Source organism: Delphinus delphis, chromosome 15, assembly GCF_949987515.2.
Source record: "Delphinus delphis chromosome 15, mDelDel1.2, whole genome shotgun sequence".
Taxonomy (NCBI): Eukaryota; Metazoa; Chordata; class Mammalia; order Artiodactyla; family Delphinidae; genus Delphinus; species Delphinus delphis.
Window position 1 is genome coordinate 67240914 of NC_082697.1, and position 124387 is coordinate 67365300.

General features: G+C 42.6%; 1 protein-coding gene, 1 non-coding gene and 1 pseudogene across 3 annotated transcripts; 2 read left to right on the forward strand and 1 right to left on the reverse strand.

The window, feature by feature from the left end:
- Positions 1–588: 588 nt before the first annotated feature.
- Positions 589–114626, reverse strand: USP31 (ubiquitin specific peptidase 31). 2 transcript variants are annotated; one of them, XM_060031892.1, is made up of 17 exons: positions 113904–114626; positions 80376–80513; positions 78364–78452; positions 78181–78273; positions 77431–77566; positions 74998–75142; positions 70522–70702; positions 67485–67596; positions 66790–66884; positions 65291–65368; positions 64566–64695; positions 58692–58811; positions 56201–56426; positions 50777–50935; positions 49060–49212; positions 45791–47145; positions 589–691 (listed from the first exon to the last, which is right to left on the reverse strand). In XM_060031892.1, exons 1-17 carry the CDS (start codon positions 114522–114524, stop codon positions 623–625), a joined length of 3900 nt encoding a protein of 1299 aa, XP_059887875.1. In that variant the 5' UTR covers positions 114525–114626; the 3' UTR covers positions 589–622. The 2 variants fall into 2 exon arrangements, with proteins under 2 accessions (XP_059887875.1, XP_059887874.1); XM_060031891.1 differs by lacking the exon at positions 589–691 and having other exon boundaries at positions 45425–47145.
- On the forward strand, positions 58827–63622 carry LOC132438552 (T-complex protein 1 subunit zeta-like; annotated as a pseudogene).
- On the forward strand, positions 62130–62258 carry LOC132439039 (small nucleolar RNA SNORA22). Its single transcript, XR_009522273.1, has one exon. It is a non-coding gene; the product is annotated as a small nucleolar RNA SNORA22 (small nucleolar RNA).
- Positions 114627–124387: the final 9761 nt, after the last annotated feature.

Sequence of the window (124387 nt, forward strand, 5' to 3'; positions counted from 1 at the left end):
TAGGGGTGTGTGGGTCTAATGTCATCAGTTCCAGCTTTGGGAATAAGCACCTCTGTGGTTGGGGCCTGGCTCCACCACTTAATAGCTGTAGGAGCTTAGCCAAAGCATGAGTGCCCCTACTTCCTCATCAGTAAAATGAAGATAACAGTGCCTACCCCTGCTGGTTATTTTAAATATTAAGATAAATAATGTACCCAAAGTGTCAAGCACATTGCCTGTCCAGGTGTTCAACGTTGTTTCCTTTCTCCTTGATCGGTGGACCTGAAGCCAAACCAGATGACCTCAGACAACAACAGTTTAACTAGATCTTAATTTAGTGGTATTCGCCTTCCTGATGGGGACCTAGGTTTCAGGGCAGTTTTCATTTCCTTCACGTGGGCTTCTTGAACCTGTTCCTGTCCCAGAGGCAAATGGTGGGAGGGGTTCAGCACCGTGGACAGCGGAGGTGCTGCTTGCTAGATTCCCACGGAGTTCGTTCACTGGTTGGCACTTTGGCTCAGGGTTCGAAGACTTGCTGTGAGCTGTACAGCTGCCTCGGTGTTAGGCTGAAGTCTTGTGGCTTTGGTTGTCATGAGTGGGGAACATTTGCTTCCAAGTTCGTATTTCTCTTCTCCGGTTCAGGTCAGGGATTCCTCCAGCAGGAATTCCCAGTCTTTTCTTTGGGGGCTGCTCTGTCTGCAGGCGTGGGTTGCTGGTAAGGGAAGGGTGAGACAAAGGTTACTAGGGAGGACTAGGAATAGGAACTACCCATGATAACCCGGGACAGTGTAGCTCGGGTGGAGAACTAAGAATTTTTTGAGAAGAGCCAAATTCATATGAATCTGAAGGATGAGGAAGAGAGACAAATGGGAGAATGCCTAGCAAATTCAATAGCCGGAAGAGTCAAGTCCACAATAAAGCAAGGAGCAATGCATGGATCAAAGTGGTTCAAGAATAAGACCATGAAGAGCTAGTGGGCGCCGGAATGCCCTTACGAAGTGATGCATAGGATATGTGGAGAAGGTATTCGTTTTCAAGGAGCTAGGTCAGCCTGTTGAAAACAAAAGATAGAGCACCCACCAGGGAAACAGAGACCAGAAATGGAGCCAAGTCCAGATTGGTGGATGAGGGGCAATGCAGTAGCAGTGATCTATTGTCTTTTTCCATCCCTCCATTGACCTTTCCCAGGACACGGAGAAAAATTCTAGCAAATGTGGTGGTGATGGGAATTGCGGGGCGTTTCCAAGTGGTAGGCAAGAAGCGTTTTTTTCCCCACTCCTTTCTCATATTCCTCATCAGGCCACAAACCATTGCCTTGGATGAAGAAGACAGAGCAAAATTGTGTACTTAGGGGAAAGTCCCAAATTAAGTCACAGTATGTACGTGGGGAGAGTTTAATAGCAGCTCTAGCTGAGGAGGATGAGGTCATGGTGTTAGCCTGAGACTGAAGGGAGAAGGTAGAAAACGATATCCACACATAACACACCTCTGCGTGGCAGCAATCAACACCTGTTAATTCATTTGCAAGGTCTGGTTCCTGAAAACACCTGCCCTTCTATTCCCCAAGCATCTGATGTTGTCCTTGAAACCAGAATGCCACGTTCCCAGGGAGGAGCAGAGACACCAACAAGCACAGCTGGCAGGAGTCACCCAGCTGACCCTCACTCCTCCTTTCAGCCCTTTTTTTTTTTTTTGCGGTACACGTGCCTCCCACTGTTGTGGCTTTTCCCATTGTGGAGCCCAGGCTCCGGATGCACAGCCTCAGTGGCCATGGCTCACGGGCCCAGCCGCTCCACGGCATGTGGGATCCTCCCACACCGGGGCACAAACCCGTATCCCCCGCATCGGCAGGCGGACTGTCAACCACAGCGCCACCAGGGAAGCCCTCAGCCCTGTACCTTTGCTGGTGAGGCCAACCCACAAGCTTCTCCCTCCCTCTGCCCACAGCTAAGACCCACTCTGCAGGAACCCCTGGCGTTCATGTTTGCCAAGGAACCAGCCACGATTTACCTGACCCATGCTCTGAGGGATCGGGTGAGGGCTCCAGGCCAACAGAAGGGAAATCAGAGGGGATCCCTCAACCCTCTCCTGGACCCCTGCCTCTCTGTCTTTGACAGTGCTGCTCCCAGATCCGGTTTAGGTCATACTTGAAGAAGGTTTTCTCATTTCTCTCCGTATCCGTGGTTCTCAATGTGTGACCACACTTTGGGACCTGCAAACATCACCTGGGAGCTTATATGAAATGCAAATTCTGCGGCTCCACCCCAGACCACAAAAACAAAAACTCTGGGAATGTGGTCCAGCAATCTGCTTGAGCAAGCCCTCCAGAGGATTCTGACGCACACTGACGTTTGAGAACCCTTGTCTACAGGAGTTACGAGAAGAAGATGCCTCAAATTCCATGATGGGCAATTGTTCCGCTGTTCACCCCAGTTGGTGAACTCCTGGATTAATTCCAACTTTTTCTTACAACAACAAAAAGTCTCTATCGGACATTCTCTCATGTACATCTTCATGGACCCATGCAAGTATTTCTGTAGGGCACATTCTTAAAATGGATTTACTAGGACAAAGGATGTACACACACTCAAACACTGATAGATATGCCATTTTAGCATAGTTCTTTTTTGGTTATCTCTATTTTCAGCAATCAACATGCATGACTTATATAATAAAAAAAAAGAAAGAAAGAAAGAAAAAAATGCTGGCCCCCTCTTTTCTGCAAAGTGCTTTACAGTCCATGAAGGAGCCAGAGGGAAGTTTTATGGCTGAGTGTAGGGTGACCAACTGTGCAACGGTTTGCAGGGGTGAGAATGGGGGGTTCCTGGGATACAGGACCCTTAGTGCTAAAACTGGGAAAGTCCCAAGCAAACCGGAGTGAGTTGGTCACCTAGTTGGGTGATTTGCTCAGGGCATCGCACAGCAAATCGGCAGCCAGCCTTAGGGGAGGCTCCCAGACCCCTGATCCCCAGTCTAGGGCTCCTCCTTCACCCCAGGCACCTCTCGTGGAGAAACAGAAATAGACATTGGTGTGCTGGGTGACAGGACTTGTCAATCTCACCCAACTAGACAGGAGACCCCTTTTGCTCATTTACTTCTTAAGCCCAGTGTGTATCACAGAGCCTGACAAAGAGTTGGTACCTAGAGTTAGACTAAAGTCATCATCACAGGGTTGAGGAGGGAGAGACCCGACATCGCAGGACAGTCCCACCCTAGAATTTCTATCGCAGTTGTTTTGGGGTTTGAAAGGCCTATTGTCTTCATTGCACTATACCGTTTTATATAAGGGACTTGAGTCTCTGCACATTTTGTTATCCGTGGGGGCCCCTGGAGCAAATCTCCCATGGATACCGAAGGGTGAATGTGTCCTGATCACAGAAAATTCAAATCTATCCAATGACTTTATAAGGAAATGAAGTTGAAAGACCATGGGTGTCAGACAGATCTGAGCTCTAATCAGCCAAGTCCAATCACTTACAAGCTACACAGCCTTGGAAAACTGCTCTGATCCTCAGTTTTCTCATCTCTAAAATGGAACACATAATACCTACATCACAGCAGAATGGTTAACACATGAAGAGGACATGAGGAAGAAAAGGCAAAGAGGGTAGATTATTCTTTCTCTCAAGGTGGGAAGAATCAGCACTGGGGGAGCCTGGCCCAGTTGCCACAAGAGAAGGAGTGGCATCTGCTTCAGGTCTAGGACTGAAATACAGTCCACACTCTCCTCACTACTACACACTCCCTGGCACAGAGCTAAGTGTGCCTGGAGAAAGTCACGTTTCTTCCTAGAAGGAGCCCTCCCCTTCTAACTGTGTGGCCATGGGGCTGTGTCTACCCAGAGGAGACATATTTTGCAATTGCACACAAAGGCACTCTATAGGCTGGCAGCAGCCCTGGTCTGCAGCACCCCTGCTCTTCGTGTCTCTCCATTTCTCCCACCCAGAACATGGAGAACAGCTTCCTCTCCTATGGACCCCAGTGCTGGGTCAGGCTAACCCTGACAGGTCATCTGAGGAGCAGTCTTTTGCTCATTATGAATCATAAATCATTTGCAAAAGAGGACGCTGCTTAAACACTGGCATGAGGTCTCTGTGAACTGCTATGTAGGCAGATGGCTGCAAATTAAGGAGGGACTGGCCATCGTAAATTAAGTAGGGCCTCAAATGGGGCTTTGTTCAGCGAGATTCCGGCTCTAAACCCTGACACACCTTTATCCCAGCCTGGCCTCATGTATTTACCGACCCAACAGGAACCCAGCTCTGGATGCGGGGGGATGTCTTTGGGCACAATACCAATCTTCCCGGCAGCCAGCCCCTGTTCAATTAAGAGAAGAAGAAAAGATGACTGCTAAGTGTTCAGTTTACTTCCATCCCTACAAAGCTCCAACCCAAGGCAGAGGGTAATCTAATATATTCTGAGTGATTTAAACTCATTTAAATAAAACAAAGAATTCTGCAGCAATGAGCTGCAGAGAAAACGGGTTTGATGACTCCACCGAACAAGCCAAAAATGTGGCTCAGAAAAGAGAGGAGACCCACAGAGGTGGTCCAAAGTGTGACTGCTCAACCAGCTAGCTAACCAGCTAAATGGACAGGCCAACCAGGACAGGAGACGAGCCTGCAACACTGTGAGAAACCAGGATGGACGGGCCTTAGTTCTGCTTTCAATGATAAACCCAAATGAATTATCCTGGAGGAGGGAGCGCCGCTATCAACTAAACTGAAATTATACGCTGATAAAAGAGCTGTGTGATAATAAAAATTAAGCACATTCATTCGGATGCGACACACACGTCTCACATCCTCCGTTCGAGGCACAGGCTCCGCATCCGTCACATCCGCGTAGACACGGCACCTGCACTCCCTCTGACGCCATCAGATGCAAAACCCCTCTCCCTCAGCCTGCAACACCACTCGCCCGGAGACCACCCAGAGACAGTGACTCCACACATAGATCCCCCCACCCCAATATTCATGCCCCACCCACCCCAGAGCCTCACACGTACCCGTGGCCCGCTACCCACGCCTAACAAGATGACGGGATTCTGCAGCTCTAGTGGTATCGCTCCTCTCCGCAGGAAGGTGCCACCCTGCTGTGGCCTTGTGCGGTCCCTAGCTCAGGTCATAGTGCTGCAAGCACAGCTCTGCCCTCCCGAAGGGGATAAGGACCCTGTCAACCAGGGGCTCCACGTAGGGAGTCGGGGAAATGTAGTCTCTGGCTGGGAGCCTTCAGACTCACTGCAGGGGGGTTTGAAATCTTGCGGTTGTCAGCCTCCCGTGTCACCCGCGTGGTATTACAGACATTTGTGAATGATGAGTCCTTCCACATCTTGCAAGTTTGGTGGTTGTCATCCACCCAAGCGACCTTCTCAAATATTTGCAATGTAGACAATCCAAAGAAGAGCTGGACGAGGCAGGGGAGTGTCTCGGGAGGGCAGCCTTCCTGAGTTCCAAAAAGCCTTACGGGGAGGCACTGGCTTTGGTGCATTTCAAAGGTTCACAGTCCAGTTCTCAGTTTCTTAGGCTGAATCCAGACTCTGACAGTGAACCCCTTTCTCTGAGGTTGACTCACCTGAAACTGAGGCTGGAACATGAGCTATAATTCCGAAGTATTCACTTACAATGAGAGATACAATCGTTCACTCAAGCCTAGTGCCCTGTGCATTCTTTGCTATAGAGAAGGCTGCATGGGAAGCCAAATTATACTCAAAAGTTTGCCAATTAAAAATAAAGCTGAACAAGGACTTTTCTGGTGGCGCAGTGGTTAAGAATACGCCTTCCAGGGCTTCCCTGGTCGCGCAGTGGTTGAGAGTCTGCCTGCCGATGCAGGGGACACAGGTTTGTGACCCAGTCCAGGAAGATCCCACATGCCGTGGAGCAGCTGGGCCCGTGAGCCATGGCCGCTGAGGCTGCGCGTCCGGAGCCTGTGCTCCGCAACGGGAGAGGCCACAACAGTGAGAGGCCCGCATACCACAAAAAAAAAAAAAAAAAAAAAAAAAAAGAATACACCTTCCAACTCAGGGGATGCGGGTTCGATCCCTAGTCGGGGAACTAAGATTCCCACATGTCGCAGGGGTAACTAAGCCCACACACTCTGGAGCCCACGCGCTGCAACTACTGAGCTCGCACGCTCTGGAGCCCGCAAGCTACCACTAGAGAAAAGCCTGCGCAAAGCAACTAGAGAGCCCCCGCGCTCTGGAGCCTGTGCACCACAACTAAAGAAGCCCACGCGCCACAACGAAAGACCCACATGCTGCAACTAAGACCCGACGCAGCCAAATAATACTAAAATTAAATTAAAAATAATTAAAGCGGAACAAAATCAGTTCGGTCACCTCGCACGTGATGGCCACGATGAGTTCGGCCAGGACCCGGGGCCTCTGACTTCTCATTCAGCTGCTGGACACCACCACAGGCTCTCAAGAGAAGGTATGCTCCAGGCGAAAGCACACTTTGCAGAAAGGGTTTTGTCCCAAATCTAAAACTTTTGGCCCATTCCAGAGGCAGGCCAAAGTCCTCCTCCAATGCAAGCCAGTCTTCCTCCCGGGCCGTCCCCCTGTGTTACTGCTTGATCTTGGGTCTTGCGGAAGATCCAGAGATGAGCCACTCAAGTCCCCCTTCAAGAGATGCACGCTGCCCGGCGGCCAGGAGCGTGACTGACTGACAGCCTCCATCAGGTGGCTCCTTCAGGGGCCTCAGGTCACGTTCCTCTTGGGCTGGCCCCTGGCCAGTGACTGAGTAAGGCAGTGGTACCATGGCCTGGCCATTTCTGTTCAATTCAGGGCCCCTCTAATGGGCAACCTGTGCCCCAGAGCACGCCCTGGGCTGGCAGAGACCTTTAAATGTCTGCAGGGTAGTCTCCCGGCTCCTCTGGCCCATCCTGCCTTCTCTCGTTTTCTTTACACACGTTACTCCTGACAAAAGGTTTTGCTTCTAAGTCCACTGCAGCGTCTTGAGGAGCCCAGCCTACAGCCATGCTCTAGATCAGAAGTCAGCAAATTGTGGCCCGGGGCCCCATCCTGGCCTGTGGCCCGTTTTGTAAATAAAGTTTCACTGGCACACAGCCACACTTGTTTGTTTACTTGTTGTCTGTGGCTGCTTTTGCGTGGCGACGGCCAGGTTGAGCAGTTGCAACAGAGACCCACAAAGCCTAAAATATTCCATATCTGGTCCAGAAAAATCTTTGCCAAACTCTGCTCTAGATATTAGAGTTCTGAGGGCAACCAAAGACTAATGCAATGAAAAGTTATGGTCTCTTCCCATGAGCCTGAGACACCCACTCTGTGCCTCATTTTATGTGTGGTTCTCCCTGACTCACAACTCGTCTCAACAAGACCCTAAAGTAGATAAGGAACTACAAGTCCAGAGTTCAGAGCCTGAAAGATATTGGAAGGTCAAGGGTAGGATCTGTGTCATCTCACCATGTTCAGACTGGCTTCTCCTACTGGCCACTACCTTCCTGACAAAGCTACAAAGCCATCCTGCCATGCCCCGTGTGTGTCTGGCCTTAAAGGGACCTACAAGCTTTGAACCATGACTATGAAAATCAGGAGGCGAGGATGCGGGGTAATCTGTTATTGTTACCCAGCAAACCTCCACCACTTTGGGGAACTGTACTCTGATTTTCCTGGGGGAAACCACCCCTCTCCCACTCATAATCATGTGCTTTCTGTAGAGGCTAATCTCACCTCTGAATCCAAGGATGAACATGTGACCTTAACCTGGCCAATCCGAATGTTCCACTCCTCTGGGCACTGTAACCGGATTAGGGATGGGCACATAGGCCAAGCTGGTCTTTGACTAGAGCTTAGGAGAAGCGGTTTCTCTATTACCATTGCTGAAAGGCTGATGCATAACCCTGGCACTTCCGGGAGTCATCCTGCCACCACTCAGGGAGAGCGTGTCTGAGAGTGATGCCAACACCTTAGGGGGGCAGAGTCAAGGGTGAGGGGGACGGATTCCTATGGGTGTCATTTTAGCACCTGGATTTAGCCATGCCTGAAGCTAGATCCAGCCTTGGAGTTCTCAGTTACATAAGCCAACAGGTTCTGCATTTTGCTTAAACCAATTTGAGTGGGATTTTCTGTCACTTGCAACCCCAAAGACCTAACTTGTACTAGGACTACCTCCAGATCGTATCCTCATGACACACTGGGTATTCCAGAAAGAAGACTGGAACTCCTAGAGAGAAGGAGGGAGATGTTGAAAGGATACAAGGAAGAGGTGACCTGGGCTTGCACCTCTACATCCCCAGAAGCCTGGGCAGGAGTCCTGGCTGCAGAGACTCAAATCTCAGCAATGGATGGTATCTTTATCTCAAAGCCCTCCGTGGTGATGGTGGTGCCCTTTGCAGGCATTTTTCCAGTTGCTGTGAAGAAATTCCTTCATGAAACACTCTGAAGTTATTTCCAAATCCTCAAAGCTGGGTAACCAGGGGGATTTTATTAGACGTATTTATTCTATGACCCAGCTTCTCACAAGACATCCAGGAGTTTATTTTTAAGCTGTCTCTCCTCCCTCCCAGACAGAATTCTCATGTTGCTTCTCAGACATTAAAAATAAGATGAAAAAGCCCCTGTCGCTCAGGTCCAAACCAGCTTAGCTGAAAGGCTCCTGCCCCCACCCAGCCAGCTGGTGGACATGCCCACCTTCCACATCCTTCCTGTCTGTGCTGAATCCCTTTGTGGCTGACAGCCTTCATCCGCCATGGTCAAACAGACTTTTAGATCCACCAGCCTGAGGAAACAGCTGAAATGAAACACAAAACTACGCTATTTATATTTTCATTTCTATTAGACCTTTATAATGATTTCTTATTGAACTGAAGCTTAAATGGCTCAAGACTGATCGTAATAGAACATTTAATTGTTTGCTTGTCTAACTCTCTCAGCCCTAATTAAATATTGTTTTTCATTGAGCAGCTTACACAGTGATTTTTTTTCCTGTCAATGAATAGAACACGGGGACCGAGGCAGAATTCAGATGAGCCCAGGCTCACTCCGTGCTCTCATCCTATTCAGTTTTCGTCCAACAATGGGGAGCAGAGCCCTCTGGAGGGAGAATCGCAGAGTTCTCAGGAATAGCTTTCGGAGATGATCTCATGCTGGTCCTCAGAAATGACCAGGGTGGTTAAAAGATGAGTTATAAGAACTCACGTGTTCCTTGTAGCGTTTCCTGTAGAAGATACGGGTTCTTGGCATTAAAATCTGGTGATGGAGCCATTGCTGTTACCTTTCTTTCTCTAAAACCCCCTTCTCAGCAGCACTACCTTTAGGGTCACCAAAATCCAGCCACGTCTCATCACCTCCATGCCATCATCCAGGTCCAAGCCACCTTCACCTCTCACCCAGATTATTGTAGAAGCCCCTTAACTGTCCTCCTACATTTATCTCAGCCTCGCTACCGTCTGTTCCCACCACAGCATCTGGAGGCCTTCCATGGCCCCCTCCCCACCTCAGGACCCTCCAAAGGCTCCCAGCTCACGCAGAAGAAAGCCCAGGTTCTGACAATGGCCTCCAACCTGCTGTTCCTGTTGACCTTCTCTCCTAATTCTCTCCCCTTTGTTCATTCAGCTCCAGCCCCCCTGACCTCCTTGCTATCTCCTTGAATGCTCTTCACGTGCTTCCTCCTTAGGGCTTTTCACTTGCCATTCCCTCTTCCTGGAATATGTCTCTCCCAGAAAGCTGCATGCTCACTCCCTCACTCCTTCATGTCTTCATCCAAATGTCACCTCTCATTTGGGCCGGGGGGTGGGGGGGCAGGGCGGGGCTCTAACCATCCCCTTTAAAATTCCAACTACCACATACTCCCTATCCTCCATCTTGGTTTTATTTTTCTCCATAGATTTTACTACTGACATACCTTTTTTTTTTTTTTCTGACATACCTTTTTAGTTCACCTATTTATTTTGTTTATTGTTTATCTGCCCTACTAGAATGTTAGCTCCAGGAGGACAAGGATTTTTCTCTGTTGGTTTCATTGCTGAATCCCCAGTGACTAGAAAAATGCCCAGCACTAAGTAGGTGTGCAAATATTTTTTGAGTGAATGGAGTAAATGAATAAATGTAAACATATATAAATGGATGAATAGTCTGTCACTTGTCTCTGGCCATGAATTCCAATGGCCAGAGTCTACTCTAGGCCAGGAGCCTGGATACATTTGCACTTTGCATCGTAGGATGCTGGGCATTAAAGAAATCTTCCCATGGGAGATGGAGATGCTAAGGGCATCATCCAGTGGGCATCTACAGAGCGAGGTCCAGAGCTCAGAATGAGCCTTAACATTCCAGCCATAAGTGTTTATTTAATCCTGAGGTAAAATGGTGAAAGAGGAGGGAGCTTGAACCTGAGTTCAAAAAGGGCCCTGGTTCATAGCATGAGAAGGGACAAGTTGACTCAATGAGCTTCCCTGGAGGCATCAGAGGTGAGGATAGCTCAGAGAATATGTAAGGCATTGCTGTGAATACCCACAGAGTTTGTGGGTGCTCTGGGAGCCTGGGGAATGATTTTGTCTGTTAGAGCACCAGGAGAATCCAGGAAAATTTTCTGAAAGGGGAAGAGGGAAGGGAGGCGATATAGCCAGGACCATTCCCTTTGTACAGGAGTCAGAGGATCATGGGGTCCTTCTCCAGGTGGCCCATCTCCAGGACCAAAATGATCGAGACACATCCTTCTCCAAAGGCTGATGTACAGGGCATTCCACTTTATCCCCTATTCACCAGGCCCAGGGTCACAAACTTCTTACAAAAGAGTATTTTTTCATGAGACTTCACATTTGAGAAGCTCATTCAGTTCAATCTAACATTTATTTATTCATCAAATGTTCAAGGTATGAACATTTTACATTTTGACAGTTGTGTCAAACCTCTCACCAGAAATGTTGTACCAATTTATACTGTCTTTTTCTCGTACCTCACATTGAGTATCTATCATGTTTTCACCTGCTTTGAGGGGAGTCAAACTTCCCACAGACTTGTCTATTTGATTTATCTTTTCAAAATTCTGGTTGTTGATTTGATTAATCAATTCCCTGACTTTTGCTTCGTGATTAATGTAGGCTCTTATCTTTATTAATTTCTTCCTCTCACTATTTTGCTATTTGTTTTCCAGCTTCTTATTTTGAATTCTTAATCCAATTATTCTCAATTTTTCAACACTTAAGCATATTTATTTTAGTAATAACAGGTTTAGATTATGGATTTTACTAAGAATAACTTTTGTCATATTCACATATGTACTTTTATACAGTGGTCTCATCATCTTAAATGTCTAAATAGTCTGTCTTTTCAGTATTGATTTCCACTTTGACAGAAAAGCTATTTTTTATTTTGCTTAATTTCCAAATGGCTATCATTTATCTTAATATAGGCATACTCTTGCTATTCATGTGACCAGGAAATATAGTTTGCAAAATTTTAATTTGGAGATTTGTTGTGGATTTCTTACCTGATACATACATCACATCAGCCAGGATAAATTAGGTTAAGCTGCAGTAACAAACAACTCCTGAGAAATATCAGTGGTTTAAATAATATGGGTAAGCTCAGAGTTCTCATCGCAGTCACTCAGGGACCCAAGCTCCATTTGGACACATGCTTCCATGATCACAGAGACAGAGAAAAGAGCCTGGCTCTTGAAGCCACTTCTGTGCCCATTTCATTGGCCAAAGAAAACTCAGATTCCTGAGTTCAACAGAGCATGGATGTCTTATCCTCTAAAGGGAGGAGCACTGAGTGTTCGTGAATAAACATTTTACCATATGCATTCAACAGATACTTATAAAGGACTATGGGCATACCTCCTACTATACACCAAAGATGGTTATAGACACTGAGATCCTGACAGGTAATTTTTAGTTGGTACCCTGCCTCCTTTCCTCATCCACTCTCCAGCCAGAGGTGACCATGTGACCCAGATATAAATGGAAGTTGGTGAGGTTCCTGGAAAAGATTTTGCTTTTCTGGTATTGGTGCTGCCCTGTCTTCTTCCTCTTTCTCTCTGTCTTGACTGCTAATGTGAGAAAGGCCAAGAGAATCCCAGAAATGTTTGCCTTGACATTGTTGAACATCTGAACCAATACCAGCAGCAGCAGCCTACCCTCAGATTTCTCATATGAAGAAAAAAATAGACTCATGTTTGTACAAGCCACTGTGGTTGCGTTTCTTGTTACCTGCATCTGAAAGAATTCAGCATATAAACAAGATAGACAATTTCCATCTTAAATGAATGATAATCCTTTGGAAGTATTCTGTTGTAAGATAATAGAGATATATATATATTTGTCTCTGACCCCTGGTTCCTGCACAGAGCTCCTAAAACCCCTGTAATTTTCTAAGTGATAAGAGCACTAGGAGCATCTTTTGTTCTAATATTTGGTATTTGACCACAGTTCCTGACACAGAGCTCCTAAATCCCTTGGAATTTCCTAGATGATAGCAGTGTCTTTTGTTCTAATGAGGGGACTCTTGGTGGACTCATGGATGGAGGCTGGTCACTAGAAAGACCAAGACATAATTAGAAGCTTGGAATTTTCAGCCCCACCCCACCCCCCATTCTCCAGAGGGGAGAGGGGCTGAAAATGAAATTAATAATTGATCATGCCTATGTGAGAAAACCTCCATTAAAAAAATCTAATAGTATAGGGTTTGGAGAACATCCAGGTTGGTGAACACATCCACGTACTAGGAGTGTGATGCACCCCAACTCCACAGGGACAGAAGCTTCTGTGTGGGAAGTGTTGCAAGTGTGGTAGTGGTAGTAGAGTGAAAGTTAAGGGCAAAAGACACAAGAGTGATGAGTTTTTCCAATTCATCTGTAGACATCTGAAAACAATGCTAAATACACTTTCTAAATGCAAAAAAGGGACTTCCATGGTGGTGCACTGGTTAAGAATCTGCCTGCCAATTCAGGAGACATGGGTTCGATCCCTGGTCCAGGAAGATCCCACATGCAGCAGAGCAACTAAGCCCATGCACCACAACTACTGAGCCCACACACCCTCAACTACTGAAGCCCACACACCTAGAGCTCTGCAACAAGAGAAGCCAGAAGCCACCACAATGAGAAGCCTGTGCACCACAACGAAGAGTAGCCTCCACTCGCCGCAACTAGAGAAAGCCCACGCACAGCAATGAAGACCAAATGTAGCCAAAAACATAAAAAAATAAATAATAAAAAAATTTTAATTAAAAAATAAAATAAATGCAAAAATGTTTATATGGTTCCAAATGTCACAAAATTTTTATCCTTAAAAATATGCTGTGATTTTACCATTTATCTTGGGGGTTTGTCTGTTTGTTTGTTGTTTTGGGGGGGTTGGGGGTTTTGTTTTACTTTTTTCTTCTTCCTTTTCTTCGGTTCTGTGTGGCTTGCAGGATATTGTTGCTCTGGCCCAGGCTTGGGCCTGAGCCTCTGAGGTGGGAGAGCCAAGTCCAGGACACTGCACCACCAGAGAACTCTCAGCCCCATGGAATATTAATCAGTGAGAGCTCTCCCAGAGGTCTCCATCTCAACACTAACACCCAGCTCCATCCAACGGCCAGCAAGTTCCAGTGCCGGATGCCTCACTCCAAACAACTAGCAAGATAGGAACACAATCCACCCACTAGCAGACAGGCTGCCTAAAGTCATACTAAGCTCACAGACGCCCCAAAACACACCACCATATGTGGCCTTGCCCATCAGAGGGACAAGATCCAGCTCCACCCTCCAGAACACAGGCACCAGTCCCCTCCACCAGGAAGCCTACACAAGCCACTGCACCAACCTCACTCACTGGGGACAGACAACAGAAGTAAGAGGAACTATGACCCTGCAGCCTGCAGAAAGGAGACCCCAAACACAGTAAGTTAAACAAAATGAGAAGATAGAGAAATATGCAGCAGATGAAGGAGCAAGGTAAAAACCAAAGACCAGACAAATGAAGAGGAGATGGGCAGTCTACCTGAAAAAGAATTCAGAGTAATGATAGTAAAGATGATCCAAAATCTCAGAAATAGAATGGAGAAAATACAAGAACCATTTAACAAGGACCTAGAAGAACTAAAGAACAAACAGTGATGAACAACATAATAACTGAAATGAAAAATACTCTAGAAGGAATCAATAGCAGAATAACTGAGGCAGAAGAACGGATAAGTGAGCTGGAAGACAGAATGGTGGAAATAACTGCCATGGAGCAGAATAAAGAAAAAAGAATGAAAAGAATTGAAGACAGTCTCAGAGACCTCGGGGACAACATTAAACACACCAACATTCAAATTACAGGGGTCCCAGAAAAAAAAGAGAAAAAGAAAGGGCCTGAGAAAATATTTGAAGAGATTATAGTTGAAAAATTCCCAAGCATGGGAAAGGAAACAGTCAATTAAGTTCAGGAAGCACAGAGTACAATACAGGATAAACCCAAGAAGAAACACAATGAGACACATAATAATCAAACTATCAAAAATTAAATACAAAGAAAAAATATTAAAAGCAGCAAGGGAAAACAACAAATAATATACAAGGGAATCCCCATAAGGTTATCAGCTGATTTTTCAGTAGAAACTCTGCAGGCCGGAAGGGAGTGGCACGATATATTTAAAGTGATGAAAGGGAAGAAAATAAAACCAAGATTACTCTACCCAGCAAGGATCTCATTCAGATTGGACAGAGAATTCAAAAGCTTTACAGACAAGCAAAACCTAAGAGAATTCAGCACCACAAAACCAGCTCTACAACAAATGCTAAAGGAGCTTCTCTAAGTGGGCAACACAAGAGAAGAAAATGGCCTACAAAAACAGACACAAAGGACTTTCCTGGTGGCATAGTGGTTAAGAATCCGTCTGCCAATGCAGGGGACAGGGGTTCGAGCCCTGGTCCGGGAAGATCCCACATGCCGCAGAGCAACTAAGCCCATGTGCCACAACCACTGAGCCTGCACTCTAGAGCCTGAAAGCCACAACTACTCAGCCCGCGCGCCACAACTGAAGCCTGCGTGCCTAGAGCTGGTGCTCCACAACAAGAGAAGCCACCACAATGAGAAGCCCACGCACCACAATGAAGAGTAGCCCCCGCTCATCACAACTAGAGAAAGCCCGTGAGCAGCAACGGGCCATACAGCCATAAATAAATAAATAAATTTATTTATTTATTAAAAAAACAAACTCAAAATAATTAAGAAAATGGTATTAGGAATATACATATCAATAATTACATTAAATGTGAATGGATTAAATGCTCCAACCAAAAGACACAGAATGGCTGAATGAATACAAAAACAAGACCCATATAAATACTGTCTCCAAGATACCCACTTCAGACCTAGGGACACATACAGACTGAAAGTAAGGGGATGTAAAAAGATATTCCATGCAAATGGAAATCAAAAGAAAGCTGGAGTAGCAATACTGATATCAGACAAAATAGACTTTAAAATAAAGACTATTACAAGAGACAAGGAAGGACACTACATAATGATCAAAGGATCAATCCTAGAAGGTATAACAATTGTAAATATTTATGCACCCAACATAGGAGCACCTCAATACATAAGGCAAATGCTAACAGCCATAAAAGAGGAAATCGACAGTAACACAATAATAGTAGGGGACTTTAACACCCCACTTTAACCAATGGGCAGATCATCCAAACAGAAAATAAATAAGAAACACAAGTTTTAAATGACATATTAGACCTGATGGACTTAATTGATACTTATAAGACATTCCATCCAAAAACAGCAGAATACACTTTCTTCTCAAGTGCACATGGAACATTCTCCATGATAGATCACATCTTGGGTCACAGATTAAGCCTAGGTAAATTTAAGAAAGCTGAAATCATATCAAGAATCTTTTCCAACCAAAACACTATGAGACTAGATATCAATTACAGGGGAAAAAAACTGTAAAAAATACAAACACATGGAGACTAAACAACACACTACTAAATAACTAAGAGATCACTGAAGAAATCAAAGAGGAAATCAAAAAATACCTAGAAACAAATGACAACGAAAACACGACAATCCAAAACCTATGGGATGCAGTAAAAGCAGTTCTAAGAGGGAAGTTTATAGCAATACAATCCTACCTCAAGAAACAAGAAACATCTCAAATAAACAACCTAAACTTACACCTAAAGCAATTAGAGAAAGAAGAACAAAACCCCACAAAGTTAGCAGCAGGAAATAAATCATAAAGATCAGATCAGAAATAAATGAAAAAGAAATGAAGGAAACAATAACAAAGATCAATAAAACTAAAATCTGGTTCTTCAAGAAGATAAACAAAATTGATAAGCCGTTAGCCAGACTCATCAGGAAAAAAAGGGAGAAGACTCAAATCAACAGAACTAGAAACAAAAAAGGAGAAGTAAAAACTGATACTGCAGAAATACAAAGGATCATGAGAGACTACTACAAACAACTATATGCCAAAAAAATGGACAACCTGGAAGAACGGGACAAATTCTTAGAAAAGTACAACCTTCCAAGACTGAACCAGGAAGAAATAGAAAATATGAACAGACAAATCACAAGAACTGCAACTGTGATTAAAAATCTTCCAGCAGGCGTGGGAAAGGGAGGGTGGGAGGGAGATGCAAGAGGGAGGAGATATGGGGATATGTGTATAGGTATAGCTGATTCACTTTGTTATAAAGCAGAAACTAACACACCATTGTAAAGCAATTATACTCCAATAAAGATGTTAAAAAAAAAATCTTCCAACAAACAAAAGCCCAAGGCCAGTTGGCTTCCCAGGTAAATTCTACCAAACATTTAGAGAAGAGCTAACACCTATCCTTCTCAAACTCTTTCAAAATATAGCAGAGGGAGGAACACTCCCAAACTCATTCTATGAGGCCACCATCACCCTGATACCAAAACCAGATAAAGATGTCACAAAGAAACAAAATTACAGGCCAATATCACTGATGAACATAGGTGCAAAAATCCTCGACAAAATACTAGCAAACAGAATCCAACAGCACATTAAAAGGATCATACACGATGATCAAGTCGGCTTTATCCCAGGAATGCAAGGATTCTTCAATATACGCTAATCAATCAATGTGACACACCATATTAACAAACTGAAGGATAAAAACCATATGGTAATCTCAATAGATACAACAAAAACTTTCAACAAAATTCAATGCCCATTTATGATAAAAGCTCTCCAGAAAGTGGGCATAGAGGGAACCTACCTCAACATAATTAAGGCCATATATGACACCCACAGCCAACATCATTCTCAATGGTGAAAAACTGAAAGCATTTTCTCTAAGATCAGGAACAAGACAAGGTTGCCCACTCTCACCACTATTATTCAACATAGTTTTGGAAGTTTTAGCCATGGCAATCAGAGAAGAAAAAGAAATAAAAGGAATGCAAATTGAAAAAGAAGAAGTAAAACTGTTGCTCTTTGCAAATGACATGATGCTATACATAGAGAATCCTAAAGATGCCACCAGAAAACTACTAGAACTAATCAATGAATTTGGTAAAGTAGCAGGATACAAAATTAATGCACAGATATCTCTTGCATTCCCATATACTAACAACAAAAAATCAGAATGAGAAATTAAGGAAACACTCCCATTTACCATTGCAACAAAAAGAATAAAATACCTAGGAATAAACCTACCTAAGGAGGCCAAAGACCTGTATGCAGAAAACTATAAGACACTGATGAAGGAAATCAAAGATGACACAAACAAATTAGAGATATACCATGTTCTAGGATTGGAAGAATGAACATTGTGAAAATGACTCTACTACCCAAAGCAAGCTACAGATTCAATGCAATCCCTATCAAATTACCAATGGCATTCTTCACAGAATTAGAACAAAAACATTTTATAATTTGTATGGAAACACAAAAGACCCTGAATAGCCAAAGCAATCTTGAGGAAGAAAAATGGAGTTGGGGGAACCAGGCTCCCTGACTTTAGACTATATTACAAAGCTACAGTAATCAAGGCCATATGGTACTGACACAGAAATATAGATTAATGCAACAGGATAGAAAGCCCAGAAATAAACCCATGCGCATATGGTCGCCTTATCTTTGACAAAGGAGGCAAGGATATACAATGGAGAAAAGACAGCCTCTTCAATAAGTGGTGCTGGGAAAACTGGACAGCTACTTGTAAAAGAATGAAATTAGAACGCTCCCTAACACCATACACAAAAATAAACTCAAAATGGATTAAAGACCTAAATATAAGGCCGGACACCATAAAACTCTTAGAGGAAAACAGAGGCAGAACACTCTATGACATAAATCACAGCAAGACCCTTTTTGACCCACCTCCTAGAGTAATGGAAATAAAATAAAAAATAAACAAATGGAACCTAATGAAACTTGAAAGCTTTTGCACAGCAAAGGAAACCATAAACAAGATGAAAAGACAACCCTCAGAATGGGAGAAAATATTTGCAAACAAAGCAACTGACAAAGGATTAATCTCCAAAATATACAAGCAGCTTATGCAGCTCAATCTCAAAAACACAAACAACCCAATACAAAAATGGGTGGAAGACCAAAACAGACATTTCTCCAAAGAAGACATACAGATGGCCAAGAGGCACATGAATAGATGCTCAAAGTCATTAATCATTAAAGAAATGCAAATCAAAACCACAATGAGGTATCACCTCACACCAGTGAGAATGGCCATCATCAAAAAATCTAAAAACAATAAATGCTGGAGAAGGTGTGGAGAAAAGGGAAGCCTCCTGCACTGTTGGTGGGAATGTAAATTGATACAGCTACTGTGGAGAACAGTATGGAGGTTCCTTAAAAAACTAAAAATAGAGGGCTTCCCTGATGGCGCAGTGGTTGAGAGTCCACCTGCCGATGCAGGGGACGCGGGTTCGTGCCCTGGTCCGGGAAGATCCCACATGCCGCGGAGCGGCTGGGCCCGTGAGCCATGGCCGCTGGGCCCGTGAGCCATGGCCGCTGGGCCTGCTGTGCTCTGCAACAGGAGAGGCCACAACAGTGAGAGGCCCGTGTACCGCAAAAAAAAAAAAAAAAAAAAAAAAAAACACTAAAAATAGAACTACCATACGACCCAGCAATCCCACTACTGGGCATATACTCTGAGAAAACCATAATTCAAAAAGATACATGTACCACAATGTTTGTTGCAGCACTATTTACAATAGCCAGGACATAGAAACAACCTAAATGTCCACTGACAGATGAATGGATAAAGAAAATGTGGCACATATACACAATGGAATAATACTCAGCCATAAAAAGGAATGAAATTGAGTTATTTGTAGTGAGGAGGATGGACTTCGAGTCTGTCATACAGAGTGAAGTAAGTCAGAAAGAGAAAAACAAATACCGTATGCTAATGCATATATATAGCATCTAGAAAAATGGTACTCATGAACCTAGTGGTAGGGTAGGAATAAAGATGCAGACGTTGAGAACGGACTTGAGGACACAGGGGATGAAGGGGACGCTGGGATATAGTAAGAGAGTAGCACTGACATGTATACACTACCAAATGTAAAATAGTTAGCAGGAAGCTGCTGTATGGCACAGGGAGATCAGCTTGGTGCTTTGTGACCACCTAGAGGGGTGGGATAGGGAGGGTGGAAGGGAGGCTCAAGAGGGAGGGGATATGGGGATATATGTATGCATATAGCTGATTCATTTTGTTGAACAGCAGAAACTAACACAACAGTGTAAAGTAATTATACTCCAATAAAGATGTACAGAAAAAAAAAGAACCAAAAAAAACCAAAAAAAACCAAAAAGCCGTGAAATAAGATTTGCAAAACGTTGATGGCTGTTGTACAAAGAAACTATTTTTTCACAATAAAACATTTTTTAATCATTTATATTAGGCTTAACAACCATACTAACAATTACTTACACAACTTCAGCTTTCACTGTTCTTTTTTAATTTTTATTTTATTATTTATTTATTTATTTTTGGCTGCGTTGGGTCTTCATTGCTGTGCACAGGCTTTCTCTAGTTGCGGCGAGCGGGGGCTACTCTTCATTGCAGTGCGCGGGCTTCTCATTGAGGTGGCTTCTCTTGTTGTGGAGCACAGGCTCTAGGCACCCGGGCTTCAGTAGTTGTGGCATGTGGTCTCAGTAGTTGTGGCTTGCAGGCTCAATAGTTGTGGCACACAGGCTTAGTTGCTCCACGTCATGTGGGATCTTCCCAAACCAGGGATCGAACCTGTTTCCCATACATTGGCAGGCAGATTCTCAACCACTGTGCCACCAGGGAAGTCCCAGATTTCACTGTTCTTATTTGCAATAACAGCTTTATTGAGATATAATTTACATATCATATAATTCACCTATTTAAAGTGTACAATTCAATAGATTTTGTCAATAGTATGTTCACAGAATTGGCAACCATCACCACAGTCTATTTTAGAATATTTTCAGCACCCTAACAAGAAACACTGTACCCATTGGAAGTGCTCCCTATTTCACTCCAACATGCCCCACTCCTCTCACCCCTCATTCACTCCACTCTCATCCCCAGCCCTAGGCAATTACTAATCTATTTTCTGTCTCTATGGATTTGATTGTTCTGGACATTTCATATAAATGGAATGATACATTATGTGGTCTTTTATGACTAGCTTCTTCCACTTACCATGTTTTCACAGTTCATTCATATTGTAGCATGTATCCTGAATCTTATTTCATTGTATGAATAAACCATGTTTTTATTCATTCATTGGTAGATGGACATTTGAATTGTTTCCTTTTTTTTGCTATTATGAATAATGTTGCGATGAATATTCCTATACAAGTTTTTGTTTGAAGACCTGTTTTGGATTATTCTGGATGTATACCTGGGAGTGGAATTGCCGAGTTGTACGTTCATTCAATGTTTAACTTTCTGAGAAACTTCCAAGCTGTTCCCCAAAGTGGCTGCACTGTTTTGCATTCCTACCAACAGCGTATGAGGGTTCCAATTTCTCCACATTCTCTCCAACCCTGTTATTACCTGTCTTTTTTATTTTAGCCCTTGTAGGGAATATAAAGTAAAATCTCATTGAGGGCTTGATTTGCATTTCTTTGGCAGCTAATGATATTGACTTCTTTTCATATATTTATTGGTCACATGTGTATCTTCTTTGGGGAACTATTTAAATTCTTTGCCCAGGAGTTCCCTGGTGGTCCAGTAGTTAAGACTCCATGCTTCCACTTCAGGGAGCATGGGTTCGATCCCTGGTCGGGGAACTAAGATCCCACACGCCACGTTGTGTGGTCAATAAATAAATAAATAAATTAATTAATTATCTGCCCACTTTTAAATTGGGTTGTCTTTGTATTGTTGAGTTTTAAGAGTTCTTTATATATATTAGTACAAATTTCTTATCAGAAATATGATTTGCAAAAATTATCTCCCATTCTATAGGCTGTCTTTTCATTTCTTGATAATGTCCTTCAAAGCACAAAAGTTCTTAATTCTGGTGATGTCAATTATCTATTTTTTTCCCTTCTGTTTGTGCTTTTGGTATCGAGGTCACAAAGATTTACATCAACATTTTCTTCAAGAATTTAATAGTTTTATCATTTAATTTTAGTCTTTGATCCATTTTGAATCAATTTTTATATATGGTGTGAGATAGAAGTTCAACTTCATTTTTTTTCATGTAATATCCAGCTGTCCCATCACTATTTGTTGAGAAGACTATTCTTTCTCTCATTGGGTTATCTTGACACACTTGTTAAAAATCAACTGACTGTAAATATGAGGGTCTATTTCTGGATTTTCAATCCTATTCTGTTGACCTATATGTCTATCCTTATTGCAGTACCACACTCTCTTGACTACTACATCCTTCTAATAGTAAGTTTTGAAATCAGGAAGTAAGAATCTTCCAACTTTTTCTTTTTCAAGATTTATTTTTGGCTATTCCGGGTCCCTTAAATTTCCATATGAATTTTACATCAGCTTGTCAATTTCTTCAACAAAGCCAGCTGTGGTTTTGATAGGGATTTCATTGAATCTGTAGGTCAATTTGGGAAGCATTGCCATCTTGACAATATTGTCTTCCAATCCATGAGTATGGGATGTCTTTCTATTTATTTAAATCTTCTTTAATTTCTTTCAATAATGTTTTGTAGTTTTAGTGTACAAGCCTTGCGTCTCCTTTGTTAAGTTTATTCCTGAGTATTTTATTTTTTGATGCTATTGTAAATGCACTTGTTTTCTTAATTTCACTTCCAGATTGCTCATTACTAGTGTATAGAACAAGAATTAATTTCTGTGGATTGATCTCGCATCCTGCACACTTACTCAACTTATTAGTTCTAATTGTTTTTTAGTGGATTCCTTTAGAATTTTCTACATACAAGACCGTGTCATCTGCAAATAGAGATAATCTGAGTTCTTCCTTTCCAATCTGGATGCCTTTATTGCATTTTCTAGCCTAATTGCCCTGACTAGAACCTCCAGTATGATGTTGAATAGGAGTGATGAGAACAGACATCCTTCTTGTTCCTGATCTTAGGGAGAAATACTCAGTCTTTTACCACGAAGTATGATGTTAGCTGTGGGTTTTTCATAGATGCTCTTTATCAGGTTGAGGAAGTTTGCTTCCATTCCTAGGTTGTTGAGTATTTTTTTATAATGAAAGGGTGTTGAATAGTGTCAAATTCCTTTCTTCAGCTATTGGGATGATCATGTGGCTTTTGTCCTTTATTCTATTCATATTGTGTATTAAATTAATTGACTTTGGGATGTTAAGCCAACCTTGCACTGCTGGGATAAATCCCATTTGGTCATTGTGTGTAATCCTTTTTATATATTGCTAGACTTGGCCTAGTTTTTGTTGAGGATTTTTGCATTCATATTCATGAGATATTGGTCTGTCCTTTCCTTTTCTTGTGAAGTCCTTATCTTGTTTGGGTATCAGGGTAATACTAGTCTCATAGAATGAGTTGAAAAGTGTTCCCTTTTCTTCAGTTTTTTGGAATAGTTTAGTATCAATTCTTCTTTAACTATTTGGTAGAATTCACCAATGAAAATTTCTGGGCCTAGGCTTTTCTTGGTGGGTAATTTTGTTTCGTTTTACTAACTCAATCTCTTTACTTGTTAAAAGTCTATTCAGATGTTCTAGTACTTCCTGAGTCCGTTTTGGTAGTTTACATCTTCCTAAGAATTTGTCCATTTTGTCTAAGTCATCTAATTTGTTGGCTACAGTGTTCATAGTATTCTCTTATAATCCTTTTTATTTCTGTAAGGTCAATAGTTATGTTGTAAGGAGAAAAAAAAAAAACTGCTTCTCTCTCAGATCTCTACTACTATTCTCAGTATTTCATGGCTGACACCCAAATGTGAGAGGGTTTTCTCCACACCAACCAATTCCCCAAATTTCTGCAGACACCAACTAGATGCCCCACAGTTCAATAGCTCTGACACTGTCTACTGGGGTTAGCACAGACCCCACAGGCAAAGAACTCAGTCCAACAAGATTGTACACACACCCCCACTTCAGACACCAACTGCAAGTCCAGGTTGTTACTTGTGCTTCTGCTGACTGGCTATAAGTCATAGGTTCCCATGACCTCCTCTTCTGGTCTGATAATTTGCTAGAATGGCTCACAGAACTCAGGAAACAGTTTATTTACTAAATTACCAGTTTATTATTAAAGGATACAACTCAGGACAGCCATATGGAAGAGATGCATAGGGCAAGCTATGTGGGAATGGGCAAGGAGCTACCATGTCCTCTCCAAGCAAGCCAACCTCCCAGAACCTCTGTGTTCACCAACTGGAAAGCTCTCCAAACTCTGTACTTTAAGGATTTTTATGCAGGCATGATTGATTAAATCATTGGCCATTGGTGATTAACTCAACCTCCAGCCTGTCCCCCCTCCTCCCTGGAAGTTGGGGGTGGGACTGAAAGTTTCAACCCTCTAATCAGTTGGTTGCTTCCCCTGGCAACAAATTCCCCCCTCCCCCAACCCTTAAGAGTTTTCCCAAAGTCACCTCATCAACATAAACTCAGGTGTGATTGAAAGGGGAGTGTTAGGACTAAGAAAAGACATTGCTTTCATCTTTATCACTGTTATCACTTAGGAAATTCCAAAGGTTGTAGGAACTCTGTGCCAGGAACCTGATGATGACCAAATACATATTTCTTATTATAAATCACAAATGTCCTCTTTTTCATTCTTGATTTTAGTAATGTGAGTCTCCTTTTTTCTTGATCTTTTCTTAACTAAAGATTTGCCAATTTTATTGACCTATTCAAAGCACCAACTTTTTGTTTTGTTGATTTTTCCCTATTTTTCTATGCTCTATTTTATTAATTTCTACTCTAAACTTTATTGTTTCCTTCTGCTTGCTTTGGGTTTAGTTTGTTCTTTTTCCCATTTCGTTTTCTGTTGCTGTTGTTTTTTGGCTGCGCAGCATGTGGAATTTTAGCTCCCTGACCAGGGATCAAACTCACGCCCCCTCCATTGGAAGGGCGAAGCCTTAACCACAGGACCGCCAGGGAAGTTACATCTTTTTCCCATTTCTTAGCGTGCAAGGGCATGTTACTGATTTGGAATATTTCTCTCTCTTTTTTTTTTTAATGTATGTGTTTACAGCTATATATTTTTCACTGTTTTAGCTGCTTCCCATAAGTTTTGGTATGTTGTATCTCCCTTTTAATTCATTTCAAAGTATTTTCTAACTCCCTGTGATTTTTTCTTTTACCCATTGGCTGTTTAGGAGTGTGTTGTTTAATTTCCACAGATTTGTGAATTCTCCAAATTTCTTTCTGTTGTTTTTACTCCATTGTAGTCAGAGAACATTCTTTGTATGATTTCAATACTATTAAACTTATTGTGGCTTGTTCTGTGGCATATCATAAGACCTATCTTGGAGAATGTCCCATGTGTGAACTTGAGAAGAATGAGTATTCTGCTGGTGCTGGGTAGAGTGTTCTATAGGTGTTTGTTAAGTCTAATTCATTTATAGTGTTGAAGTCTCCTTGTTGATCTTCTGCTTAGTTCTACTATCCATCATTGAAAATGGGCTATTAAAGTCTCCAACTATTACTGTTGAATTATCTATTTTTCCCTCAATTTTATCCATTTCTCTTTTATGTATTTGGTGGCACTATTGTTAGGTGAATATATATAATTGTCATATCTTCTTTTTTTTTTTTTTTTTGCGGTACGCGGACCTCTCACTGTTCTGGCCTCTCCCGTTGCGGAGCACAGGCTCCAGACGCGCAGGCTCAGCAGCTATGGCTCACGGGCCCAGCCGCTCCGCGGCATGTGGGATCTTCCCGGACCGGGGCACGAACCCGTGTCCCCTACATTGGCAGGCGGACTCTCAACCACTGCGCCACCAGGGAAGCCCCCTGTCATATCTTCTTGATGTATCAATCCTTTTAACATTATCTGTTTTTTGTTTGAAAGTCTATTTTGTCTGGTATTAGTATAACCATTCAGCTTTCTTATGGTTGTTAGTTGCACGCTATTTCTTTTACATCTTTTTACTTCCAAACTACTTCTATCTTTGAGTCTAAAGGGTATCTTCTGTAAATAGCAAATAGTTAGATCTTGTTTTTAAATCCAGTCTGACAATCTTTGCCTTTTGATTAGATTGTTTAATTCATTCACATTTAATGTTATTATGTATATAGTTGGAACCACTGTTTTTTGAATACCAAGTCTTCCTTTTGCTCAGTTCCTTGTTTTGAATTTTTCCATTTTGCTGGAGAGCTGCTTCCAGTAAATTTCTTACGGCTATATGTGGATGGTATTTTTTGAGTTTTTGAACACCTAAAAATATTTGTCTTTTATTCTTATGCAAAAACAATAGTTTGAAAAGGTATAGAATTATGGGGTCACAATCACTTTTTCTCAGAACTCTGTAAATTTTGCCATTGCCTTCTAATACTCACTGTTGCAGGGGAACAATCTGATGCATCTTTTTTTTTTCCTGTGCTTTTTTAAAATTTATTGTATTTTGGGCTGTGTTAGGTCCTCATTGCTGTGTGCGGGCTTTCTTTTTTAGTTGCAGTGAGCAGAGGCCACTCCTCTCTGTGGCGTGCGGGCCCCTCACTGCAGTGGCTTCTCTTTGTTGTGGAGCATGGGCTCTAGAGTGCAGGCTTCAGCAGTTGTGGCCCATGGGCTTAGTTGTTCTGTGGCATGTGGGATCCTCCCAGACCAGGGCTCTATCCCGTGTCCCCTGCACTGGCAGGTGGATTCTTAACCACTGTGCCACCAGGGAAGCCCTCCTGTCCTTTTTAATCATCACATTTTAACCTACCTAACTGACCTTAATATTTTTTTATACCTAGAATTTATAAAAATCCACAGAATATATCCATGTGCAGGCTCTTTTTTCCAGTTAATCCTGAGGATAAATCAGGAAACCCTTTTGACATAAAGATTTAAATATTCAGGTCAAGTAAATTTTCTTCTTTTCTTCAATTATTTCTTCTCTTCCATCTACTTCACTTTGTATTTCTGGAATTTCTTTTACATAAATATCGAATCATTTGATCTAGTTTGACATTGTATTTTGTCGTTCAGGATTTTTGTTTCTTTGTCTTTTTTAACCAAGTTCTAGAGGAGTTTCTTAATAAAGCCTTTTAATTAATTTATTTGATTGTGCTATTCCATTTTTTTCAATCATGCTTTGTAGCTCCAAAAATTCCTTTTGCTTCTCTAATACCTTTTCATAGTATCCTGCTTTTACTTGTATCATTGCCATATCCTCCCAAGTCTCACTGCAGTAATATGGCTTCGCAACATGTCACTTGTTTTGAGTCCTCAGAGACTCACTCTGATGAATTTCTTCATGTGTTTAGAGAGTTTTCTTGGAAAGGAGGTGAAGATAGTTCAATGTCAGTAGCTGAGGGAGCTTCATTAATAATTCCTCACGTTGATGAATTGTGAGACCAAAGGAGAAGGAAATTCTACATTAGAATGTCTGTTTATCTAATTGACCTCATTTGCAGAAAGTTGAGATAAACATACCCCTCTGTTTATGGCATATGACCATCTTCAGGCTGTGAAAATCCTTCTTCCCTTATTTTATTTATGCATTTATATAGTTATTCCCCTCATCCTAGAATTCTGAGTGTGCCAAAGTTAGTGCCAAAGGAAGCATATATTAGTTAGGGTACAGGCTATGCTGTTGAAACAGAGACCTAACAATGTGAAACCTTAAATAAAATAATAGGCTTTTATTTTCTCTCACACAATAGTCCAGAGCTGCCGGATTGCACTGCCCTCCTGACACGTGGCTTCCATTTCTGCTCCAGGTGTTATCATTTTCGGCCAGAAAGAAGGGGGAAAGACAGGAAGTGGAGGGAAACCTGCTTCCTTTTAAAAGATGTGATCTGGACATTGTACATACCACTTCCTCTTACACTCTCCCAGCCAGAAGTTAGTCACATGGCCATACCTACCCTTAGGAGGCTGGGAAATGCAGCCTCTGGCAGCATAGAGAAGACGCGATAATGCAGGACAGTTATCAGTGTCTACTGCAGAGAACAAGACCATCAACGCAGAGAAATAAATTCACTTCTCAACACCTCTTAGCACTTGCTTAAGTGTCAACAGAAGTTCATGGGCCAGAGCAGGAAACCGGATGGCCTCCCCAGCCCCAAACCATAGCGAATGATCTACCCCAGAGTATTTCTGAACGCTAGTCATTTTAGGGCCAACTTCACAATTTTTGCCATATTTATCATCTGTGTCCCATGCAAAATCATGTCGTAGCCTTTATACCCGAGGTGCACGCAGCTTCCCGATCTGTCATCATCACTCCTGCAGATGCTCCAGACTCCTTCGTCATGTCCTCCCCTGGTTAACAAGGGATTTACTGCATCTGGGAACCACAAAAATACCCTGTCATCCAGGCTTCACCTTAGACCCATCAGATCAGAATCTTAGGTGAGGGTTCTAGACTTCAGACAAATTTTAAAACTCCCTGGGGGATTCTTATGTGCAATGAGGGAAGAGATCCACTGCCTTAACATTTAGGAATAATCCTAAATTTCCACAAAGAGCAGGAAAGCTTTCTTCCTTTTTATTTCTTAAGAAGAGAGAGGCTTCATATATACAATGGAATATTACTCAGCCATAAAAAGAAATGAAATTGAGTTATTTGTAGTGAGGTGGATGGACCTAGAGTCTGTCATAGAGAGTGAAGTAAGTCTGAAAGAGAAAAACAAATACCATATGCTAACACATATATATGTAATCTAAAAAAAGAAAATTTTTTTCAAGGTTCTGATGAACCTAGGGGCAGGACAGGAATAAAGATGCAGACATAGAGAATGGACTTGAGGGCACGGGGAGGGGGAAGGGTAAGCTGGGACAAAGTGAGAGAGTGGCATGGACATATATACACTACCAAATGTAAAATAGCTAGTGGGAAGCAGCCGCATAGCACAGGGAGATCAGCTGAGTGCTTTGTGACCACCTAGAGGGGTGGGATAGGGAGGGTGGGAGGGAGACACAAGAGGGAGGGGATATGGGGATATATGTATACATATAGCTGATTCATTTTGTTATAGAGTAGAAACTAACACAACATTGTAAAGCAATTATACTCCAATAGAGACGTTTAAAAAAAATTAAAATTATGGTATACCCTCCCCACTACCAAAAAAAGAGAGTGCCTTGCTCAGCCCTGGCTTGGATGAGGGTAATTCATCTTATAAACCTAACATCACATTTAGGTTCATCCTAGGGGGATAAGGGAGGCAAGGGGGATTTTTTTTTTTTCAGTGGCTCAGGCAGACAGAAGAGGATGTATATTTTCCCACGGCCATTCAGCAGGTCAACAAGCTCCTAACTCCCTCCCCAAAGCTCCAGCCACGCGACCTTTCAACATGGCCTAAGCCTAGGTCACTGAGCTCTAGGGCCTTTCCTCATCCACCCCCCTGGATGAAGATCAGCGAAACTGGATCGTTAACCTAATTAACACCAAGCACCAGACATTTTTCTAAGTACTTTACATATGTGACATTGAGGCATAAAAATGTTAAACAATTTGCCTAAGGCCAGAAAGTTAGGAAGTCAAAAGCTGATATGTGAACGCAGGTGGTCTGGCTCCAGAATCCATGATATTAAACTGCTACATTAGACCAACCCTGCTGCAGGAAGGAGGTGGCTACTCCCACCCCTGTGACCACAGGTCAGAAAGAAGCCAACTTGAGATTCAGAGTGAACAAACCTTTGCTGAGTATTTAAATGTGCGGGGAAACTTCCACTCCACCGCTTGTGGAGGTTCTGCAGCAGCAGAACCTTAAGTCTTCCCCTCTTCCTCTCCTTGCCCCCTCGCCCGCCTGTTCCCCAGTTTCTCCCACACTAGAGCATCTCTGGAGCGTCTCTGTCCCAGCCTGCTCTCTGACGACCCTCTGGGGGGGCTGCCTTCTCGTTCTCTAAGCCCAGGATGGTACAACCAAGACTGGTCAACTCGTCACCCAGCTCTGACCACAGCCCCTTCTGCTGCTCCCACTGGGGTGGGGAGGAGGGTCAGCACACTCCAGACACACGGCCTGAGCTACTGCACAGAGGCAGGCTCTCTGCCCTCAGCCTGAAGGGAGGGTCTGGCTGCTGAAGCCCCATGAGTCCAGACACGCAGGCTTGGGAGACGGCAGTCAGGGAACACAAGAGTGGTTGTTCAGTAGAAAGCACCACGCGTGTCGCCCCTGTTATTCCCTTTCTGCACTGTCACTCTGACAAGCTCTGACACAGGGGCATTAATTTTTCATGCCACCCTGCCGCAGACACACAGATTTGTTTGGAGCGACGACATACGAAATCCAAATGTGGCTGGAAGCCCAGGGCTCAGATGCTGAGACCACAGGTCACACATCCTGCTCCCGCCTCATCCACCTGTCCTGCGACACCTGCAGCCGCCGCTTTACATCTGCCACATCCCGTGGCGCCGAGGAACCAAAGGTGACTGGCGAGGAGAGGGAATACAATATTCTCAGTGGGTAGCAGGAAAGTTGATTAAGAAAAATTCACTCCCTCAGTGCGATTTCTGATCTCATGTTTATCTTCATTTGAACCATCCTGGGTAGATATGTTTTAATTGCAAGCCACTTCCATTCTTTTTCCAGAAGCAGGCAGTGCATAAACTATAAAATAAATAAATGATTAAGGAACATCTAATTATTGTTATTAGTTTCTTACTTGAAGGTACTTCTAAGCTGCTTCTTATTAAAGTCATTCATCAAGGAGCCACTGTGCCCTTTCTGGAGGCGCTGCTCCCAGGACTGACACAAGGCTCGCTGTCTCACAAAACCCGTGCTGCTTAATAAACAAGAGAATATTGATGGCTGTGAATTCTTCCCTCAGCCTAAACTCCAGCTTGATGGATTGATGCTTCCTAAACATGGAGAATATTTCTCCGGCCATTCATCAGCCCCACCACAAATACAGGTGTCAGCACGAACAGACGTCAGCCTCTAACTGTCTCCCGCAGAGCAGACGTGGAGAAAAAGCCTGCATTCCCACAAAGGGATCTCATCAATTTTTCACGTGCTGCAGTCCCTTGACTTATTAAATATTTATAACAATGTCACTATTTACCAAACAAGCTACCAGGCTGTGTCCGAGGCCCCCAGAGCCAGACTCCTTTGCGTACAGAGCAGGGACCACCCTCTGGCTCCCTTCTTCCTTTGGAGAACCTTCTTAGTAGAGGCCGTTGGGTTTGGCAGACAGATTTCTCTGCCTTCCTGCACAAACGCCTCTGTAGGTTCTCCCTAGGCTTTGGTAGAGGGAACTGCGGGGCCGGAGGAGCATCACCCTGCTGGAGACCAAAGCATGAAGAAGCTAAGGTGTCGTGAGTGGGGACTCCCACAGGGGGCCCCCTTGCCATTTCGCCATCCTTGCCACGCTGACCCCACCTTTCCCCTGATCTGCTCCCCATGTCACTCTCTCTATCTGAGGCCACGGTCCAGAGCTCTAATGCTTCCAGGTAATCATGGCAGATTATGTCTCCAGGCAAGAGACAAAGAATTCATTGGCTCCACAGAGATTAACTGAGCACCTGCAGGTGTAGGGCGCTGCCTTGGGAGCTGGGGATGATGCAATGCGGCAGACATGGGGTTAGCTCCCCAGTACTCATCCCCCACAAGTTTCTTCTCCGCCAGAGCCCATCCTTCCAACCCCCAACACTGGCTGGAAATGCCAGTTACTCACTTCCTTTGCTTTCCTTGCAACTTGGTCACAGGCAGGTAACCAAGATCCTGGTCGATGGGATCTGAGGGGAGGTTTTCAGAGAGCAGGGCGTCGATCTGAGAAACATTCCCCACCTGGGCAGAGAAAGGCCCTGTCTTTTTCAACTGGATGTCGTCACTGAAGGCCAAATCCGAGGACACAGGCTAACCTGCTGAGAACGGCAGAGGGAAGAGCCTTGGTCCTGGATGACTCAACATGTTGAGGCACTGAAAACCCTGCACCTGCCCTGTTTCCGGACTTCCTGTTACGTGAGGTTTTTAAGATGTCTTTCTTTCACCACTAGAATACCCCAGTAATAAAAAAAATTGTTGCAGGCCAGATCCACTACTGGATGCTAAAATTAGTAGGCCAAAGGAGGAGAGACAATATTTGCATGATCTAACATTACCTCCCCAAGACATTTATTAAGTTCATAGGGAAAAATAGTAACTTTACAGTGGAGAAACCCAGAAGACACCACCTTAACCAAATGGCCAAGGTTTTAACATCACCAGTAATAGACCTATCAATGTCACATTCTCCCTCTGATGCACTGCTTTTGGGATATTCTTGCCGAAAAATGCAAAACCTCAATCTAACCATGACAAAGCATGAACTAAATCCAAACTGAGACACATTCTACATAATAACTGGTTCATACTCTTCAACACTGTCAAGTTCATAAAAGAGGGAGGGGCTGTCAATTTGGAGGACCTAAGGAGACATGTCACTTAAATGTAACGTGGGATCTGGGGTTGGTTTCTGGAACAGAAAAAAAGACATTAGTGGACAAACTGGTAAAATCCAGATAAACTCTGTAGTTTATAGTATTATACCAATGTTGAGTTTTAATCAGTATTATGGTCCTGCAGTATGCTGACATTAGGGGCAGCTGAGCAGAGTACATGGTAATCCTCTGAACTAGTTTTGCAACTTTTCTATAAGTATAAAATTATTTTTTTTAAGTTTCAAAAAATTAAGCCAAGGACACTCTCCTAAATTCTGTTTCCAAAAAGTAGCAATTTCTTTAATTCCTGAATTTGCTGTAGTAAAAAATTACTCAGAGATTACACACAAAACAGGACTTTATACAGTGTAGAAGGATTCCCCTTCTAGTAACTGCATTACTAAATGCAGTTGAATATGTTAATTATTAAATTCCCTTATTTAATATAGTGTAGGGTATTGGAGTAATAATGTAAAAAAACACAGGTTTTGAAGTAGCAGGCCTAGGTTCATATCCAAGATGTACCACTAATGACTGGTGTGATTTTTAGGTAAGTTATTTTCTCTCTCTGCACCTCAGTATACATATGTATAACACTGAAATAGTGGAGCCTACTTTGTTTGGACATTTTGTTCCTTAGAGCTGAGAACACCCAAAATGACTTAAGTAACAGAGCAAAGACAGACAAAGACTCTGATCTCATGGTAACTATGTTTTGATGGGGCAGACTCATGATAAACTAGTGCTAGTGAATAAATAGAGTTTCATAGGTTTGTTTTATGTATCTGTGACTATTTCTGTTTTGTGAATAAGTTCATTTGTACTATTTTTTAGATTCCACATATAAGCAATATCCTATGATATTTATCTTTCTCTGACTTACTTCACTCAGTATGACAATATCTAGGTGCATCCCTGATTGCTGCAAGTGACATTATTTCATTCTTTTTAGGGGGTAAGGAGGGGGAGGGATAAATTGGGAGATGGGGATTGACACATACACACTACTATATATAAAATAGATAACTAATAAGGACCTACTATATAGCACAGGGAATTCCACTCAACACTCTGTAATGGCCTATATGGGAAAAGAATCTAAAAAAGAGTGGATATATGTACATGTATAACTGAATCACTTTGCTGTACACCTGAAACTAACACAACATTGTAAGTCAACTATACTCCAATAAAAATTTTTAAAAGAAAAGAATTTCAGAGACTGAGGAGTGTTATGAAAATACAATAGGGAAATGAAATAAATAATGACTGCAGAGCTCTATTTACAATAGCCAGGACAGGGAAGCAACCTAAGTGTCCATCAACAGATGAACAGATAAAGAAGACGTGGCACATATATACAATGGAATATTACTCAGCCATAAAAAGAAATGAAATTGAGTTATTTGTAGTGAGGTGGATGGACCTAAAGACTGTCATACAGAGTGAAGTAAGTCAGAAAGAGAAAAACAAATACCGTGTGTTAACACATATGTATGGAATCTAAAAAAAAAAAAAATGGTTCTGAAGAACCTAGGGGCAGGACAGGAATAAAGATGCAGACGTAGAGGGCTTCCCTGGTGGTGCAGTGGTTTAAGAGTCCGCCTGCCAGTGCAGGGGACACGGGTTCGAGCCCGGGTCTAGGAAGATCCCACATGTCGCAGAGCAACTAAGCCCATGTGCCACAACTACTGGGCCTGTGCTCTACAGCCCACGAGCCACAACTACTGAAGCCTGCGTGCCACAACTACTGAAGCCCGCGTGCCTAGAGCCCGTGCTCTGCAACGGGGGAGGCCACTGCAATGAGAAGCCCACGCACCGCAATAAGGAGTAGCCCCCAATCACTGCAACTGGAGAAAGCCCGCCCACAGCAACGAGGACCCAACGCAGCCAAAAAAAAAAAAAAAAAATCTTTGAAAAAAAAAGATGCAGACGTAGAGAATGGACCTGAGGACACGGGGAGGGGGAAGGGTAAGCCAGGACAAAGTGAGAGAGTGGCATGGACATATATACACTACCAAATGTAAAATAGATAGCTAGTGGGAAGCAGCCGCATGGCACAGGGAGATCAGCTCGGTGCTTTGTGACCACCTAGAGGGGTGGGATAGGGAGGGTGGGAGGGAGACGCAAGAGGGAGGGGATATGGGGATATATGTATACATATAGCTGATTCACTTTGTTATACAGCAGAAACTAACACAACATGGTAAAGCAATTATACTCCAATAAAGATGTATACTTCAATAAACAACAACAACAAAAAGTGACTGCAGAGCTGGGCAACGACTCTGGATACGGGGGTCCAGAGAGGACGTCCTGGGGTTCCATTTGAGATGAGAAAGGACTTGCCACATGAACATGCAGGGGAAGAGCATTCCAGGCAGAGGAAACAGCAAGTGCAAGGCCCTGTGGTCAAGACACTCAGGAGGCTTCTGTGCCTGCAGTGAAGGAGAGCGACATAAGATGGGGTTGGAGAAGTGGGCAGATTTATTTAAGAGGCTGATGCAGAAGCCCAGTCAAGATACTACAGAGCCTTGGACTTGACTCAGGTGTCATCAGTGGAAAGAAAGAAAAGTGGGCAGGACATAATTGGGGAAGTAGGCTTGGACAGGGCTTGCAAATGGATTAGATGTAAGGATGGGGGCTGAGAGGAAAAGCAGCGTCAAGGATGGATCCCTGGCTTCTGGACTGAGCGACTAGAGTGGATGGTGATGCCACTTACTGAGCCCTAGAAGGGGATGGAAAAATGGATCAGAAGCAATATTTAAAGAGTTAATGGCTGAAAACTTTGCCAAGACTGATTCATGAAGTGCAGGATAGAAACAAACAAAACAATAACCCCACACTAGGCCCATCATAATGAAACTGATGAAAAACAAAGAGAGGCATCTTCAAAGCATTTAGAAAAAATAAAACACCTTCAAAGGAACTGACTTATCAACAGAAATAATAAAAAGCAAAAGACCATGGAATGAAAATGAAAGAAAATAACTTGCAACCTAGAATTCTATTCCCAGTGAAAATACCCTTCAAAGGCAAAATAAAGACATTTCCAATCACCTAAAAACTAAGAGAATGCATCATTAGCACGGGCTTGAAAAAGAAACACTAAAGGGAATTCTTCAGGAAGAAGGAAAATGATCACAGAAGAAATACTGAAATGCAGGAAGGAATGCAGAGCAATGGAAAGTAAATATCTTGTAAAAAAGTAAAAAACTCCATATGAATATTGACTTCTAACATTAATAATAATAATTTAGTTATGACATCTAACATTAATAATAATAATGTTAGTTACATGAGGTATATATACAGTCATCCCTCAGTATCATGGGAGACTGGTTCCAGGACCTCCCACACCCCGTGAAGACCCAAATCCAAGGATGCTCGAGTCCAAGGATGGCGTAGTACAGCTGGCCTCCATATCCACGGATTCTGCATACGTGGATTCAACCAACTGGGATATGGAACCTGCAGATAGGGAGGGCTGACTGTATATGTGTGTTAAATACACATAGAATTCGAATACACAACAAACGGCAAATGGCAGAAAGGGTAAAATGGAATTAAAGTGTTCTAAGACTCTGAAGGGGTAAAAATTACTAGTTTTTCTTAGACTCCTATAAATCAAGAATGCATCTTGAGATCACAAGGATAACCACTGAAAGAGGAGGAAAAGAATGAATAACAAACAGAGGTGAAAAACTGGAATTTAAAAAAACGACTGATCTAAAAGAAAGAAGAGAAAAGGAAATATAAAACAGGTGGGATAAATATTAAAGAAACAGTGAGATAGTATTATAGATGAAACTAAATACATTAGTGATTATATAAAATGTAAATAAACCAAGCACCCCAATTAAGCCTCCCAACGAGATTATATAGATACCATTAGACACACGGAACAGGTGAAGAATTTGAGGCACAGGGAAGTTAAGTAACCTGTCCAAGGTTGCCCGGCTAGGAAGTCATGGTACCAGGATTCAAACCTAGCAGCCTGCCCTCAGTGCCTCTGTCCACCTAACACTGCTTTAGGTCAGCCCTTCCACCGGGCTCTACCCAGATTCCTGCAACAAGTTCCTAACAGGGCTCACTGGTGCCACATCGTTGCCATGGTGACCATGCTACGTCACAAGCTGGATCTCATCTCTCTCCCAAATTAAAATCTCTTCCTGGATTCTCATTTACCTCAGGACAAATGTGTAAGGTCAAAAAAGGTCCTTCCAGATGAAGCCTCTGCCAACCTCCCTCTCCCTTCATCCACCAAGTCCTGCCTTCCTGCCCTACGTTCCAGGAAGATTGGACTCCTGAGGTTTCCAGAAAGTACAAGCAGTTTCCCCAGCCTGGAATGTATGAGTCATGCTCCAATGCCCCCTCCTCTGTAGAGCTCCCAGGAAGGTCAGGGTCAGCCCCCCCCCCATCCCCTAAGCCCTTTCTCTGTGCCACACACTGTGCTGAATGCTTTACAGGAATCATTCCCATTTAACCCTCACAACTCCAAGATGCAAGTACCATCATTCTTTATCTTCTAGATAGGAAGGCAGAAAGGCTAAGTGGATTACCCAAGCAAATCCATTAATCCAGTTAGTAAACATTTACTTAGTAACTACCGTGGGCCTGGCACTCTCCTAGGTGGTGGGAAGAGAGCAGCACGCTGAACAGACAGCCCTGCCCTCCTGTGAGCATATACACCATAGGTGTGTGGTATACAGTGCATATATATTGTATAGATGCTGTGGCTGTTGGTACTAAGTGATATGAAGAAAATGAAGTAGGGAGGAGGGAGAGAATGTGAAGCTGGCTGCAGTGTTTTTTTAAAAGGTGGCCAGGGGAGGCCTGAGACGCTGACATCCGAGCAAAGGTACAGGAGAGAGAAGGGAATGAGCCATGGGGCATCTCAGAGACAAGGTTTCTGAGTAGAACAGCTGGAAGTGGCTGCCGGTGGGGTGGGAGATGCCTCGAGGGAGGAGCAGTGAGTGAAAGGCATGGGCAGCACACACTGAAATCCTCATTATCTACCAACCAACCTGACCCCTGACTAGACAGCGAGCCCTGCGGAGCATGGTCCTATCTCCAGACAGGAGGCACTGCTAAACGAAGAAACTTGGACTTTAATTCTGAATAAGACAGTTAAAGGGGCACCTTCCCCAACACAACCTTCTATGGATTTGGAACCCTGAGGCCGGCGCTGACCATCCTTGGGCCACACCGCGCCATTCTCCACCCTGCGCCTTCCCTTCCCCGCTCTCCGAAGGAATCTGACGCTGCGTCCCTATGTCTTGGGGACAGGATCTGTACACTGTGGGCCTCCATGAAATCTTCCTAAACAAAGGAAAGGTACAGAAGGGGAGCCTGCCAGCGTCAGGGAGGCCCGATTCTAACACTGGTTTCGCTCACATTGTCTTCCCACTTTCTTGAAGAAAAACTGAGTTGTTATAAATCCAAACAGCAAATCAAATTAATGTCACACCCCTGCACGCTCTGAGAAACAGGGTGCAAGGCTGATGGGTTACGCGGCATCATGCAAAAACCTATCCCTCTGGGAGAGGAGAGCCCTGGTCCTCCGTGTGGCAAATGTTGGCAGGGGGTGAGAAACATGGCTAAGGCCAGGCCAAGTCAAGACTGAATTCCAGAGGGTTCTACAAGAGGAAGAGAGAGGGGACCTCTACCGGATGACCCCTGTGGAGACGCCTGAGACACAGGACAGAGCCACAAAATGAAACACCGCAACATCCACCTGGGAGAATCCAGGAGCCACCTGGGAAAGACAAAGAGGATCCTGGGAAAGACAGAGAGGATCCCGGGAAAGACAGAGAGGATCCTGGGGGTTGGAGGGCAAAGGGGCGGCAACAGGCTTCAAGTCACACCCTGTGGAGTGACAGTGGCCTGGAATGACTCGCAGGACCCAGGGCAAGGGGCTTTTTCAGGCCTTTGCTTCTTCCAGGAAGACCGACAGAGGGAAACGTGTGCAGGGAGATACTGCTTGTTCAAGTATTTGAAAATAATCTTCCAAACTCTAAGGAGACAGAGTGATCCTTCAATACCTGCCTAAAGATTAAATCTATGTATTTTACGGCACGTGAACACTTTCAGACATAAATGACGCCTCTCGAATGATCAGCGTACTACACAGTTACATTCTTGAACACAATATGAAGCACAGTTTTACTACTTAAAACTAGAGAGGTATATAGTGCTGTACCTCGGGTTTTATGCATATGGTTCACACTCATCCTTGGTTCAGAACAGCCTCCCTGCCCCAACCCTAAACCGTAACACTGTGCTGTAGGAAAATAAGATCTGTCCTGTGATCTGTATTCAATTTTTAGGAAAAATGATGGCTGGTGGTACTTATCAAAACTGAAACCCATGCTCACTTTTAATGCTCCTCAACTCGTATTTAATAAGCACTTCCACAGAGGCTAAGAACTCGGAGGCTGGACTTCTTCTAAAATACCTTTGATAATGGTGATCTCTAGTGCCCCCAAGTGGTCATAAGTGATGTGACACCCTCAATAGGGATTCCTGTCCTGAAAGGTGGTAAATTTTTGCCACCTGGAAATTTTTATCAGAACAGGATGGTTGAAAACGAAGATATCAGGGGCAACAGAGGGCCAGAAAAGAACGGTTCCTTTTATACTATTTCCTCCCATCATAAAAGTTTGGTAGAAGAGGGGAATAATACAAAGCCCATTGGAATTGAGTTAGAATGTGAGTTCTTGTCCAGTTCCATGGTCCAGGACAAATTGCATCTTGGAGAAAATGGCTATATTAATCCTTGGTTGTGAAAATTAAATAAGCACGGATGTGATTTTTTGCTTTAAAATTTTACTTACAGAGTATCTGTATGTATCCTTCTGTAACTTGTTTTCACTTAACACTACAATTTTAAAGCATTTTGTATTCATCAGTGTAGTACAAGTATCTGCTTAATTTCCAAGGTTAATCAACACCAAAAATACAGAGGTTGGCAAGGGGGAGAAAGAGGAATATGGCTTGAAGAGGGCATCATGTAATAAATTTATTATATTTTGTTACATTTTCCACTTTTCTCTTAATTCCAACTGTATACTATATAATCAACTGCTGTTCCAGAAATAAAACGTTTTAAACATAAAAATATAAATTCTGCTTCTTAAAAGTGCATACACTTTGAATAATAAAACATACAAATAAATAACAGAAGTCAGTGACACATCCATGCACTTGTTCTAAAATAATTTAAAATGTATGATACACTTCGTTTCCAGCCTCAAGGAAAGACATCTTGCCTTCCATATTACTGTACAACTAAAGAAAATTATACACAAATCACTATGAATGGTGCATGAACACCACCAAAGCATTTTGTATACAGTGATATGACATGCAGCTTTTAAGACAACTATAGAAATTCCAGTGTAAAAACTTAAGAGTTCAATCAAGAAACTATTTTTGTAATGGGGCTTGAATTCAATTTTAACCAGTGGTGAGAGGCACAGTTGGTGAGCAAAACTATAGGGAACATAAATGCATATTTAAAAGGCCTACAAAGAGAACTTCAGCTTCAGAAACACTGCCTTCCCCATTTGGTATAACACCTCACCGTTTAGAATAGCACCTAGGAAATTTCATATTGCGTTTTCACCATTACAACAGGTATCACTGCTCCAGGCGGCCCTTCTCAAGGAGCATTTCCAACTAGATTTTTATTTATATATTATTCCTTGAAATGTTGAAAACACCAGGTAAATTCTTTTTTTTGTAGGCAGCAACATGCTCAACAGGAAGGAACCACCTGAGAAGCACAGCAGCTTATTTTGAAGATGTTGTAGTGCATTCAGCTCACCACAGATTAAAATTAAATTTCATTTGCCTCCACAGGTAACATGTACTGCCAAATTTTTGGATGAATATTATTTGATTTTTTTAATTACATGAAAAAATACCGAGGGTTACCTGAAAAAAGACCCCAAATAAAATGCTTCACATTCATTTTTAAACTAAAAAAAAAAAAATTCCTGAAACTACATTCTGGATAGTAGAGAGTGAGCTAAATAGGAAATTGGGCAGCAGCCTAGGGTTTGCTACTATAATTACTACAAGGTGACAATCGGTCTATCAAAATCAGGGGCAGGTTTTTCAAAGCCATTGAAGGCTTTACTTCAGCATTTTCTAACTCAGAGTGACCGCCCTGCTCCCCCAAGGGTCTGGCCCTGCTGTGGCATCCGGGGGAAGGGCTCTGGGAAGGAGGCAAACCCATGGGGCACTCTGCCTGCTTCAGCAAACTAAGGACCACCGGTTCCCACCAGACGGCCAGTGCTGAGGCACACACAAAGCTCCAAGCTCCTCACATCAGAAAGGCCCCCCTGATTTCACACAGGAGGTTGATCAGTAGCTCTCAATCTCTTTTTTTTTCTTCTCTCTCCAAAGCAACAGAGAAGTCTGAGTCACTCCTGAGTACTTCATACGGCAGTGATTCTCGCCATAGTTCTCAGCAAAGGAAGGGTGTATCACAGTGGTTCTCAATTCTGACTGCAAATTAGAAATATCTCGGAGCTTTCAATATAAATATGGTAACTCCTGGGACCTGCCCCTACACTAAGTATATCAAAAGCTTGGGAGTGGGACCCAGGCATTTTTAAAAGTTCCCTAGAAGAGTCTAGCGAACACTGGCTATCAGAATCTCAGACGAGTCATTCCGAAGAGGCTTGACAGAATCCTGGGGAGAGCACGCGTGGGAGATTTGAAAAAGCCTCCCCAGTCTGCTACGGATCTCCCTTCTCCCCCAGATTGGGAAACACGGGTCTTAGACGAATGTGAGATGGCTCTAGAACCTACCCCACTGTCAATGCTACTGTAAACTCCACAGCTTAGTCTCACTGTGACCAGCAGCTGGGAAGCTCCAAAGCTTTCCAGAACAGCTCAAGTCTCTACAAAAGTGTTTTAAAATTGTTAGCAGTTTTAGAAGCCACATTCTTCCCTTGTGACCACAATGGAACCCTAGAAGATATAAAAAATTAAGATCTATAGAAAATGGCAGGTTATTTTTAGAACAAAATACTTCAGGAAAGTCTTCAGGCTAAATACGGTATATAAACCAATGAGCGTTCAACATACCCATTTCCACTCCTGCTTGCACAATACTTATTTTACATACAATTTTGCCAATGATCAAAAAAAAAAAAAATAAAAACCGGCAAAGAGAAACACGTGCAAAGCAAGATATCACATTCATGTTCTTTGATACTGATTAAGCCACATTTTAAAAATTACAAATTCAAAAATAGAGCTCCATAATCTAAGAATTGTGTTGTGTGGGGTTTTTTTTTTTAAACTTATGTTGAGTGTTAAATAGTCTGTATTTTTTTATTAGTTGCTTGCATAGGCAGTAAGAGCATGCTTTCTGGGTTAGATGGAGGCCATGCAAAATTATTTTCATTATCTGGGGGAAAAATGATTGGTCATGCTTAAAATGCAGCTGCAAAAAACACTTTGGGAGTTGATCAAAAGGCAGTATGAGACTGAGTGTTCATTTAAATAAAAGCACGGGATTCCCCCCCAAAATATGTCGTCAGGTTTAGCAACAACATACCCTTTGTGAAATTGCAGACAGACAGCCTGTACAGTAACAGCTATTTTCTGTGTTTATGTTTACGTTTATGATATAGGCACTGGTTTGTCAGCAAGTTTTGCTCTTCTCAATTCCAAATAATACGAAGTTCAACACACCTCACAGAATACGTTTTATTGAAACTGTGCTTATGGTTTGCATACTATCTCAAAAATCCAACCCGGAAACGCTAATTATCTTTGCATCCAATAATTATTATAACCTACACAGGAAACAGTATCTTCAGCTGTTCGGTAATTTGTCAGAATGAAATTTAACGTCGGATGTCAATCTACTTTTTAAAGCATGTTTATTTGAAAAAAATGAGCTTTGTTCACAGCTCTTCTCTGTTCCTTTTTTCCTAAAGGCTGCCACCTGTTTCCTTCACGTTCTGCTCCTGTTTTTTCATGACAGGTACTTTAGAGGGATGACAATTTCTCTCCCCACCCACCCCCCAAAATCCCCACATCCAGCTCATACAAATGCGGACGACCGAATCCTAATGAAAACTGACTCTGTCATGGGTTTCCACATCCCTAAGTAGTAGAGACAGCACAGTCTGAAAAAGAGGACGTGACAATAAAATGTCTCCAAAGATGAAGAAGGCCACTTTTGGTTTCCAGAACAGAACAGACTTGCTCACGAGGCCCACAGGCTCAGCTGACCACCAGGATCCACTGGATCTTTCTGTCGGGAGGACTGTCGCTCCATCTAGGACATCACTGGCATCCCCTGGTTCATCAGCTGTGCTCCCAGGGCTCCTCAGCTACAGCAAACTCTCGAAGCTCTCAGCTTGCCTTTACAAGCAAAGCAGGCCCTCAACGAATGTTTGCAGAATGAATAAATGAATGAATGAATGACGAAAGAATGATTACAGAAGAGGTCAGAGCAGCCTCACAGACGTTAACAATATTTTAGCATGTCACAAATACTCCCACATCTCTATTGGTCCAGAGCAGCAGTACTTACTTTCAGTTAGGCTGCTTTTAGGATAAGAAAACACGAAAAAGGTGGGAGACGGTCTTGAGATGATATGAGCTTAACAGTTTCTTTGTGCTTCCACATTATATAAGGGATTACAAAGGCAAGGTGTAGGGCTGTCCTACGGAATGATACAGACTCAGTGCACTCGATGTTTATGGGAAAAGAAATCAAGAATAAAGTTTTTTAAAAGCAAACAAACATTACAGATGCAACGCTACTGTTAGTGATTATTTTGTGCCTACCAGGAAATGACTAATCAGGCCCACCTGGTTGTCAACCAGGAACCCAGGTCTACCATCCTCAGCAGGTGATTTTTAACCCCAAAACACATACAAGCTCATTGTACCAAACATCACTGGGAAAAGAAAAAACAAAACACCAAGTCACTAACTCTACCAAAGAACTGAACTGAACCAAGTCATAATTTTCCCATAGGGTACTTCACACCACAAAGAGCACCTCCAAACTTTGGGGCAAAATATCCTTTTCTGTGGCTTAAAGGTTGCAACCTAATAATTAAGAATGAAGTTTTCATTGTTTACCAAGCACAGAAATATAATAGCCTAAAGATGCCTAAACAGTGCCATAATATTTCCTGATTTTTTTTCCATTTAAATCTGAAACAAGAACTAAACTCCATAGACATAAGTTTATAGATACGGAAAATTTATTTCTAGATCCCATGGAAATTTAATGGAGTTCATAGAGTTGTTGTGTTTTTTCTCTTAAAGACACTAGACATAACAGAAAATCCATTCCTGGAGGACTCAAAGAGTAAAAATACCACTGTGAAAATTAAACTAGATTCTAATTAATGCTTAACTGTTTACAGCCCCCAAAAAAGTGTTATTAAAACACTCTGTGTAGTCAAACTATGATTCTAAGACTGTTTCAGAGCTTCAGATAGGAGATTTCAAACGAGATTTACCTATTAAAGAAAGATGAGAGAGTCAGACAAACACTCAATTCCGGATATTGACAACCCCACATTTGGTGCATCTTTTTAGGAAATAAAAGTGATACAGGAAAACTCGAAGTGGCTATACACGGATCAGGCTGTCAATGTGCCGTTGGACGCAACAACAAGATCGAAGGCAGTCACAGCCCAGCAGGGGAGAGTAAGGCTGCTTTGGGAAACCAGACGTCTGTACGGTGAAACGACGACACCAAGCAAAGTGGTGAGTCAGGATCGAGTGCAATGGGCGACAGGCTCACAGTAAGTGAATTTCATGGAGCACTAGTGTAACTCTCACAAGGCTGAACGTGTAGGTCTTAAAACACTGCAAGGGTCTAAAATTCCAGCGACCCTCAAAATAAATGGCCTCCAGACCTGCAAGTTACCTGCTAATGCTCAAATTAGCAGCAAAATAAAGTTAAGTAACTTACTGGAAACATTTCCCAAGAGGTATTCATAGAAAAGAAAGAAAGAAAAAGACAGGGCAGTGCAGAATTCATAGCTATGCATGTAATATGTGTTATAGTCACTTCACACAGAGCAATACTGAAAAGGGAGATTATAAATGGATCTGTGCACAGAGTTCAGGAAGAACCTGAAGAGTCCATGACTTAAAAAAAAGTTAATATGTAAAAGCATATAAACTTAGCATGCTATATTTCATGGCAAAGTGACAAATGCTATTCAAAGAGAATTGGAACTATGACTCTCTTGACATTTAAAAAAAGTGAGAAAAAAAAAAGCACAAAATTCCAGAATACCTCCTAAAAGCCTGAAATTTTATATATATATATATATATATATATATATATATATATATATATATATATATATATAAAATTTTGCTTATCTTTGGATTTCTGTGAGGTTCCCTTTTTTTGCTAAACAAGAAATGCAACTTGCACTGACAATGCCAGATGGAACATGCTCCATCCTGCTTGTGAGTTTCTGGGTAAGAGATTAAATCTTCAGCACAAAGAAGAAATAAATGAGTTCCTGAAAAACAGTCACAACTAAGACTGACAGGCAGGACCAGAAGTGTGCATATAACACTTTGTCACACATCGTTCTAACATACCATCACTAACTGCTGGCATTAGGCAACTTCTTTCCTCTTCAAATTACAAGATGAGGAAACAAAGGCATGCACACATGGTGCAGCGTGGAGCTTTCAACTTCTAACGTGGAAAAAAGCAACACCAGAGAAGGAAAATGGCAGATTTATGCATTCAGTTTAGAATCCATTTTTTTTCTCCAGGACTCTTTCAAAGGTATTAACTGCTCTACTACACTTCAAAATCCCAATGACCTTAGCTCGCAAATTGACAAGGAAAAAAAAGAATTTAACTACTAGTGACTGGCTTTCCAGCTATCCAGTTTGCCACCTCTTAGGACATACCCCAAGGGTCAAGACAGCTTATGGTACAGACATCTTTGCAGATATGAAGGTGGTGAAGGACTTCATTTCTACCTCTAAAAACTTCTATCAGTGGCAGTAGGAGAAATGACAGCCACCCACAGGCCACCTTCTTCTTCGATCCTTTCACTGATGTGCGCACCCATCCTAGACTAGCTGAGTATATACCTGAGAAACATTAGTGTTAAAATATTGCCCTTTACAAAGACTGGTAGATGGGGCCAAAGTGCAGAAAGCGACAGTCTTCCCTCGGTTTGTTTCACTGTTAGTGTCACAGTTTTTAGAGCTTCCGGTGCCACACGACAATCCGCACGCGGTGAGGACAAATTCCGCTCAGATGAAACCCAAGTCAAATAATTCATCCTTCTACAGAGCACGCTAACGACAGCTTAACTGGGTCACAGGTTTCAATTCCCTAGTGTCCAACGAAAGTCATTAGAGTTCTCTAGAAAGAAATATGTACAGTTGCTAAAGGGACCGTCCAGGGTATCGTCTGCAATTATTCCAGTTAACTGGGTATCAATGCTTTGCCTATGGCTGTTATTTGGTTCAATGGCAGAATAAGGCGATGCTTTTAACAATTTGCAATTGAATTCTACACACACACACACACACACACACACACACACACACACACACACACACGTACGTCAGGCACGTGACCCAAAAAATACAAAACAAAAGCATAGAGGGCTTTGGTGGGAGGGAAGGGGTTCTAAATAAATTAACATCTTTACAGATAAAACACTTGGATTGCAGAAATATCACTGAGGTTTTTGAGAAGGCCGTGCATTGGTTTGCATGCTAGAAGGTAACTTTTTTGAGGATTTCTCAGCAGACTGCCTGCAACCAGGAGACGAGGGCACTCCAGAATCTAGCTGGGAAGACTTGGATTTGCGAGCGGACAGCAGGGAATGTTTAGCAGAAGCAGGGTCCTTGGAGGCAAGCTGCTCTTTTCCAACTGCACTCACATTTGGCTGCTGGGAGCCTAGCGCCTGGGAGCCTTTCTCTGCCTTGTCATCCACTGCACTCTTAGAGACGGACTTGACTGAGCTCCCGCCCACCTTCTTGGACAACAAGGTTGTCTTGCCAAGATCCGTCGACCGCCGGGTTTCCTTCTGTCTCAAGGCTGACTTGAAGAAGGACAGCCCCTTGTCCTCCGACTTGCTGTCCCTCTTCAGACCGGCCTTCATGTTCATGCTGGGGGAGCGCAGGCTGGCCATGGAGGAGCTGCGGACGTGCTTTCCGTCCCCCCTGCCGTCCCCGGCTCTGGCCTGGCTCACGCGAGGCGAACTGGGTTTGGGGCTGGAGGTGACGCTGGCTCTGTCGGAAACCAGGCTCTGTCTGGAGCCCTCTCTGCTTAAGCTCCTGTCTGAAGTCCTGCTCTTCCCAGGAGGGAAGGGGCCCCTCGGGGCAGGGCCTGAGGCTTTTTTGGCGGATGAGGAGGAAGCACTGTCAGTGAGGGAAGAAGCTGACTTCTGCTTCTGGAGCAAAGGAGATGACACGGAGTCCTGGGACTTGGGGGAGGACTCCTTTTGGCGGGCAGGGGAGGAATGCCGTCCACTGGCCCTGGAAGAAGAATCGGCTTTGCTTCGGGAGCGGGAGGGCTTTACAGAAACTTTTACAGGAACAGGAGAAGAAGGGGATGTACTGGAAAGAGATGATTCCTGGCTGGCCAAGACTGGTCTCCCCTTCCGCAAGCTTCTGTTTGGCTCAGGAGCGCCTCTGGAGCCGGGGGATCTGCTGGCTGTGCTCTCCGATTTCTTTGCGAGGGAGTCTGGCTGGCTTGGAGGTTTCACCTCTTTGACTGGAGAGCTGTCTACAGAATCGCTCTGATCCACATAAGCAATCTGGTTATTGTTATCAAATGGACCCGATATGGGGGGCAATGGATCCCCTTGTACTGAGCTTTTGCTCTGTGTGTCTACAACACTGGAGTTCAACTTGCGGGTGTCTGACTCGTCTTTGAACACACCTTCCATGACAGCCAGAGGGGCCCGACCCACAGCCTTGTGCTCCCGTCGACTGTGACTATCGCTTGAGTCCTGGTAACTGCTGGACAGGTTCCTCAAGCTACCAAAGCAAGAGATGGAAACCTTGTCGTCCACTGCTTCCCCGATCTTCTCCAAGGTAGAGGCGGAGGTGTGAATCGGAGAGTCCCCTGAGAAGCGGGAAGGGGAACTGGAACGCATCTGCAGCTTAGCAGACAGGGACCAGGAAGGTCTGATGCAATTTTCATTGACGGCCAAGGGGCTGGTGACAGAAGATCTGGATGACAAGCTCTGGCGCTGGACGCTTCTCACGAACGGTCGAGTTGAGAAACCTCCTGAATGCAGCAAAGAGAGTGTCGTTAAGCTAAACCTACCAAATGTCCTTACTAGGACCTCCATCTAAGACGGTAGGAAATCAAGGGGTCTGGGGTCAAGGAGCAGTCATGTGATTTTAACGCTTCTGAGCCCAGTTCCTTTACCTTGAAATATGGGCATTCTAACTTGGGGATCAGCAAACCACCTTCTTGCTCGACATCAGGGGTCAGCAGACTTTTCCTCTAAAGGCCCAGACAGTAAATATTTTAGGCTTTGTGGGCCAGCTGCTCAACTCTGCCACCCTAGTGCGAAAGCAGCCGCAGGCAACACAAACAAATGGGCGTGGCTGTGTTCCAATAAAACTTTTTTTTTTTTTTACACAAATAAAGGCAGGGGCCATATTTGGCCTGTGGCCTATAGTCTGCTGACCCTTGTTGTAACTCACAGAGCTACTATGAGAATTAAATAAAATCTTAAAAGTCCTGTGCCCAGCAAGGCACCTGGCACTGCACAGCTGCTCAATAAATGTGAGCTACTTCATTTACAGCTTCTTCATCCTATTAAGAACACTGGGGCCCACAGCAGTGCAGTCCTTGCCCAAGATCACACAAACAGAGACAGGGCTAACACCAGAACCGCAACCCCTTCCCCCCAACTCAATGCCACAGGTAGGCGGGCCTGTAATCGTTGACTATGAAAGCAATCAGTGGAAAGCCTCCAAGGAAAACATTCATAATTAGAACACTATACTCCTATTTTAAGTGACTTAAAACTTCCACAGAAAATATTCTAAATTAAATTCTCCATACACTTGATGCTGTAGCTGTGGTATTAATAAAACTCTGTCTGGATGAGATCCTAAGAGATAGGCCCTGTTCTGTGGGCACCACCCAGCACCACTGCACGATGATGGTGCTGATATCCATTTCGCCAACTACACCGTTTAAAAACAGACCGGAGCCAAACCATATCTAGGCTTACTGTTAAAACAACAGTGAATTCTAGGTTTAAAGGCTGTGTTGAAAATAACCTCTAAATAATTAACAAGCCAAGGTTCACTGGTCAGTTTTTCATAAAATGTCAGGAACTACAGACAGGAGCTTCACAGTTACAGCCCAAGACTCTTTTTCTACAAAAAAAGAAGCAACAGCCAGAAGCAGGGGTAGAGCTGGAGCTGCGACAGAGCTCTCGTCTGGCCTGCCTCTTCCAGCCTCCTGAGCGCCACTAGGAGTGGCTACTGGACGTGATGGAACTGCTGACCACAGAATGAGGCTTGCTGGGGGATGAGTCACTGTCCTCGTTATAGAAGCTGAGCTCACTCTCCCCTGCTCCTCCCAGCTCTCAGGGCTCCGGCTGCCCGACCCTCCCCACACCACCTGGGGTCCCTGTGAGAACCGAGGGCTGTTCCGCCACTACTCAAGCGGCAGCTGAAGGCAGAACACTGGAGCTCAATTTTTATCAGATTTTCAAAGCTTTTATACTGTGACTATCTTCAAAATTCCTAAAAACTACCTTGATGCAAAGGCAACAGCTTTTGTTCTAGATGCTCTGCACCCACAAGGGCACACCACAGACCCTCCAGGGGAGACAGCGTGGTGGGAAGGCGAGAAGCCGAGCGAGTCAGGAGCCTCCACGCCAGGCCCCGCACACCAGGCAGCCCTCGGCAAACCACAACCGCGCTGAGTCCCCTCACAGCTGCTCTGAAGATTTCAAACAGCGCTTTGGAAAAAAACAGACATTACTGTACAGAGTTAAAGCCCCAGCCTCCACATGAGACCTTCAAAGTGGAAAACAACGGAGTGGAAGGAAGAAGTGCTAGGTCACAGAGGAAGAGCAAATGACCCTGTTATATAAAATGCTCCTCGACATGAGGGAGCCCGTGCTGTGTCCGTGAGTTGCCATTTTGGAAATCTGTCACCGAAACCCAGACCCACCATCATCTTCACTCCTTTCCCCAGTCATCTCCACAGACTCAGACAGCGAGGCTAGGGAGGTGCGTCTGGAGGAAGCTGCAGAGGTCACGCTGGCCTGCTTGCTCCCCGGGAGACGGCTCACCCAGTGTTCACACAAGGAGGAACTTGTGGAGCCTGCAGGAAAGGAAGTGGGCGCCGAGGTCAGGCCAGAATCCTGCCTGTGCCACACACGCCCTCACCAAGGGCTGCTGCCCGGGCGGCGGGGGACCTCACCGCCAGGTCAGCACTAACTCCCAGGCCCACGCTGTGCCCGCTCGAACGTCGCCTGTTGGGATGAAAAGGACAGACGCTCACACACGTTTGCAGTAATAAAATCCAAGTACAGGGATGGCTACTTCGGAACGCAAAGTCCGAGTCTTAGTGCTGGCAACAGAATGGAACAGATACAATCGTGCATATACTCATCTATTCTACAAACATTTATTAAGCACTACACCCCAGGCACTGTTCTAAGCACTTGCAGGAATACTTCTGACACAGAGGGAAAAAAAGCAAGCAGCAGTGTACTGTTATCTTCTAGGCCTGTGTGGTGGAATTTTTAAATCATTTTCACAATATTAATATATAAACACACACACGCATGCACATACAAGGCCACGTGCCATTGTGTCCTGTCTGTTCCAGGGAGGCCCTTAAATATATACTGGAGCAACAGAAACTGCTCTTGAAATGGAGAACATGAAGACACATGACTTTCTAGAGTAGATCTCAAGAGGGTGTCATTTCTGAGACTATCTCAGACTCTGGAAAGCACTGAGGGGCGGCACTAGAGCCCTGGAGTTCCCACTTTCTGGGAACTAAGAGCAGCTACGGACAGACGGCTGTACTGGGTGGGGTTTGACTCCAGCAGGGCTCACTCTGCTTCAGCGATGCTTCCTTTTAGCGGCTTCCAACTTAGCCCTCGCACGCTTCAAGGGGAGCAGGGATTAATAACGGATCACACACTGCCATGTCCCAATCCTCTGTCCTATTCTCTAAACTCCAACTCTGCATTAGGAAGCATTCGCCCCCCTGTTCGGATTGTGTGTGGCTGCACCGACGTCACGCGTGGGTACTGGTTCCTGCATTTACTAATAAGCACAACAGGCTAGATCCCGTCAAACTAAATCCAAGCCATCTAATATTTTTATAGCCTTCCCTAACAGAATAGGCCAACCTTAGTGGAAAAAAGAACGATTTCTAATGGTGCTTTACCCTTTACAAAAGGATTTAATGCACATTTGCCTCACAACGACCCCATGAGGCAGGTAGGATCAGTACACCCATATTACAGATGACACATATGTGGCTTGGGTGGGACATGCTCGAAGATAACCCGACCAAAATGTGGCAAAGCCAAGTCTTAGTTCTATTTCCAGTCCCTCGACTCTGAGAGCAGTGTGCTGCGCTGCTTCTTAGCTCCCTCACTCGTTTATTTACTCCGTAAGTAAACACCACGAGCGTGCTTTGAGCCAGGCTCCACTCCACCTCCACGGGAACTCCTGGTTCACAGCTGCTGGCACATTCCACCCCCATTTCCTTTAACTGCAACCATTCTGGTTTCCAGATTAAATGCAAACCTGAGAATTAATCTGATCCAACCAACAGCATCATGAGACCTCCTGGAGAAGTTCTCTGGACCATCAACTACAATTTTCTGCTCTCAAAACAAACCACCCAAAGAGTAGAGTGGCCTTACCTGCCACCGAGCTGTTGGCCGACCATGACGGTATAGCTGTCCGCCTCTGGTAGAAGAGGATGTACGCCGTCTGCGTGCAGACCTCGTCTTCCGACAGCTGCTGCACGTCACTGTCGTCGAAGCAGTACCAGAGGCCGTCCACGGAGTTCTTGCAGTATGCTGCCAAAAAGAGCCCACCAGCGATCAGCACCAGGGCAGCCGCAACGGCCACTCCACTTGACCCACAGACACCATGCCTTTGGCTCATATAATTAATTCAAGAACTTTTTAAGGCTGCAGATAGTAATACAGAAAGAGGTAAGAAATCCAAATTCTAAATCACACTCAGGCAAAATGTTTCAAGAAATTCCAAACTATTCCAAAGGGATGAAATTCTATTTAATTTTAGAAAACACAATATACTTCTTTAAACCAGTGGATTTCAACCAGAGATGATTTTGCCCCAGGGGACACATTTTTGACTGTCACAACTGGGGGTGGGGGCGTGGGGAGGGTAGGATGCTAGTGCAATCTAGTGGGTAGAGACCAGGGGCGCCACTACACGTCCCACCATGCGCGGGACAGTCCCCACAATACAGAATTACCCAGCAACAATGTTACTGTACCAGTATGCAGAAACCCTGTTTCAAGCATGTTGTAACAGTTTAGTGTTTCTTAAAGTCAGAAAACAACAGAACTAGAAATGATGATATTAATGAGAGCAGTAGCTAACATTTGTTTAGCACTTATTATGTGCATCTCATTTGATCCTATGAAATTTGTTCTATTATCATTGCCATTTTACAGAGGCTCGAAAAGATGAACCAGCTTGCCCAAGGTCATGCAGCTGGTGAAGGGCAGGGGCCAGCTCATTACAGGATTATCTAGTCCCTAAGCTTAAAGCCTTATCCCACCCTGCCTCCCTCAGAGGTAGCACAAATGATGCCTGCTGGAAGGCCCCTGGCAAACTGAGAACACTGGAGCTCATGAATGCATGCGGCCTTCCCTCCAGTCCAAACTCTAAGCTGAGATAAAAATAAAGAGCACTCAAGTACCAGCGAGGACACAGCTTAGCGTTCATGGAGACACGCCATCCTGTGAATCATCAAGGAGTGTGATAAGCTTGATCCAGAAACGTACACTCTTACAATTCTTTCTAAAAAGACCCATTTATTGGGGTGAAAATAAACGAGTGCTGGAATATTTAGCTGAACGCTGGAACAGGCTCAGTAGGGCCCCAGGGGCAGGACACATAAGGCCCCGAGTGGCACCAGGAGTGACTCCCTCGACAGGCCACAACCACTTTGCTAAGTATGGACTCCGAGGAGACGAAAGGGACCCGGAAGAGGAAGGGCTATACTTCTGCTCTTCTTTTTCCCGAAAAAGAAGAGCAGAAGAAGAACCTTTGACTGTAGGGAGGAAAGTCGTCTGCAGCTGTGGACTCACTGGAACCAGACGGCAGAGAAAGGGAGACACAAGCAGCAAATGCAGCTGGTAAAAAGCTACTGCTTGGTCAGTGGTGTCATCAGGCTTGCTGGATGGACGACCCAGCCGGTGAGGGGCTGCTATTCGGGAGCGGGAGTGGGAGGTCTGTAAGGGGGAACGCGCCCGAGAGGAGGTGACGGAGCAGCCTGTACCAGCTTCAGTCCGTTTCTCCTCAGGATGGTCTGTCCTCCGTCACGGTGTGGAAACTAAGGCAGCACAGGGACTCATGAATGGGTCAATGACGTATTTATAAAATAATTCTATGTGCTTTTCTTCCCAGCGCTATTTTCTGAAGTATTTCCTAGACCAGTGCTACTCAAATTGTGGCTCACAGACCGGTGCCAGTCCATGAGATAAGCACCACAACGAGGTAAGCATTTAAAAACATTCATAGCAATCTGATACTGTATGATACTTTTATTGTGTTTTTGCAAAAGTACTGGTTCATGAAGAATTGGACATTTTAAAAAAAGGTTTAAGAAATTTTTTTAAAGGTTCCTCATCACAGATGGTTTGAGAAGCACTGTTCTAGACTCCTTACACAAGTCAGCCATACATGTACCATGTAATTATAGTTAGAACCAGTGCAAAATAAAAGAACACATTAAAATAAACACTCCAAATGAAAGCTTAAAAACAAGATATCTTTAACTCAACAATGCTGAGGTACTTAAAATGTTCTCATCAGAAAAGCAGCCGTATGGCCTAAGCACGGGAAAGGGATGCTTACCACGAGCCCCTCGTCGGTAACAGGCCCCAGGAGGCAGGCACGAGCACTTCTGCCTCCCTCACATGGTCGCCAGGTTTGAATAAGGTTACCCACCTAAGGTCACAGAGCTAGGAACACGTGTCTAGCTTCTAACCCATACTCCTCTCCCTAATTTGTACTGCCTCCAAGGCAGTTATGGGTTTCCGGGCACTTTCCAGAGTCTATGCTATACAAAGAGCAACATGACAGGTGAAAATCTGGCACTGTCCGATTTTCCTCAACAATTTCTTGCTAGAAACCACACAACGTGCTCACCCGTATTTTCCTGAGAAACACTGTTACACACAGGAGATTCTCTACCAAAGCTGAAGCTACATGAACACCAACCAGTGACGCTGGCAAAGGCACTACTTCACCAGCTCATTAGTGAAATTAAATTCCCTCTAAGTCCCTTTCGATTCTCAGAGTCCCTGAGTATATAACTCTGTGACTCAGTATGGAAGAATGCAGATATGACCGGGAATGCCACAAAAGCAAAATCCAACTAGACACACAACACTTATCACACAAGTGGCCCCCCAAAATATAAATATAACATATGTAAGACACAAAATACAGTATTAAAATTTGGCTTAAACCAAAACACGAGGTAAAACATACTTAAGCATTTAATTAATATTAACTTTGTCTTCTACGGACTTTTCAATAGATCCTCTGTCCCCTTTTTCTCCTTCAAGTACTTCCGAGGGCAAGTAGAGGCCATCCAAACGGCTCCACTACGAGATACGCTCCAGGTCGGGATGATTCCTCTCACAAGTGACTGCGGCCGGCAGCGTACTGAAAGAACTAGAACTAAACAGGTTTCGAGAACAAAAGATTGTTGTGTCCAGTCACACTCCACGTCCCCTGTCTCCCGAGGAAGAGCAGGTTGAGAGAGTAACTGTGCTGGGCCAAGGAGGGGGTCTGGGGCCCGAGAGGCTCCTTCACCATGTTGCAGGGGTCTCAGGGTTAACTGCCGGGGAACAGTCTCCCAGAGACTGAAACACCAACTGGCACAGCCTACCCTCCTCTACCTCCCCCTACCTTTATGAATCACTAGCACCCTGGGGTCTTGCTGCAGAAACCACTGAACTGCAGAAACAAAAAGTCCCAGAGAAGTGTTCATGCCAAATAGGCTGAGTGAGAAGGATGCAGAAATCTGAGTCCTGGCCACCTATACAGTAGGAGGACCCTCACATCAAGTCCCCCGACATACAGATGTCCAAGCAAGAAGCCCCCAAATCTACCTGCCTCCCCAGCATGCATGAAAGCCCTTAACCCAATAATTCCATTTCTGAGACTCACTCTCAAGGAAATACAGAATTAAAGTACAGAAAAGGTGACTACACACAAATATGTCCATCAGTTATCTTCAAAGTTAAAAACCGGAAACAATATATGTGTTCAACAATGGGGAATGGTTATATCACATTAGAGTTCCATCAACTGAATATTCTTTGGTCATTAAAAATAATATTTACAAAAATTAAGCGTCTGTTGGGACTTCCCTGGTGGCACAGTGGTTAAGAATCCGCCTGCCAATGCAGGGGATACAGGTTCAAGCCCTGGTCCGGGAAGATCCCACATGCCGCGGAGCAGCTAAGCCTGTTTGCCACAACTACTGAGCCTGCGCGCTAGAGCCCATGAGCCACAACTACTGAGCCCACATGCCACACTACTGAAGCCCGCGCGCCTAGAGCCCATGCTCCGCAACAAGACAAGCCACTGCAATGAGAAGCTCGTGCACTGCAACAAAGAGTAGCCCCTGCTCGCCACAACTAGAGAAAGCCCGTGCAGCAACGAAGACCCAATGCAGCCAAAAATAAAATAAATAAAAATAAAAACAAACAAATAAATTTATTAAAAAAAAATTAAGCGTCTGCCCCATTAGCCCATAAGGGCCTCACGTGTAGGCAGCAGGTTACTAATCCCAATAGCTTCTCCTGACCCTCCAGGAGGAGGCCGCTCTGACCACTCTCTCCTCCAGCCCCTGCTCTGTTCACACTTCAACCACAGAACCTAATACACATCCTGCTCCTTCATTTTAAGTGTACCTACACCGCCTCAACCACTTGATTACACTCTTGGAAGACAGAGGTCGAGATCTTTTCATTTCCAGTGTGTCTCTGATGTGACACAGCCCAGTGCAAGCAGGACGTAGAGGAGGTGTTCCATAAAGGTTCACCTGAACAGAGCATTGGACATTTAAAAAAATGGCCAATCACAACAGTATAAAATAATGGCCAGAACGTACAGAAAAACACTGGAAGGAAACACCACATATCAAAATGTCACCTACATCCAATGGGATATTATCAGCCTTAAAAAGAGGAAATTCTGACAGACGATGCAAAGTGGGTGCATCTTGACTGCATTATGCTAAGTGAAATAAGCCAGACACAAAAGGACAAATACTGTATGATTCCACTTACATGTGGTACCTAGAGCAGTCAGATTCATAGAAAGAATGGTGGCTGCCAGGGGATGGGCGAGGAGTAAACAGGAAGTTACTGTTTAATGGATGCAGAGTTTCAATTTGGGAAGATGAAAGAAACTCTGGAGATGGACAGTGGTGATGGTTGCACAAAGATACGAACGTACTTAATGACACTGAACCGTATGCTTAAAAATGGTTAAAACGGTAAATTTTGTTGTGTATATTTTACCACAGTTTCTAAAAATGTTACCATTTTTTGAGCACTAATCTCATGGGTTATTTCTGAGTGATAATCTCGTGGGTTGATAGCACTGTTCCGTCTGTCTCTCTCTAGTCTCTAAATTTCATATGATGAGCACTATTGCTTTGACAAATGAAAAAGTAAATTTAACCATACAGCAAAAAGAAAACCCCTTCCAAGTCACTTGAAAGACACTATAAAAGTGGTTCACAACCACTCCAAATAAAAGAGATGTTAGGTCCTCAAGGAAGCAGAGCAAAACCTTAAACGGGGCATGCAGGTGAGGTCAAGAAAGCAAGTCCAGGGTGAGCCAGACGATGTCACCCATCTGCACACACCATTCCCTGCTTGGGTCAGAGCCCGACCAGACGATCTAACTCAGGGCAGAGAACCAAAGGATGAAAACTGCCCTCACGGTTGGCACACTGCCTGCTGGAAGAGAAAGCGAGGTTCTGAAGCAAAGCAACCCTGTCACAAGCAAAACATGTCGGGAGGAATCGTCAGCACAGGCGCCCGGCCTCTCGCGCTGCAGACCTGTGTAGTGCCCCCCTTGCATGGTGCCGTGATGATTGCACACAGCATACAGGTCATAGATGTAGTCCTCAGGGTCCCGCCCGAGTCCGTAGGGCCGTCTCCATGGAGACCAATGGGATGGCAAACTCCAGCTGCTCTGGCTTCTCTTAACCACGTGAGGTGTCATGTCCAGGCCAGTCAGAGGGAACTTCACCATGTTCTGAAGTTTCATACGCTTGTCTCCTTCCTGTGGCAAGAAGAAAAACAAGTTCTGATGGTATTTTCGTGCAAGCAGATGGTAGATCAGTTTAGCGTGAAAGGCAGACCCTATCAACTGAAGTAGGGTTGAGTTACCTATCTGATGTTTCCAAAGACACATACAACACAGGGAAACAGATTAACAGTTTTATCTAACTGGAGGAACAGGTTTTAATATCACCAAAAATGGAACCAGCGATGATCTACATATAAGGGTTAATGAGCCTTCATTGCCTTACCTGATAAAGGGTTCATCCTGAAACCTCTGTCACGAAAGAGGCATGAAAAGTAATGGAATAACAACATATGTGAAGGGAAAGCACAGTGCTGGCACAGAACAGCCATTCACAGAACAGGGACTCTTTCCTTCCCAACTCCTCCGACAAATTAACAGTTAACAGTGACTTAACTTAATATAGTCATTTAGTTGACAATCTTGGGCAATCTGTATTTCCCATTAAGCCCACTGGGAAATCCAACCATCAGTTGAGTAGATATTTACCGAATGTTTCCTGTGTCTATGGGAGCTTTAAAAAATTAATCGGGCACAGGTAATTCCCATCCCAAGGAACTATGGACCTACTAAGGGAAGAAAAATGTTCCTAAGAGAAAGGTAGGATGGGTCTTGCATGGTCAGGAAGGTCAGGCTAAAGAACCTGGACCTTGTCCTGCAGTCAAGGGAGAAGCGCTGAGGCTTTGAGGGAGGAGGTGATGCCATCAGAGCTGTCATTAAGTAGTGCCCAAAACATGGTAGAAATGGAAGAGCAGTGTAGGTTACGAAACCAATGAAAAGACACTGCAACTGCAACCAGCTCGGAAGTATCAGAAGTTGGAACTGGCAGGATGACAGCAAGAATGGGGAGAAGGGGACACGTACAGGAGGCAGTGGAGAGGCACAACCAGGCCGAAGAGGTGACTGCCTAGGTGACAGGGAAAGAAGAGTCAAAGATGACACTGCAGTTTTGAGTTGGGGCGCTGGAAGGGTGATGATATGTCTTCAAAAGAAACAAAGCAAAGGAAGCCAGTCTGTGTGTATGGAAAGAGACAGAGAAGCTGGGTTCAAACCCTCAACTGGCTGTCCCCCTGAAAGATCCCAATGGAAGCGTACGGCTGGGACACTCAGGGCAAGTGCCCACTCCTCACTACTACAGGAGCTGGACCCCAAACCTGTGTGTGAAAGGCCACCCTGGGGACCATGTGCACGCCCCCGACACAGTCACTTCATCAGCCAGCCCTAGACATCTCTCAAGTCTCTCCAGGTCTCTCCACCTCCACTGCCGCAACTCCACTGCGAGCCATCGGCCGGCCCCCGCCCCCGTGGAGACTGCAAAGGCCTCCTTCAGGTCTCCCTGTCTTCATCCTTGTAGCCTCTAATTCTCCACACAGCAGGCTGAATGGTCTCCTCCAAGCACAAATTCGGTCATGTTGCTTCCCTGCTTCAGAATCCCACTCTGCCTACAAGGACTGCTTGGACGACCATCCCCTGCCTGCTCTTCTACCTCAACGTACGCCTTTCTCCCCCCGACCCCCGGAGCTGCAGCCACACTGGCCTCAGCTTTCAGCCTCCTGCACACGCTCTGCACCCGCTGCTCCCTCAGCCACTACACATGTGCAGCCCCGCTCCCAGCTCACCCCGTACAGGCCTCCTCCTAATCTTTCAGATGCAAACTTTCTTACGCCAGGCTCAGACTCCTCCAGCGTTTACCTCTCATTTACCTCCCTTACAAGGGGGCTGCCCAGGACAACTCTAACCTTAGGAATAGAGAGCCTCTGTGGGGAAACTGACTCACAAAGCAACACAACTCAAAGCAGATTTTCTTTGTATATATTTATGACTCATCTCCACAACTGTACAACTGCTCCTTGGAAGCAGGACAACACCCGTTATTACTTTAGGCAGAAATAGAATTCTACCCACCCCCAAGAAAGGCGCTCAGCTTTTTTTTTTTAATCCCAAAGTGCACTTACTTGAGCACAACATTTACAAATCTGAAGCAAATCCTCAGGAACAGAGTAAAATACCTGCAGTATGAACTACAATGGTGAGGATTTAAAGGGCCACAGGACGCGCAAACTGCTCTGGGAAAGAGCAAAACACATGGCCCCAAACGCAGGGGCAGATGTGTGTCTGCGACAACACAGGATCACAGGATCAAACAGGGACACCAAAGAGCTCCCCGCCCAACAGCCCACCAGTAAGGGGCGAGAGAAACTTGGTCGCAGCTTTTTTCCCTGTGACAGAGGGTTTCCTTACCTGTCGAAATCTCTTTAGATGTATAATGAGCACATCAGGCAGAGTCCAGAGGCTTAAGGTAATGCTCCCCTGCTGCAGCTGCTTACAGTGCGGGCAACGCCAGGCGTCATCTGGGGCAAGCTGAAAACAAGGAGCATGACTTCTGTTAAGAGCCGCTTCAGGCAAGACTTTGCTACAGGAGACGGCCAGACACTTCCCGGCCAGGGCGCGGCACGGCGCTGGATCTCCCCAAACCATGTCCGATGGGAGCCGACAGAAAAACACAATTAAGAGTGGCGCCTGGCTAGAGCTGGCACCCGAACATTTGCTGAACAGACTACCTCTCCAAAAGGAATGACCAACCAGGTAAATACTGCACAGAGATGTTAGATGCCACAGAAGCACCTCATGCTCAGCACACTCCCAAGCTCAACTCGTCGCCTTTACATCAGTATAGCTCCCTTTTCTCCTCCTCCTGTATGTCCTACCCCAGCAAATACCACAACCACCCGTCAAGAGCAGAACACGGGGGGTTAACCCAAAGCCTCAAACCCTTCCCTCTTCCTCTGCTCCACGTCCATCCGAGGTAACACTCTCTGCCATTCCTCACACCCGTCTCCTCCTCTCCATCCACCGTAATTCAAAGTCCTCACTCGCTCTTACCTGGACTTCCTCAAGTCTCTTAATTGTCCTCTCTCCCCCAAGCATCAAACTGCTCCGAACAACCCTCCCCATCCTGCTACCAACAAGATCTTCCTCAACATCCATCTGAGCCCTCGAATCCACGTACGTCACCTCTGCAGGCAAGGGTTTCAGGATGACAGCACAAAGGTACTAACAGAGCAGGTCTGGTAAGAGAGATTTTTAAAATCTCCTCTGGATTTCAGAAGATGCGTCAGATCTGGGACCATCAACACAATGAGGTAAGGGAAGCCACGGAAACAGATGGCAATGCCCACTCAGATGGAAGAGAAAGAAGCCAAGGACAGAATCTTGCAGAAGGCCGATTTTTAAGGGAAACACAAAGGTCGAGAAACCACCAGAACCTGAGGCTGCACAGTCAGAAAAATAGGCAAATCAGAAGCATTCCTTTTATGCACACCAAGAAAAGAGAGTGGCAAGAACAGGGTGGTTATCAGTACCATAGCCCACGGAGAGGTCAAATGCAGACTGAGCAGAGGCCACTGAACTGAGCAAACTATGGGCCCCGAGAACTTCGGAGAGCAATGTCAGAAACGCAAGTCAGACAGATGACAAGAGTTTGGAAGGGAGGAAAGGGAAAGACCTGAAATCACTAAATGGTAAAGTTACACAGAAAAGAAGAGAAAGACCAGCACAGTAGTTTGAAAGGGAAGCAGAAGTGAGGGAGTTATTTTTCCTGAGAGGGAGATCCTGTCATGTGTGTAGGAAAGATGGGGGGAGACAGAAGTCTGGGTGGATAGCAGTGAATCAGAAAGTTAGGCAGGCACAGCACAGGGAGATCAGCTCAGTGCTTTGTGACCACCTAGAGAGGTGGGGAGGGAGACGCAAGAGGGAAGAGATATGGGGATATATGTATATGCATAGCTGATTCACTTTGTTATAAAGCAGAAACTAACACACCATTGTAAAGCAATTATACTCCAATAAAGATGTTAAAAAAAAAAAAGAAAGAAAGTTAGGCGGGAGGAACCTAACTGTCATCTGGCATGTCCACATCTGTGCTAACACGCTGTCTACAGATGTGGCCATCAGCCCAGTGCTCGTGGTAAAGGAACAGGTTGTTGTTTATTTGTTTTTTAATTTCCAATACATCATAAACAGATACTCTTTGATAAGATACAGTAAGAATGTCAAGACAATGTCTGGCAGCTTTGACAGTTTCTACAACACTGCTCGACTTCTGTACTTATCTCGTTGTAAACTGCCACAAAGAGCTGCTGGGCCTGCAGAGCACCCTTGGAGCGTGGCCAGCCTCGCTAACTGCCCAGCAAGGAAGACGACTAGCCCCAGAGGCAGCTGTTCCACTTTCAGGCAGTCTGTTACAAAGTTCTTCCTCTTATTAAGACAAAATCACTCTCCCTGTAATTTCCAATCTCTAATTCTGCTTTTTAGATACAATTAAGTCCAACCCCTTATCCACAGGATGGCCCTCGAAGTATGTGAAAATAACTATCAGATCCTCACTTAAGGTCTCCTTCGTCAAGATACACTCAGCCGCGCCATCCCCTATCCACACTCTCTGCTTGTGCCCCGGGATGTCAGTCTCTTAACAGTGAACATTTAAGGTAATGAGAAGAGCAGTGCTATCACCATCTGAGTTCTGGACACTGTTTCTAAAGCATCCTTAGGTAGCCAACAGCGGCTGACACCCACGTGACACTGCTGATCATATTGAGCTTGAAGACAACGTGACCCCAAAGTTATCGTCACACAGCCCACTGCTAAGTCTGACCTCCTCCTCTTCCATATCTGGACTGTTATTTTTGGACCCAGTGACTGAGCTCCCCAAGGAATACTCACTCATTCGTTCACTGTGGCATAGATTTGCTGAATGCCTTCCATGGGCCGGACACTGCTAGACATGCTGGGGTTATTTTACGACCAGGATGGATTCTCTCACCTGCTGTGCCCCAGCCACAGTGGCCTCATTTCTTTTCTCAACCTTCCTCTGTCTTGGTCCCTGCTATATTCCCAGTTCCTAGCACAGTACCTGGCACATAGTGTGTACTCAACAGACATGGATTGAATGAACAAAGCCCTATTAAAATGTATCTGGCTAGCTTGAAAGATCAGCGAGATGTTCTGATCTGATCAGATGTTCTGATCAATGTTATCATCTAGTAGATCTGCTCACCTTTAAGCTTTGTGACATTCTCAGACATCTCCCAAATCAATTTAAGAAAAAAAAAAGCTAAATAGGATAAGGTGCTACATACAGCATGTGATCAACCAGTTTCAAAGCCAATTACTTACATAAGCCCAAGATTGGAAAAATACGTCTAATGAAAAACTATTAAAGGAATTAGCCGTTAACTGCTTGGGGGAGAAAAGACTTAGAAGATGAAAACTATTTTCAAATATTTGAAGGACAAACAAGTAGAAGAAAATGAAGACCTGTCCTCTGTTCTTGACGACCTGAGAGTTCACCTGCTGGCTGTAGCAACCAGGGACATATTTCAGGTTAACGTCAGTCACCATCAGAGATACCCTAAGAGAAAATGGTGTCTCTGAAAAACAGCGGCTGGATAATCACCTATTTGAAATTAGGCAGAACTCAACCATTAGAAAAAAGAAATTTTAAAGCCCCCTCTGACCCTGAAATTGCATGATTCCCTATATGCAAGAGTGAGCAGTAAGAATCAGTAGCCAGAATTATGATCCTAAACATCAACTCAAAATCAGATGAACTCCAAGAGCTCTCGTCAAGGTTTCTCAAGGCACCTGAACCTGGAGAGGTTTAAAAACCACAAAGGCCTGTTGCACAGTGAACACCAAGAGTGCCTTAGTTCCTTGGTTTCAGCTCTGTGCTAGAGCAATGTCTGTTCTTTTCCTCTACACTGAAAGCTTATTTATCCTTTGTAAAGTATTCAGAAAGTCAGCACATCATATTAGTTGTATTAAAGGGTATGAATGATCCAGAACATCCTTCCATAAATCTGCTTTATCACGAACTATAGTTGCATCTAACTGAAGATCTCTAGTATTAGTGGTGGTTTTGTAACCATGTGTTTGTTATAGGATCTTCATCTCAAAATAATAACAGAAGGATTTGAAGCTGCAAAGAAAAAGGCACTTCAGTTTTGGCAACTAGTCAAAATATGCAAAGAGATGAACAGTGAAAAAACACTTACAGACGTGGCCAGAACATCTCTACATACTAAAATTCATGCTAAACTTGCTGACGTTTTAACAGACGCTGTAGTGGACTCCATTTTGGCCATTAAAAAACAAGATGAACGTAGTGACCCCTTCATGGTTGAGATCACAGGGATGAAACATAAATCTGAAACCTATACAAGCTTAATCAGAGGTCTTGTTTTGGATCATGGGACATGGCATCCTGATATGAAAAAAAAGTAGAAGATGCATACATCTTCATATGAAATGTGCCATTAGAATATGAAAAAACAAGTGAATTCTGGCTTTTTTTTAATAAGCGTGCAGAAGAGAGAAATTAGTGAAGACTGAAAGAAAATTCGCTCAAGATGGAGTTAAAAAAATAATAGACCTTTGAAAGAAAGTGTGGTGGTGATTCAGATAAAGGATTTGTTGTTATTAATCAAAAGGGAATTGACCCCTTTGCCTTAGATGCTCTTGCAAAAGAAGGACCTAAGAGAAATGTGGAAAGGCTGACGCTTGCTCGTGGTGGGGTAGCTCTAAATTCTATTGATGACCTAAACCCTGATTGTTTGGGAAATGCAGGACTTGTCTATGACTACACACTGGGAGAAGAGAAGTTTGATTTAATTGAGAAACGTAACGTCCATCACATTACTGATCAAAGGACCAAATAAGTACACACTCATGCAAATCAAAGATGCAATCAAAGGTGGCTTGACAGCTGTTAAAAATGTTATTGATGATGGCTGTGTCATTCCAGGTACTGGTGCAGTGCAAGTGGCAATGGAAGAAGCCCTGATTAAATAAAAGCCCAGTCAGTGTAAAGGGCAGGGCCCAACTTGGGAGTTCAAGTACTTGCTAATGCAGTGCTCATTATTCACAAGGCTCTTGCTCAGAACTCTGGTTTGGACCTTCAGGAAACACTAGTTTGAGTCCAAGCAGAACATTCAGGTCAGCTTGTGGGTGCGGACCTGAACCCAGGTAAGCCAATGGGAGGCATATGGGAACACTACTATGTAAAGAAACAGCTTCTTCACTCCTGCACTGTAACTGCCACCAATATTCTCCTGGTTGATGAGATCATGAAAGCTGGAATGTCTTCTCCGAAAGAAAGGCTGAACTGAAGCTTCCCTTGTATCACCTGAATCATGAAGGCTCTCCAGAGTGATATTAAGAATACAGCTATAGAATTCTGCTCCAAGCTTCAAATGATTTTCAAAGGCATTTTCTTTTCCCATATGAAAAAAGGACAGAATACTGGCACCTATTCAAATTCTGAAGTTCTGAAATTATATTTACAGTATTTTTTTAATTGCACTGCAGTGTACACACGTACAGCAGGCCATATTTATCCAATAACAGGATGTTTTGCTTTAGCTTCAGTTATATAAAAATATATGTTAGATAAACATGTTATCTACCTTGTTATTAAATATTCCTGTTGAAAAAAAAAAAAACACATAGGCAAGGGTCCTATCCACTATTTGTCCATCCATTCATTCAAATATTTACTGAGTACCTACGATCTGCAAACACTATGCTAAGTAGTCTAAAGCATTGTCCAAGAGAACTTTATGTCTATATCTACACTGTCCAATACGAGTCACTAGCCACATGTGTCTCCTGAGCCCTTGAAATGTGGCTAATGCAACTAAGGAACTGAATTTTTAATTTTAATTAATTTTAATTAAAATGGCACCTATGTTCTTAGTTCCAAAAAGTTGAGAACCACTGATCTAGTTACTAAGGAAAATAATTTAAAATCTCTAAATTGAAACAAAAATATAACTTTATCATTAACCATTAAAAAGTAAAAAGAAAAGAAAAAAAGGAACTATACAAAGGTTCACATCTAGAGCATTTCATTTAATCAAGGTTTTCCAGAAATTTAAACTACTTTTTGTTAAAATCCTAAGAGGAATAACACTAAGATGCACATCACATGTGCAAAATCTATGTAAATGCAAAAATCCTTGGGGAGTTTTCTGGTGCATAATTTGTTTCCCCACTGTCATCTTGCCCTGGGCCCTCCCTACTACCCTCACCACCCAACAAATGCTGCCCAACCCTTACCCGCTCCTCTTTGGTGTAGAGTTGGAAACACTGGGATAAAGTGCAAGTTTGAGGCTGATGGTGACGCTCCCTTTGCAGCCGGACACTTTCTGCATCAGGGATATACTCATCTTCGGTATTTACAAACAAGCTGCAGTCAGGGGAGAAAAAGCATGTATTAGAGAATGTCTTGGAAAACTGATACAAAATACAATTAACAGCTTCACAACGTGGCTGTAAATTCATAACCAAAAAGGTCAATATATAAGAAAGTAAAAGTGGCAATCCAACTTTTCTATGTTCCAAAATGTCGTGAGACGTTCTCTATCTATAACGTTATTTTCAAGAAATAACTTGGAATTGTTTTTTCTGGGATTGGGCACAAACTGTACTGATTAATCATATATCCTTGTCCTCTGTATCAAAGGGCATGCATTTGGCATAACTTGCTAGAGTTAATGGGTCTGTAATAAAAGAAGTAATTTGACCTACACAGTAGTTAATGAATATATAGCTTCTGTCTCATTAGCAGCAAACAAACGTTCTAAGGTTTTGGGATCCAGATGACAGAATGTGTAGGAGAGAAATAATAAATTACTTAAATAAAGGATCAGCAACACACTTGGATACTTAGCTAAAGAAAACAGAGGTTTGTGTTTCAGCTAATTTGAAAGATCAAAGGTATGCTATTATAGTGATAATTAAGACAATGACTCTACAAACACTAAGTAAAAAAAAATACTTACAAATCTTTTGTCTCCTTGTCCCATTCTACCACTAATTTCACATGAGCAGTGCCACCTGGTCCACAAGATTTTAGTGCCCTATAGGATGGGGAAGGAAGTCACATATTACTTTCTAAATAAATGATTTTAATTAAATATACATCCTATCTGAAATCTGAAATCATAGGGTGATTGCTGAAAATCTTCATCATCGTTCCCCATCAGAAAAGGTTTCTGACCATTATAAACTCTTATTTAATAACTTGATTACAACTGGACTGAAAAATCCTTAAATTAAAATATTCAATATGGAAATAAAGATATTGGAATAAATTTAGTACCACACTATAAGGTCATCCACAATAACTCTTAAGATGTTATGATCTTTCCAATTTTTGTCCAATATCTCACCAAATCAATAGAGACTGGACGGGACGATAGTCTCTCTGGGAACAAACTCTGCTCCTGCATCTCTCCACCTGCCCCCATAGGCCACGCCTGGTCCCTGGACCATGCCCACACCAATGTAAACTGTGCCTTCCTACAAGGCACCCCTCAAGTTTCACCTCACTTATTTCCCCTGAGCTCCTTGGCCCCTTCGCCATCTCCTGAGATACTCAGCATTAACAGTCAGTATTACCCATCAAATAGTTTTTAAGTTTTGCAATGTTTTGGATCATTATCTAATCTATTAACTCTAATCTCTAAAACCAAACAGTGAGTTGCTTTCAAACAGAACCATGTTGTATACTTTTTTGGAATCCTGACATGCAGGGCACTACGATATTTGTTGAAAAAGTCATTATAATAAAAACAATAATGTGTTTTTATATTTATATGTATCCACATATGTATCGTGTGTCTATATACACATATCTCTATTACTTTATTAATAACAGAAGTATGTAGAAGCACAGACATAGCAGAGGGAGAAGATAATTCTAAGGGGGAGAGGAGGGACAGTGTGAAGAGAGGCTCAGAAGGAATGAATTATCAACAGAGGAAACTACACGTGCAAAGGCACACATAAAACCATATTGTGCGTTCAAACAACCCTCAGTACTTTGATGCTGCTGAATGTTTAATATAGTGGGGAGAAGAAAGAGGCCTGACAGAAGGGAAGTAGTCAGGGTTCAAACTGTGGAGAACTTCACATACTGTGGAAACTGGGCTTTATCTTTGAGGCCACGGGTTACCATTTAAGGATTTCAAGGAGGAAAGTGTTATGATTAGAATCCTACTTTGGAAAACTTTTATCTTGGTGAATATGAAAGTGCAATTCATCTGCGGTCCTGAGACCAATCAATTTACTTTCCTAACATCAGTACTCTAGGCTTTCCCGATTCCAAAAAAGATCATAAAACATATCCTACTCAAATATGAATCAAAATTAAAATAAGTGTTTACTTTCTAAGTGAGCCTGGAGGACCCACCACACTTATGTGGAAATTACATCAGACATCACTAGAAATTACACACAAACATATATGAAAGCCTAGAAGGTGATTTTTTTTTTTTACCTTTCTACTGTTGGGTGGCACAGGGGCTGCTCCTCCTGGGGCAGCAAGTATGTTATTCCCACGACACTGACCACTCGCAAACTGAATGGACACACCTGCAACAAATGGCAAAGGTAAATCAGGCTGAGTTTCTCTTCGAGGGCATGTGGTTCACCGGGGCATTTCCAAAACAGATTAGAGCGAGAGCAAACTGTTTTGCGAAATGCTTCTCTACAACATTCTGTGAGGCTGTTGAGCCACTCTAATACACTTTAAGTATGATTACCCCAAATGCCTTAACATATCAAATATGTTACGCAAGACATGTAATATGTTACTTTAGCTGAACATTAATATAAGTCTTCCACGGATACCTTAACAAAGAAATCATAATTTTGAAAATATATAGTCTACAAAATCTCTCCAAGCCGATCATGTGCTAAACTTTATTAGACAAACATTATAAAGGAACACCCGGCAGTGCATGGAAAACCGTGCAGTGGTCAGCTCCCTTCATAAAATGAGGGACAGTCCTCATGCTGGAAAACCTGAACACAGCAGATTTTACTACGCAGCTTTTCTCCAGGGCTCCCCAGCATTCCAGCTCAGTGTCTGGTCTTCCCTAAGGGCAAAGGTCTGAACTTCCAATCTCACTGTAATGACTTTCTTCACTGGGTACACACATGCTATGCTGGAGTACCAAAAGGCTTACACACCTGAATGCCAACTGTGGGCCTCAAGAAATACTTCATCTTCTCCAAGATTTCCCTCTGCAGAAGGTCCCATGCTATTGTCTTCTCTAAGTGCAGCACAAAAGGTAGTCCAAATCTAGCACACATAAATATTATAATCACCTTAAAAAGTATGACAATTCCTTTAATACTGTAACTCCTTATTCATGACCTTTTTAAATGGAATCACAATACAATTAGTTTTAGGACAGTTCTCAAAATAAAACAAACAGGAAATTTAATACTCTCATAAGTGGATGAAACAGTCAGAAGGGAAACTGAGATTTCTACATGAAATTTAACAACTCATACACCAAAATGGCTTCTAATAGAGCATGGTGCCAGGTAATAAGATGACAGGGTTAGTGGAGATGGGGAGGAAAGCAGGCGGGAGTGGACACGGGTCAAACATAGAAGGGGTTAGGCGCCAGAGGAAAAGACAGGGCTGGAAGGTCTAGCAGGCAGGCAGCCACATCCGGGTGGCCTGACAACAAGGAAGGCACTGGCAAGTGACTGACACTAGAAGTCAGCTCCTAGCCTAGGGCAGAAGTCACATGGCCCCTGCCAGGTTTCCTATCCAGTGCTGAGCTCACAGGTGTTAGAGAATCAGAGGCAGAGCCATGGTTCTCAGCAGTGGCTGCAGGCTGAAATCAGCGAGGGAACTTTAAAACACAATGATTCCCCCGAGATTCTGCTGCAATCCCTCTGGTCTGTGGCTGGAGCACTAAGGCTGTTTGAGGAGCTCCCCAGGTGATTCTAATATGCAGCCAAAGTGGAGGAGCACTGGCCTAGCCTTAACTCTCACCCAAGCCCCAGCCATTCAGACCTGCATGCTGTGCTCTGAATGCGTCCGACTCACACCGCCAACGTACAGCCAATTCCCTCAGTCTGGACTACCCTTCTCACTCTTCGTTTAAGCTATTTCCTACTCGTCCGCAGAAGGAGCCACTGGCACCCTGTTGATCTGTTCCCTGAGCTCGGCTGCACTACAAATACCGCCTGCTTATTCTGCTGCCTCCACCAACAGACTGTGTTACCTGACAGCAGGAACTGTGACCGACTTATCTTCCTAGCCCAAACAGCCATACCTAGACAACAGTAGATGCTGAATGAATGAATGAACAAGTGAATAAACAAACAGATAAACCCTGACTCAGGCCAAAGCGGGGGTGCTAAGGTCACCAAGAAACCCGCTCCTAACAAGTACCAGTTTACTCACAGTAGTACTCAAGAGTGAGCCTACCTTCCTAAAGACAACTGTGATGCGAAATAAGTTACAAGCACGATGTGTAAATCAGTAGGCCATATTTTTCACACGACGATGCCCTCACTTTTAAGAGACTAGCATCATGAAAGGGATTTCATAATTTCTTTATTTTATATAAATACGATGAGCTGCCTTTTCTTCTGTCCCTTAAACATGTCAAGCTCCTTCTAACCTCAGCAACTTTTTTTCTTTTTAATTTTCATTGGAGTATAGTTGATTTACAATGTTGTGTTAGTTTCAGGTGTACAGCAAAGTGAATCAGTTCTACATATACATATATCCACTCTTTTTTAGATTCTTTTCCCACATAGGGGATTACAGAGTACTGAGTAGAATTCCCTGTGCTATACAAGTAGGTCCTCATTAGTTATCTATTTTATATATAGTAGTATGTATATGTCAATCCCAATCTCCCAATTTATCCCTTGCCCCCTTTCCCCCGGTAATATCCAGAGAAGACCGTAATTCGAAAAGATACCTGCACCCCAATGTTCACAGCAGCACTATTTACAGGAATCAAGACGTGGAAGCACCCTAAACGTCCATCAGCAGAGGACTGGATAAAGATGTGGTACATATACACAATAGAATATTACTCAGCCATAATCTCAGCATCTTTGTACTCGATGTCCCCTCTTCACGGGATCCCTTCCCAAGAGGCTCACACAGTTCGCACCTTCCCACTCGGCTCAGCCCAGCTGCTGCGTCCTCAGGGAGGCCCCCCTCGCCTCCCTCTCTAATACAGTTTTGCTAGAGACCCCACCAGCACGTTCTATCACACCCGCATGTTTTAACATCTTGTCTTTAGTGGCTCTGTCCTAACTAGGATGCAAGCTCCATGAGAACACACAGATCCTGCTGTATCCCTAGTGTTCAGAATAGTGGCCAACACACTGTACAAACACTAAAGTAGCTGCTAATGAACATCACAAACATACAAATCAACGCATTTTGCTTCTACATTATTTACCATTCTTAAATAAGAAACTTATTTCAAAGCAACATTTTAAAAAGTTAATATAAATGCTACTCTGACAAATATTAGAAACACAGTATCCTTCCTCCCTGAGACACATCCATATCTTGTTATTACTCAAGTTACATTACTATTGTGATAAAGTTACTTTAAAAGTACTCCCATACAGAAACTAACATAACATTGTAAAGCAAGTATACTCCAATAAAGATGTTTAGGAAAAAAAAAAAGAAAAGTAACTCCCATAAATTCTTACAGAAGGAAACAGATTTGAGAGAGATTTCTAACTCCCAAATGTCTGACTACATGCAGCTGAATGAATACTGGTGCCATTTGCCAAGCCAGGAAATACTGGAGGGTCAGGTTTATAGGGAAACACAATGAGTTCAGTTTGGAACACAAGACTGAGGTGCACGTGCCATCCAAGTAGATTTGTTAAGAATTAATAGAAGAAAAAATGCTGTAAAGAAAGTAGCTGGATATAGGTCTATAGGTCTAGATACCCAGGAGGATCTTGAGCTGAAAATATACAAGAGAAATGTGCCCTTAAAAACTACATGAGCTTGGGAGCCATTCTAACGCAGATCTTATCATCCTAATTTTATCTTCTCCCCCTCCCAACCCCTCAAAGCAGGTCAATTTACACACATGCTCTTTCTAAATATCAGAATCAACAATTAACTACTAAAAGTAAGGATTTTTTTTAATCCCTACTTTTTAAAACATTTGAAAATATTAGACTTTTAAAGTCTCTTATTGGAAAATAAGCTGGTCTTCACCTTTTCCCTTGCTGCCCAGTGCAGGCTCGGTTACACACTAACAGAACAATCTTGTCGCTTCCTGCTGTCGTGGGGGTTAAGTCCGCTCTCCCCTGCTTTGCTGCTGCTTGTGTAGAAGAAGACAGTCTATAATGATCCAAGCCAAATTTCAAGTGGTTTAGGTTGTTGTTTAAGTGGATTCCTAAAACAAAATGAAAACTTACTTTAGCTCTTCAAAATTTTTTATTCTTTCATTACAAAAAATTTACCCATTAGAGAAATTAAGAAGTTGTCATTATGCTATTTAAGCTGCAATTGAAAAAAGGAACAAATGACCTACTTTGAGATTACTCATCTAGTCATAAGAAAATTTTTTGCATCCATTATTTCATTTAAACTCGCCTTACCTACCTACTACCTTAAAAACTGAAAATTAAAACTCTTCACTTCAATGAATATTAGTTTTAGAATGGCAAGTTTGCAGAGATGACCCACCAAGACAAACTTAAAGTGAGACCATACAAGCAGCAACCAAATAAAAAGATTTTAATAAAAAATAAAGACTAGTACATGTAGAATGATCTTCAATATTCCAATAGCAGCTTCTTTTCCCCACTTTAGACCCAGACTTATAAGAAACTCACAGCCATTACGGAACTTTAATACAATCAACTAGCCTGGATTGACCTACAATAAAGTGAACAAAAATGTATGTTTGACAGGCACAGTGCTGGTTGCTAAAAACCAGGTCTTCAGACATGCCCCAAAGCAGAGCTATCTGTCAATCAGAGGTACTTAGCAATGCAGCACCTAGCACAAGGTCCTGCACTTAGTAGGAACTCAATAAATGCTTGACTAAATAATTGATCATTTCTTTAATCCTTCGGAAGTATAGCCTAAGGAAATGATACCCCAAACTGGAGAACAGAAGAAGCCCTCCACCACTACCACACCAAAGAAATAATAACAATATCACCAAAAGGGGAATAAAATAAAAGGTGGTTTACACAAAAGTATCCACAGCAAAACTCCAGCAATAACCTAAATATCCAGCAATAGGAGATTTGTTGAACCTATTAACATACAGAGTTAATACTCAAATAAATTCCAGATTAATTAGAGTTTAGAAACGAGAACACAGAAACTAGAAATAAGGAAGAACTGAATCTTCACCAAGCTATTAGAGGGAAGAAAACTTTTTAAGCTTAAATACCATAGAGAAATCACAAAAGAGCAGCAGATTTCACTTCACAACCACCTTAAACTTTGGTATGAGAAAAATAAATAGAAGTCTGAATCTGAGACAATTAACAGGCTCATTTCCCAGGTTCTTGGCAGAAGTAAGGCTGGGAAGACCAGTTCTGCTAAAAGTGATCAGGATTCCCAATGAGATGAGAGGATACCACTCAACTGCTCAGAAGTCAAGCTCCGCATTCATAGTCCAGGCCCGTCACTACCCACTGTGTGACCTGGGCCCGTGACCTAACCTCTCTAAGTCTCAGCTCCCTCACCGGTGAACTGGGGAAGACAGTAGCCTCATATGCACCAACAAAATACTGATGAGGCCTTTGTGAAGAACAGAGGCTTACGCATATTCACTAGTGGTATATTCTTCCAACAAAGGCTCTCTCTGGCTAGACTATATAACCTTGGACCTCACCAAATTCATTTATAAATAGAAACTCAGTGTTAACCGTAAGCAATTGGGGTATGAAGGGGGACTGGGGGAACTTTTCAGTTAAACAAACGTTAACTGGGCTCTCGCTGTGTATTACGAAGTACACTAAACTGCTAGGTGCAGAAAGATAAAGCAAAGTGTAGTCCCAACTGCAGAGAATTTCACAGTTTGGTAGGAAGGATAGAGAACAGAGCATTTCCATACAACGTGCCAGTGTCAGAGATGAGCAGAAGCTACACTGGAACACAGGAGAGCAGAAGTCAGCCAGCCAGTCTGGGGTGGGGGAAGTGAGGAAAGGTTTTCTGGACAAGGTGATGATGGGCTATTTTTTACTATAATGCAACTAAAATTAGAAAACAATTTAAACAAACAAAAGCATATGCCTGAAAACACAACAACTAGAAAATAAACAAAAAAGCTCCCAAGTCAAAGAATGACAACTGAAATAAGACTCAAAAAAATAATAATGTAAATATGAGTAGACCAGAGAAAACTGAATCCTAAGCTGGCAGTGCAGAAAGCCGACCAACCCAAAATACAGAATTACCAAAGGTTCAGAGACTAGAGGCACCAGAGACCTCTAGAAGTAGAGGTGAAGGAAAAGAGGAACTAAAATAAGAACTTTCAACAGGGGTACCAAGGCCATTCAATGAGGGAAGAATAATCTCTTCAACAATGGTGCTGGGACTACTGAATATTCACATGCAAAAGAATGGAGTTGAACTCCTACTTCACACCACACACAAAGATTAACTCAAAATGAATCAAAGACCCAAATGTAAGAGCTAAAACTATAAAACTCTTAGAAGAAAACACAGGTAAACCTCATGGCCTTGGATTTGGTGGTGGATTCTTGGATATGACTTCATAAAATTAAGAACTTCTGTGCATCAAAAAACACTACCAAGGAAGTAAAAAGATAGCCCACAGAATGAGAGAAAATATTTGCAAGTCATATATCTGATACAGGTCTAGTATCCAGCAGATATAAAGAACTCTTACAACTCAAAAACAAAAAGACAAGCAACACAATTTTGAAGTAGATAAAGGACTTGAATAGACATTTCTCTAAAGAAGATACACAAATGGCCAAAAACCACATGAAAAGATGATCAACATGATCTGTCATTAGGAAAATGCAAATAAAAATCACAATGACATACCACTTTGCACCCACTAGGATGGCTATAATCAAAAAGACAGAAAATAACAAACATTGGCAAGAATGTGGAGAAATTATAACCCTCATATATTGTTGGTGGGAATGAAAAATGATGCAGTTGCTATGGAAAACAGTCTGGCAACTCCTCAGAAAGTTAAACATAGAATTACCATATGACCCAGCACTTCCAATCCTAGGTACATACCTACAAAGGAACTGAAAATAGGTATTCAAACAAATACTTGTACATGAATGGTCACAGCAGCAGTATTTCATAATAGCCAAAAGGTGGAAACAACTCAAATGTCCATCAACAGATGAATGGATAAACAAAATGTGGTATATACATATAATGGAATAATACTCAGCCATAAAAAGGAATGAAGGACTGGTATATGCTACAATGTGGATGAACCTTGAAACACTATGCTAAGTCAAAGAAACAAGTCACAAAAGGCCACTTATTATACGATTCCATTCATATCGAAGTCTAGACTAGGGAAATCTATAGAGACAGAAATTAGAATAACGACTACTTAGGACTGGGTGGGATGGGGAGACTGGGAGGTGTCCTTAGGGGAGACAAAGTAGGAGCTAATGAGACGGGAGCTGGAGAAATGAATTTTTAGCAAAGCGAACAGTAGGGAATGTATAAAAGCATGTGGCATGTTCCAGAAATAAAAAGTAACTTGGATAGGGTACATGGGGAAGAAAATGGAATATAGTAGAGGCTGAAAAAAAGGCAAGGACCAAATCATGAGGGGCCATGCATTCTTCCCAGGTATTCAGATTTAATCGCAGACAAAAGGGAAGCACTGGTAAATCAATAAGCACGTAGCGTGGTCAGAACCGTACGTCAGAATAAGTCTGGTGGTGCTGTGAAGAAATAACTGAACGGGAGAAAGCCCAGGGATAAAGAAGTTACTAGAAAAGCCCAGTTGAGACTGGTCTGCACTGTGTCAGTCGCAGTAGAATGCAGAGGAAAACTTCAGTTGTGAATTTAAGTCAAAATCTGAGGGAGAAGTGTTTGGGTCCAGCTTGGGTGAAGAGAAGGATGGTGATGCCGCATTTCACAGAAGAAACGCAAGAGGAGCTAAGAAAGAAACGCTCAGTGTAAGATACCTGCAGGACTATAAATAGAGTTTCCAGTGGACAGCTGGAAGTCAGGGAATGGAACCAGAAGAAAAGTGGGGGCTAGTGGAGAGTTTAGCTCTAAAAATCACCAGTAGAAAATACTGGCAAGACTGGGTAGAGCAGCGGTTCTCAAACTTCCACATGCATCAGAATCACCTGTTAAAAACAGATTGCTGGGCTCTGCCCCCAGCGTTTCTGTTCAGCAGGTCTCGAGTGGCACCTAAGAATTTGCATTTCTAATCAGTTCCCAGGAGACACTGATGTTCTGACAACCACTGGAGTGCAGCAAACAGAACAGAAGCCCTAGGATCTTGAAGAACACTAAGGCCAGGAACAAAGTTTTTCCCAAGAACTGCCTTCTGCCAGGGAAATATGTTACCTAAAATTTATACCATCATAAAAAGATGTGTTATGTGTATTTTACCACAACTTAAAAAAATTATACCATCATATAATCTAAGAGGGTAGACATTTGTTAGACCTGCAAACCCAGGTGGTATTATGGAAACAGATACTCATTTACCTCTTTGACTGAGAATTCCTTCAGGCCTAAATATTTCTGGAGTCTCAAAGGCAAAAATGCAGTCGCTTTCATGGACTGTTTCCAGGTCGTCTGTGTCACAAAAGGAACGATGGAACCCATCATAGTACATTTCTGTTAACACAATCTAAAAATGGGAAAAATGTAAATAGTTGGATAACTGGAAAGTCAATATGAATTGATCTCCCAATCCAGCTGTGAACGTCTCCAGACCAGCAGGACCGCAGTGATCTGAGGGCTTGGAAACACCTCATCAAGCCGATGTGATTTGCCTTTACTAAGAGAGTCTCGGAAGCACAATATCTTCTATGATTGTATAACAACATACTCTGATTTCAGAGTGCTGTGGCACTAAATCCAGAGTTTCCTCTAAGTTTTGGTGAAGAGACTCAGCAGATACAAAGTCTAAGGCCCTTCTTTCACAGGGGGAAGAAACTAAAGAGAGACGGAGTGACTTGCCTAAGGTTATACAACTACTCAGCCTCGTAGCGAGGACAGAGTCCACATCTGACTCCGAGACTTTCTCCTACCATTAAATTTTCTTCTTTTCAGATTAAAAAATGTCAAATAATCATGGACATTTGTGTTGGAAAAAAAATGAAATCAACTCAAATGTCCAACAAAAGGAACTAGTTAACTATACTATAGTTCTACTGGAATTATAAAGCGCTTCCAAAGAATGAGCTGCATATATTTGCACTAACGTGGAAAGATCTCCTAAGTAAATATTAAAAGTAGGGAAAGAAAAATGTGACTACACGGTTCCATTTTCATAAAATATTAATATAGTACATGCACAGGAAAAATATGAATGAATATACAACACAGTATTAAAGTTAGTAACCCTTAGTTCTTAAGATACTTAGTACGAGATACTTTCACTTCTAAGTTAAGTTTCTGAAATGGTTGAGTATTTTGTAATGAAAGAAAAACAAAAGATGGGGAAAAAGACAATGGAGACATTTAGAGACCTCATTACGTGCTCAGCAGCACCCTCTAGTGAAAAAGCACTGGACTGAGCTCGAAGAAGTTCCAATTCTGGCCTGCCACCGCCAACCAGCCCTGTGATCTTGAACAAGTCACATGGTTTCTCTGGGCCTCCTTCAAATGAGGGGGTTGGACTGGACCCCTAAGGTCCCCTCTACTATCACAAACATACTATGAGTTGATGAGGTGAAAGGAGCTTGGTGGCATATTCCACAAACAGTCCAAGAAAAATATTTCTGGCCCTTTTTTCTTCTAATGATTTTAATGACCGTATTGTTTTCCTGAAGGTGAACATGCAAGTATAATTCACTTTCTCCAGCAAGCTGAGGTCAAAAACAAACTTGTAATTACATCACTCATTTAAACAATGCAAAAAGAGCCAGACAGCACTGGAAGATTTAAAGATACAGACAGATCTGCCTCGGACACACACCTAAGCCTCCCTCTTTCTGTCTTTTCCCTCACCTTGAATTTAAAATAAATAAATAAGTAAATAAATCAATGAGCACCTCAAAGTAAGGAAAAATGTGAACATTTTATCAATCTGCCAGTACTTGGTCTATGAAAATATGAGATATTTGCTATATCAGGGCAACACTGCTGGTTGTTTTTGTTTTACTGTGGTAACTTCTCAAATGAGGTCACAGGAGGCCAAAGTACAAAACACCTTTATTAGTCACAGGATTACACAGCAGCTTCCAGAAGTTATCTAGGGAAACCTATTCAGCCACTGGATCATCTTTCCTTGGTAAATTTTAAATAGGGAATTTTTTTCCAAATAAAACCCCAACAGTGAATTGAGTAAAAGAGTATGCAAAAGTATGTCAAGTCACAAACAGGCCAAAATTATTTTCGGTCAATATAACTACTTATCAAAAATTAACCCAAAAAAGAAAGGGAGGAGATACAACTTTCCTTTCTCTTCTCTAAACAAGGTAAGAGACTCTAGCCTAGCTTTAATCAGAAAATAAACCAAACTGAGCACCTATATGTACTGTACTAGAAACAGGCCCATTCTCATCACCATAATGGGAAGGGATTTTCAAGAGCCACTGGTTGAGTTTTCTAAGCCTCTCTGACCTTCAAATACCACAGGATGCTCTTCCTATTGCCCACATGAGCACCCACAGAATGACTTAAGAGGTGTTAACTAATTATACTTTATAAACAAAGCTGAAAGAAGGTCTTGGTGTAAAGTCATAGCTTTTCCTTTTAAATATATATATACAATTAAATGAAGCATGAGAAGTTTTTGTGTATATTTTTCTCCTTTGGATCCTAATTTTTCATTTTTCCCTCAACACTAGAAACAACTGGTTTTAAATTTCTCTCCAACCATGTTTGGCTGAGAACTGTTACAAAATTCCAGAAGAAAAGAAAGCAACACTTTTGTGGCCCGTGTGTAATCGGTCTTAGCAAGCTTATTACCTGATCAGTGGGGATCTTTGTTTCCATAGACACTGCTTCCCGAAGTCTGGCGACAGTCCCAGACAGAGGCACGGCCACACCAATCCGCATGCAGTGAGAACATTTCCCTTGATACACTACAGTGACATACAGAGGCCTGTACAGATCAAAGTCAGATATTCTTATTAGTCACTTACTTCAACTAAAATATAGAAACAGGACAACCCTGACCTGGAATCAACAAAACTAAAGCTAACCCACACCTTTAATTGGACCTAAGTAGAACTATCAAACAACAATCAAGAACTCTTTGGAAAAGGCAATACAGCATAATAATAAAGGCAGCACAACAAAAATACAGCATATCAATACTTGGTTCTGTGCTTTGTATTTTCTTTATAACAGCGTAACTCCTAGAAATTTCAAGGAACAGTTCAAATAAAGCAGCTAATTAAAAGTGGAACGTAAGGTCTCTAGACGCTCTAGAAGGCATTCAGCAACCTTCTCCGGCCCCAATACTATAGGTGGATGACCTATAGGCGGAGCAGACTACAACCAGACCAACCAAAAAGACTTGCTTCCCCATGCACCTGCTCACCCTGCAAACTCAGACAGGCATTTATAAATTTCTATAAGGCCTTAACAATGCCTGTATTCAATTTATCACTAAGCCTATTACTTGTTTAAATATATAAGAAGCCCCAACAGGAGCCTACAGAGGAAAAGGAACATATAGGAATATAGTCTTAATTTTATTAACTCTGTTCTTACCTTGTGTGGGGTAGTGGAATTGGCAAAGAAATGCAGAGGAAAGGATCAAAAGTGTTGCTCTGCTTCTGGCAATGAGGACATGTCAAAGAAGATCTGCAAAAATAAAAATGTAAGACACTCACATTAAGATCACCTAGAACTACATAAGCACACAACATAAGGGAAATTTTAATTTGCTCGTACCTGTACTGGGCTTGAAAAAGTTCTTGTACGAAAGTGCTACAGACAGGAAAAGATGGTCCCTCGGGCATCATATCAGTCTCTGATGGTGGCTAAAAAAAAATAAAGTACAAGTTCACAGACTAAAAGTGCCAGCTCTTGATTAAAGATGAGCCTAAAAATGTCACAGATGTCCTTGACCTCCTTTACAAGATCTGCATCAGATCCAGATGTTTCAGGGAAAGACATCTGCTAAAGGGACCAGAACACAGATGCCGGGGTGTGGGTCACATGGACTCATCGCCTCACAGGCTCTCCCAGACACAGTGCTTATCCGTCTCTCCACCCCATCCAGGCAGTCGGGCAGTCCTTCCCCAGAGCGCTCCAATCCCCCTCCAACTCTCAAAGGGCCCCCTCCAACCTCTTCCAGGAAGTAATCCCAACTACTCAGAAGTGCCCAGTCCTGCCCTGCCTAAAGAGAATGTTTTGTCTGGCACGTATTACCTCTGCTGCTTATCTGGGCCTAATATTTCTACTTCACATTTTACTTAACCTTTTCATGTCCCTCCCCCTTACAGTTACTGAGCATCAGCTACCACGTGCAGAGAGCAATGCAAAGGGCATTAAGATACAAAGATAATAAGACACAGTGCCTGACCTTGAGTATGTCTCAACCTGGTGGGAAAGTCAGCCGCAAGCATATAGTCATATGAGAGTACAGAATGTTCAGGCACAAAGGACCCTGAATCAGAATACTTCAACAACTTACCAAAACTAGAAATTTAAAACTTGAGGTATATACAATGTTCACTGCAGCACTATTTACAATCGCCAGGACATGGAAGCAACCTAAATGTCCATCGACAGATGAATGGATACAGAAGATGTGGCACATATACACAATGGAATATTACTCAGCCATAAAAAGGAACAAAATTGAGTTATTTGTAAAGAGATGGATGGACCTAGAGTCTGTCACACAGAGTGAAGTAAGTCAGAAAGAGAAAAACAACTACCGTATGCTAACAAATATATATGGAATCTAAAAAAGTGGTACTGATGAACCTAGTGGCAGGGCAGGAATAAAGATGCAGACATAGAGAACGGATTTGAGGACACGGGGGTGGGGGGAAGGGGAAGCTGGGACGAAGTGAGAGAGTAGCACTGACATATATACACTACCAAATGTAAAATAGATAGCTAGTGGGAAGCTGCCGCATAGCACAGGGAGATCAGCTCAGTGCTTTGTGATGACCTAGAGAGGTGGGATGGGGAGGGTGGGAGGGAGGCTCAAGAAGGAGGGGATATGGGGGTATATGTATACGTATGGCTGATTCACTTTGTTGTACAGCAGAAACTAACACAACATTGTAAAGCAATTATACTCCAATAAAGATATAAAAATAAATAAATAAAATAAAATAAAATTTGAGGTACAGAAAAGAATTATCAAAAATTTTTAAAGCTGTGAGAGAACACTTTATTTGCATTATATAAATCATTTTACCCATCATACTAAGATTACATAAATAAAAATTGAGAATGAATCACTGTTTCTCAGTAAGTATATTCTAAGGGTTCAGTTCCTACACTCAAATCGAATCCTAACAGCAGAGACATCAATACATTTCCTTTTTGATTGTGTATTCACATTCCAATGATCTACAGACTATGTCTCATTGGAATAGAAAGCAAATTTCTGCTTTAAAAACAGTTTAGCGAGATGGAATCCCTTAATGTCAGTCTAAAGGTAGTCATACATGCAAATGTGTCCCCTCTCATGAGAGTGTCAGCTCCTATCTGACACTGCCAGCACAGTGGTAAACAGGGGAAATAGTCCCTAAGTATCCATGAATTTTATACTCACCCAGAGCTTAGTCAATTTTACTATATTAACTAACTGCAAACTGCAACAACTCCTCAGAGGAGGTTTGGAAGAAGAATCTATACTCACTCCTCACTAGTTCACCAGTTCACCGGTGGCCTGTGCTGCAGCCACTCTCTGCTCCCTGACTGCCCTGAGGGCGCGCCCTTACCTTCAGAGGAGGCTGGCCGCTCTGCTTCACAGCATGATTGAGGTCTTCATGAACTCGGTCCAAAAGCCACAGCAGAAACTCCTGGGCATCATGCTGGGAATTCCCCCGATATTGCAGTGCATTCTTTGACACAATACTCTACACAGGTAAATAAATCAGCATGAAGAGTTGTGAGTTCCTGGCTTTAAACATAAACTATTCATAATCCCAAAGAGGAACGCAAGATCTCAAGGGTGTTAGAGAGTACTTCCTGGAAAGACAGCAAATATGAAAAAAGATGCTCAATGTAAAAACCTCACCCATGTACCAAAAACTTTTAAATGCACCTACCCAACAATCCTACTTTTAGGAATATATGTAAAGGAAACCATCAACACAGCATGCCAAGACTTCTAAGATATTCATTCACTAATAGCAAAAAACTGGTAATAACTTGAACATCTTAAAAATGAGAATTGTTATAAATATCAAATCATTATGTTGTTAACCTGAAACTAATGTTATATGTCAATTATACCTCAATTTTTTAAAAAGTAAAAGAAAAAAAATGAGAATTGGTTAAATAAGTATCACAGTATTCGATTATAAACCAAAGTATAAAATAACCAAGTCTACGTAAGGTAAATGACTGAGTGAATAAATAAGTGGGAAAAGATAAATCTTCCTTAAAGAAGAATTCTGAATAATTTATGTCAATAATCCCCCCTCCACGAGTTGGATCTTAACCCCCCAACCCCGCCCCACAACCTTGAATATAGACTGTGACAGTGACTTGCTTCCAAACTAGAGTATGCAAAGAGGGGTGGCCATGAATGGCTGTAGGTGAACTGGTTAATTAAAATTAAGATTATGGGCTCTGGAGCATATAGCCTGAATTCAAATCTCTCTGTCCTACCACTATTTGTGAGGCCTGGCCTACTCTGCTCCAAAGTAAAAAGGATAATAATGGTTTAGTGTGACGGTCAAGTGAGAATGCATATAAAACATTTCACATGTAAATGATATATAACAAGCACTCAAATTTTAGCTATGAATATAGGATTTGGAAGTAGGGAGAAAGGAGGGGAGACAACTGCACAAAGAGAGAGCAGTTAGGAGACAAATGAAACCATCAGGCAAGAAACAATAAGGGTCTAAACTAAGTCCGTGAGGGCAAATGTGAGAGAGATTTCAAAATTGGGGCAGTAGAATCAATAGGATTTGTGACCTAATGAATGTGGAAAGTGAGGATGGAGGCATTAATGTCATTCAGGTGTCTTATCTGGATGATGGGCCACTGGTGGTTCCCTTCATCAAGACGAAATAAAAAAGGAAGAAGTCTGGAAAAGAGGATGATGAGTTCCCATTAGAATCCACTATCTCTGAAGTTCTGTGGAACCTCCAAATGGAAGTACCTGGCAAACAACTAAAAAAAAAAAAACAGATCTGGCACTCAGCAGAAGAGTCTGCGCTCAGGACAAAGGTTTGGGGGTCAACAGATGGGTGGCACTTGAAATCACGAGTATGGCTAAGACTGCCCAGACAAGATCATGAGAGATCAAGCCAGAGGACAGAATCCAGAGGACTTCTATATTTAGGGGGCCCTAAAAGAAGACTAAGAAAAGGCCATCAAAGATGTGGCAAGAAAATCAAGAGAATGGAGTCCCAAGAGTCAAGAGAAGAGAGCTACGAAGGAGAGAGTGATCAATTGTATTAAAAGTTGAAGAATGACAAAGTAAGCCAAAGAACTAATAACTGTCCATTGTATTTTCCAATTAATGATAACAGAGATGAAAAGAAGGGATACATTTTTAATTATGAAGAAGAACCATCACAACATGATGATCAATTAGATGTGAATAACAAAAAGATGATCTACAAAATTCGAAGTTAAGGAGGAAAAAATCAAAGCAATGCAAATGAGAATATACAAGTGTCACTGGCAAAACTCACTAACTGAACGAAGTGAACAAGGGAGAGAAAGGACCCTGGTAACAGAAAGATTTCAAGTGACTTGAAGGATACCACTTGGGTGCCACCTCAGAAACAGGTACACAAAAGGCGGAGTGAGTGTGGGGAAAAGTCTTCACTACACTACAAAACTTACCCCAGAGGTCAGACGCCACCCACATCACCAAATCTAATTTCTTCTTTCTCAGTCTTCACCTTTTTCATTCTCCCTGTAGCATTTTATATACTTGACATCTTACTCCATCTTGAAAAGGTTTGGCTTGCGGCCATGATTATGTTCTTATTTAGGAGAACCAAAACTAAAGCCACTGGTATGAAGAGCAAAAGAAAGTGAGCTACAGAAGACAGAGACCTCCTAGCAAAGAAAAATGAATCAGTAAAAAAAAACAGCAGCAGCACTAGCAGGTAAACCTGTGGCTGATTCAGGATGGAAGAGAAAGAGATGACTGGTGACACTATATTGAGTGATATAAAGAAGAAATTGGGGATGACACCAAGGTTTTTAGTTTCAGACTTCGGTGCATAACGAAATCGGGAACTGAGGAAGAGACTGGGGACTGCAGAGCTTTGAACATGTTGAGTTTGAGGTACCTACAGGATCTCAAGTGAGGTTAGGTCTGGTGCTCAGGAAAGAGATCTGAGCTGGAAAGTTAAATCAGAGCACATACACCTATCATATGAGCATAGAGGAAATAGGGAACATTTAATGAGAAAAGGAGGCAGCTGGGGCAGAATCTTATAGAAGGGACAAGTCACAGAAAAGAAGCCCAAGAAGAATATAAGAGGTGGCAGCCAGAAGAGAGCGGCATCACACAAGCTGACAGAGAAGAAACCTCCAAGGAGATGGAAACGACGTAAACCACCACAGAAAAGTCAAGTAAGACAAGCACAGAGACGGGTCCTTTGGAACTGCAAATTAAGAGATTGACTGCCTGTGCAATTTCAGTGACACTGATCAGAGAGGCTAAAGGAGAAGAAAAGGTACTGACACTGAATGGTTACAAGAAGACCACTCTTCACATACAAGAAGCTTGGTTATAAAAGGCAGGAAGAAAGATGCCGTAACTCTCTGGAAGGGGCACCTACAGGACAGAGGGACTTAGTGCTGAGGGAAGAAGCTAACAGAAAGGAGATACTTGAAGAAACAGGATTCTTCAGTAAGGGGAGAAGGAAGGATTCAGAAAAGAGGTAGAGGAACTATCTTAAACAGGAGGTAAGAGAAGAGAAGGAGGTAAGGATAGTTATGGATTCAGAGACGTTATAGACACGAAGGCAGGGAAGCTTTGTTTGTTTTGTGGAGGAAGCAGAGGCCAATTGCCAAGAGGAAGTTTTAGGTTCGGCAAGGGTAAAGACAAATCTCATGGCATATAGTTGGGGCACACAAAATGCTAGAAGCATAACAAGCTTCTGTTCAGGACCCTCTCCCTTATTTACTCCCAACGGGGAGGGAGAGGTAGTTCTCAGTATATGTATCCTAAGAAACAAATTAGCTGAAATCAAATGCTTCTTTTTGTGTCAAAGCAGATATTTTATGCACGGTGGCCACCAGAGTGGAGACAACATTCAGTTCTTTATCAGGATTGCATTAAATCTGATTCATGCTTCCTGCCACTATCACGTCAACTCATCCAGCATTTATCCTCCAATCACTCTGTAAAAGGTGCTGTGCTGAAGCTGCTCAACAAGATTTTTGTTGGGCACGACTAAACAAGCAACAGGACTTCTACAACCCTCTGTAACTACGGCCAAAAGTGCTCTGGGTCAACCCCGCCTTAAATCACTATATCTCCAACTAAATGAAATTTTAAAGGAAACCTCACTGAACATACACAACACAAAGGCTCCTTTTTCCCTTCACAACGGTGACTTCTTCCCACTTCAGAGACCCAAGGGACTATTTATTTTACTTCTTCCCCAGAGAAACCATAACACAGAATAACCTCGTAACCATCCTTTAGCGTGTGTTACAGAAGGAAGAAACATAGTAGGAGTCAAAAAACCTGGGCTCGGTCTTCCCTGGTGGCGCAGTGGTTGGGAGTCTGCCTGCCGATGCAGGGGACGCAGGTTCGTGCCCCGGTCCGGGAAGATCCCACATGCCGCTGAGCGGCTGGGCCCGTGAACCATGGCCGCTGGGCCTGCGCGTCCGGAGCCTGTGCTCCACAATGGGAGAGGCCACAACAGTGAGAGGCCCGCGTACCGCAAAAAAAAAAAAAAAAAGAAAAAAAAAAAGAAACCTGGGCTCAAGCATGGCTCTGCCACACACGGATGGTTATCTTAGGTAACTCACCAAACCTGATTCCTGGTCATACAATGAAGCAGTTGAGCTGGACCACCACAGAGACCCTGGCATCCCATATCTTCACCCAAGCTCTGCCCCTAGAGTCCCAGCAAGTGACTTGGTTTTTCTTTTGGGCCATATCTGACACTGCTTTGGCTTGTCTTTTATGATTTTTTCTTCCTAATAAATCTTGGTTTATTTGATGTCCTAAAATTAATACTTCCGTATTTTTGCAGTTTTTTAAAAAGTTGATTATCACTAGAATATGTCATCTGTAAATATAAGCATTGCTATAATCTCAGAAACCATTTAAAATTAAATTTGACACTTCTATGAAAAATAGAGAAGAACTTTCTTAAAATTAACCTTACACATCTGTGTCTATTTTATAGAATTTGGGTATGATTCTGGTTTGTAAAAACATTAAACTGAATCTGTTGCTTTAAATCCTTTACATCCTATTACAAATAAATGTAACCATCATTCTAATTTTCCATTCAGGATGATCCCTAACATCTAGTTACTATAAAGTAAAAGTCAAACACATTTGTAGGGCCTTCAAGCCTCATAAAATTTCTTCTTACCCTTCAAATAAAACCTTAAGGACTAGAACTACAGAGAACTTTTTTTTTCCCTTAAAGGGGAAAAAAAATGAGTTGGAAGCATGGTCCAGAAAAGGAAAAGAATGAAGTCTATCCAACTGGAGCTATAAAACTAGACATGAGGTTCTTTCTTCCCAAAGAGCCCTAGTACAGAAGCAGCAGAATCCTGGGCTCCAGCAAAAAGACAGTAATTGGTTCAAGACATCATTTACCTGACTCCAAGAAGATGACAAAGTAATGGCTATTGGTGATTGCCTCCCATGGGGAATGGACATGGCAGTACCGGTCTGACATGACTGATGAGGAGTTGGCTTACTCTTTTGGGGAAAAGGTGGCTTGCCAAAACTCATCAAACCAAATCATCACTCACTTTCCTTGATTCTATGCCAGAAGGAACGTAGAATTTATTTTCAGTGATTCTGGGAAAGAACAGAAGAACTTGGGAGGACAATATATTTACACCTTAAGAGAAAGATGAAGTGTAAAAAAAAAAAAAAAAAACAGTTGGGTTCATAGTTGGTATCTAAAAGTGAAACTTGGTTTCTGGACTGTGCTGGAAAGAACAGAATGATAAGCACTTGTCTTGAGAAAAGCTTCATCTCTTGTATTTGACTTTCTGGACACCTAAGCTGATGAAGAATAATTAACTAAAAACCTCGTGGATGAAATTGGTACAAATGGATGAACACTGTAAAACCAGATATGACCCATAAAAAGCAGTGATAAAGTGTCCATACAACAGAATTCCATGCCAGGGTACAGAACACAGCCACACTCAACGGGGCTCTCTGTGACCTTCATTCAGCCTTTCCTCCTTTTATTGTCACCTCTGGTGGGGAGGTCTCTTCACATAATAGTACATATGAGGCAGAGAGGCCCTCAGTACTAGCCAACCGTGGCAACTATGGGCCCTTGAAAGAGACCGTAAGGCCTCCAGACTTTCACACACTTTCCCTACGCCTGGAATGCCCTCCACTCCCATCTTCCAAATGCACTGCCCCCGCCTCCTTCCTCAGCAAGATGGAGCTGGGACCCTGGTGGGAGAGGAGAAAGACAGAAGAGGAAGGAAGAAATGGGAAAGGAGTTTCCTTCCAGGATGGAAAGACAACTCGGGAAGAATAGTAGAGAACACCACACACAACCTGTTCATGTGTTCATGTCTGGCCACAGGGAAAAGTGAGTTATTCTGATACAGAGCTCCTTGATCCTTCCAGACAGAGAACTGAACAAAGGTTACCTCAAGTACAGGTGTCCCTTATATCCAAGTTCTCAAGATCCAAACTCAGGAACTAAAACAGATTTGGACAACAACGGATATTTGCAGTTATAAGATTAGTTTTCAGTATTAAACAAACTTATATATACCACAAAGACTTGGTGGCAGGGACTCACTGCTGAAATAAAATATAGGAAAGGGTATATTCTTTTATAAAAGAAAAAACTGTAAAAAAAAAAAAAAGGATTGAAAAATGGCTACTGCATTTCAAGAAATTATAGCTGAGGGTGGAAGTATGGTCAAGAGCATTAGAGCCAGAATAAAAGGAAGAAATATAAAAAGAAATATACAAGTGGTTCAGCCAGATGAACAATGAGTAAAGATTTCTCAACAGATCATAAAGCTGTATCAGCAGAAAACACAGCAGCAAGAGAAGACCTTTAAGTATTTAAACAGTGGTTGGAAGTTTCTGCTAGAAATGCAACAGAAACAGAAAGACTGGATTCTGAATACCTTGGTTTAAGTCTACTCTTTACTTAAGGTGTAGTTTTTCTGAGCTTCGGCTATCTTTTCTGCAAAATGGGGATGATAATACTTTTCTAAATTTATCATTGTGAGGCTTTAATGAGATCATAAAAGCATTTTAAACTCTAAACACCTGCCGTTATGTAAGTTTCAAAAGTCAAGTAAAAAGCAAGGAATTACCCTATGGTGTAGTATAATCCTGGAAAACACCAGAGAAAAAGAGAAGAAAGTATCTAAAGCATTGGCTCTTGACCCTTGGCTGCACATTAGAACCACATGGGGAAATTTTTTTTTTTTTAATAATAACCATGCACGGCAGCAGCCCAGAGATGCTGATTTAATTAGGTCTATGGTGGGACCTGATCATCACTAGTTTTTTGTCAAACGTGATTTTCTTTTTTCACAATTCTATTTCTAATGTGAAGCTGCGACTGAGAAAGAGCATGCTACACTGGAAAAACTCTGACGTTTCAGTTCCAAAAGCATTAAAACTTATGGGAGGCTCTTTTGTCGTAACTGTATTATATCAGTTATTACATTTTATTCAAATCACCAGAATATATAATCTTACATCTGTCTCCACCACTAGACAGTGATCAGGAATGTCTTATTCAATATTATTTCCCCCAAGCCTAGTGAATAAAATACTTGACACAAAGAATAACAATAAGTTAATATTTGAGTGCCTGTAATGTATCAGGCTTTATACTAATTGTTTATAGGTGTTATTTCCTATAAAATGAATCCCCAGAAATTCCCTAGGCTGTTAAGTATTAACATCACTATTTACAGATAAAAAACCTTGGGCTCAGTAAAGTGAAGTAACTTGTCTATAGTTACCTCTATTCTTCAACCTCATCTGATTAAAACGGCCTTAAAATATTTTTGCCCATAATCATTTCGTCCAATAAATGATTTTTTCCCTTCGAGAACTCAGGATCCTGTTGGGCTTGAGGTTCTTCATTCTGAACGCCATTCTCCATGCAGACACAAAACATGTGTTGGAGACTGAACTACAGCTGCACCAAGCCTGAGGCTTCTGGGAGGTTATTTGCTTTTAAATAAATCCTTGTTAATCAGTTTTGTTATAATTTGCATTTTTTCCTATGACTGAAACATGGCCCAGAAAGAAAAATGCAGTTTATCTAATTGAAATGTTATTATTCGAGAAATAAGGAGGAATTCGGACTATGTCAGAAAATCAAGGTGCAGCATGTGAAGAACTATAACCTGCCTGAGTGTCCCAGGATGCTAGAGAAAGGAAACCAGAGAGAGTCGACCACCATCCCTCGGAGAGCTGCATCTGTCTCTCATCAACAAATGTAAAGGGGAGTGTTCACCTTATAATGGTCAAGCTGTTCTGCTGGTGGAGATGATTCTGATGCCGTCCGTCCCTCCCAGAGCACTCTAACAGGCCAAGTCTAGCCAACTCCAAAGTCAGCTTGGGTCACCAAAATGTGTTTATGTATACAAGCAAGTAACTCGAGAGTGTCTTCTTTTTAGTCTCCTTGACATTTTCCTACACAATCTAAGATTCTTCCCAACTATAGTAAAATAATGCTTTTTAAAAGCTTTTTTTTTTAAAAAAATGGGGAATTTTGGCTAACTACCAACACAATCAAAAAAGCAAACACCCAGCCCTGATGTGACTAAAAGGTCATCATACAGGAAGTGTAATAACCTTCAGCGGTTAAAACTCGAAACAGAAAAACTGGAAAAGCCATCTAAATATCTAAGAAATTATTATATATTCATACCATGGAACATTACAAATGTTTGAGAGTTTTAGAAAATTCAAAGAAATAAATACATAATAAAATTAAGTGGAAAGAAGATAACAAAACTACGTATAAACTTGATTTCAAACTTTTAAAAAACATTTTAAAAGACCTTTTTGTTTTCTATCCTTGTAAATATACACCAAAACATTAACAGTCGTTATCTTAAAGTAGCATATTTTGGGTGAGTTTTCTTTCTCTTCTTTACACATTTCAGTATTTTCCACGTTTTCTAAAATGAATTTGTTGATAATGATAACCAAGTGGTACGTAAGGGTGATCTTATGATAGCATACCCTAGTATTTCTGACCAAGGAACCCAAATCCTATGCAAAGAAAACAGGGCTGACGAAAACAAACAAACAAAAACAGACCTTATTTCTAGCTGAAGTTTTGGCCCCAAATCCCTGAGAGTCAGGATGCACTATGCTAAGAATTTTTTTCTCTGCTAGACAGACCTAGGGAGCCTTAAATCAAAGTCTTCTGCCTATATTAATCCTAAACCCAAAGCCCAAATCAATCTTTGGATCTTACCAACCGGGGGAAAAAGCAGCCAGCATCAAAGAAAAATTAGGGAAAGAGAAAGAAAACAATTTATGCCTATAGCCACCCATTAGGGGCCTTTTTAAAAGGCCTCCCTGGCTTGCCGGGTGGGAGGTGAAAGCTTAACCCTAGTAAGAGAAAAAAAGAAGAGCAGCATCAGCTTCTTGATCAAGTGGAGGGAAGAGGAGGGGGAACGTGGGCTTGGCTTATGAACTCAGCACATGGCTCTGCTCACCAGCACAGGGGCCAATGATGTTCCTGGCTGAGTGTCATTCCTCTCTGGGGTGGAAGGAAAGGGACCTACACGTCATCGGAGGTGAAAGAGGGCGGGAAAGACAAGGAGTGGGGTAGGCATGAAGCCTTGAACTACTCCAAGGCCAAACGTGCATTTACCTCTTCCATAATCAGTGTGTTTACGTTCACTGGCAAAGTATACATCCTCTTGATTTTGAATATATTGGAATTTGATGATAAACAGATCTAAAATGTATTTGACCAAATAGACAATTTTATAAAGGGATTCAAAGTATTCTGGAAATAATCTTGCTTTGAATCAACATTCTGTTATTGTATTTTGATAACTAAAGCATCAATTAGTAGTAATCAAGAGATGTTATTCATAAGCAGATAGAGATACAGTAAGTTTCTCTATAAATTATGCATTCATACTGCCATAAACCCAGAGCACTCCAAATAAATTTTAACTGGCTAAAGAAGCATTCAAGTCATGGGCCTGCTCATGGGCCTCACTCTTCTCCATACCCAGCACTGTGCATGTCTGATAGTTAAGCCAGGCGGACTAGTAAACTGCACACAGGTGTAGTCTCCAAATCAGGCCTGGCCTCCACCAGTTCTTTCAACCCTCACCACAAGAATCAGGTAGCAGGGACTTCCCCGGTGGCACAGTGGTTAGGAATCCGCCTATCAACACAGGGGACATGGGTTTGAGCCCTGGCCTAAGAAAACCCCACATGCCACAGAGCAACTAAGCCCATGCGCCACAACTACTGAGCCTGCACTCTAGAGCCTGCAAGCCACAACTACTGAGCCCGCGTGCCACAACTACTGAAGCCTGGGTGCCTAGAGCCTGAGCTCCACAAGAGAAGTCACCACTATGAGAAGCCTGCACACCACAACGAAGAGAGTAGCCCCCATTCATCGCAACTAGAGAAAGCCCGTGCCCAGCAACAAAGACCCAATGCAGCCCAAAAACATCAATTTTTTTTTAATTGAAAAAAAAAGAATCAGGTAGCAGACAACTAGCACAGGTGCAAGCCTCCAGCTTATCCTGGCTCCAGGCTTTTCCTAGCAAAGTGCAACTTAGAACCGTCCCAGTCTAGACCTGGTCTGACTGCCCCAATCTCAGCCAATGTTAGTTGGTACAGGTCTTGTTCATCTGCCTGTAGAATGTGAAAGCTAACTGGAAGGGTATGTGTGAAAACACAGAGAGCAAACAAGAGAAATCTGTGAAATCAAAACAGAGTAATTCCCTAAATTATCGAAATGTTACTCTCATATAGATATCCTCCCACTTTAAAGAACAGATGAAGCTGTCCTACCTCACTATCAACAAAAAAATGCAAATAAAACAATAAAATGCTCTTTTCCATTTATCAACTTAAGGGTTTCTTTTTTGCAACAGTGGGGTATGACAGACGTTCTTACACTGCTAATGGCACAACCCTTCTGTAAAATAAACTAACAATATGATTTAAGAACCTTCACAATAGATAAACAATGACCAAGGAATTTCACTTCTAAATATCCAAAAGATATAGTCAAAATGAAAGATTTATGTAAAAAATATGTTCACTGCAACCAGAAACCATCCAAAAAAAGGTTTACAGTACCTTCATACAGTGATCTAAAGAGTTTTTGTGAAAAAAATGACTAATACAATATGAAAAGACAATCACATAATGCAAAACTGTATACACAGTTTGATCCCAATTATGTTAAAGCATACACAAAAAGGAAAAAATACATTTTCAATTTTCCTCATTCAACTTTTACATATTTTCCAAGTTTTCTACAATATTTTACATATTACTCTTATCCAAATAGATGTTACTCATAATGAATTTTGACAAAAGAAACCAGACACAAAAGATTCCTTACTGCAAATAAAAACCACAATGAGATACCACTCCACACCCACTAAGATGGCTATAACAGAAGACAGACAATAACAACTGCTGACAAGGATGGAGAGAAACTGGAACCCTAACACACAGCTGGTGGAAAAGGAAAACGGTGCAGCCGCTGTGGAAAACTGTTGGACAGTTGCTCAAAAAGTTAAACATGGAGTCACCATATGACCCTGCAATTTTACTCCTAGGTATACACCCAAGAGAAATAAAAACATATTTCCACACAAAAATTTGTAGATGAATGTTTACAGCAGCATTACTCATAACAGCCAAAAAGCAGAGACAATCCAAATGTCAATCAACAAATGAATGGATAAACAAAATATGGTATATTCATATAATGGAATATTTTTCAGCCATAAAGGGGAATGATACATGTTATGACATGATGAGCCTTGAAAAACATCATGCTAAGTGAAAGAAGCCAAATGCAAAAGGCCATGTGTTGTATGATTCCATTTATATGAAATGTTCAGAATAGGAAAATCTACAGAAACAGGAAGTAAATTAATGGACATCTGGCACTGGGAGGTTGGGGGCAATGAACAATGACTGCTAATGGATATGGGGCTTCTCTGGGGATAATAAAAATGTCTAAAATTGTGATGATGGAGGCACCACTCTGTGAATATACTAAAAACCACTGAATTACACACTTTTAATGTGTGAAGTATATGGTATGTAAATTGTATCCCAATAAAGCTCTCTTTAAAAAGAACATATACTTCTACTTCATTCATAATAAAACTCAAAACCAAGCAAAACGAATCAATGGTGTTAGAAGCCAGGCAAGTGGTTACCTTCGGGTAGAAGGGAGAGGGTAGGGTTTGGGAGGGGGCAAAAGAGGAAGCTTCTGAAGTGCTAATGACGACCCATTTCTTGATCTGGGTGATACAATATCACATTAGGATTTAGTATTCATTGAGCTGTACACTAATGATGTTATGCATTTTTCTGTATGTAGGCCATACTTTATTTTGAAGCTCTTAAAAACTGACCTCAAAAAGGAAAACCCTAAAGTTTCTTAATTTAGCCAGACTCTCAGGCCCTAACTCAGCATATTTAGTCTCATTTGAGCCAATTCTATTTATCTGGTTATTTAACTGGAAGCAGATTAGAAACTGCAAAATGCAGGAATGAGGAGGTAGGAGGTACAGGCTCCCAGGATAAAGTAAAACAGGATGAAGCAAGAGAAAACGAAGGAAGGACCTTGAGGGACGATTGTAGGGAGCAAGAAGGAGTATTACAAAAAGTAGAAATAAGAATTCAAACAATACAGCAAGCCAGGACCCTTCATTAAGTCCTACATGGTCCCACTAGCCCCAAAGAAACCTCCACAGTACAGAAGAAGAGTGCAATAGACCGTGCTCATGATAAAGGCTCTAAATCACCAGAGCGTAAAGTATGCCCGGGATTCCCTCCCTGAGAAAGCGAGTGTGTAAGATATGCTATATCAAGCCATCTATCAAAAAAAAAAGTTAAACTTTTAAAGACTTGATATTTAAATAAATAATTATCTAGGAAATAACTTATATGAAAGACTTACTCCCTCGAAAAGTCAGATGAATGGGTTATTACTGTGTTACTCAAGAAAGATCATACAGGGGCTTCCAAAAGCAGCCATAAATAAACAAATAAATATTAACAAAAAAAAAGAAAGATCATACAATGACAACAAAATGGCACAGAATATATCATAGTGAGAGATACCCTCCTGGGGGACAGATGCCTCAGTGAGTCCTCTAGCACTGTTACACTGGAGATTTAAATACCACCCTTTCAAAAACAGTCTACAACTCAAGAGGTCAGCACACATGCATGAAAGGTGAGCTCCAAACAATTACAGTCACAAGGCCATACCCAGAGAAAATCTGGGGTGGAACACATTTCTCTCTCTTCAGCACTTAGCTGTGGTGTAGGATCCTCCACATCGTCTTCCTACCAGGGTCCCTTTCCTATGTTCTAGGCTTACTTTCACAGGCTGGGTTGGTGGGTTTTTCCTGCTAAAGTGTTTCCACCACTTAGGTGTAAAGGAACCAGTGGTTATTCAACACCACAGTCTGTGAGGCTGACATTACCACAGGGCAATGAAAAGGAAAATAAGGAAACTGAGGCTCAGTGACCATCCCAAGATCTCAGCCATACCAGGATTCTAACTAAATTCAAAATTCATGGGTTCACAGACTTTCAAAAGCAAAGGAGCAGACCTGCACCCTGGCTGCCCCATCCTCCTCCCAGCACTATCCTCTGATGCTGACAACCTGAAGTCTGAGAGAGAATTGGGTATCACCAGGAAGTGGGTGGGGCAGTTACTACAGCCTAACCAGCTGCCTGATGTCACAACAGAGCCTCAAAGGGTAACGACCAACAGGCCTCCAACCTAGCTAACCCTTCCTCCTGCTGGATATAAGATAAAAAGCTGCCAGTGCTCCTCTTTCTCTCCTGCCTGCAGGGAAATGAGGCTACCCTCCTTCCTTCCTGTCACTATTAAAATCCTGAAATCATTAACTAGTAGCTATTTCCCATGAGCTACTGCTTTTAAAGGAGTTTGTCTTTTCTTTAGCTATCCTACTTTATCATAACTTCAGTGGAATAAAGACTCTAAAATGAGGGAGATTTACCAAGCTGTCACTGCACTGTCAAAAAGGGACTCTTATTTTAGGGTAACATTAAAGAATGTTCCAAGTTAATGTATCTTTGTAATTGCTGGGACCACCCCTGGTCAGGAAAAAGGTTCTTTCTACTATGCGTTCTTCTCCAGCTATAGAGAGCTATGGACCTCAAAGAAAAGGTTGAATCTCCTTTCCTACAGTTTAAAAACAGCCTTTCTCTGCTCCCATCGTTGCTCAAAGTAAAGCAGTTACAAAAGTGAGGTCCTGCTCATTCATTCACTCATGAACAAGCACACAAAGGACAGAACCAGATAGTATGGGGAATAATGGGAATCAGAGAATTAAAGGTCTGTAGAAATGCCTCTGTTTCTTCATCTGTAAAACAGAAATAATAATATGTATATCTACCTTACAATGTTATAAGGAATACATAAAATAATCCCCTGTGCAGAGCATATGGTAAGCACTCACATATTATCTATAGGAAAAAAGCAAGACGAAGAAAATCATGTACGGATGGTGTGCTACTATTTATCTGAATAAGAGGAAGATTATGAATACATGTATTTGCTTATATTAAAACAATGAAAGAATAAATCATAAAATTTAACGAGAAAGGGAATAGCATATAGGAATCAGAGACAGAAACTAGACTTCTTTGAACAGATCTTGTTTTGTAGATTTGACTTCAGGCAAATGAATTTTATTTTTTACATAATTATGCAACAAAGCTACATTTTAAAAAACGACTCTTCAAAACCAAAAGCAAAAAGAAACAAATCAATTTAACTGTATACCACATTGGTGACAAAGCCACACTGAGAACTATTCCAAGTGACTTTAAAACATATAATATGATTATACAGTCCTAGTAGGACATATCCTATGGAGAAAAATAAATAAATGAATAAATAAATCTTAAACCTTTTTCAAATACTCATCCTGTTGGTGGTAGTATTGGATTATTCTGAGACTTATGAATGCACTGTGAGATAATGTAAATGAGAATTTACACTAGTGTTAAGAACAGGATTTTCAGCATGGAAGAAAGGAAAAACAGATGTAAGATCAATGAGGTTAAATAAAAACCCTGAAATCCTGAATGGAACTATCAATATGAATTCTTGATTTATTACACCTTTAAAACAAATCACACATTTCCTAGCTCTGCCTACTTAGACACAGAGAAACCAAGTACACCCCTAATGCCCAGACTGTGGTGTCTTAGTACCATCTGCCACCAAAAGGGACTAGGGCTCCTTGAAGAAATGACTGATTCCAGATCTGGAGCAGGAAACATATAAGATGAGCCTTGAAAATCTTAACTTCCTGCATATTGGTTTGACATCACAGACTACTAGCAGTATTGTGTCAAAAGGACTTGGTAGCCAACTTGTCCCAATGGCCAAAAAAGGGACAAGTTGGGCATAATAAGGTTAATAACTGTAATTGACTGAAACACATCAAATATGCATTTAAATCCATTAATTCATACAGTTACAACAAAAAAAACTCACTAACTACATTTGGAAATCAAGTAATTATTTTGAAATCCAGAAAATAAAGGGAAAAAAACACCACGTATTTATTTTGCCTTTCTTCTCCAAATTTACTTTGGGATAACCAAACAACCGACAAGGGCGAGAGTCTCTATAGAAGTTCTCCAGCTAATAAGTGAAAAGGAATGTTAAAAGTAAAACATCACCATTTTTCAACCCTTATTGAACTAATGGATCAAGGACTAACCATTGACGACTACTAACACTGCAAGAGACACGACCAGACAAGATAGGCTTCCTGATGGAAGTTTATAACACCTCCCACAAACTAGTTTTACCAAAAAAAAAAAAGAAGAAGAGGGCTTAAAAAAACCCTCAAACCTGAATCGCATTAAGCCTCTAGGTCTAACTACCATTTTACAAGAAAAGCAAAGACAGAAAAACATTTTCATTGAAACTATGGGAATAAACAGACAAAATCAGACCATGGGAAGCTGCACAGCAGTGCTCTTCAAAGTATGATCCACAGGCAGGTGCCTGTCTGTGAACTTTTTTAACCAGTCCATGATGAGATAAGTACAGAAATCAGAGTAAGCATCAGTAACATTTAGAGCAAATTAACAGTAATTGTGTGTCTATTGAATCTAACCATTATTTTTAATGGGGCTGGTTTTATGCATGCCTTTTTTATTTTATTTTTCCGGAAAAGTTTAAATGCCAAGCTAAGAAATTTATACCACATTTTGTATATAAAAGAAAAAGTAAAGGCAATTTTTGAGAAGAGAAATAATGTAGTTACAGATAAGCTGTAAGACTACTCTGGCAGCAAGAAAAACTGCCAATAGGACAGAGTTGAGAAATGGGGAAGGGTACTCAGGCGGCCACAGACTTGGAATGAGCACCTTCCTCATCACCACCTTCCATTTCTGGAATACTTACCATGTACAAGTTTCTGTACTAAACCCTTAATTATATCTTCTCCTTTAACCTCATAAAAACCATGCAAGGTTGGAGTTCTGGCTCTGCTACTTATCAAGTACTAGCACTGAAGCCCTATATCCTAATCGTTTAAATGGAATAGCAATGCTCCTTTCACGGGCTGTTGGGAAGATTAAATGAAAAAGTTGTATATGAATGTACAGTGTAAATGATCCGGCTCCAGGGACTTCCCTGGTGGTCCAATGGTTAAGAATCCACCTTTCAATGCAGGGGACACAGGCTCAATGCCTGGTCAGGGAACTAAGATCCCACATGCCACAGGGCAACTAAGCCTGCACACTCTAGAGCCTGCATGCCACAACTAGAGAGAATACCGCTCACCACAACGAAAGATCCCACATGTCACAACTAAGACCCGAAGCAGCCAAATAAATTTTTTAAAAAGAAGGTTAAAAATAAATAAATGGGGCTTCCCTGGTAGCACAGTGGCCCCAGTCCGGGAGGATCCCACATGCCGCGGAGCGGCTGGGCCCGTGAGCCATGGCCGCTGGGCCTGTGCTCCGCAACAAGAGAGGCCACAATAGTGAGAGGCCCGCGTACCGCAATCAATCAATCAATCAATAATCTGGCTCCACACAAATAAATGGTATTTTCATTATGATTATTATTATTTCTTAAATCTCCTGAGAATCAGACAGCTCTGCCTTGCTCTTAAAGATGAGAAGACCAAGAGTTAAAGTCAAGGAATTTAAAAAAAAAAAAGAAAAAGAATTTACTAAGCTGGTGATGAGCTTACAAAGGTTCCTGACAGTAGAAGCAACAAAGGCATTTCCTGACCAGTCCTATGCAATCTTCTAATGCGTGAACAGTTTGTTTGTGGACACACTGTTTGCTACCATCCAAGCTCAACAACTGGAGGGAAGAAGCAACAGATGTTGGGTGACTGGCCAATTCCTCTAGGAACTGCCACAGTCCGTGGCAGAAAACAATGATTTCTAAATAGAGAAAGATCACAATCAAATGAAAGACAAGATATCCCGATGTGCTCCACTGCAAAAATGTTGTTTGTTAAACATAAAAGGTCATTTGAGGAACAGCCAATTAACAGAGCAAACAAGAATATTTTTGAAGGAAAAAGCTGCAGAGGACAGAATTTTAAATTACTCAGTTTTCAATGATTTCTTTTCCATGACTATATATAAAAGGCTTTTTTTGTGGAAACCATGAGGTCATTGTTTTCCTGAGTCTTCACTATAGGAAACAGCTGTGGGGAACTACACAAACAGAGAACACTGCCCTATTTAGCAGCCCCTCATTGTGACAAGTGTATAGATGGGGACAGGAAAAATGCACCAAACCACACACTAATAACAAAACAAAAGTGGCAGAGTCAAACTAAAAACTTCAAGCCACACAAAGGAAGATGTAAAACACCTAAGATGTAAAACACTCAGGATAAGCATCTGTAACTCAGCACAAGCATCTTTTTTACTACATCTGTATCAGTTTAAGAGAGATTTCCACATTTTGACCAGATCGGCACATTTCTACATGGCTCACCAAAAACTTAAAACGATTCACTTTACACAGTGCCTGCCTGACATATGAGAGACATTCAACAAATATAATAACAACAACAAACAAGTTTTCCTGGGGCTCTTATGTTCAAATACTATGTGAGCTCTCTAAAACTGAACTTATCCACTCACCTCCAGAATCGTTTTCCATTCTGTGCTTCCAGGCGTGAAGAACACCATCCCAAGACACCCTGTTTCAAAACCTCGAAGTTATTTTCACCTCCTCATCTTATCCACCCTTCACGTAAAGCTGCCAAACACTGTCAACTCTGCTTCAAATGTACATTTTTTATATCTTCAAAAGTCAGAGGAAAGGAGCAGGAGACAAGGAAAGGGAAAGAAATAAACTGAATCCAGTCCAATCTATTATGGGGTGTGTAACTCTCCTTTACAATACTACCCAGGGCTCTGCTTCAACTTGTCCAATGATAAAAATACTCAGGTGAGGCATCTCATTCCATTTTCAGACAACATGCTCAAAAAATTCTGTTACTGAGGCATGCCACCCACCTCCAGTTTCCCTCCTCCTCTTGCAAGGCTTAAAGCCTAAGCGTGATCACAGTCCTCAAGTGAGGTCTGACCCATGTGTACAAGAGAAGTGGCCCATCATCAGCACATCTACATTTACAACTGAGGCTGGTCTGCAAGCTGTCCTTCCTTGCTTGTGGCATCTTCAGTTCAGATGGACCAATACATTGTGCACCTCCAACAAAACAATGCTGAGTAAGACAGACTCACTGCCCTCGAGGGCCCCGCAGTGGAATGGAGGAGACAGACATGAACAGGTTTAGGAAACAGAATCCTTTTGCCTCGGAGAGGAAATTTTTCTACACTTTTGACAGTCATACAACATGGGGATTATCTGATCCTTGGAAAAATGTACGAATAAATCCATCCAATTCTGTAATCTTTGGGGGGAACAGGCAGTTCTTTTAATAACTCTTGCAATTTCTTCCTCACTTATCAGTCAACCAGGTTTTCTTACTGTAACATTATTATTAGTTTATGGTTTGTTTAAGGTTATGAATTTTATCAGTGACAGGCAGACATTCAGCAAAGATGGTTATCTGTCCCAAACTAATGTAGATATTTAACACTAAAATTCACACAGGATTGGTTTTTGAAACCTGACAAAATGATTCTAAAATTTGTCTGGAGAACTTTAAAAGAACAGCAAGATAGCTCATCTCTTACCCAAGGTACTGAGTACTTTTCTGCACTGGTTTTAATCAGAAGAAAATATTGCAGAAGAAAAATAAATGTTTCACAGTGGGGGGAAAAAAGAATAGCATGAAAAGAACAGGCAACAACAATGCCATGTGGTACCAATAAAAGTACTGATGAAACAGAACACACAATTCAGAAATAGACCATAAAATTCTAAATATGGAGAAGACTTTTACAAATAAGCAGTGTGATAACAAGGCTGGGTAACAATACCAGTTAACACTCACTTAGCACTGACGGTATGCCAGTCCCTTAGCCAAGTTTTTCTCTTCTTTTTAAAACAACCAAATGAGGTAGATATAGTCTTATCCCCATTTTACAAATGAGGAAACCAAGCCCAGAGAATTAAGTGCCCAAGGACCTATAGCTAATAAGTGCTGCAGCTAGGATTGGAACACAGGCTGTCTGGCTCCCCAGTCCAGGTTCTCAACCACTCAATGTACTATACAAGATGGGAAATCTCAAACCTTAAAATAAATCCCCACTTTACAGTTGCACTATACTAAACCAAACTCCAAATTATTGGAAAGAGAAATATTTTAGAACATAAAAGAAAAAACTAACAAAAAATAAAAGAGAAAAATTATCCTATATGAAAGCCTAACTTTTCAGCTATACATAACAAAAAATAAGGCAAAGGTACAGGTTCAAAAACATTAAAACCTTCTGTAATACATAAAAGTTAACAAAACTAAAAGAGCAAGAGTCTGAGAGAAGTATCTATATCAAATGTATCAAGGCTTAATGAAGGTGTTACCTTACATCTACACTCTATAAAGAGCTATTATAAAGTTTTTTAAAAAAGAAAAGAAACTTCAAAATCCCAAGAAAAAAAAAAAAATCCCAAGAGACACCATGACCAAGTAGGATTTATTTCTGGAATGAAAAGGGGTTCAACATATGAAAATCAATCAATGTAATATGCCACATTAATAGAATGAAAGAAAACTACCACACGATCATCTCAATTAATTCAGAAAAAGCACTTGACAAAATTCATCATTCTTTCATGATAAAGACACTCAACAAACTAGGAAAAGAAGAAAACTTCCTCAACATGATAAAGACCATATCTGAAAAGCTCACAGCTAACATCATACTCAATGGTGAAACACTGAAAGCTTTTCCCCTAAGATGAAGAAACAAGACAAGGATGCCCATTTTCACCACTTCTATTCAACAGAATATTGGAATTTCTAGCCAGAACTAGGAGAGAAAGGGGAAGGGTGGGAGAATAAATTAAGAGTTTGGGATTAGCAAATACAAACTACTATATATAAAATAAATAAACAACAAGGTCCTTCTGTATAGCACAGAGAATTATATTCAATATCTTTTAATAAACTATAATGGAAAAGAATATATATATATGAATATATATAACTGAATCACTTTGCTGTACACCAGAAACTAACACAACATTGTATACCGACTATGCTTTATCTAAAAAAAAAAAAGTATCCTAACTGGAAAGGAAGATGTAAAATTATCTCTGTTTGCAGATAATATGATCTTATATGTAGAAAACTCTGAGGACTCACACACAAAAGAAAACTGTTAGAGCTAACAGATGAATTCAGCCAAGTGCAGGATACAATATCAACACACAAAAACCAGTTCCATTTCTATACACTAGCAATGAACAATCCAAAAAAGGAAATTAAGAAAACAGTTCCATGTATAACATCAAAAAGAATAAAATACTTAGGAATAATCATTTAACAAAGGAGGTGAAAAACCTGTACATTGAAAACTACAAAACTTAAGCGAAGGAAATTAAAGACAACATAAATATTAAAAAAGACATTCCATGTTCATGGATTGGAAGACAATATTGTTACAATGACAATTCTACCCAAAACAATCTACAGATTTCAGTGCAATCCCTATAAAAATCCCATTTTCTGCAGAAAGAAAAGCCTATTCTGAAATTCATATAGAATCTCCAGGAACTCCAAAGACAAAACCATCTTGAAAAAGAAGAACAAATTGGAAGGACTCAAACTTCTGATTTCAAAACTTACTACACAGCTACAGTAATCAAAACAGTGTGGTGCTGAAACAAAGACAGGCATATAGATCAATGGAATAGAATAAAGAGCCCAGAAATAAACCCACACATATACAGTCAATTGATTTTTGACAGGGGCACCAAAACCATTCAACAAAGAAAGAACAGTAGTCTTTTCAACAACAGTGCTGAGAAAACTAAATATCCACATGCAAAAGAATGAAGTTGTAACCTTACCTTACACCATACATCAATACAAGAGTTAACTCAAAATGGATGAAAGACCTATATATAAGAGCTAAAACTATAAAATTTTTAGTAAAAAACAAAGACGGAAAACTTCATGACATTAAATTTGGCAATGATTTCTTGGATATGATACCAAAAGCACAGACAACAGAAGAAGAAAAATAGACAAACTGGACTTCATCACAGTTATCAAGAGAGTGAAACAACCACCCACGGAATGAGAGAAAATACTTGCTAAATCATATATCTGATAAAGGATTAATATCCAGAATATATAAAGAACTCCTACAACTCAGCATCAACAACAAAAAAATCCAATTCAAAAATGAGGAAAGTATTTGGATAGACATTTCTCCAAAGAAGATATACAAACAGGCAATAAGCCTATTGCTTGAAAAGACAGTCCAAGACATCAGTTAAGTCATTAATGACTAATGATCATTAGTCATTAGAGAAATGCAAATCAAAACCACAATAACCACACACGCTAGGATGGCTATTATTTGAAAACAAAAATGGAAAATAACAAGTGCTGGCAAGGATGTGGGGAAACTGGAACCCTCATGCATTGCTGGTGGAAATGTACAATGGTGCAGCCACTGTGGAAAAGTTTGACAGTTTCTCAAAAAGTTAAACACAGAATTACTACATGACCCAAAAGAATTAAAAACAGGGACACACATAGATACTTGAATGCCTATGTTCATAGTATCATTATTCACAATAGCCAAAAAGCAGAAACAATGCAGTTGTCCATCAACAGATGAATGGATAAACAAAATGTAGTACATACGTATAAAGGAATATTATTCTGCCATCAAAAGAAATGAAATTCTGCAACATACTACAACACAGATGAATATTGAAAACATTATTCTAAATGACACAAACCAGACACAAAAGGATTTTGTGTATTGTACTGTGTAATTCTACTTATATGAGATACCTAGAATAGGCAAATTCATAGAGACAGAAAGTAGAACACTGGTTACCAGGGACTAGACGGGAGTGATTGCTTAATGCATACAGAGTTCCTGGTTGGGACGATGAAAAAGTTCTGGAAATGGACAGTGGTTGATGGTTGCACAACAGTGAAGGTACTTAATGCCACTGAGCTGTACTTAAAAGCAACTAAAAGGGTAAATTTTATGTTACGTGTATTTTACCACAACAAAAAATTGGAAAAAATGACAACAGACAAATGAGCAAAGAATGAATATAAACTGACAATAACAAATTTAAATTATAAAATCCAACTCATTCCAAAAATGGTTTGTGAGCATCCAACATGCACCATTCACTGGGCTGGGTGAAGCTTATGATCAAACTAGCAGCGCTGTAATTTCTGTAATAAGAAGTCAAAAAGATGTCCATAAGCTTCTGATGCTCTGAGAACATGTTTGGAAACTTATCCTAAATAAATAACATGACAAAACAAAAAGCTATACACATGATTCATGTTCATTATAATAAAAAAGAGTATGGGGGAAATTGCCCAATAAAAGAGGACTGGAGGGCTTTCCTGGTGGCGCAGTGGTTGAGAGTCCTCCTGCTGATGCAGCGGACGCGGGTTCGTGCCCCGGTCCGGTAAGATCCCACATGCCGTGGAGCAGCTGGGCCCGTGAGCCATGGCCGCTGAGCCTGTGCGTCTGCAGCCTGTGCTCCGCAATGGGAGAGGCCACAACAGTGAGAGGCCCGCGTACCGTAAAAAAAAAAAAAAAAAAAAAAAGAGGACTGGATGATTAAATTATCACTTAGCAATATGATACCATATGTATCAGTAAACATTAAACAGTATTATGAGTACTATTTAGAAACATGGAAAAATGTTTTGTAAGTTGCATGAAAAAAAATTATAATACAAAATGGCCTGGCCAGGATAATAGCAACTACGTAAAATATGTATGTATGTGGACAAGTACAAAAATGTAAACTGATGGCACTTCAAGGCAATGTGTTCAGTACAGTGAGAGCATAAATGTTATCATCACACTGCCCTGAGTTCAAGTTGAAGCTCTGCCCCTGCAAATGTGTAAAGAACCTAACTAGATCAAATCAAAATAACAGATTTAGTGCTAGTTTATGTTGCTGGTTTGAAAGATATTTTTAAAAACTCAGAAGGGGAGTTTAATAACAAATAAAAATCTCTAGCCGAAACTCTAGCCTATACTACTGAATATTTTCCTCCATGAGTTACCATGGGCCTCAAATACAACATGCCTAAAGTGGAATTCAGCACCTCTGAAAAGTTTTATGCTGCCTCAGTTTCCCAAATGTAACCCGGCTCAAAGAGGCTAAGATATATTCTGTTCTCCCTGAACCCCCCAGTTCTGCCCCTGCCCTCTCTCATCATCACCTCCCCAGCCTCAATGTCCCTGGCCTCTGAGTGATCATTCTTTGAAAAATAATAAAAGAAAAAGACAATGATACCACAAGCCTGTCTGAAATTCCTTGGTGCTGCCCTCACAAGATGCTATTCTCTGACATGGCACCCAAAGAACAAAGCCAGAGATCTAACCTCGCCCAAAGCATCACTCAGTGACCTCCTCCCCAACCCATCCACCACCCTGCCCTTCTGCTCCAACCACACTAGACCTTGATATTTTCTGAATAAGCCAAGTTGTTTGAGGTTCTAAGCCTTTGCACTTGATGGGTTTTCTGCCCTGGAAAGGCCTTTCCCACCTCTCCCCTTATCCACCTAGAGGATTCCGACCAAATCCTTCCAGACTCCAGTCCCCCCCAACCCTCCCTTCCCTCCCTGGGGTCTACACAGCACTTCTATACATACCTCTATCACAGCACTCATCCTACCCTTCTGCAATTGTTTCTTAACCCCTGCCTTCCCTTCTAGACCCTGCATTCCTTAAGGGCATGGACCATCTCAGTCATCCTGGCACAGCTCAGTGCCTCCCAACACAGGAACAGCACAAAAATGTGCTCGATGAATCTGTAGACTTAACGAATCATGACTACAATATATCAACCTGAATTTGATTCTTAATGGGTATATAGCATTTTTTTAAATTTATTTATCTATTTATTTATTTTATTTTTGGCTGCGTAGGGTCTTCGTTGCTGTGAGCGGGCATTCTTTAGTTGCAGCAAGCAGGGGCTACTCTTCGTTGCGGTGTGCGGGCTTCTCGTTGCGGAGCACGGGCTCTAGACGCGCGGGCTCAGTAGTTGTGGCGCACGGGCTTAGTTGCTCCACAGCATGTGGGATCTTCCCAGACCAGGGCTCGAACCCACGTCCCCTGCATTGGCAGGCAGATTCTCAACCACTGCACCACCAGGGAAGCCCCTCTTACTGGGTATAAACTGACGTTTCTGCAGCTCTACACTGTACTCAGGGCTAAGAGCAGGAAGTCAACCTAAATAAGCCAGGTTTCCTGACTCTGCTTTCCTGGTTTTCCGCCTATCTCTCTGCCCCTTTAACAAGTCCAAGAAGTCCCTCCCTCCTCCTATCCTCTTATTTTTAGTTTCCCCCAAGGGCTTGGCCTTGGGCTTCTGACTACACACTCAATGCTCCTGGATTCAATTATCACCTCTATGCAGCTGAATCCAAGTCTACACAGCTAGTTCTAAATTGCACCATATTTCCAACTATTAAGACTCTCCTTAGATATCCTATGACCCCCAACTCCACATGTTCAAATTATCTTCATGATCTTCTCTGCCCTTAGTGCCCTTTTTGGACTGTTCCACCTCTGTCAGATATCCCCTTATTTTCTCCATCACCCAGGTCTGAAACCTCGGTGTTTCCTTTACTCTCTATCTCTTGGAGTCTCTTTAATGATGGCACGATGTCCTCCAAAATGTCTCTTGGATTCACCCTTTCCTCCTCTTTTTCCTCATGTCACACCTGTGACTGCCCTTTCCACGCACTTACTTTCTCCTCCACCTGATTCGTTTTTGCTCACCATCAGAACCATTTTTCTAAAACATCTTTTTGCATCAAATCAGTCTGCACAGCTCAGAAAGCCTCAGTTGAATCACTACTGATTGCAGCCTCAAGGCTAAATTGTTGTGACAGACTTTCAAGGGCACCCATAATCTGTCCCCTCTCATCTCCTCAGCCATCTACATTTATTTGCCCTTCTCTCCAAATCACTGGTTCTCAACCAGGGGCAATCTTGCTCGCCAGGGGACATGTGGCAATGTCTGGAGACAGTTTTGATTATCATGACTGGGGTGGGTGCAGGGGAGTACTACCAGCACCTAGTGGGTAGAGGACAGGGACTGCTCAATATCCTAATACACCAGGACAGCCCCCCACAGCAAAGACTCATCTAGCCAATAATGCCAGGCATGTCAACAGTGCCAAGGCTGAAAAAAACTTCTGCAAATCAATTGCACACAGCAGACAGCCCAGTGGCCTCCCTGACCCTAGACAATGTGCCATGGCTGTGCCTTTGCTCAGAATATTTCCCCAACAATATGGAATGGCATCTCTCTTTCCCTTAACTATCCAAGCCTTATTTATCTTCAAATCCCATTCCAAGCAATATGTCACAGTTTTAAATACCACCTATAGACCAAGGAGTCCCATATCTTTATCTCTAGTCAGTCCCAATCTTCTGAACTCCAGACTTCCTTATCCAGCTGCCAACCAGATATCTCATGAGTGTCCTATTTAATACATCCAAAACTGAACTCCTGACCCCCCCAGAACTGCTGCTCCTCAAGTAAGTGCACAGCACCAGTAATCACTCTCTTGCTCAAAACAAACACCAGGGCGTTATTCTGGCTGCTCCCCTCTGCCTCAGTGCCTTCCCCAGAATCAATCCTTCAGCAAGTCCTGTCGAGACTACCTCCAGATACATATCAAATCTATCCGCTTCTCCATCCCATCCACCACCTTCGCAAAACCTCCGAACTGGCCTCCCTGCTTCCAGTCTATAGTCACTATTCAGACTCAGAATGATCACTTCACATTTCAAGGAAATCATGCCAGAACTCTGCTTAAAACCTGCAACAGCTCCCCACTGCTCTTAGAACCAAATCTAAACCCCTAATCTTGGTCTACAAGGGGGTCCTACAGGACCCGCCTCTGCCTACCTGACCTCCTTTTCCAGCCTCATCTACCCCACACCCCTCCTAGCTCTCTAAGCCATGAAAAAGGCCTGTCAGACTTTCAAATGGACCCCCAGCCCTGTCCCCTGCAGAGCCTTTTGAATACATTTTATCACTCCTGCCTGGCCACACCCATCATTCTCGCTCATACACCTTATCTTTTCCTTCTTAGCTCTAATAATTTTAAATTTCACATTTACCAGTGTGTGTTTAACATCTGCCTCCCCTGTAACAATAAAAGTTCCAAGAAGGAATGGATCACGAGACCTGGCACCATTTTTTTACATTACCATACCTTTTGGTGTACCCCATATACCCAAGGACTAGCACAGCACGTGGCATAGAGTTACGAGCTCCATAAATTCATAAATTTGTAGAAGCTTAACTGCCAACAATGAATGAATGAATCTTCTACTTGCACTTCAGCTCACAATGATTTCACCCTTCTCTGAACTCCCACTGAACTTTCCCAGTCAATACAATTTTTTTTTAATTTCCCTATAAAACTGGTAAGTTCTCTGAGGGCAAGAACTTTGTCCTATAATCGTCATACTTAATCCTCTATTCCCAACCCTCTCCCCTAAACTAGTCCCTTTATACACAATAATTGCTCAGTAAATGTGGTTTAAGTCAGCAAACATGAAAGTCCATAATTGTCCTGTGTATTTTTATTCCCCAACTAGTCCTCTTCAATGCTTTTCTTGCACTTCTCATGAGTCCCCTTTACCACCTGATAAGAAGCTGCACACATCAGGTGGACATGTCTGGAAAGAGAGACATACACGTTTAAGAAGAGTGGAGAATAGGCATACCTAGAGGAACAAAACTGACCTACGTGAAAGAAAATAAGTTTGAAAACTGAAGAATAGGGCAGTCACTTGAAAGAGGAAGCACGTGTCAGCAGCGAGGCCCTAGCATGCAGCATGGATGGGTCAGAGTCTTGTCCTACTCAGGCTTTTGCTGGGCAGTCTGGTGAGGTGCATCCACAGTGTAAATGCACGTTCCCTCTGACTCAGCAACGCCACAGCTAAGACCCACTCCTTAGAAAAGGAGACTTGATATATGTTGAAGGATTGGCTACAATGGTTAAAAATTTTATACAACCAAAACACCCATCAGTGGGCTTCTATACAACTGTTAAAAAGAATGAGGTGGACTTGGATGTATTAACAAAAAACAATGAAAGCTATGGCTACCCGTGATATATTTTCAAGTCCAGTATAGGGGCATAAGGGAAAAAGCAAGTTACAGAACTCTATGGAGAGTATAAGCCCATCAATGTAAAAGATGTATTTATATATGCATTTAAATGGTCTGAAAGGATAATTTTTTAAGGAAGTCTTCCAAAAGTGCCTACGTCTCAGGAGCAATAGCACATATATAAAGCTAGCTGCAGCTGACCTTATTTTCACTACGATTTAGCACCGCAAACTTAGAGGAAAAAAATGCTACATGTTTCAGCACGTCCACCCTCCCTGTTTATGTTTTATGTTGAGACCTGTCGCTTCAGTGGTTGTGCTAATAAGACGACCTCAGAACCAGGGCTCAGTGCGTGCATCGGCATGCGGGGGGTGGTCAGAACTCTGGTCCTGCTCCCTCAGCCTCTAGCCAGCAGGTGAACCTTAGTTTCCGCATCCAGAAAGGCTGAGGACCACTCACATTTCACCCACATCTCCTTCCAAGTCTAAAATGTGATGATTCTCTCACCGCCCTTCTTCAAAGATGTGGAACTTCACTGAAACAGAACTGACAGCATTTGACAGACAAGAGAACAGACCAGGAGGACACATACTTTCTATTTAATACCATCACAAATCTGAATGTGACCGACACTATTTCATTTTTTTTTTCCTATTTTTCAAATTAATTTGAGGGACACCCTAAAATCAGATCACTTCTTGGGAACCATTGTGAAATGTCAACATACTAAACAGCTTCATACAAACGAGGAAAACTTTCATCATAGGTCTGCAGCATAAAATCAGAGCTCCCCAGCATGAGTCCATGACAAAGTAAGGTGTGAAACTGAGCCAGCGGAAGCCCCTGGTTGCTGGCTTGTCTGCCACTACTCATTTACACACATATACTCCCTTTGTAACCCAAGAACTCTCACTAATAAATAAGCACCACCAGGCACCAAAGTTCAAGGAAAAACATGTGGGAGAGAAAATTTGATTCATCAATTACTTTTTGTTTTCCTGCAAATTTGAAAGGAGTCCCCACATTTCTTTTATCAGTAGATCACTCTGTTCTAGTTGTTCTTTGGAAGCACAGTTTGAAAACTGCTGCTATAAAACCCATCTTTGTTACTTGAAAGATGACCTTCCATCTTTCACTTGCTGCAAAAGGGCACTGAGTACTAGAAATCAGAAAGCATCTGTACGAACCTGGAGCACCCAAGCTAGCATCCTGTTAAAGTTAGGACAATAGGCTTATTTCCTCTTACAACAGCATACTGAGCATTCAGGTTTCAAAATGATTTACTTACTGTCATAGTTTTACTAAGACAGTGATCCAAGGATCCTGCCAGTAAAGTCCAACCTTTACTCTAGTGCTGCAGCAAACACAGAGAAGAAAAAGCAACAAGATAACCATTAAAGGCTGGGAAAGTAAGGAAAACTTGCACTAAGGAAGTTCAAAACATTCCTCCAACAGTTTCTTAACCTCAGCACTACTGACATTTGGGGCTGGATTATCCTTTCTGAGGGATACTGTCCTGCATGTTGTATGACACTTAGCCCCAAACCTGGAGTCTCCCCACTAGTTGCCAGTAGCACCCCACCCCAGTTGTGACACCCAAGTATGTGTCTCCAGACATCACCAAATGTCCCCAGAAGTGAGGGGGTAGGGGAGGCAAAAGTGCCCTGGTTGACAACCGCTACTCTATCAGCAGGAGAAAAAGGACTGCACAAAAAAAGAAAAAGATACAAGTGGCAGCTAGAGAAGTTTCTTAAAGCTTATCAAGATTGGACCAGTCAACGTCTTTCATTCTGGAAAACGAAAATCCAACCATAACAACCATCTGGCTCATCCAAAACCAAAACTCCGTTTACCTGGCAAGCTCCTAAAGCTGAAATCAATGTGGTTAGAATCCGAATTGAAAATCTTACAAACAAAATTGTTAGGAACTTGAAGAAGTTTTAGGACGATAAAAGTACATGCAAAGACATACTAAGTGCTTTTTGAGACCTCAAGGCAAATTATCTCAACATGGCAAATTGGTTTTATCTCCTCTGCCAACTGGTAGTGGCTGTCTGGAGCCCAGAATTCAACAGGATTCTGAGGCTGAATGTGAGCTCAAGAAGAGCAGAGAAGAGTATCTGCCTCGAATATCAAATCACCAGCAGGTGAGGGGGGCGAGGTGACTGGTGAGCCCGCATCCTCTTGCTCGGTGCTTCAACTTCCTTTGTGCTTCACAGGCAGGCGCGGTGTCTTCCCCACGTGACAGTGCCTGGCACGTGGTAGGCGAAGCACCTTGGTGGGCTGCCTACAAGGCAATCCCCTTCTTTACTCATCTCTTCTATTAAGGCAGGAAAACCCAAACACCACCTTCCTGCCTCCACGGCAGCCAGGGTGGTCAAGCGACATGAGTATAGTTAATGAGATGTAAGTAGAAGCCTGTTGAGGGGGCTTCTGGAAGAACTTTTATTTCCCTAATGACTTCCTGGCTTGACTGGGTAGAAAACCCTGAGGTGACAAACATTAAGGACAAAAGGCCACTGATAGCTAAGGACAACAGAATGGAAACACAGAAATGGTCTGGGTCCTAGCTGGGCCCATAGAGCCACTGCACCACCTTAGAACCACCTACCTCCAGACTTCTTACAGGTGAGCTAATTCAACATCTTTATTGCTTAAGGCACCATCATTAGGGCTTCTTCTTTCTGGTGCTGAACGCATTCCTAACTGACTGAATAAACCTTCAACAGAGGGAGGTGAATGAATGAATGCAAAGTGAAATCTACTAATGGTTCAGAAGATTACATTTTTTAAAAACAAGGCCTCAGGGTAGGGGTGGTGGTGTGATGAATTGGGAGATTGGGATTGACATATATACACTAATATGTATCAAATGGATAACTAATAAGAACCTGCTCTATAAAAAAATAAATAAAATAAAATTCAGGGAAAAAAAGGCCTCTAAGAACCTGTTCAACTTTGCCAAAGCATGCTTTTCTAGAATTATTGACCCAATTCTGTTACAGCTTTTTAATTGATAAAAAAGTAAACACAATCTCTTAAAAAGCAATGGAAATGTCCACATACAAAAATGCTGTAGAAATTGATTTTCACATTTTGGAAAAGAATGGAAAACCAAACTTAAAACACTAGGCTGTGACCTTGAAAAGTCTGCAACTGCTGTGGCTACCTGCAGGCACGTATAGGCAAAAAGAAAAAGACCGATAGTAGCTGGCTGGCTGCCATTCCCTCCTACTTTCTTATTTTGAGATCTCTGACATGAATCTCTTTTTTTCCAGTCCCTATCCCAGTCAAGTATTTCCATTCAAATTTCCAAGATCAAACAACAACCATTTTTTTCTTTTTGAGAAAAACAGGGTAGAACATAAATAAATATAAATAACATGTAAGTAAAATGTATTAAAAGGAGAGGAGTGGCCCTTGGCAGTGTTGTTCCTCAGCAAAACAGTAGGTCCTCAACCAAGCTGATTCCCTTAGATAGCTGACCAATTTATATTTTAATCAAATCATTTACTCATACTTAAATAAGTGTATTTTAGAAAGAAACTTCATAGCACCAATGGAATGCCAGTACCATTTGCCATAAATAGAAGACAGGGCTTCCCCGGTGGTGCAGTGGTTAAGAATCCACCTACCAATGCAAAGGGTTCGAGCCCTGGTCCGGGAAGATCCTACATGCTGCGGAGCAATTAAGCCCATGAGCCACAACTACTGAGCCTGTGCTCTAGAGCCCGCACCTGCGAGCCACAACTACTGAGCCTGCGTGCCACAACTACTGAAGCCTGTGCAACTAGAGCCTGTGCTCCACAACAAGAGAAGCCCGCGCACCGCAACAAAGAGTAGCCCCTGCTCGCTGCAACTAGAGAAAGCCCGCACACAGCAACGAAGACCCAATGCAGCCAAAAATAAATAAATAAATTTATTTTAGAAAAGACAAATGTAAAGACAAATCCAATGAAGACATAACCTTATTAAATTCTAGCTACTGTTACCTATTCAGATCTCTAAACTTGAAGCTTATTCTCTATTTAAAAAAAAAAAAAAGGGGGGGCTTCCCTGGTGGCACAGTGGTTAAGAATCTGCCCACCAATGCAAGGGGCACGGGTTCCCACATGCCATGGAGCAACTAAGCCCGTGCGCCACAACTACGGAGCCTGCACTCAAGAGCCCGCGAGCCACAACTACTGAGCCTGCGTGCCGCAACTACTGAAGCCTGTGCGCCTAGAGCCCATGCTCCACAACAAGAGAAGCCACTGCAATGGGAAGCCCGCGCACTGCAACAAAGAGTAGCCCCCGCTCGCCGCAACTAGAGAAAGCCCGCGCACAGCAGGGGCAACGCAACACAGCCAAAAAATACATAAATAAAATAAATAAACAAATAAAAAAAAAAAGGTGGGGGAGTGAGCAAGAGGTGTTAAAGACAAGCTAACCACCAAGCTGAGACTTTCTCTTGGGCATGATCAGGAGAGAAAGAGAACAGAAAAGGAATTAACTTTCTTATTGTGTGATTTCATTCTATTTAGTTCTATTTATATCCATTTCCCACCTAAAAGTATCCCTTATACAATCTCAAATCATCTTCCCCTTTTGCTTAGAGTAAGAGCCCGTTTCCTTAGTACTACAGCCTAAATTTATGATCCTACACCACCTGGCCCCAGCCCACCACTCACACTCCTCTCTCAGCTCTCACGCACTCACAAGGACCCAAGGCCACCTCTAGCCCACTGCCTGTTTCTATACGGCCTGTGAGCTACGAATGATTTGGACAGATGAATGCTTGTAATCAATTTGACAACAGGGAACATTAATTTTGAACTCCAATTAAGTTAAACTTTGTACTCTCCCAAAAAAGAGTCCCATGCTTCTCATTAGTAGACCTGTATTACAAAATATTGTACTCAATTATTCTAACATTTTTTTTTTTTTTTTTTTTTTTTTTTGCGGTACGCGGGCCTCTCACTGCTGTGGCCTTTCCCATTGCGGAGCACAGGCTCCAGACGCGCAGGCCCAGCGGCCATGGCTCACAGGCCCAGCCGCTCCGCGGCATGTGGGATCTTCCCGGACCGGGGCACGAACGCGCGCCCCCTGCATCGGCAGGCGGACTCTCAACCACTGCGCCACCAGGGAAGCCCCTATTATAACATTTTTATTTTAGGCAATAATGTGTAGAAATGTGTCTTTTCTTGTTATATACGTATCTACTTAATATCCTCGAGTTTGCATCTTGAACAGCAGAGCCTAAAACATTTGCTATGCAGCCCTTTACAGAAAGAGTTTGCCCATCCCGGAACTACATTGCGGGTCAAGTACACCAGGCTCTTTCCCGTCTCAAGGTGTCCACACTTGCCTTACACCTGGGAACCGCTTTCCCCTGAGCTCCTCAAGGCTGGCCCTCCCTGCGGTTACTCAAGTCTCAGAACATCACCTCCTCCGAGAAGTCACCCTAACCCATGTAACGTACCCTACCAGCACAACAGTCACATCACCGGGTTTTACTTCCTTCAAACCACTGTCTGGTACCACCTCTTTAACTTGTTAAAGTTTTTAATACTAAAAATAATAATGGCAGCAAATACTCATAGCACTGCACACAATGGAAGCATTTTACATACCAGGTTGAACGCCATAAAAATGCCAATCTGTAAGCCAGAACGGTCAACAGTGGGTAACTTCATAGGGTTCAACCCAACATATCAACTTGTTAGCAGCTCACAACCACCTATGAGGTAGGTACCAGATGAGGAAATTGTGGCACAGAGAGGTAGAGTAACCTGCCCGCTAGTCACACCGCTAGTAAGTGGCAGAACAAGGATTTGAACCCAAGCTCAACACTCCCACCCCCAAGAATGTAAGTTCCAGGATGGCAGACGGTCTTGCCCATTGTCCCATCCCTCCCCTGTGCCCATCAAAGGGCCCGCCACGTAGCAAGCCCTTACAAATGCCCGATGCATGAATGAGTGAATGACTGTTCCTCGCAATCAGCGCCATCTGCCCGGACTCGAGGCCCGCTCCTCTTTCCTTAGGCAACCAGAGCATCAGTCCTCTGGCCGCGACGGAAGCGGAGAAGGAAGCTCTGGGCAGGCGGGTGCCCCAGGGGCTCACCTTGAAGTCGCGGCTGTGCTGCGGGGTGTACTCCAGGGTCCAGAGGGCCCGCACCAGGTGCGCCAGCTGCTCGGTGACCTCACCCTGGCCCTGCGCGCCGCGCCCCGCGGGCTGCTCGGGGTCAGGCGAGGGCTCGGGCCGCCCCGCCCGGTACTGGCCGAGCGCCAGGTACTCGGCGAAGAGCTCGGTGTTGCTGAGGCACTGAAGCGTGGCGTTCATGAAGCACGTGTTGCCGTGGTTCCGGAGCCCCGCCACCCCGGGCACCGGCTCCGCGGCGCAGGCGGGCGGCGCGGGCGAGGCGGGCGGCGGCGGGCACGGCGGCGGCGTGGGCGCGGCCGTGGGCCCGGGCGGGAAGCAGCTGCGGAAGCCGCCGCGGTCCGGGGCGGCGCCCTCGGAGCTAAGGTGCGAGAGCGTGGACAGCGTCTTGAGGACGCGGCTCATGAAGCTACCCACCGAGCGCGCCGACGAGGGCGAGGAGGGCGCGGCCGGCCCGGGGCCCCCAGCGCCGCCGCCGCCGCCCGCGCGGCCGCTCCGGAACAGCCGCTTGCTGAAGGAGCGCTTCTCCTTCCCGCCCGCTGCCGCCGCCGGCGGCCCGGGCCCGGGCGCCGTTACCTTGGACATGGCGGTGGCCGCTGACGCTCATCACCGCGTCCGCCCGCCCGGCCCGCGTCCCCGCCACGGCCGCCGCCGCATCCCGCCGCGCCGCGCCTCACCGGGACGGGGGGCTCGATGCCCCGCACACCTCAGAGCGCCGCGGAGCTAGCAAGCGAGACGCGGCCGGCGGGGCGGGCAGGAGCGCGCGAGATCCGCCCAGCTGGGCCGCTCACGTGACCCGCCTCCCAGCTCCCCCGCCCCGCGCTGAAGCCGCCGCGGCCGCCATGTTGACTCCGGGAACGGAGCTGCCTCCCCAGCCAGACGCGATGACTGGCGGCTCCGGGCGCGGTACTGCTCCGTGAAGCCCGAGGGAGGCCATGTCTAGTGTGGTCAAGGTCCAGGCGCCGCGGGGTATCGCTGGGCTAGCGCTGGGCTAGCGCTGGGTAGTGGATGCCCCGGCGTAGGACTCCGTCTTGACCTATCTGATGGTGGAGGCCTTGGGAAAGTGCAGGAATCAGGACGCCCCCTTACCATACTCTGGAAGAGGTGATGGACATGGCCCTGACCGATCCTGGGCAAGCCAGCCCCGCCAGGCTCCCGAGGGACCCCGATGGTCTGCTTGCCCACTCGAACGCCATCGCAGAGCCTGGCACGTTTCGGCCAGGCTTGTCTTCCAGGCGGCACTTTGGGGTCGCGGTGAAACTATATTATCAGAATACCTTCCTTTTCAGACCCCCCCTGAGCTCTACCATCATTCATTCATTCATTCAACAGTTACTGTTAGTGCCAAGCACGGTCCTAGACGCTGGGAGTAAGACGAAGTGTGAAACTAACAGGGTTTCTGTGTGCTCTCTTGTTAGTGGATGCTGGTAATAGCCGCCGTTACAAGCATTGCGTTAAGCATGCAATCTCTCCTTCAATCTTCCATTCAATTCCTTTGAGATTGGTAGACTCTTACCCATTTCAAACCCTAGTATGTTTCAAAGCCCCTCGACTTGCCTTCTAAACAAAAGGTCACAGACCCACAAATATCAGGTGGTCCTATCAGCGAATGAAGAATTCTGGTGTTTCAATCATACTATTATTACTTTAAGTGACTTAGTGTTGCGGAGAATATAAGGAATGGCAGGGACTCTGGCAAATTGCAAATCAACATCCTTCTAAAGGGGGTGGCTGCCACTCAGCTCCAGCCAATTGTTCCCATGCAGAAATGAGGGCTCAGATCATCTGATTCTTTAAGAGAAGGTGGCAGCATGTTCTGGGCTTTTCTGCTTGAGGACTCTCCCTAATGCCAGGGAACTCAGTAGGTGGAGTGGAATTAATAAGCCCCCTCCCCTAAGCAGGGGCAACCTTCAACCAGTGGGAAGTATCAGCAGGTGGAAAAACATCCCAGCCTCCTATCCTTTGGATGGACAACTGTGGGGTGCATCCAACAGAGTTCTTCACAGATTCTCCAGCAAGATTGAGCCCCAGTTGCCCTCCATAGTAACCAGTTCAATAATGCTCCCTTTTCTAGATTTCTTTACTTCCCTGTCTCAGTCTTCCTACTCCCTCAGTCCTGCTTCCAGGATCACCTCCCAAACAGACTATCTGCACCCAGGTCTTTGTCTCAGGCTCTGATCTAAGGGGAACCCAAACTGAGACATTGAGTCACTTTAATTAGAACTGGGGAATTCAAACCCAGGACAGATCTGGGATTGGTTGAGATGGGGTTTTCTTTTAGCTGCTGCAAACAATCCTTGGCCTTCTCCACCAATGCACCTTGTCCACGTGACTGTCCTGACAGCTGCTTTCCAGAACATCATTCCTTCCTTTACATGCATGCCTGGAAGACAGTGGGTATTAACAAGAGTTCTTTTTTTTAAATTTTAAAACGGAGAGTGGTCAAAGACCAGTGGAAATTTACCACCCTGCTCTCGTCTTTATACTGGAGCCTTAGGCAAAATATGACCACATTGCCTGGGCCCTCCTTTCCATTTTCCTCGCTTGTCCGAGCCAGCTACTCAGCATCCCGTGGCTATCATGTGCTTTGAAGAAATTAGGGCACCTTAGCACCTCCTTAGCACCACCACACAGCAGGGGCAAGCTATGGTTCACCACGCCCCTTTGAACATTGCCCCCTCCCCTAGCCCAGTACCACCTGGTTGTCACTCCCACCTTTTCCCACCAGCATGTAGCTGAAATCCAAAATGTAGTTGCTATAGTTCAGCAGTAATTGGAGGCTGGTTTCCTTGGTCACCAAAGTCCAGTAAAATACGGTTCCCTCTGATGTTACTCACATGGGAGTATCCTCCAATCACTGCTTCTAGTCCAGCATTATGGAATGTCTTGTTCTTCCCCCACACTCTCAGGCAATTTGATCCAGACCCATGGGCCTTTGCTCAAGATATATTCTCTAGGCCAGACACCTTTCCCTGGGCACTCCCCATCCTTAGAGTCTTATCTTAAGTGTCACCTGCTCCAGGAGGTGTCCCTTCTGCAGGCTCTCTTGGCACCTCTCAGTCATGACACTAATTTTACCATATTGGAAGTCAGCTTACAATCTGTCACTTGCCCTAAGGTATAGACTTCAACCCAACAGACGCTCCTCTTACCCATTACTGGATAATTAGTAAGGTAGCCATTGTATAGCATATTGATTATTTGGCAGCAGTATAAACAACATCTGAAATCCTTAATAAGACATATGAACCCTCTTCCAAATCGGGCCCCTTTTACCATTCCACTCCAGGCTTATTGGTCCCCAAAGGGCTCCAAAGCCATCCTCTCCCAGCTTGACCAGAACAGGCTTGGAAAAGGATTCCTAGTTGGAGCGCTCAGATGGTCTTTCTTTAAGACCCACCCCAAACAACATTCTATAGTAAATCTTCTGCTCTCTATACCCACCCCTTACCCCCAAACTAGGGAAACGCAAATTAGAAACAACAGTGCAGTGAGTAGTGTCGTGATGTAAATTTGGTCCATCCCTGCAACTATCTCCTTAAGCTGACACCTTGGGCCAAAGGGTATGCAAATTTCATATTTTGACACCTGTTGTGTCAAGCTCACCTCCAGAAAGGTTTTATCCTGTCAACGATGAATGGGGTGTGCACATTACCCAAACCCTAGACAGTACTGAGTTTTTCAGTCTTTTTCACATTGGCAAATACAATGAAAAAAAGATGGCGTATTAATGTACTTTTATCTGTAGGAGTGAAGTTGAACAACATGTTCTGGTCTTCTACCATCCAACATCTAAACAGACTTCCTTTTTGAAGAGGATACAAAATTAGGCAGGGCAATTCAAACTCTATTATGAAAACGGAGCAGGGGAGGGGGAGAAAGTATTTGCCTTCCCACCCCCTGGAAGCTAGAGCCCAGGAAGATCACCTAAGAAAGACCAGTCAGATGCTCCCACCTGGACCTTGGCTCTGGGTGTATAGATACAAGCTTAGTTGGAGATAATTAGTGAATCTAGTGGCTCTATACTCAGCAGAAGGTCCAGTGGTGGCGGTGCCAGTGATGGTGGCAGTGAGTGTCCAGCTGGCTGCTCTAGTGGCAAGTTCTTACTGGTGTCTGCCTACCTGTGTTTCTGTCCAAGCCTGTTTCTCCAGCTCTGTTTATTCTGCGAGCTAACCTAATAGGCTTCCTATACATTTCTTTATTGCTGAAACTAACCAGTGTCAGTTTCCGTTGTTTGCAATCAAGAAAATGACTAGTAATGCCTTTTAGTTAGCAATTTGTATTTTTGCTGCTGTGATTTACCTGTACACATCATTTGCTTATTTTTTCTTTGGTGTGTTTCTTTTATAAATATTGATCAGTGAAAGTACTTTGTATATGAGTTATTCCTTGGTCTATGCAATTTCATTTGGTTATTTACCTTTCACCATATTTGCAGTATTTTTATATCAAGTAGAGAATTTAAATTATTTTATATAGTCAGATTGATCAATTTTTTCTATAAAGATTTCTTTCTTTTTTTATTTATTTATTTTTTTAACATGCTTAGGAACTCCAAGATCATAAGAATACTCATCTGGGCTTCCCTGGTGGTGCAGTGGTTAAGAATCTGCCTGCCAATTCAGGGGACACGGGTTCGAGCCCTGGTCCAGGAAGATCACACGTACCGTGGAGCAACTAAGCCTGTGAGCCACAACTACTGAAGCCTGCGCACCTAGAGCCTGTGCTCTGCAACAAGAGAAGCCACCGCAATGAGAAGCCTGTGCACCGCAACGAAGAGTAGCCCCCGCTCGCCGCAACTAGAGAAAGCCCGCGCACAGCAACGAAGACCCAACTCAGCCAAAAAACAAATAAATAAATTTATATATTAAAAAAAAAAGAATACTCATCTGTTTTTTCATTTAGTGCTGTTATGGTTTGTATTTTTTTCTTTTTCTTACTGTTAATGTTGGTTCCACCTGGAATTTATTTTTGTGAAGGAAATGAGGTAAGGATCTTGCCTTTTTCCCCACTCACATGGCTAGCTAGTTGTCCCAGCACCTTTTTTTTTTCTAATCTAACCTTTTTCCACTGCTTCAAAATACCACTTTTTATCACATATTAAACTCCACATACATTTAGCGTTTTTAAAAATTCTCTTCTCATTGATGTGTCTTTATATTCCATGATAATATATAGAATATATTGAAATGTTTGGTAAGGCAATGCCTCCTAGTATTTTATTGGCTGTTCACTTATTCTCTCAGATGAATTTAATTATTGGGGGGATTATTTATATAGATTACTTTAAGGACAATTGACATCATCATAATATTTATCTTCTTACCTGAGAATAAAGTATATATTTTAAAAATTAGAAAACGGCTCTCCACGTCCCTCAGAGTACTACAGTTTCCTTCCATCAGTTTGTGTAACATTAATAAGTTTGTTCCTGTTTTTTGCTATTATGAATGGGATATTTTTGTGCTGTTATATTTTCTGTTGTTTATCTCTAGGACAAAATTATTTTTGTAACCAACCACCTTGATGTACTTTAGTTGTTTCTCATAATTTTCAGTTAATTCTCTTGTGTTTTTCAGGAATTAATATCAATGCATGAAATAGTAACCTGGCCTCTTCCTTTAAAATATTTGTACCTCATTTTTTCCTTTCTCTTGTCTAATTGCCCTTCTAGAACTCTGTTAAGTAATAGCAGTGAGAGTGGGAAAGCCTGCGCTGTTCCTGACATTATGCTTCACCATTAAGCATGCTGCTTACTTTTGGTTTGAGATATATATTATTTATTGCATTAAAGTAGTATCCATTTATTTCTACTTCAGAAAGTGTTATTATCAGAAATGGATCTTGAATCTTATCAGATGCCTCTGGGCACCAACAGAAATGAGCATATGCTTTTATATCCCTTGACCTGTATACTCATCGCAAGTTCTTGGTAGCAAACAATATAAACTACTTTCAGCTAACTTAAACAGAAAGGGAGTTTATTGGAAGGATGGATATCAAACAGCTCACAGAACTGTCAGAAGAGCTTCAGAATCAGACTTGGGAAACCAAGGAAGACAGTACATAGTCAGGACCCTGCACCAGAAGATGCTGCCTTAAACATCGTACATGTCATCGTTGGCACCACTGGTGAAGCTAGACACACTGCTGCCACCAAAGCTGGTACCGCCATTGAACAGTGGCAGCCATACTTCTGGACCCTTGGTTCTGCTATACCAGATGTTAATAATCTTGAATAATTTCTGGTTGCCTTGAACTTTTGCTATCATACCTTCAAAATTCTAAGCCCAAAGTGAAAGCATCCATTTGGTTGGGCTAAATCCTAGATCTGATTACTAGCTGCTGGGAATTAGGAAGAGAGAGGACCACATAGTGGGAGAAAAAGCTGCCTCCCATTCATCTTGAGATTCCCTCCAAAAGGAAGGCTACTCAAAGCTGGGCAGCCAAAAATGACAATGTCCACTGCAACCTGCTCACGTGACGTGTCTTGTTGATAGCGTTAAATGTATTGCTTTATCTACTTGCTACCATTTCACATAGAATTTTAAATCTATTTTTATAAGAAAGCCAGCTTGCAGTCTGTTTGTGTGTGCACACTACCCTCGGCAGATTTCAGCTTTACCAGATTTTTAAAAGCAAGGGCCACCCCAGGAGACATAAGGGACATTATGCTTTTTAAAAGCATCCCTATTTTCCTCAGGTTCTGGAACAATTTAAATAACGTGTTTTCAAAGGTTGTAAGAATTCTCCCATTTACTGTCTGGATCTGGTAGGGCAGGGAGTTCTTTGAAATAGTTTGTAATTTCCATCCATTAATATTGGTCTGTCTAGATGAATGGTTAAAGAAAATGTGGTACATATATATAGTGGGGTACTATTCAGCCATTAAAAAGAATGAAATAATGCCATTTGCAGCAACGTGGATACAACTAGAGATTATCATACTAAGTGAAGTAAGTCAGAAAGAAAAGGTCAAGTACCATATGATATCACTTACATGTGGAATCTAAAATATGATGCAAATGAACCTACCTATGAAACAGAAACAGAATGGACATAGAGAACAGACAGGTGGTTGCCAAGGGGGAGGGGGTTGGGGGAGGGATGGAGTGGGAGGTTGGGATTTGCAGATGTAAGCTATTATATACAGAATGGATAAACAACAAGGTCCTACTGTAGAGCACAGGGAACTATATTCAACATACTTGGATAAACCATAATGAAAAGAATATTTTAAAAAAGAATATATATATATATATATATGACTGAATGACTTTGCTGTACAGAGGTAATTAACACAACATAGTAAATCAAATATATTTCAATAAAAAGTTTTTTAATATTGGTCTGTCTAAATTTTCTCCTCTTGATTAATTTCAGTCATGTTATTTTGCTAGAAAATCACCCATGTTTTCCAATTTGCCAGCACAATCTTACAAGGATTATCTTAAGATTCTATTTTCTTTTTTTGACTCAGAACCATTGAAGTGAGTTAAATATATTCTTCCATTGTGACTCTCTTATCATTAGGAAGATATGATATCTTCAGCAAGATATGGCAACGGCCTCCCCTCTCCCCCAGTCCTTCCTTCTTTGTAAGGACATTCACTAGGCTCCAGGATTTGGCCGACACTGTTGGTGCCCCACCTAGATGCATGGGATCCTTTACCCTTTCTGTGTGCCAGCCCTCCAGCTGTGTGCTTTGCTTTGAATGGCTGCACCTGTGACTCTCTTCTGACAGCTGTCTTTGGGCTACTGGCACTGCCTCATTTACACACGCAGAGAGTGGAAGTGCTGGGGGCTTGTGTCTCCTGGGGTGGCCCTTGGCCAACGATGGTTGCGTGCAAGAGTATGGAAGCCAGTTTCTCCACCTTCATCATCACAGATTTTGAGACATAACTTACAGTCAAGAGCTCCCTGCAGGATTAGGATGAAAGTTCCCTTTCCAAGACCCTGCTCCAAATTCCATCTTTGCTTGACAGCTTCCTTTTCCATTATCTGCTCCCCACACCCCTTATGAGTTTCTTGTAAGAGCTCTTCCTTAAAAACCACTTACACATGAGTTCTCATCTTGGGGTCTGGTTCTGGGGAGTTGGTCTAAAGCAAAGATGATTTAACTTAGTCCCTGCCCTCAAAGACTGACATACCATCCAATGAATTACACTGTAACACCTGGACATTGCCATAGAAATACAAATGAAATCTGGTGACAGTACAGAGAGGAAGTTCATACCTCAATGGGGAGGAGATAGTGAACACTGCGTTTAGAAAGTGTTAGTCAATCTGGGTTTTTAAGGATGAATAGGAGTTGACTGGATAGGAAATGTAGTATGGAGATGAGGTGTTATAGGCAGAGATAAAATGGCCAAAAACTTACAATTACAAATAACATGTGGCTCCTACGTTTTAAGAATTCAAAATGTAGTGAGTGAAGTTGGGAAGCCTAATGGCTCTCAGAGAAATTATAATGCAAGGGTAAAATAAGGGCTAGAATAAACAAGATGTTGTTCTTGCCTCAGAGGGTGAAGCTGGGTTTGGAAGAAAGAAAATAAGTTTTCTAGGCAAAGAAAGGAGTAAAGGAAATTTAAGAAGAGAAAATCACATGTGTAATGACACAGGACATGAAAAAGCTTCACATGTCAAGGAAGCGCAAGTTCAGTGTCGCTATATAGACTCATACATACATTATAAGCAAAGTATGTTCCTGTCATTCATTTCCTCGTGAAAGGAGGAGTCTCAGTGTGGTACTAGGATGCTTTGTAAACCTCTCCACCACTTGCTAATCTCTTTCTTTCTCTCCTTTCTTAAACAAGTTCAGAGCCTTCAGCAGCAGGAGTAATGGCCTAGCTTGTAGTTCTTATTCCACATGCTCTTTGAGGACCTTGCTACTCCCCATCCAGCCCATCAAAAGTAGAAGCTACATCCCCTCCGTTTTGAAACTTGGTGAGCTTCTGGGACTGCCTTGACTAATAGAATTCAGCAAAAGTGAAACTATGTGACTCTGAGGCCATATCATAAAAGGTATATACCTTCCATTTGTCTCTCTCTCAGAATGTTCACCCTAGGAACCCAGCCACCATGCTGTGAGGAAGCCCAAGCCACACTGAGAGGGTCACATGGAAAGGGATCAAGCCTGAAGCTCTGGGCCCTGGGCCCTGACTGAGCTCCAGTTGACAACCAGCACCAACTTGCTGGCCATGCAAGTGAGTAGTCTTGGAAGAGGGTCCCCCAGCCTTCAGTCAATCCACCCCAGTGATGTCCATGGAGCAAGGACAAGCCTTCCCTGACAAGCCCTGCCCAGACTGCAGATTCACAGGCAAAATAAATTGTTGTATAGTTTTAACCCATTAAGTTGTGGGGTAATTTGTTATGATTAGATAACTGAACAAGTATCTAGATAGATTTTAATAATATTGTTTTGTTTTCCTCTATTCATTTTTACATTCACCCTCTATTTTAGCAACACTGATTCTTACTTGCTGCAATGATAAGAGGTTTTATTTTTAAATACATTTACCCCTTGAGTGTGGGCTAGACTTCATGACTTGCTTCCAAAGAACAAAATGTGGGAAGGGAGAAATAGTAAATTTGTGATGGAGCAGACACTCCCTAAACCAAGTGATGATGAAGGCTGACGTCACTCAGAGATAAGTCATGTTGATATCAAGTGATATCACTAACACTAACGCTTTGTGTTAGTCAGGGTTCTACAGAGAAACAGATCCAGTAGGTAAGGTGTGTGTGTGTGTGTGTGTGTGTGTGTGTGTGTGTGAGAGAGAGAGAGAGAGAGAAAGAGAGAGAAAATAAAAGAATAAAAAAGATATAAATCTACAAAAGAGAGATTAAGAAAGGAGAATACAGCCAATGAAAGATTGTGTAAATCAAAGTTCTATCAAAACAGAAGCCACTCTGTGTGCTTTGATTAGGAAGGGGAAATGTAGGGCTCACCCCACCAATGTAAAGCTGGGGAAAGCAGGGCAGGCCGGTCACTGTCACCAGTCTCACCCCGCAGCACCAAAGCGAGAGAATCTCCGGAGCAACCTGGCAGCTCTGTGCCTACCAAGGGCAGGGCCAGGTATAGGGTGAGATTAGTGAGGCAGTCACCTTCGATACAGACTTTAAGAGGATACCAAAACACTCGTGTGCTAGGGGGTCTCCAGAGAGACAGAACTAACAGAGTAGATGTGTATATATGTATTATAGGACTTGCCTCACATGGTTGTAAAGGCTGAGAAGTCCTGCAATCTGCTGTCTGTGAGCCAGAGAACCAGGAAGGCTGGTGGTATAATTCATTCTGACTCCAAAGACCTGAGAATGGGGCCAATGGTGTAACTCCCAGTCTGAGTCTGAAGGCCCAAGAACCAGGGTGATGATGTCCAAGGGCAGGAGAAGATGAATGGCCCAACTCAAGCAAAAAAAATCAAATTTACCCTTCCTCCGCCTTT

Excerpts from the sequence above, each read along its gene's own strand:
- USP31 (XM_060031891.1), bottom strand. The coding sequence starts at position 114,524 with ATGTCCAAGGTAACGGCGCCCGGGCCCGGGCCGCCGGCGGCGGCAGCG. Across the intron at positions 78,453-80,375 it reads GCGGCCAGCCTCCTCTGAAG|CCACCATCAGAGACTGATAT; the intron begins GTAAGGGCGCGC and ends ATTTTTTTTTAG. Across the intron at positions 78,274-78,363 it reads CTTTTTCAAGCCCAGTACAG|ATCTTCTTTGACATGTCCTC; the intron begins GTACGAGCAAAT and ends TTATTTTTGCAG.